The sequence below is a fragment of the Dendrobates tinctorius genome, unplaced genomic scaffold, assembly GCF_039654945.1.
Source record: "Dendrobates tinctorius isolate UK_male_01 unplaced genomic scaffold, ASM3965494v1 ptg000030l, whole genome shotgun sequence".
NCBI classification, from domain to species: Eukaryota; Metazoa; Chordata; class Amphibia; order Anura; family Dendrobatidae; genus Dendrobates; species Dendrobates tinctorius.
Window position 1 is genome coordinate 36,456,835 of NW_027361698.1, and position 144,179 is coordinate 36,601,013.

Sequence of the window (144,179 nt, forward strand, 5' to 3'; positions counted from 1 at the left end):
TACATGGAGGGGGCGGTTACCTGGTATATTGATGCACAATAAACTTGTATGCGGCGCTGTTCACACCATGGCCCGCACAGCATCCAGGCCAGCCTAGTAGTGACACCCTTCCATTAGCTCAGGCGGGCTGGCCCAGTACTATCAAAATGCATGCCATGGGGACAGACACCGCAGTTTACAAGACCAAATGGGCCCAACTGCACCCTGAATAAAAAGTGCAAAAAACACATTTACAAAAAATGTGGAGTATTAGCTGATATTTTGGCCAAAATACGTGAGCCAGTAACCTGCGTCAAAGATCTCCACGTTTACGGGTACCTAACACTAAATACTAACACATGGTTAGTACCTAAGCACCCCCTTTTGAAAGTATCACAGCTTGTAAACTTGTAGCCAGCCAGGAGTCTTTCAATTCTTGTTTGAGATGAATGAATGGGTTAACGTGGATATAATCTGCACTGCTGAATAATTGTAGGTCAAGATGTATATCACATAAGAATGGTGGTTTATTCAACACGTTTTAAAGTCATTCCTTGGGTCAAGCCACTCATGACCAATAGACAGAAGCGTCTTACCTGGGCCAAGGAGAAAAAGAACTGGACTGTTGCTCAGTGGTCCAAGGTGTTCATATTTTAGGTTTTTGCTAATATTATTATTGTTACACCTACTACATATTGGGATAGAATCTTGGAGATGGGAATACACCTTTAACCCCTTAATGAACGCTGATACGCCTTTTAACGGCGACATTTACTTGTTCCTCACTGCCGCTTTTTAACGGTGCTGAGAAATAAGGTTTTAGCCCTCCCAGAGTCGGAAATTCTCCTGGGTCTCCGCAACCGGGGGTAGCAGAGACCTCGGAGAACACGATTCGGGTTGGTTTTTACCGACTCCAGTGTTGCGATCACCATTATTCACAGAATAACAGCGACCACAAAAAAAAGTGCGATTTCTCATTTTATTTCTCTCTCCTTTGGGGATTCCACTGTTTAGGTACATCAGGGGGTATCCAAACGTGACATTGTGCCCACCATTGATTCCAGCCAATTTTGCCTTCAAAAAGTCAAACGGCGCTCCCTCCCTTCTGTGCCTTGCCATGCACCCAAACAGTGGCTTTCCCCCACATAAGGTGTATCAGCATACTCAGGAGAAATTGCACAATAAATTTTGTGGTCCATTTTCTCCTGATACCGTTGTGAAAATAAAAAAATTTGGTTCCAAAGTAAATGTTTTGTGAAAAAAGTAAAATGTTCATTTTTTTCCTTCCACATTGCTTTAGTTCTCGTGAAGCAGCTGAAAGGTTAATAAACTTCTTGAATGTGGTTTTGCGCGCCTTGAGGGGTGCAGTTTTTAGAATGGTTTCACTTTTGGGTATTTTGTTATACTGACTCCCCAAACTCACTTGAAATGTGAGGTGGTCCCTAAAAAAATGGTTTTGTAAATTTTGTTGGAAAAATGAGGGATCGCTGGTCAACTTTTAACCCTTATAACGTCATAACTAAAATTATGTTTCCAAAATTGTGCTGATGTAAAGTTGACATGTGGGAAATGTTATTTATTAACTATTTTGTGTGATACGACTCTCTGATTTAACCCCTTTCCTACCAAGGGTGGTTTGCACGTTACCTCCCAGGCCAATTTTTACAATTCTGACCACTGTCCCTTTATGAGGTAATAACTCAGGAATGCTTCAACGGATCTAGGCAATTCTGACAATGTTTTCTCGTGACATATTGTACTTCATGTTAGTGGTAAAATTTTATTCATATAACTTGCGTTTTTTTTTTGAATAAACAAATATTTGGCGAAAATTTTGAAAATTTCGCAATTTTCCCAATTTTAATTTTTATGCACTTAAATTACAGAGATATGGCACACAAAAAACTTAATAAGTAACATTTCCCACATGTTTACTTTACATCAGCACAATTTGGGAACCAAAATTTTTTTTGTTAAGAAGTTATAAGGGTTAAAAGTTGACCAGCGATTTCTCATTTTTACAACACCATTTTAGTTTTACGGACCACATCACATTTGAAGTCACTTTGAGGGGTCTATATGATAGAAAATACCCAAAAGTGACACCATTCTAAAAACTGCACCCCTCAAGGTGCTCAAAACCAGATTCAAGCAGCTTATTAACCCTTCAGGTGCTTCACAGGAATTTTTTGAACATTTAACTTTTTTTCACAAAAAAATTACTTCAGGTTTTATTTTTTTTATTTTACCAAGGGTAACAGGAGAAATTGGACTGGAAAAGTTATTGTGCAATTTGTCCTGAGTACACCAATACCTGATATGTGGGGGGGAACCACTGTTTGGGCGTATGGAAGAGCTCGGAAGGGAAGGAGCGCCGTTTGACTTTTTCACTGCAAAATTGGCTGGAATTCAGATTGGATGCCATGTCAAGTTTGAAGAGCTCCTGATGTGCCTAAACAGAGGAAACCCCCACAAGTGACCCCATTTTGGAAACTAGACCCCCCAAGGAACTTAACTAGATATGTGGTGAGCACTTTGAACCCCCAAGGGCTTCACAGAAGTTTATAACGTACAGCCGTACAATTAAAAAATCTTATTTTTTCCACAAAAATGATCTTTTCACCCCCAATTGTTATTTTCCCAAGAGTAACAGGACCCTAAAAGTTATTGTGCAATTTGTCCTGAGTACGCTGATACCCCATATGTGGGGGTAAACCACTATTTGGGCGCATGGCAGCGCTCAGAAGGAAAGCAGCACATTTGACTTTTTTGTCTGGAATTGAGATCGGATGCCATGTCGCGTTTGGAAAACCCCTGATGTGCCAAAACAGTGGGAACCCCACAATTCTAACTCCAACCCTAAAGGTACTGTCACACTTAGCGATGTACCAGCGATCCCGACCAGCGATATGACGCGGTCAGGATCGCTGGTACATCGCTAAGTGGTCGCTAGTGAGCTGCCACATAGGCAGATCTCACTAGCGACATCGCTGGGGACGGGGATCGCTACTTACCTGTCACACCAGGCGATCCTGCGTCCTCCCGCCCGGCTCCACGCGTCGCTCGTCCTCACAGCAGGAAGCGCCACAGGAAGCTGACGACGAGAAACAGTCCTGAACGTTCTTGCGCGATCAGCGATAACCAGCGGGGGAGCCGGTCGCTGGTAAGTATCAGACACAGAGATATCGCTAGCAATATCGCTATAACGTCACTAGTTATAGCGATATTGCTAGCGATATCTCTTAGTGTGACATGCCCTTTACCCCAACACACCCCTAACCCTAGCCCTAATGGGAAAATGGAAATAATTTTTTTTTATTTTATTATTTTTCCCTAACTAAGGGGGTGATAATGGGGGGGTTTGATTTACTATTTATGGCGGGTTTTTATTTTTGGCAGCTGTCGCACGCTAAAAGACGCTTTTTATTGTAAAAATATTTTATGCATCACCACATTTTGAGAGCTATAATTTTTCCATATTTTGTCCCACCGAGTCATGTGAGGTCTTATTTTTTGCAGGACGAGTTGATGTTTTTATAGGTACCATTTTCGGGCATGTGACTTTTTTGATCACTTTTATTCCGATTTTTGGACGCAGAATGAACAAATATCAGCGTTTCATGAATTTCTTTTGGGGGGTGCGTTTACACCGTTAAGCGTGCGGTAAAATTGATAAAGCGGTTTTATTCTTCGGGTCAGTACGGTTACAGTGATACCTCATTTATGTCTTTTTTTATGTTTTGGCGCGTTTATGCAATGAAAACAATTTTATATAAAAATAATTATTTTTGCATCGCTTTATTCTGCGAGCTATAATTTTCTATTTTTTCGCTGATGACGCTGTGTGGTGGCTCGGACAAGATGACGTTTTCAGCGGTACCATGGTTATTTATATCCGTCTTTTTGATTGCGCGTTATCGCACTTTTTGTTCGGCGGTATGATGATAAAGCTTTATTTTTTGCTTCGTTTTTTATTTTTATTTTTTAAGGGGTTCAATAAAGGGGTTAACTAGTGAGACAGTTTTATAGGGCGGGTCCTTACGGATGCGGTGATACCAAATATGTGTAATTTTATTGGTTTTTTTATTTTTAAAAAATGAATTTATTAGGGAATATTTTTTTTAATTTATTTAGCGATTTTTTATAAATTATTTTTACACTTTTTTTTTTAACTTTATTACTATGTCCCAGGGGGGACATAACTGTCATGTGACAGATCGCTGATCTATCACATCACAGATCGCTGTGACAGATCAGCGATCTGTCACAGGCAGTGCTGCAGGCTTCCTCATGCCGGCGCTTTGCAGGCATGAGGAAGCCGCCTCCCTGCAGGCCCCCGAAGGTCCCTGCTGCCATTTTGGATTCGGGGACCTGCAGGGAAGTAGACCCCCGCATCAGCGATGCACATCGCGCTGCTGTGGGGGTCTCAGGGAAGCACGGAGGGGGAAGCCCCCTCCCTCCCGATGCTTCCCTAAACCCCCAGTACATTGCGATCGTGTTTGATCGCAGTGTGCTAGGGGTTAACGTGTTGGGGCGGTCCGTGACCACCCCTGACACATAGTGTCGGGTGTCAGCTGTGATAATCAGCTGACACCCGGCCGCGATCAGCTGTGCTCCCCCCCGTGAGCGCAGCTGATCGCGCTAGACGTACTATTCCGTCCTTGGGACTTAGGTCCCAGGTCACATGGATAGAATAGTACGTCTAATGTAGGAAACGGGTTAAGGATACAAAAATTAAAAGTTTGAAAATTGCTACATTTTGAAAATTTTTTGCCAAATTTCCGTTTTTTCATAAATAGACTCAAGTCATGTCGAAGAAATTGTACCACTAACATGAAGTACAATATGTCACAAAAAAACTGTCTCAGTATCAGTGCTATCCACTTAAATGTTCCAGAGCAGGTCAGGAGAGCCGACAGCGAGTGCGAGTTTTACAATGCAATTCTCGCACACGAGAAATACGACAATGTGACACCAGCCTAATAGAAATAAGTCGCCACTTCTGTATTTATCACCCAATCCTGGTTTTGCCTTACAAATACTGAGGTAAAACACTGACCAAATACTGAGCGTGTGAACCCCTCATATTCTGCTTCAGACTAAGAATTGTGATCTTTAGTATTCCACAGGGAATATATAAGGTGGCCAAAGATCGGGGAGCTGACTTTTAACTCTTCACAGTAGAGATTTTTCTGATATTTGACTGCTGTAGTTTTCCTTATGTGAGACAGCCAGGAAGAGGCAATCTGTGGTCTTCCCGTTTTTGTTTCGTCTACAGTTCCCAACCCAATGGGAATTGTGGTTCCTTAACAGCTGTTTAGGTACAGGTTGCCTAAGCCTCATGTACGGAAAGTTAAATTCACAGTGCGGTATTCAGTAAGGCCAGACAGAGGCTGCCTTCTGTTTATGAGCGCACCTCGAGCACTCACTTCCCTTCTACCTGCCTCATTACTTTTTGTGTGTGTACGGAAACTGCAGGTTCACTTCCGTCACTCATTCATTTCAACCTTTCAGTACAAGGCACTGAAAGGAGCCACTATGCCTCTAAAGCGTTATGTGCATGGACTGCTTTCATTGGAAGGTTTAAGGAAAAAACAGCTAATTTTGCTCTTAACTTTTCCCCCCTGTGTTTCATGACTGTAACAGTATAATTCAAGTTTTAACAAAACCGCTCTGTAATAAAGTAGCATTACCGTTGCCGATGTTTTAGCTACACTATTTTCACAATAACCAAACTCCAGGTCTCCCTGACTACATTTGAAAACACATGCAATTGAAACGTCACTGGCGTCGTATGTGACGGATATGTCTATATAGATAGAAAAATACAGCATGCTGTCAGCATTCACAAAAGTGTCCAGATTTATCATTTCAATGAGAACGTTCATGTTGGGATGAAGAAACCATTGTAGAGATGTCTTTTCTATTTTATCATGGTAAGGGAGAAGGAGACATCAAATGCAAAGAAGAGTGCCAATAATGTTCCTAATTGGGATTCCCCATAACACAGCAACAAGACCTGTCACTTCTGGAAAAGGCAATCTGATGATATGCTTATATCCAGGGCATCGCATATTACCTACATGTATGGACTTTCTGTACCTTTTCTCCTGGGATCTCTTGATGAACCCTAACTGCAGGAGAGAATAAATTGAGACCAGATACATCTGGATTCTTCTTAAGAGGTATTCTGTTTAACCATATGATTTTCTGATTATTCTAGTAAGTTAAGTATTGGCACCTTTTTATATGGACACGTGTTTAGTATCATACATCTTCATATGCCTTTTATGGGAGATGCATTTGGGTTTGCAGCATCTATTGTATTGAACGTCACACAGAGTTTCTCAGCTTAGTTTCTAATTGTGGATCTTTTTCCTTTTGAAATAAGGATTTTATTCACTATATCAATTTTAATGGTTATTGAATACACCTTTCCTTAGATCCTGGTCTACTAGGAGATTTATGTATCTTTTTTTCCAGTGTTATATTGCACCTCAGGGTTGTCTAAGGATTTTTTTTAGGGAGAGATGACAAACCTCAGCGGAAAGGCATGGTCACCATACTAGAGATTTCCAGGTTCCTTTCTCTATTTTTCCTGCTGACCCTTTGTCCTCTTTTATTCTAGTCTCTATAGATTAGAGAGTATATCCTGTTTCTTTACACACCTGTTTCACCCTAAGGGCTCATTCAGACGCCTGACTTTTGCGTATGAAGCTATCTATGATCTTCATGGGTAGCACTCGTACCTGTGATAGTCTATGGGGCCATTCACATGTCCGATTTTTTTTCCATGGACAGTCGTGGAGACATGTTCGATTTTGATCGAAGTGTCAGGTCAAAATTGGCAATGCAAGTCAATGAGACATAGCTGTGAGTCAAATGAGCACTGGGCAATCAGCGCTCTCATGTGCATGGCCCACATTTAGTGTTCTCAGTATTATATAAATTACCTGTACCTCAAAATCTTTTCACTGCTTGTAACATAATGTGTGCATACCCTATGCTATAAAACGTCAATTCCCCCGATATATTGAATGAAATATTTCATGAACATCAGAAGTTTAAACATAGCTTTCCAGATGGCACTTACTAATTGAAAGAGTTAATCTGATTTACAACTGGCTTCATGTAGACCCATTTTCTCTCATGTTTGCTTCTCTGAAACCTTAATGACATAGAAATGGGGGGACTAATTAGTGGTTGGTTTTCTTTACTCAAAACTATCTTGAAGGGTAGTTTTTCTTTCCTCCAATAACCATCTGGTCACTACTTAAAAAGCTATTATATCAATGTAAAGGATTAACTTTAAGAAACCCTCTGCTGACAAGACAAGAAAGAAATACATTGGGGCAGTCACCTTGTTAGTATAATGACATCTCCCATCTCAGAAAAGAGATCAGGTCATTGAATGTCTAACGGTGGACAGAGAACTGATGAGCTGCTATGTCTTACTTTAGCTGCCTCATGCCAATTATCATCATCTCACATTATGATACATTGTGTATTTTATGTGTTTCATTTTATTTCACCATACTATGGAAAAAGAATATTAAGTAATATTGTATAGGTCCTTATTTAGCATCAACTCTGTTTCTCAGTGAATGGAGGAAAAAAATACTACACATTCCAGTGACTCACTTGTATATAAAATAAGAGAATCCATTCACGTGTCTGTGACACCATATTGTTCCTCTTTGTGACTGGTTTTGTCTGGAGGCATTTTCACTTTGAGTTCACGATTATGAATCATACGAGTCACCTCCACTGCTGTGTTTGTCGTGCCAGAACTGATAGACCTTGTGATGAGCTGACTTGTTGATTCCAATATTTTGCCTGGACGTCCACCTCTCGGCCTTTGGATGGACTGACTTCATTTTGTATTCTTCCAACTGTCATCATGGCACTCACATGATGCAGTTTGGCAAATTTTGTGGCCGAGAGACCACCATGCATTACTAATCATATGCTAAATAGTTGCAAGTCATATTTATGTATGAGATAGCCAAGATGATTGTCCATAAAATGATGGAAGTCTCAAGATCAAAGCTGTAGTGGATGGTGAGATATGGAGCCTGAAAGTCAAAAGTTCAAAATACTGTTACCATTTTGCTTGTCAGTGTATCTCCAGGTCTGCTACCCAAATACGTAACCTACTTGCATATGGTATTATGCGTCGGATTCCTGCAGCTGCACAGCAGGAATCCAGAGTCATACATCCAGCAGTCTCCCATTCCTTTCCGACCGCTCAGGGACCTGCACAGCAATCTCAGCGATCCAGGCGCCCTGCTCAGACCAGCTCTCTGAGTCTGGATGTTGTTGCCACCTCTGGACCAGCAATGGTAGCGCAACCTGCTTTGCAGGAAACCATTCCAGAGTCTAAGTCCTCTTGCCGCGCTACTGGGCATGCCCACGAGACGATCTCCCAGTGGAGATCGGGGGTCACGTGCTCAGGTCCTTGTCCTGATCTGATTGGCCCATCTCAGAGGTCTGGAAGGTCCTGGAAGCACATGGCTATAAAAGGCCCGCATGGCCGCTCGCCCATGCGCTAGTATAGACTATACTTGCTATCTGTGAATGGTGACGGATGTATGATTCTGGTGACTGACTCATTTGAAACCCCTTCCCTCTGATATTACGCATGTGGATAGGGAACTAGAGAGATAGTCAGCGCCAGTCAGTGTCAAGCTATAGGCCACAGTGCATACCGCACCTCTGCACTAGCGTCCGATGGTGTCAAGCCTCACGGCACTATCGTATAGCGGCAGTAGTTACCGCCGCGCTGCAGTTAGCAGCACTTACTGGTATCCGCGGTAGCGACGCCGCACGCACGGTAGGTTAAGTCGGACACCGACCTCTGTCTTAGGCCGTGTCCTGTGACCATATACCGTGTGTGCACGCCAGCTGAGACCTGTGAAGTTAACAGGCTCGGTGTTTATGCTTTAGGGCCTCTGTGAGTTTAACAGAGTCCGCTCTGCACACCCTGGGTGACGTTTAACCCGAGTGCAGTATACCGCCATATAGTGAGTCCGCCATTACTCATGTTACACCTGCTGCACGGTGGACCCCGGGCGGCGAACGCACTTCCTATTATTTATATTTAGTGCGTTCCGCCGTCCCCAACAATTGGTTCTTATTGCACCTCGCACTCTACATTAGGCTAGTGCTCTTTTATGCTGGATTAACACATACAGTTTTTGTGGCAGCTTGAGTTGCAGTTTTTGATGCTGTTTCTTGAGCCAAACACAAGAGGAGATATAATGGAAAGAAGAATCAGTATTTTCTTTATATTTCCCTTCTTGCTGGAGCCAAAAAACTACATCTCAAACTGCATGTGTGAGCCCAGCTTTACCGGCGTAGGCTACTGCAGGTTTGGCATTGCTGAGAAGAGAGTGGAGAGGGTTTATTTGAAGATAATGTGAAGTTATTAGCTGTAGGCTAGGTGCTTCTCTCCTTGAATTAACGCTCTCTTCCTTTGTAGTCATCTGTGTTTGTTAGAAGTTGGAATTTGATATGCCTGCCTTGTGCAGCCACTTCCTGATCGTCACGCTCCTCTTATTGAATGCTAAGCACCTATTGTTATTAAACAAAGAACACAATTTTAGAATACTTTCAGAGTGCATTCACAGGATATTACTCAAAAGCAGAGTAGACAGTAGAATGTCGGATGGTGGCATATATTCTTCTCATATCTAAATGTCTCAGTACTAAAATAGCACAAAGACAAATAGAGGTAGATGTTAAAATTGGAAGTGTAAAGCATCTCACGCCTCATGTATAGTGTGTTGGTCTAGAGTAGGGCACGCTATTCCTATACTCTGGTTACCACCTTCACTATGCTTCCAGTAGTAATTAGTCCCGGAGGGTGAGCTAATTGTAAGGTGTACCCTCTCCACAAGTTTGTGCCATCTGGAGATGCCAGAGAATTGTGGCAGCTGAGGAGCCCTTACCTTGGGACATTCATGCAGCTCTGGCCTTGGGAACGTGTGACCTGACCCATCCCCTGCTTCTGCTAAAACAGATGTAGCAGAATTAAAGCAGTTTTATTTCTACATGTATGGTACTGTTATTAGATTACTTTATAAATGGAAATGTTATTTTGTCACAGTGGGTTAACATTGTTCCTTGCAGTATATAGTCCCCTCCCCTCTGTACCAGTCTGTCATTGTAAATTTGTTTACTGTTAACGATATCTATAACTTTGTATGTAACACCCCTTCTCATGTACAGCACCATGGAATTAATGGTGCTATATAAATAAATAATAATAATAAATAATAATAGTGCTATGTTTTTAGCTATGGTGCGGCACTGCTTCTGACACATTACCCAGTATATTGTGTATAGACTATACAATATATTACATTATCGGTCCGTTTACACCTACCGATTGGTGGCATTAAGGCTGCTTTTACACTTGCCGTGTTTTTGCAGGTCGTTTTTGCGACCCCAATAGATTTCTATGGGGCAGCAAAAATGGCCAGCAAAAATACATCGGAGCGCCGTGTCCCGTATGACCGTAGATCCGTATACACGGCCATGAAAAAATATCGAGCTTGCTCGATATTTTTCATGGCTCACGGACACGGCCTCCATTTAAATCAATGGTACCACAAAAACAACGGCATCTTTTTTTTTTTTTGCAGTACACGGTATTTGAGGATCGCCGTTTTTTTCTCTGCAATTTGTTACAACAGGGAAAAACGGCAACCCGAGAAGGTTTTTTGCGGCCCGTTTTTGTGTGAGACTGCAAAAATCACGGCAATACGACCTGCAAAAACGGCCCATAAAACAGGCCACAAACACCCGGCATGTGTAAAAGTAGCCAAACGCACATTTTTCTAATTTGGCGAGTAATTGGCAGGCTGTTTAGATCACATGATTATCGTGAAACGTGTGTCCAAAATAGTAGTGAAGTATAAATGGACCTTTAAACCCTTACATGTTTGATGGGTTTCGTTGGCACTGCCTAGGTTTGTTAATTAGGGAACTGTATGAAAATGTTTTTTTGGCCAATGTAAAACACTGCTGTTTGGGCACCATAATGTATGGCACTTCTAATTTAGCACTGACAGGACATGATATAAGGTGTGAGACCCCACTGAGGATCACCCAATGTAAGGTTTGCTCTGTGTGTATGGTAATTACCTGATAACCCACTTTCTCTCATTGTTGGTTCAGCTGCTTGCAGTTTATAGCCATTCTGTTCTTGCGTTAATGATACTCTATGGCGTTCAATTCTACACCACAGTACATGCTTGGACACCATTCTAGGACTTTGCACAGGTTTCATGTTGTATCAAGATCTAATACAGAACCTATAGCCATCTATATGTCTGATTTTACAGAGACAAATGGAGATTTTTTTCGATTGGCTTCATACAATGCCATATGAAGGCACCATAGAGTGACACATGGTGTATTTACCGAACAAACTGAAAATAATCACAATTGTAATTGAAACATTTTTTAGAACATTATATCTTCTTCTCAACGTTCCTGCAATAATCGGTATTTTTCACCATATAGATTGGATTTGTCAAATTATATGGTTCTAATGCTTTATTCACACATCCGTGTTTGTCGTGCATGTACTGAAATTTCTTTCACCAACTCATCATTCTGTGGGTGTTTTTATGTGTCCTTTACTTTTGCTTCTTGATGGTCTGCATATACCAGTTATGTCCATATTGCAAACAGAACTCTCCCAATCAAGTGAATGGGTCAGTGAAAAAATGAACATAACACTTATGAATCCATCTGTTTTAGCTCGCTTGTCATTGGGAAAAACTCCATCAGGTTGTTTTTTTTCAATTTTGTATATGAGAATGGATGACAAATGGATGGTAAAAATGGATGCTCCTACAAAAAACGGATGCAAAGTGCATTCCCTGATAAAATAAAATCACTGAAGTTAGAATTCGGCCTACCATGGCCTGTATTAAATTGTCCCCATAAACATTAGACTATTGATAGATACCACTAAATTAGACAAGATCTCTAAAAAGGAAACCAGTGCTGTGTGATGGACATATCCATACTCACTACGCTATCTATCGGCCATTTAACATGTGCTTGACCTTGACGCTCTTTGCTGTTAGAGTTGTGTATTTATAGTTGTCCCATACAAAAATAAGAAAACAATTGAGATATTATTACGCTTCAAGATACTACAACTAAAAATGAAAAGGGGAAGCAAAAAACTGGCTCTGAAATCAGCCAAACAGGAATTACAAGTAGGCAAACACAAGTCAGGTATTATATTACTGCCAGTTCAGTACCAAGAAAATAGAAGAACTGATTACATAGTAAGAGTGTATGATCAACGGATTACTTCACCGTGTCACATTGGTGGCAGGCAATCTGACCTCACTGCGGGAATATGCCCCCGATAATGCCCTAATGGCAGCAGCCCTGACCTCCAGTCTGTGCTACGTTTCCATATGTGGGGATTGTGGAAATGTACATTGTTATACAATTACTGTGCGTACTATGGCGCTATTGCGCACGATTCTCGCATGTGTCTCTCACATGAAAACCTGGCACTGCCGCCGGCACTGGGACCGGAGCGTGCAGCTACATGTATTTCTATGCAGCCGCATGCTCCGGTCCCAGTGCCGGTGGCATTGCCAGGTTTTCATGTGAGAGACACATGTGAGAATCATGCCAGTCTCTCACAAGTGAGTATGAGCCCTTACTGCAAATGCAGCAGCCCCAGGCCAGAGGAGACCGCAATCTCTGTCCAACCCTATCTCCTACGGTGTGGTTTCATCAGCCGGCATGCCCGCTTCTCGACTAGATCAGCACCATTATATTGTAGCCCAGTGCTCTCTGGCAAGTCTCTCGCAAGTGAGTATGAGCCCTAATTGTCACGCTTTGACGCTCACACACCAGTAAATGAAAAGTTATTTCAAGGATTTTTTTTAACACTATGTAATGTCATATGCTAATAAATAGATTTTTTAACATAAATTCCAAACATTTAAAACAAATTTTAGGACACATTTCCCATCTCATATCTTAAGGCCACACAAAACAATTGGCATGTACTATAAATCAGGATTATTTGACTTCACTTAGCATAGAATCACTATCATTCAATCTGTGCAGTTTGTTAGCGTTGGTTATAGCGTTATTGCCGGAACTCTGCATATTCATCTTCATAAATCTCTCTAAGGGGGTGAGCCATTATTCGGCACGCATTAGTGACCCTAGGTGGTTAATAAATAAATCTATTCTCCCTGCTCCGCCTGGGATAACACCCTGTATCGGAGCCAGTTAATTATAGCAGAGAGTGAGGTGTGTTAGCTTTGGCCCTGTCCTCGCTGTCACTGTGTGCACTGAGGAAACGTATTGTTTACTGGTATTATTTTGGGTGGATTTCCTATTAGTGAGCAGGTGCAACAATTTCATAGTGCATTCAGCAAATAAAATAAGTAAAGCAGCCTCTATTGAATGACACAATGCACCTCCCTATTTACAGATGATTTGCTCTACTTACTGATTTCCTAGTGATTGTCAGTGAGTTTGGTTCCAGAAGATTGTCGGAGGGGGATGGGGTTATTTTTAGAGATTGATCTGATGGTTGACTTTGTAGGAGGAAGTTATACGATTTCTTTCCATCATGACCTGAAGGTTTTATACAACATGATTAGATATGACTCCTAGATTCCACAAAAAATGGTTCTCTCTCTGCTGGTCAAAAAATCTTTGTGTGTGGCCAACTAGAGTCCCAAATTTGCAAAGGGCTGCTAACTACTTGTCACGTTGCATTGTATACTTGGTGCTCTAAATGCAAGACCTGACAATGAAAAGGTACACCACCTAGTGGCCGTGCCTGTACTACTCCTGTCTTACATAATATCCACCTACGCTCTTTATACAGTGGAAGGATTTTAAGAAAATTCTGTATAGTTAATGGCTAACACATTTTCTCAAAGCTGAATTCTTATTGAAGACTCTAGGAAAACCACAAACGTTTGTCATACCGCTCCCCCCTAGACTCCCATCTGTGTATCACTTAGGGCACATTCAACCTTCGGCGATTTGTCTGCTTTGCAAAAAAAAAGCAATTCGATTTTCATCCATGTTTTGGATCCCATTTTCATGTGTTTCTGTTTGTCAGTTTTGACTATCGGTGATTTTCCAATATGAAAACCTATATTAATAAACTGCAAAGCTTCTCCTGTTCATTGCAATGTTATTCATGGGCAGCACACAGAATGACGCCACCCATGTGAGGTCAGTGATTTTTCACAGACCCATTGACTTGTATGGGTAATATTGATCAGTGGCTCAAATCTAAAACAATCATTTCCATGATTTTTTTAAGACATGCGGTGCGCAAAAAAAATGCATGTGAACAGCTTCATAGATTATAATGGGTACATATTTTATGTGTGAAGAACACAGTTACACCAGGTAAGACTGTGCACATGGCCACGTTTTCCAGCTTCGGCAACATACTGGTGGTCGTTTCCCTGAGGCAGCTTTGCCGCCGGCTTTCACTCTATACTGCTACTTGTAGAATGAGCATGTCACTTTTTTTAACCGCTTCAGAGTTTCCGAACCATGACCCATTGAAAAGAAGTGACATAGGATGGAACGAGTGCACAGCAATGTGGTTTTGACATTGCTGTGCATTATGTTCATTTCATGGGGTGCTTTTTTAGGTAGATTCTGGCTTGAAATCCTGAGGAAGAAGATGCCATGTGCAAGCACCATAATTTTGGTGCTAAGGAACCACTGTACTTCCGTGTGCAAAAAAACACCCATGTTACACATGTCTGAAAATGGTCTAACTCCAGAGGTGGAGGATTTTTTCAGCCAGAATGTCAGTCACTGGAGCTGTATGGTGCCATTGCCTCTAGGGGAAAATATCGGAATAGGAATCTAAAAGAAAATATCTCTGCCTTCCCATGATATCTGAGGCATGAAGAGGTACAGGCTGCAAATGTTAACAGATTACATACTATGAGGAAGAAAACCTTTGGAATTTAATATTTTCAATTGCCCGTGATGCAAAGGTACCAGGCTAAAATTTTCTGTGCCATCGTATGAAACATGCTAAGTACCATATTACAGGTTACTACATCTGTACATTGCGGTTTTCTAGACTTTTCTGAGTACTGTTATAAATCCATAGAACATTAACCCCTTTACCCCCAAGGGTGGTTTGCACGTTCATGACCAGGCCAATTTTTACAATTCTGACCACTGTCCCTTTATGAGGTTTTAACTCTGAAACGCTTCCATGGATCCCAGTGATTCTGACACTGTTTTCTTGTGAAATATTGTACTCATGTTAGTGGTAAAATTTAATTCAAATAACTTGCATTTATTTGTGAAAGAAACAGAAATTTGGCAAAAATTTCGCAATATTCCAACTTTGAATTTTTATGCCCTTAAATCACAGAGATATGGCACCCAAAAAACTTAATAAGTAACATTTCACATATGTTTACTTTACATCAGCACGATTTTGGAACCAAAATTTTTTTTTGTTAGGAAGTTATAAGGGTTAAAAGTTGACCAGCGATTTCTCCTTTTTGCAACACCATTTTATTTTTACGGACCACATCACATTTCAAGTTACTTTGAGGGGTCTATATGATAGAAATTTCCCAAAAGTGACACCATTCTAAAAACTGCACCCCTCAAGGTGCTCAAAACCACATTCAAGAAGTTTATTAACCCTTCAGGTGCGTCACAGGAATTTTTTGAATGTTTAAAAAAAATTGAACATTTAGCTTTTTTTCACAAAAAAATTACTTCAGGTCCAATTTTTTTTATTTTACCAAGGGTAACAGGAGAAATTGGACTGCAAAAGCTATTGTGAAATTTCTCCTGAGTACAGTGATACCTGATATGTGGGGGGGGGGACCACTGTTTCGGCGCATGGCAGAGCTCAGAAGGGAAGGAGCGCCGTTTGACTTTTTCAATGCAAAATTGGCTGGAATTCAGATTGGACGCCATGTCACGTTTGGAGAGCCCCTGATATGCCTAACAGTGGATACCCCCCACAAGTGACCCCATTTTGGAAACTAGACCCCCCAAGGAACTTATTTAGATATGTGGTGAGAACTTTGAACCCCCAAGGGCTTCACAGAAGTTTATAACGTACAGCTGTACAATTAAAAAAATCATATTTTTTCCACAAAAATGATCTTTTCACCCCCAATTTTTATTTTTCCAAGGGTAACAGGACCCTAAAAGTTATTGTGCAATTTGTCCTGAGTATGCTGGTACCCCATATGTGGGAGAAAACTACTGTATGGGCACACGTCGGGGCTCGGAAGAGAAGTAGTGACGTTTTGGAATGCAGACTTTGATGGAATGGTCTGCAGGTGTCATGTTGCGTTTGGAGAGCCTCTGATGTGCCTAAACTGTTGAAACTCCCCACAAGTGACCCTATTTTGGAAACTAGACCCCCCACGGAACTTATATAGATATGTGGTGAGCACTTTGAACCCCTAAGTGCTTCACAGAAGTTTATAATGCCCAGGCGTGAAAATAAAAAAAAATCATATTTTTTTCCACAAAAATGATATTTTTGCCCCCAATTTTTTATTTTCCTAAGGGTAACAGGAGAAATTTGACCCCAAAAGTGGTTTTGCAATTTGTCCTGATACCCCATATGTGGGGTTAAAACAAAGTTTGGGCGCATGGCAGAGCTTGGAAGGGAAGGAGCACCGTTTGACTTTTTCAACGCAGAATTGGCTGGAAATGAGATCAGACGCCATGTTGCGTTTGGAGAGCACCTGATGTGCCCAAACAGTGGAGACCCCCCAATTCTAGCTCCAACCCTAACCCCAACACACCCCTAACCCTAATCTCAGCCCTAACCCTAATGGGAAAATGGAAATAAATACTTTTTTTAATTTTATTATTTTTTCCTAACTAAGGAGGTGATAAAGGGGGGGTTGATTTCCTATTTATGGTGGGTTTTTATATTTGGCAGCTGTCACACGCTAAAAGACGCTTTATATTGTGAAAATAGTTTTTGCATCACCACATTTTGAGAGCTATAATTTTTCCATATTTTGACCCACCGAGTCATGTGAAGTCTTATTTTTTGCGGGACGAGTTGACGTTTTTATTGGTACCATTTTTGGGCACGTGACTTTTTTTGATCGCTTTTTATTCCAATTTTTGGGATGCAGAAAGAACAAAAACCAGCATTTCAAGAATTTCTTTTGGGGGGGTGCGTTTACACCGTTCCGCGTGCGGTAAAATTGAGAAGGCGGTTTTATTCTTCGGGTCAGTATGATTACAGCGATACCTCATTTTTGTTGTTTTTTTATGTTTTGGCGCTTTTATGCAATGAAAGCAATTTTATATAAAAAATAATTATTTTTGCATCGCTTTATTCTGCGAGCTATAACTTTTTTATTTTTTTGTGGATGATGCTGTGTGGCATCTCATTTTTTGTGGGACAAGATCACGATTTCAGTGGTACCATGGTTATTTATATCCATCTTATTGATCGCGTGTTATTGCACTTTTTGTTCGGTGGTATGAAAATAAAGCATTATTTTTTGCTTTGTTTTTTATTTTTATTTTTTAAGGGGTTCACTAAAGGGGTTAACTAATAGGACAGTTTTATAGGGCGGGTAATTACGGACGCGGCAATACTAAATATGTGTACTTTTATTGTTTTGTTTTGTTTTATTTCCAAAAAATGTATTTATTAGGGAATATGTTTTTTTTTAATTTACAGTATTTAGCGATTTTTTTATAAATTATTTTTACACTTTTTTTTATTTTTTTAACTTTATTATTCTACCCCAGGGGGGACATCACTGTCATGTGACAGATCGCTGATCTGTCACATCACAGATCGCTGTGACAGATCAGCGATCTGTCACAGGCAGTGCTGAAGGCTTCCTCATGCCGGCGCTTGCAGGAATCCAGTCCGTGACCCTGAGTGTCCATGTAAAATAGGTGGAATAAAGCTGAATAAAGTTTATAGGTAGATAATTTGTGACACCACCTGTGGTACTCAGCAATGAAGGTGTTAAGCCGACGCTGCGGTGCAGAACCTCTAGGACAGATGGTATAAGGCAGCAAAGATGGAATAGGTCTCCACAGGTAGAGCTGTGGTCCCAGGGCAGTAGTAGTAGGTGTTGAGGTAGATGGTGTAGTGTTAGGCACAGAGATGTAGCAGTGCTGAGTAGGTTGGCGCAGGAAGAAGGCATCGACACAGCTGAGTGCAGTTCCAATTCTTTTACTCACGTTTCTATCACAGACAGGTGCCCGCTTCAGTGCCGTTATCTCCAGGTCAGGGACTCAGCCTACTCCCAGGCAGATGGAATTAACCCTTCCAGCACTCCCTCTAGTGTGCCTGTTCTGAATGTCTCCTTTCTAGCGCTAATCTGAAGTACTTGTAGTTCTGAATTACTCTCAAGTTCCTCCTTCTTGATGTTACTTATAACTCCACTCGTATGACGGGCAGCTGTAGCCTGCTTCGGGGACTCCATACAATCATGTCCCGGCTCACACACGTTGCTGCTGTGTCTTCGAGTCTTAGGTGGGAATAAAGTGGTCACAACTACTATTCCTCAGGTTTCTGCTGTAGTATCATTAGTATCACACACAGCCTCGGATACCGGCGCCCGGCCTTGGCGCATTAAACTTAGGAAAGGGCTCTGCACTAGCCCCAATCCCCAGTGCCTCTCCTACTCACGTTACGTTATTATCTATCTTCCTTCTGAACAACAGATCCTTCTTTCTTCCTTTTTCCTTGCTAACAGCTCCAGCTTACAGGAGGCTGCTGCATCTACGTCCTTTCCCTCCTTCCCCCGTAGGGGAGTCTCTTTCTCCCCCTCTATGGGGATTCCGACTGCAGAGAAGTCTTCTCCCTGCTTCCCCCTGTGGGGAACTGACCTAACTTCCTGTCAGCTTTCCCCTCTAGTGTTTCTATGCTCCACCCAGCACCCTTCATGAACAAAAGCAGATGCCATAAAGGGTGCTCTGCTGTTCTAAGGTGTCTGTGCTGGATGTAGGTGCTGGAGTCAGGTCAGGTGTTACCATGGGGAGTGGGATACTACGCCTCAGGAGGAGGTGCAGTACCTCTGTGGTGACTGAACCCTCAGGGGCGCCACATACCCCCCGTTAACCACAGCACGTCCGCGGGCTGTAAACAATGAGAAAACAAGATGTTACTGAAACATACAGAATACTGTTTTTTTTAAATTAACAGTATAGAACAGCTTCTCTTAAGGAGAGGACTATTGCTTGAATGTTGCATAACATTTTGGTAACAATAACCTATGTCCTAATACTATCTTATATTATGTCCTAAGTGCTACCTAATTCTTGACACATTGTAAAGTGCTACTGGGGCAACCACTTTCGCCTATCAGGTTCGCCACCAGGTCTGGACATTCTTAGTCCCTGTAACAATACCCTTCTTTGTTTCTTCCTACAAAAAGGCACTTCAACCATTTTATTCGACACTATAATTCTATCTTATATAATAATACACATATATCAAAACATTCCTATTTTATCTATAAGACATTATCAATAAAGTGCTTTTCTCTAAACTCTTTAGTGACAACCGCCAAACTAAGGTTCGCCACTGCTATAAAACATACTTAATTGCGAATTAACCATTCTTATCTATACATATACATCTATCAAAAAGTGCTTATGTTTCTTTTGTCCTACAGTTAAAGGTATTTGTTATGAAAAAGTTATCAAAACGTTATCAAAATCCTATTCTTATAAAACATTCTATTCTTAGCATATATTACAATTATAATAACACTTTTATTTGTACATATACTGCAATGATCACTGAAAAATGACAGATATTTGTTGTGAATTCTCTTGATCTGACTTCTGAGTTGGAGCTCCCGCTGGTGGTTACTGCGGGTAGTGGAGCTGGCCGGGTTGACAGAAGTCTGCCACCTGACGATGATGGTTGGAAGTCAGGGGTTACTATCTGGGAGGATATAAGTGAGCAGGCTTCCCTCAGATGCTGCTGGTGATTGTTTTTTCCTGTGCATTTTGAGGTCTGCTGTCTCCTGCCTGATCCTGCATTTTTCAGTTAAGTTGTTCATTTGCTAATCCTTTGCATCTGATCTGGCTTTGCCTCTTTCTGCTTTGCTGTGAGGGTTCAGTGTGCTCCCTGCTGGGGCAGTGCTGGACCCCGCTCCATATGTTACAGCTTGTGTCAGTTTGTTCAGTCACCTGTTATATTAGTCTCTTTTGCTTTGCTGCCAGTTCACACCAGAATGCTGATATAGTGGGAGAGAGGTCGTGAGACCTCATTGTTTTTGTACATCAGACGTGTTGGATTTTTTAGGGTTTTTGCGAGATTGGAGACAGTGTCTTTCCTTTCCTATCCTATCTAGACAGTTTAGGCCCCATCATTTACTCAGTCTATTTTCTGCCTGTGGTTGTGCCTCATCTTGTCTCACCGACAATATATATATGGGGGCTATCTATTTCTTTGGGGTTCTACTCCGGGGCCGTTTAGATTTCACCTTTCTTGCTTTAGGATTAATCAGTTCTCCGGCTGTGCCGAGGCGTCTAGGGCATTGTAGGTACGCCCCACGGCTACTGCTAGTTGTGATGTTAGGATTAGGGGTCTGCAATCCGCTAAGTTTCCAACCTTTCTGGTTTCCTGGTGGCCTAGCCTATTCCTGCCATTCTCCTCGGTGATCTATTCATAACAGAATCACCAGCCAAAACTGTAGACTCTAGGGTACTCCAAAGAAGGAAAGAATTGTGAAAAATAAAAGTGTCCGAATTTTTTTATATATTTTTTCCTCTTTTTCTCTGGGGCCGTAGGAGGATTTTTTTCCTTAATGGAGACTAAGCAATTGTCCGATCGTGTTGAGCAGCTCGCTGCTGAAGTGCGGGGAATTTCTGCCTATCTCGCTCAATCATCTGCTGTAGAACCAAAGATCCCTACTCCTGATGTGTTTTCTGGGGATTGGTCTAAATTTTTGAATTTTAAGAATAATTGTAAACTATTTTTCGCTTTGAAACCTAATTCATTGGGGAGCTCGGTGCAGCAGGTTAAAGTTGTCATCTCCCTGCTGCGCGGCGATCCCCAGGACTGGGCTTTTTCTCTGACACCTGGAGATCCTATTCTGGCTAATGTGGATGCGTTTTTTCAAGTTGGGATTGTTGTATGGTGAACCTAATGCTATTGATCAAGCTGAGAAAACCTTATTGGCATTGAACCAAGGTCAGGATTCTGCAGTTATATTGTCAAAAATTCCAAAAGTGGGCGGTCCTTACTAAATGGAATGATGATGCACTAGCAGCTCTCTTTCAGAAAGGTTTTGCAGAAACTGTAAAAGATGTTATGGTGGGATTTCCTGTCCCCTCTTGTCTTAACGATTCTATGTCATTAGCCATTCAAATTGATCGAAGTTTACGTGTACATATAACTACGCGAGAGGCGGTGCTGCCTTTTGAATAAACTTCTGAACCATGCAATGTGATAGGGTTTTGTCTAGGGCGCAACGTCAAGAGTTTAGAAGGCTTAATAAGTTGTGCTTCTTTTGTGGGGACGCATCTCATACCATTTCTGTCTGCCCTAAGCGACAAAAATGTTTTGCTCACTCATTTGCGGTGGGCAGTGTACAGCCTAAGTTCTAAATAAACCCCAGTTTTGGACACAGGTGATAATGCCGGTCTCCCCGGACCACCAAGAGAATTGTAAATTTTTGGTGTCGCACAATTTACATGATATTATTGTACTGGGTTTTCCTTGGTTGCAAACCCATAATCCTGTTTTGGATTGGAAATCTGTGTCTGTGGTGAGTTGGGGTTGTCACGTTGTTCTTAGTGACACTCCTGTTTTCTCCACCTCTTCCCAGTCTCATGATGTTCTTGACTATTTGGCTGATTTTTCAGATTTATTTAGTGAGAGTAAGTCCGCGTCTTTGCCTCCTCATAGTAGTTATGACTGTGCAATTGAGTTAATGCCTTGTTGTAAATTTCCCAAGGGTCGGCTTTTCAACTTATCTGTACCTGAACATGATGCTATGTGATCTTATATCAAGGAGTCATTGGAGAAGGGTCATATCAGACCATCCTCTTCACCTTTAGGTGCTATTTTTTTTTGTTGTTGCCAAAAAAGATGGCTCACTTTTCGGACTATAAGACGCACCGGACCATAAGACGCACCCCAATTTTCAGTAGGAAAATAGGGAAAAAAAAAATAATGTGTCAAATGGGGGTCCGTCTTACAGTCTGAATTCAGCTTACCTGGGAAGGGATCTGGCACAGGTGGAAAAGTAGTCACAAGGGTCATTCAGTGGTCCAGGCTCGTGCGGTGGCGGCTCTGTGCTGGGGCAGGTTGGTTGTGCTGGGGCAGCTGCGCTGGGGTAGGGGCAGCTGCGCTGAGGCAGGGGAAGCTGTGCTGGGGCAGGGGCAGCAGTGCTGGGGCTGGGGCAGCAGTGCTGGGGCAGGGGCAGCTGTGCTGGGGCAGGGGCAGCAGTGCTGGGGCTGGGGCAGCTGTGCTGAGGCAGGGGCAGCTGTGCTGAGGCAGGGGCAGCTGTGCTGGGGCAGCAGTGCTGGGGCTGGGGCAGCAGTGCTGGGGCAGGGGCAGCTGTGCTGGGGGCAGGGGCAGCAGTGCTGGGGCAGGGGCAGCAGTGCTGGGGCAGCTGTGCTGAGGCAGGGGCAGCTGTGCTGGGGCAGGGGTAGCTGTGCTGGGGCAAGGGCAGCTGTGCTGGGGCAGGGGCAGCAGTGCTGGGGCAGGGGCAGGTGGGCTCTGCGGTGCGGTGGTGGCAGCGGGCTGTGCTCCGGTGCAGGGGCGGCGGCTCCGCCAGCATTTCTTCGCAGCCCGGAGGCCCCCGTACTTCCCTTGCTGGCCGCCGCCATGTTGCGGTGGCCTCCGGGAGCATGGACGCCGGAAAGATGGCCGCCGGTCCGGGGACGGCACATGCGCGAGATCAGATCTCGTCCCGAATCTCCGCACCGCAGAGCCCCGCCCGCTGCCACCAGAGACCAGAGTAGTACCGTGTATTGCGACCATAAGACGCACCCCCCCACTTTCCCCCAAAATTTTTGGGGAAAAAAGTGCGTCTTATGGTCGGAAAAATACGGTACTATTGTTCCCTTAACAAAATCACTGTTAAATACCAGTACCCGTTACCCCTGATTTCTGATTTATTTTCCAGAGTTAAAAGTGCTTGTTGATTTACTAAACCTGACCTCAGAAAAATCAGCCAAATAGTCAGGAACGTCTTGAGACTGAGGAGAGGTGGAGAAAACAGGAGTGTCACCAAGAACACATTGACAACCCCAACTCACCAAAGACAGAGTTTTCCAATCTAAAACAGGATTATGGGCTTGCAACCAAGGAAAACTCAGTAAAATAGTATCATGTAAATTGCGCAACACCAAATATTTACAATTCTCTTGATGGTCCGGGGCGACCCACATTAGCATCTGGGTCCAAAACTGGGGTTTATTCTCCGCCAAAGGGATAGCATCAATCCCCCTCAAGGGAATAGGGATTGTCAGGGGTACCATGGGGAAATCGCAATGCTTGGCAAAGTCAAGATCCATCAGATTCAAAGCTGCTCCTGAATCAACAAAGGCCTTAGCAGAAAAAGTAGACAAGGAGCAGAACAAGGTAACTGCCAACAGGAACTTAGGCTGTACACTGTCCACCGCAAATGAGTGAGCAAAACATTTTTCTCGTTTAGGGCAGACAGAAATAACAAGAGAGGTGTCCCCACAATAGAAGCATAACTTATTACGCCTTCTGAACTCTTGACATTGCGTCCTAGACAAAACCCTATCACATTGCATGGGTTCAGAAGTTTGTTCAAAAGGCAACACCGCCTCTCGCGTATTTTTACGTTCACGTAAACGTCGATCAATTTGAATGGCTAATGACATGGAGTCGTTAAGACCAGAAGGGACCGGAAATCCCACCATAACATATTTTACGGTTTCTGCTAGACCTTTCCAAAAGAGAGCTGCTAGGGCATCATCATTCCATTTAGTAAGAACCGCCCACTTTTGGGACTTCTGGCAGTATAACTCCGCAGCATCCTGACCATAGTTCAATGCCAATAAGGTTTTTTCAAAGCTGTTTTCTTAAGCTGCAATCTTATTGTGGATGTAAGGGTACTTCTTTAGATCCAAAGGTGTAAGCTGTCTTAGATAAGGCGAGGTACACACTGGTGTTCACCGTTCTATTTTTATGTTGCATTACAGAAAAAGAAAAAACAACTTCTACAAAAAAGTATCCGTCAAATGATGGATACAAACAGTGCCAGAGAGTTCTGGTTGCTATAACAGGGGCAGCTATTTGGTTTCTGTTCATGAAGTTTTCTTTTTATTGGAAAAAAATACATTCTGTGTTTTTTCTTCCACCAAAAATGCTGGAACTTGTGACGGAGGAGCTAACGCAAGTATGAAACTAGTCTATACAGGTTCCCTGGTTTAACATAAAAATGCTGGATTAGTCCCTTTCTAATGTCTTCTCTGTTCAGTTTCTGTACATACAGTGGGTATGGAAAGAGTTCAGACCCCTTTAAATTTTTCACTCTTTGTTTCATTGCAGCCATTTGGTAAATTCAAAAAAGTTCATTTTTTCTCATTAATGTACACTCTGCGCCCCATCTTGAGTGAAAAAAAAACCCAGAAATGTAAAAATATTTGCAAATTTATTAAAAAAGTAACCACTGAAATATTACATGGTCATAAGTATTCAAACCCCTTGCTCAGACACTCATATTTATGTCACATGCTGTCCATTTCCTTGTGATCCTCCTTGAGATGATTCTACTCCTTCATTGGAGTCCAGCTGTGTTTAATTGAACTGATAGGACTTGATTTGTAAAGGCACACACCTGTCTATATAGCACCTCACAGCTCATAGTGCATGTTAGACCAAATGAGAATCATGAGGTCAAAGGAACTGGCCAAGGAGCTCAGAGACAGAATTGTGGCAAGGCACAGATCTGGCCAAGGTTACAATAGAATTTCTGCAGTACTCAAGGTTCCTAAGAGCACAGTGGACTCCATAATCCTTAAATGGAAGAAGTTTGTGACTACCAGAAGTCTTCCTAGACCTGGCCGTCCAGCCAAACTGAGCAATCGTGGGAGAAGATCCTTGACGAGAGAGGTAAAGAAGAACCCCAAGATCACTGTGGCTGAGCTCCACAGATGCAGTAGGGAGATGAGAGAAAGTTCCACAAAATCAACTATAACTGCAGCCCTCCTCCAGTCGGGCCTTTATGGCAGAGTGGCCTGACGAAAGCCTCAGTGCAAGACATATGAAAGCCCACATAGTTTTTACTGAAAAAAAAAACAAATGATGGACTCCCAGACTATGAGAAATAAGAGTCTCTGGTCTGATGAGACGAAGATAGAACTTTTTGGTGATAATTTTAAGCAGTATATGTGGAGAAAACCAGGCACTGCTCATCATCACCTGTCCAATACAATCCCAACAGTGAAACATGGTGGTGGCAGCATCATGCTATGGGGGTGTTTTTCAGCTGCAGGCACAGGACAACTTGTGGCAATTGAAGGAAACATGAATGTGGCCAAGTACAGAGATATCCTGGATGAAAACCTCTTCCAGAGTGCTCTGGACCTCAGACTTGACCAAAGGTTCACCTTCCAACAAGAAAATGACCCTAAGCACACAACTACAATAACAAAGGAGTGGCTTCAGAGCAACTCTGTGACCATTCTTGACTGGCCCAGCCAGAGCCCTGACCTAAACCCAATTGAGCATCTCTGGAGAGACCTGAAAATGGCTGTCCACCATCGCTCACCATCCAACCTGATGGACTGGAGAGGATCTGCAAGGCAGAATGGCAGAGGATCCCCAAATCCAGGTGTGAAAAGCTTGTTGCTTCATTCCCAAGAAAACTCATGGCTGTACTAGCTCAAAAGGGTGCTTCTACTAAATACTGAGCAAGGTCTGAATACTTTTGACCATGTGATATTTTCTTTTTTAATAAATTTTCAAAAATTTCTACATTTCTGTTTTTTTCAGTCAAGATGGGGTGCAGAGTGTACATTAACCCCTTAACCCCCAAGGGTGGTTTGCACGTTCATGACCGGGCCAATTTTTACAATTCTGACCACTGATCCTTTATGAGGTAATAACTCTGGAACGCTTCCATGGATCCTGGTGATTCTGACATTGTTTTCTCGTGACATATTGTACTTCATGCTAGTGGTAAAATTTCATTCATATAACTTGCGTTTATTTGTGAAAAAAATGGAAATTTGGCGAAAATTTTGAAAATTTTGCAATTTTCCAACTTTGAATTTTTATGCCCTTAAATCACAGAGATACGGCACAAAAAACTTAATAAGTAACATTTTCCACATGTTTACTTTACATCAGCACAATTTTGGAACCCAAATTTTTTTTCTTAGGAAGTTATAAGGGTTAAAAGTTGACCAGCGATTTCTCATTTTTGCAACACCATTTTATTTTTACAAACCACATCACATTTGAAGCCACTTTGAGGGGTCTATGTGATAGAAAATACCCAAAAGTGACACCATTCTAAAAACTGCACCCCTTAAGGTGCTCAAAACCACATTCAAGAAGTTTATTAATCCTTCAGGTGCTTCACAAGAATTTTTTGAATATTTAAAAAAAAAATGAACATTTAACTTTTTTTCACAAAAAAAATTCTTCAGGTTCAATTTGTTTTATTTTACCAAGGGTAACAGGAGAAGTTGGACTGCAAAAGTTATTGTGCAGTTTGTCCTGAGTACGCTGAGACCTGATATGTGGGGGGAACCACTGTTTCGGCGCATGGCAGAGCTCAGAAGGGAAGGAGCGCCATTTGACTTTTTCAATGCAAAATTGGCTGGAATTCAGATCGGACGCCATGTCACGTTTGGAGAGCCCCTGATGTACCTAAACTATTGAAACTCCCCACAAGTGACCCCATTTTGGAAACTAGACACCCCATGGAACTTATTTAGATATGTGGTGAGAACTTTGAACCCCCAAGGGCTTCACAGAAGTTTATAACGTACAGCCGTACAATTAAAAAATCATATTTTTTCCACAAAAATTATCTTTTCACCCTCAATTCTTATTTTTCCAAGGGTAATAGGACCATAAAAGTTATTGTGCAATTTGTCCTGAGTATGCTGATACCCCATATGTGGGTGTAAACGACTATTTGGGCGCATGGCAGAGCTCGGAAGGGAAGCAGCGCCATTTGACGTTTTTGGCTGGAATTGAGATCGGACACCATGTTGCGTTTGGAAAGCCCCTGATGTATCAAAACAGTGAAACCCCCCCACAAATTACACCATTTTGGAAACTAGACCCCCCCAAGGAACTTATCTAGATGTGTGGTGAGCCCCCAGTGCTTCACAGAAGCTTTTAACGCCCGGGCGTGAAAATAAAAAAATCGTATTTTTATTTTTTCCACAAACATGATCTTTTAGTCACCAATTTTTTTATTTTCCCAAGGGTACCAGGAGAAATTGGACCCCAAAAGTTGTTGTCCAATTTGTCCTGAGTACGCTGATACCCCATATGTGGGAGAAAACTACTGTATGGGCACACGTCGGGGATCGGAAGGGAAGTAGTGACGTTTTGGAATGCAGACTTTGATGGAATGGTCTGCGGGTGTCATGTTGCTTTTGGAGAGCCCCTGATGTACCTAAACAGTGGAAACCCCCCACAAGTGGCCCCATTTTGGAAACTAGACCCCCTAAGGAACTTATCTAGATGTGTCATGAGCACTTTGATCCCCCCCAGTGCTTCACAGAAGTTTATAACGACTGGGCGTGAAAATAAAAAAATCGTATTTTTTCAACAAATATGATCTTTTAGTCCCCAATTTTTTTATTTTCCCAAGGGTAACAGGAGAAATCGGACCCCAAACGTCATTGTCCAATTTATCCTGAGTATGCTGATACCTTATATGTGGGAGAAAACTACTGTATGGGCACACGTCGGGGCTCGGAAGGGAAGTAGTGACGTTTTGGAATGCAGACTTTGAGGGAATGTTCTGCAGGTGTCATGTGCGTTTGGAGAGCCTCTGATGTACCTAAACTATTGAAACTCCCCACAAGTGAACACATTTTGGAAACTAGACCCCCCATGGAACTTACCTAGATGTGTGGTGAGCACTTTGAACCCCCAAGTGCTTCACAGAAGTTTATAACGCCCGGGCGTGAAAATAAAAAAATCATTTTTTTCCACAAAAATTATATTTTTGCCCCCAATTTTTTATTTTCCTAAGGGTAACAGGAGAAATTGGACCCCAAAAGTTGTTTTGCAATTTGTCCTGATTACGCTGATACCCTATATGTGGGGGTAAAACTTTGTTTGGGCGCATGGCAGAGCTTGGAAGGGAAGGAGCACCATTTGACTTTTTCAACGCAGAATTGGCTGGAATTGAGATCAGACGCCATGTTGCATTTGGAGAGCACCTGATGTGCCCAAACAGAGGAAACCCCCCAATTCTAACTCCAACCCTAACCTCAACACACCCCTAACCCTAATCTCAGCCCTAACCTTAGCCCTAGCCCTAATGGGAAAATGGAAATAAATACTTTTTTTTATTTTATTATTTTTCCCTAACGAAGGGGGTGATAACGGGGGGTATGATTTACTATTTATGGCGGTTTTTATGTTTGGCAGCTGTCACACGCTAAAAGACGCTTTTTATTGTAAAAATAGTTTTTGCATCACCACATATTGAGAGCTATAATTTTTCCATATTTTGACCCACTGAGTCATGTGAAGTCTTATTTTTTGCGGGACGAGTTGACGCTTTTATTGGTATCATGTTCATGCACGTGACATCTTTTGATCGCTTTTTATTCCGATTTTTGGGACGCAGAATGAACAAAAACCAGCGTTTCATGAATTTCTTTTGGGGGGTGCGTTTACACCGTTCCACGTGCGGTAAAATTGATAAAGCCTTTTTATTCTTCGGGTCAGTATGGTTCCAGCGATACCTCATTTAGGTCTTTTTTTATGTTTTGGCGCTTTTATGCAATGAAAACAATTTTATTTAAAAAATAATTATTTTTGCATCGCTTTATTCTGCGAACTATAACTTTTTTATTTTTTCACTGATGATGCTGTATGGCAGCTCGTTTTTTGCGGGATAAGATGACGTTTTCAGCGGTACCATGCATATTTATATGCGTCTTTTTGTTCGCGCTTTATTGCACTTTTTGTTCGGCGGTATGATAACACAGGTCAACGAAAAAAATTTTTTTTTCTGGTGTCCAAAATATTTTAATGAATTTGGGGTATTTTTGGGGTGCTGATTCTGAATATGTCATCAGTTTTGCCAGATTGGCTCAAGTTTTTGAGATTTTTGGTATCTTATTTATAGCACTTGTTGGTAAATGCGACGCATCATCTCATTAATTTCTTTGGATTAGTACTTGAACTGAGCAGTTCTCAATATAGTTTTGTGTTAATTAGTGTTCTAAAAGTTTGTTCATAGCTTGATTTTTGCACTAACTTTATGTTGTTGTCTGTTTTCCAGTGAAAAGCATGAACTCATCATGAAGAAGTTGTCTTAACGATCCAGACTCATTCTGTTACATTTGTGGTGAATATACACTGCCAAAACATAGAAGAAACATAACAGACTTCGTAAAAAAAGTGTATTTTGCCTATTTTGGGGTTATGCTTGGGGACCAAGACAAGTTTTGGGCACCACACATAGTGTGCAAAGCATGTATCGAATTATTACGAAAATGGAGCAAAGGACAAAGAAAAAGCTTCAAATTTGGTGTTCCAATGGTGTGGAGAGAGCCAAAAAATCATCATGATGACTGTTATTTCTGTGCAGTGCAAGGATTCAATAAGCATAAGAAACGAAAATGGGAGTAACATGGAATCTGCAAGAAGGCCTGTCCCTCATTGTGAAGATGTGCCTGTACCTGTGTTTACCATAAATAACAGTCATCATGATGATTTTTTGGCTCTCTCCACACCATTGGAACACCAAATTTGAAGCTTTTTCTTTGTCCTTTGCTCCATTTTCGTAATAATTCGATACATGCTTTGCACACTATGTGTGGTGCCCAAAACTTGTCTTGGTCCCCAAGCATAACCCCAAAATAGGCAAAATACACTTTTTTTACGAAGTCTGTTATGTTTCTTCTATGTTTTGGCAGTGTGTATTCACCACAAATGTAACAGAATGAGTCTGGATCGTTAAGACAACTTCTTCTTGATGAGTTCATGCTTTTCACTGGAAAACAGACAACAACATAAAGTTAGTGCAAAAATCAAGCTATGAACAAACTTTTAGAACACTAATTAACACAAAACTATATTGAGAACTGCTCAGTTCAAGTACTAATCCAAAGAAATTAATGAGATGATGCGTCGCATTTACCAACAAGTGCTATAAATAAGATACCAAAAATCTCAAAAACTTGAGCCAATCTGGCAAAACTGATGACATATTCAGAATCAGCACCCCAAAAATACCCTAAATTCGATGAAATATCTTTGGCACCAAAAATGCTGTTGACCAGTGTAATAAATCATTATTTTTTGCTTCGTTTTTTATTTTTATTTTTTAAGGGGTTCGCTAAAGGGTTTAACTAATGGGACAGTTTTATAGGGCGGGTCGTTACGGACGCAGCGATGCCAAATATGTGTACTTTTATTGGTTTTTTTTATTTCTTATTAGGGAATTTTTTTTTTTTATTTATTTAGCGATTTTTTTAAAATTATTTTTACACTTTTTTTTTTTTTAACTTTATTACATTGTCCCAGGTGGAACATCACTGTCCTGTGACAGATCGCTGATACTGTGACAGATCAGCGATCTGTCACAGGCACTGCACAAGGCTTCCTCCTTGCCTGCGCTTTGCAGGCTTGAGGAAGCCAGCTCCCTGCAGGCCCCCGTTGCCATCTTGGATTCGGGGACCTGCAGGGATGGAGCCCCCCGCAGCAGCGCTGCACATTGCGCTGCTGTGGGGGGGCTCAGGGAAGCACGGAGGGAGCCCCCTCCCTGCCGATGCTTCCCTTTAACCCCCAGTACACCGCGATCGTGTTTAATCGTGGTGTGCAAGGGGTTAACGTGTCGGGGGCGGTCCGTGACCGCCCCTGACACATTGTGCCGGGTGTCAGCTGTGATAATCAGCTGACACCCGGCCGCATCAGCGGCGCTCACCACGTGGGCGCTGCTGATCACTGTGACGTACTATCCCGTCCCTGGGAATTAAATCCCAGGGCACATGGACGGGATAGTACATCACATGGCAGAAAGGGGGTAATGAGAAAAAATGAACTTTTTTAAATTTACCAAATGGATGCAATGAAGCAAAGAGTGAAAAATTTTAAGGGTGCGTGCACAAAGTGCGGATTGTGCTGCGGATTGACCTGCATTTTACTTGCGGATTTGCCTGTGGTTTTCCCCTGCGTTTGACACCTGTACAATGGAGCAGGTGTCAAACCGCTGCGGAATTCGCATAAAGAATTGACATGCTGCGGATTTAAAACCGCAGGAAATCCTCTTGGAAAAATCCGCAGCATGTGCACTGCGGTTTTTAAATTCCATTCATTAACATTGTACTGTACATTGCTTGCGGATCCACAGCAGAATCCGCACCGTGTGCACATACCCTAAGGGGTCTGAATACTTTTCGTACCCACTGTATCTAGTTCTGCTCTGGGACGAGAAGAGAATACAATTGTATCCAGACCTGGCCATTTTCTGTGAGCTAAATACATCCACAGCATCAGGACACATCTCACAGATTGCTAGTTCACTTTCCTGGGGTCTAGGCAGTTTAGCTTCCAGAGTATTACTTAGGCTATATTCACATGTTGGGTTTTTTCTGCAGTTTTTTTTATCTTGAATCTATTTTATTGAAAGAAGTTGAAAAGATTTTAACATATAACAAACAAGACATAAGGTACAAGATACAGTATTATACACGGTTATACACCAAGCCATACCGGATTCGCCAACATTTTGCCCATAACCTGTGAGGGTGTATTACGAATATCAAAGAGGGAGAGGAATCAGAAAGAAAAGGATAACTCACAGGGAGGGGGGGGGGGGGGGACAGAGGGATGGGTTACTGATCTCCAAGCCGGTCTCTAAGAAACATTTTCAGTTAATCGAAGTAGTCCAGGCGTCTCCTTGAACACGATCCAGGGCTGCCATGTTCGAATCAAACGGGAATTATCTCCCTCCAATTCAGCCATCAACTCCTCCATACGAAAAATGTCTATAAACTCTGATAACCACTCTGCTATAGTTGGCTTTGTCGTTGTACGCCAGTAGCGCGGGATCACCATCCTTGCTGCAGTAATACAAAACCGGAGAAGGCTCTTCTTTTGTGTTGATATGGAACCCGGGAGAATTGATAAAATGGCAATTTGTGGGGAGTGAAGGACACATTTCCCAGAGATCTCCTGATAGGCCCGAAACACCCCCTCCCAAAAGGGTCGTATATCAGGGCATTGCCACCATATGTGGTATAGTGTGCCTCTCTCCATTGCACATCGCCAGCATGTATCATCCAATGTCGGGAAGATGGACTTCAATCTAACGGGGGACAGGTACCACCTAGTCAGTATCTTATAATTTTTCTCTTGAGCGCCCCCGGCCGGAGACATTTTATGTGTATAAAGAAAAGCTTTATCAAGGTCCTCCTTCGAGAACTTGCAACCCATCTCCTCCTCCCATGCGCGGATGTAACTTGGAACCCCTTCCGAAGTTCCTTATATAAAAAGGAAATCAAATGTGAGGGAGGGTCTTGCATTTGTAAGAGAGCTTCCAACCGCGTCATGGGAGGCGCGAGAAGCACGGTCGGCCAAACGTCCCCGTATAAACGATCTCAACTGGTTATACTCCAACCAGGAGAGTGTCCTACTTGGGAACTTTTCCCGTAAGGCATCCCATGTCGGAAAATTTCCGTCTACTAGTATCTGTCCCAATCGTAAGTCAGAACTCCTATGCCAGCCTAAAAATTGGTCTCTGTGACACCCTGGGGGAAAGTCCGGATTACCAAATATCGGTGACAGTGGGTTCAAATTACTGATCAGTTTCTGTTTATGTTTAACACGATTCCAGACCTGTAGAACTTCTCGAGTCAAGAAACCTGTTGGTCCCTTATAGTCATTTGCAACCTGTTCAGTTCGTCTGATCCACGGGAGATGACGCAATGGGACGCCGAAAGATACCTGTTCCAATTGTACCCATTGTTTAGAATGATGACCGAACTGCCAGTCAAACAGACATGCAAGTAGGGAAGCTCTGTGATAGAGTTCCAGGTCAGGGAGGCCCGCTCCACCTCTGGGTTTCGGGGAGGTTAGAATAGAATATTTAAGACGAGGTTTAGATGTCTGCCAGGTAAAGCGGATTAACGCAGATCTAATGGTCTGAAAGAATGTCTTCGGCGGCACTATCGGGACCGCCTGGAATAGATATAAAAACCTTGGAAGAATGTCCATTTTAAATGAATTCATCCTACCAAACCATGAGATGTTCTTCCGTCCGTATTCCCTCAACCGTTTCAGAGTCGACTCCAACAAAGGCACATAATTTAATTTATATAAGTCGGTCTTGTCAGTAGGGATTTGAATGCCTAAATATTGAATGGCCCCAGTCTTCCACCGAAAGGGGAAATTTCCCATAAGTCTTGTAAGTTCAGTCTGTCCTAGGGATATATTTAGGGCTTCAGTTTTCTGAAAGTTAATCTTGAAGTTACTGACCTCTCCGTATTTTTGGAACTCTTCCATCAATGATGGAAGGGTTATGTGTGGCTGGGATATATACACTAAGAGGTCATCCGCATAAAGAGAGACTTTATACTGAATATTGTCCACCCATAGACCGTGTACACTAGGGTTCTTCCTGATCGCCACTGCCAAGTGCTCCATAACTATCGCGTATAGAAGGGGCGACAAAGGGCATCCCTGCCTGGTCCCGTTCCCAATTGTCATAGAGCCCGACATTGCTCCATTTACCTTGACCCTGGCCGACGGGCCAGAGTATAGGGCTGCGACCCTATGCAGAAAACGGTTCCCCAGGCCCAGCTGTCGCAGGGCCGAAAACATGAAGCCCCAGTGCACACGGTCGAAGGCCTTCTCCGCATCCATCGACAGTACAACCAACGGTTTACACTTCGATTTAGCATAGGCAGTCAAGTTGAGGGTCTTACTTATGCCGTCCCTCGCCTCCCTTCCTCGCACAAACCCCACCTGATCTGAATGTATTACTGAGGGCAAGAGAGGAGCCAGACGATTTGCCAGTATTTTGGCGTATAATTTTACATCAACATTGATGAGAGATATTGGGCGGTAATTTGTTACTAATTTAGGGTCCCTGCCCGGCTTTGGTAACACCGTAATAAAAGCCTCTAAAGACTGTGGGGCGAACGGGGACTCAGCTGTGATGGAGTTAAATACCCCCGTCATAATAGGGCTAAGTTGTTCCTGAAACATCTTATAGAAATGAGGGGAAAACCCATCCGGTCCCGGGCTTTTACCAGCCGGAGTGTTTTGGATGACTTCAACAATCTCCTCTGTCGTAAAGTCTGAGTCCAACGGGATGGTTAAATCCGTGGCCAGTGTGGGAAGGGCGGTGTCGTGAATATAAGATTCTATGCATGGTTGATGATCCAAAGGTGACTGAGGGGAACAATCTCCACCAATATTATATAATGTATGATAGTAACGCCTCATTATGTCCAAAATTTCTGTCGGGTTTGACGTCGCTCGACCCCCTTTTTGCTGGAGAGAAGAGATGTATATAGTCTGGTTACGCGGATGTAAGAACCTGGCCAGTAGACGTCCACATTTGTTAACTTGACCGTATAATATACTTTTAAAGCGATTTCTGTGGTGTCGGTATTTCTCACTCAGTAGGGACTTCAGATCGTCTCTGTATTTGATCAAGTCAATCAGCGTTTCCGTGTCCTTGTCCGTTTTATGCTTCGTCTCTAACGTCAATATCTTTTCTGTCAAGTCCGTAATCTCTTTACTTTTTATTCGTTTCAAGCGAGATCCATGCTTAATGAGGACCCCTCTGAGAACACATTTAAGGGCCTCCGATTTAACAGGGATGGCAGTAGTGTCGTGTGCATGGTCTTGTAAGAAGTCCGCTATGGTAGACTTGATGTCGGCCACACAAGTATTATCTTTTAAAAGATTATCGTTCAATCTCCACGTCCACTGCCGCTGCCCCGAGTCAGGAGGGCTAATGTCCAGAAACACTGGAGCATGATCCGACCATAGAAAACTCCCGATAGAAGGTCTCGGGTTCCAGGCCAATGCACAGTGGCTAAGGAGAAAGAAATCAATCCTCCCATAAGAGTTGTGCGGTGTGGAAAAGAACGTATAGTCTCTTTCATTGGGATTACAAAGTCTCCAGACATCAGTGAGTCGCAAATCCTGGAGATCCCTTTTCAGTGAGGATAGCTGGCGATATGAAAGATATGACCTCGCTGCCGTAGAGTCTAGAGTCGGGTTAAGAGTCATGTTAAAGTCACCTCCCAGTATGACCACCCCCTCGGCAAACTCAGCCACGATCTTCAGGAAAGATCTAGCAGCTCGTATTTGGTCCCGGCCGGGAGCGTACCAACCCGCTATAGTATATGTGGTTGAAAAAATTTGAATTTTCAAAAGCACGTATCTGCCCTCCGCATCAACCAATGTGTCCAATATGGTATGCTGGAGGGATTTATGGAGCGCTATAGATACCCCGCGGGAGCGTGAATCCGGTTTAGCACTATGAAACCAGGTCGTGTAATGTCTGTCGTGAATATTAGGGATGTGTCCGACTTTAAAATGTGTCTCTTGTAGGATTACTATATTTACTCTTTTCTTATGCATACCATATAAAATATGTGACTGCTTCTGCGGAGTATTAAAGCCTCTAGTATTCAAAGAGCCCAATGTTATCTTTTGTACAGTGGTCTTACCCGACATTGTATCTGCAGCGTGAGGTCAAGGATGCAGGCTACGGTTAACAAGATGGATCGGCTTCGGAGTCCTCGCCCGTTGTTGATGAGGGAGGGAGAGCTAGTGAAGGGAGTGGGTATTAACAAAGAAAGTAGACGAGAAGTTAGAAAAAGGAAAAAGAGAAAGGAGACAAAGAAATAGGATTTTTAACTATACGAGTGTAAGTAAGCACACTCCAGGAAAACCTGTTGGAGGTAAAATATAACAGCTGCGTGCCTCGATGGCAACCCAGCGCATCCGGGGGTTAAGTGTACAGCAAAAAGAGGAGTTGGAGACACCTACTCCCCCGGTTCCCGACCCTGCAATGATTTAACCATCGTATTCCCTTTATAACGGGAACTGAACAGTTAGAGAATATACGTATAACATCTAATTGTAGGCTAGTGAAACATGCCCCAATTCTTAACTATTTTCGATATCGACAACACTGATAGTATTATAAATACTTCGCTTTTAAACTCAAAACCAGTATAACCTTCTAGACTGTAAGTTAACCCTCAAAACATAACACCGCAGGGCCACCTGCAATTTAGGACAAGGCATACTATCCAGCCTCGTCGTCTACAGGATGCATGTGCCCTGGTCTGTTGGGCCGGCCCCTGCGACGACGTTGCTGCTGAGGGTTCTGGCCTCTTTGGAGACCTTCAAGTCTATAGTATGAAGGCAGGGGTGGCCAGTCAGGTATATCCACCTCCGTTAGATCCAAGGCAGCTGAGAACGCCGGAACTCCGCCAGGATGGCTCAAACAATGCACTCTACCTCCCTTCCGAACCCGAAGACAGAATGGAAATCCCCAAGTATAGGGAAGGCCGCGTCGTTGTAGTTCGTCTAAGAGGGGGCGGAGAGCTCTGCGTCTCTGTAGTGTCCATCTGGACAAGTCTGCGAAGAGCTGTATACGAGATCCCAAGTGGTTTATAATTTTTGCTTTCCTGGCTGCTCCCATGACCGCATCTTTAAGTTGGTACTTGTGAACCCGGCATATCACATCTCTCGGTGGATCTTGCTCGCTGGGACGCGGGCCCAGGGACCTGTGGGCACGATCCAGTTCCAGTGGGGCATCCTGAGGCCTATCTAGTACCGAGTTAAAAATATCTCTCAAAGTGGTGTTCAACTCTTGGGGGGATATAGTCTCAGGCAATCCCCTTACTCTTATATTATTTCTGCGTCCCCTATTCTCAGAATCATCCATCATTTCTGCTAGAGTTTGCAACTGTCTTGCTTGTGCGGCTGTGGCGGTTTCCTGAGCCTCCATTCTTTCGGTTAGGGAGGCTATAAGCTGGTCATGAGATTCCACTTTCTCACCACATTGTTGAATATCATCTCTTAGTACGGAAAGTTCAGCCTTATAGGAGCATTCCAGACTAGCAATGTACTGCTCCATATCCTGCTTCGTCGGGATATCTTTTATCTTATTGTATAATAGGCTGAAATCAGCTCCCATGGGTGTCACGGAGCACCCTGTCGTGGAGGAGAATGATCTCCCGTGTTGCGGTGTCAGGAGTGCGTCTGGTCGGCGGGTTACATTATTTTGTATATCTGATGCTGCGGTGTCCATCATCATAGGGTCTGCTGCTCCCAACGCTGCAGGGACAGCTGTAGTGGCCATGTCGACGTCTGTGGGGACACTGCCGCCTCTCTGTGACACGGGGGGTTCTGCACTCATCTCCCCGGGGTTCTTATCTGATCCGCCGGCCTGTATCTGCGCGGGACCGTCCGCGTGGTGCCCCTGTGATTGACGGATCTCCTGGGCCCCAGAGGATTTATTAGGAGGAGATAGCCTCGCTGCCTGCTGGGCCCCCGTGGATGTGCCCCCTTTCCTCCCAGGGGGTCCCCCTCCGGCTGCCGTCTCACCAGTTCTCTCTCCTCCCGCCTGCACCTTACTTCCTAGTGGCGGCGGGGCCTGCTGCGCTCCGGTCTCCACACCTGTCATGGCGCCCGCGGCCTTCCTTCTTCCCGCTCCTATAAGGTAGCGGGAAATGCCTCTGGGAGTGCTGTCGGGTGCTGAGGGGCCCGCGGACGTATTCCCCCTGGTCCTTCTAGCCGACATCAGAAGGTGGGGTGAGTATTCTGGGCTCTGTTCGGGTCGGTCACCGGTGCTGGAGCGGGAGCTCTCTTACATGCGTCCTCACTCCTCGCTCGCCATGCCACGCCCCTTCTGCAGTTTTTTTAATGTAAATTTTATGTTGCTTTTTACAGTACCAGCAACAGCTATGAGATTTCAGAAATCTCATGCACACACAGTTTTTTTTTCCTTAGTTAATTGGAAAACGGCTGCATTTTTGCAAACTTCTTTAGGTTTTTTCACCCACAGAAAACAAAGAATAAGTGCAAAAATGCAGCAAAACTGCAGGTATCAGGTTTTGGTGCATAAGGCTATGTGCACACGGTGCGGATTCTGCTGCGGATCCGCAGCGTTTCAGGCTATGCGGGTCCGCAGCAGATTTAGGCGCGTTGTACAGTACCATTGTTTTCAATGGTAAAGTGAAAAACGCTGTGCACATGCTGTGGATTTTTCCGTACGGATTTGCTGCGGGTTCAAATCCGCAGCATGTCAATTCTTTGTGCGGATTCTGCTGCGGTTTCACACCTTCTCCATTGTAGAGGTGTGAAACCGCAGGCTAATCCGTGGGTAAACCGCAGGACTTTTGACCTGAGATTTTATCTGCGGATTTTTACAAATCCGCGCGGAAAAATCCGCAGGACCAAAATCTACGTGTGCACATAGCCTAAACCTAAGAAAGTTGCATTGTGTTTTTTTGGGAGGCACTAAACTTTCTCAGCATGCACAAGAGACAATAAAAATGCAGCAAAACCTGCTTTTGTAAGCAACTTCTTTACTGCCAAGAGAGCAGATTTTGGCTGCAGAAAAAAACACAGCAAAAATGCAATGTGTGAACATCGCCTTAGACTGGAGGCAAGTGTATAGACTTCTTAGCTGAGAGCAGGAGTAAATATGTATGCGCTGCATGTAAACAACAGTGTTCTCAGTCACTGACTACAAATGTACTTCCTCTCAGCTATAAAGTGATTATATAAATGTGAAAAAAACCTTTAGGCTGAGTTCACATGTGGCGTTTTTTTCGCGTTTCCGCGGCAGTTTTAACCGCGCGATTTTGCAGCGAAAACGCGAAAAATAAGCATCCCATGCATTCCTATGGGATTCCGCAATGCTGTGCTAATGCTGCGGTTTTTACCGCGGCGGAATCGCTTCGCGGTAAAAACCGCAGCATGCTCATTAATTTTTCAGAATCGCGGCGATCCCGCACCCATAGGAATGCATTGTTCCGCTTACTTCCCGCATGAGGCTGTGCACACCATGCGGAAAGTAAGCAGAACATTTGCGGATGGTACCCACGGTCCGGAGGAGAGGAGACTGTCCTCCGAGCTTTGGGTACCATATCCCTGTAAAAAATAGAATTTAAAATAAAAAATATTGTTATTCTCACCTTCCGGCGTCCCGTGCAGCCTTCCCGCTTCTCTCCACGCTCTCGTTCCCAGTAATCCTTTGCGAAAATGCCCGCGATGGCATCCGTTCTAGCGGGATCGCGAAGTCTCGCGGTCATTCGCGTGACGTCATCGCGAATCACCGCGAGACATCGCGATCCCGCGAGAACTGACATCATCGCGGGCATTTTCGCAAAGGATTACTGGGAACGGCTGCGTGGGACGTCGGAAGGTAAGAATAACACCATTTTTTATTTTTTTTGCATTTTATCTTTTACTACTGATGCCGCATAGGCAGCCTCAGTAGTAAAAAGTTGGTCACACTTGTCAAACACTATGTTTGACAAGTGTGACCAACCTGTCAATCAGTTCTCCAAGCGATGCTACAGATCACTTGGAAAACGCTAGCATTTTGCAAGCTAAATACGCTTGCAAAATGCAAGTTTTTCCGCGGGAAAATCCCAGGAATTTAAAATGCGATTTTCCCGTGGAATGGAATTCCGGAATTCTCGCGGTAATTTCCGCGAGAGTTCCGGTACGTGTGCACTTATCCTTAAAGTTAACCAGGTTTGGCTGATAAGAGTTACGGCCACTGCCTTTCAGTGCTTATCTACATCATTCTATTATGCCGTACATAAGCCCCCGGTCCGACCTGCAACATAAGATAAATAACTTTTTTTATACTCACCTGCAGGGCGGTCCGGTCTGATGGGTGTCGCAGTTCTGGGTCCAGCGCCTCCCATCTTCTTGCGACGCTGTCCTCTTGCTTGCATCGTCACTCCCCGGCATCGCGCTCTTGCGCAGACGTACTTATCTGCCCTGTTGAAGGCAGAGCAAAGTACTGCAGTGCGCAGGGAAAGGTCAGAGAGGCTCAGCGCCTGCGCACTGCAGTACTTTGCTCTGCCCTCGACAGGGCAGATAAGTATATCTGCGCAGGTGCGCGATGCCGGGGAGCGACTATGCAAGCAGGAGGACAGCGTCACCAGAAGATGGGAGGTGCCGGACCCAGACCTGCGACACCCTTTGGACCGGACCGCCCTCCGGGTGAGTATAATAAAACTTATTTTTCTTCTCTTGCAGGTCGAATTGCTGGCTTATAAACGGCGTTATAGAATGTTGTACATAGGAGTTACGGCCAATGCCGTTCAGGGCTTATCGGCCAAACCTGGTGACAGGTTCCCTTTAAGTGAATGGAGATTTTCCAAGAAATGAGCCATGCACTGTCAGCTACCTGGATAAGATCAGGGCAAGTTTTCCAGCAAATTTTCCCATTCATTTACAGCAAGTAGAGATCTTGGAAATAGTGATTGTCTCACAAAGTAAATTAGAAAGTTGAAGATGTTTTCACTGTATAATTGATAGATTTATTTACAAGCAGAACTAGATGTGGTATTCATGAAACAAGAGCAGTAGACAACCAGCAGGGTGACAATGACCTGGGGAAGTAGAGCAGCTTGTATGTTGCCGGGTCTCATATAATAATAGCATTGTGTCGCTATGTGGGGAAGCCTATGGATCATGTAGGAAGCATGCGATCCTGGATGTGTCTGTAGGAAGTGAGGCAGGAACTCTTGTGCAGTGATTAACCCCACTTGTGGTTTCCTCCATTGCCAAGAATAGGATTTCACATAGAAAAGCAGCCGGATGTGCTGCTTCCTCTTTCACAATGAGAGCAGACAGCTGGGTCTGGCTCAGCCATCTGTCCAGCAGTATGTGCTGTGTCCTCCTGGGGTCTCTGATCACACAACCTGTACTTACTGGTCTGTACTGGGGGGGTAGCCTGCACCAGGATCAGAGAACTAGAAGGGGAAATACTAGTGGTAAAGGCCAGTAGTTATCTGGTTGTGATCAGCACTGGAGGATGTGTCATGTGGAAGTGCAGCTCATGTGCAAATATGTCCTGGGTAAACAAGTCACTCACTGTTAACCATATCCCAACCAGTGCTTTGTGTAATCCTGTAAGCATGCAGGTGCCTGGAAGTAGTATATTAGGAGAAGAGAAAGTGTCCAGTGTTGGAATGAGATTAGTGCTTTACTGTTTATAGGGGGCTGCACAGACAAGACCCCCTGTGCTGTCTAGCCCCCAGCAGCTGTCATTTCCTATAGACATGCAGAGCTGCACTCATGTGACCTTCCTGGGATCAGAGGGATATTTATCACTGGGTTCCATTGGAAAGGGCACCTAAAAACACTTGCACCTTTTTTCAGAGCTGCTTGTGATGATTTTCGTATTCAGAGAAGAGGGCGGCTAGTGAGTTCTCACTTTCTGACAAATGCAACGTCTGATAAGGTTTTGTCTCACTAACTCCCCCATTTGCATGATGTGTTTGTCATTGACATGCACTTTCCATGGCTTTGTTCTGTAATAAACAGCCACCATCTAAAAGCCAAAGCCATTAGTGGGTCTGAAGGTTTGGGAGAGGTTGAGATCTTTGCCTTACTTTATCTCTATGCAGGTTTCACTCCTGATTTTGGCTTACAGACACTGATTCTAACATTTTTTGTAAGTGACATAATAATAAATCTTTATATAGCACCAACATATTCTGCAGCGCTTTACAATTCAACAGTTCATACACAAGTCATAAGTAACAGCGCTAAAGATGATGCAATAATTAAAGTGAAGATGATGACGACCCTGCCCGTAAGAGCTTACAATCTACAATGTACAGGGGCTTATTTACAGGGATGGTCCAGCCATCTTGAGGGAATGGGAATGAGTGTCCTTAAGAACACATTCAGATGAGCTTTTACTATGGATATCATCTGGACTACATCCGATGTTTGTGGATACGTTGCCATCATTAACCTGGGAAACTGTAATTCATGTACATGTTAAAATGATACTTAGACGATGTCACACGGACAATAATATGGGTGAAAATCGTCCACATTTTCGTGACGCATGTACGAAAAATCGCCTAAGCCCCATAGGAACGTCTATCCCTGGTTCTCGGCCGTGTAAGCATGCGTCCAAGCACCCGACATGCATCCGTCCGGTCATCAGCTCATTTCTGCTGCCATAGAAATCACGCCGAGAGCAGACGCTCCATACATGGCGCATGTAAGGATCGTTCTTCTCCTCACAGGTTTTGGCATCCCGGGTGAATAGACCAGGAAACACGTTGACCTGTAATATAGACCAAAAACGGGCCGAGTCAATGGGGCAACTCCGAGCGCAGAGATGGAGAGTTTACTGATATTTCTTATATTTTAAGCCGCTTATTTGCAATTTGAGAGAAAATATAGGTGAAACTGAACACAAAAGCATGAAAAAATGAATGTACAGCCATCAATCTGAGCGAGGAAAGAAAGAACTGCAGTCTGGCACCACAGCCATGTACAGGTAAAAATAAAGCAGTTGCACATAGCAACAGACATGATTATAGCCGCCATTTTTCTTAGGTGGGGGTTAGAGCAGGTTCCCCAACTGCAGTCCTGAAGGCCCACCAACAGATCATATTTTCAGGATTTCCTTTGCATTGTACAGGTGATGCAATTATCACCTAAGCAATAGAAAGAAAATCCTGAAATATGATCTGTTGGTGGGCCTTCAGGACTGGAGTGGGGGAACCCTGGGTTAGAGAATAAAGGGACAGACCTAACTGGGTGCTGAGGTAAAAAAATGACCAATCATAGCTCAGCTTTCATTTTGTTTAATGACTGATAACGTGAAAGCTGCTCTGGGATTGGTTGCCAGCTTTCATCTCTTCGGCGCAGTCTGTGCCACAGGCAGACAAGCACTTGAGCTGCTGCTGAGGGGAGCAGCCATGTACAAGCCCGTGCAGGCAGCAGCCGTCCAGCCTCAGCAGGGAGCTCGGGGGTTAATTAGCATGTGGCACTTTGATGGTAGGAAATGAGCAGGGCAGGTGAACGCGGCTCCTTCCGCCCGGGCACTGTGTGCTGAGGAGGAGCAGCGGGGGGCCGCTCATTCACACGGGCTGAGGTGTGCGGCTCATTTCCGTTGTCCTCCACAGGGACACACGCACTTAACCCTGTCACCGCCAGCCCATTCCTCTCTGTGAGAAGCAGCCATGTGCAGGACCCTTCCCCCTCTCCCCGGGGACAGGTCACGGGTCTTCCTCCCCGCGCTGCTGTAACTAGGAGCAGCTGGGACAAGGGCCGGCACATGAGCGGTGCTGCGGCGGGAGAGCGCTGCACCAGCACGGCCGCCGCGCTCTCTCTCCGCATACACCTAGCAGTCTCCCTCCGCTCAGCTCCCGCAAACTTCAGCCCGCGCCACAGCAGCAAGCGCGCCCCCTCCCGACAGCCAATCAGAATCGGCGGGGCTGCTCCATACTCCACAGCCAGCCAATCCGAACCCTCCCCTTGAACAAACCCAGTGTTCCAGGAATCCATTCATTCAGAGGCAGGAGAGCGCCAGGCGTGGAAGGTTGGACCGGGAGCTGTGAGTGATCGCTGCAGGGTGACACCCTCATTCATCGCGCCAGCCTGCACTCCGCTGAGGAGAGGAACTATCGTGTGTTTTACAGATCGCTGGATTTTATTGTGCAGAGAAAGTCGGAGAAGTCTCGCTTGCAGAGTTCTCAGCGCCCCCTCCATGCAGCAACCCGGAGCCCGAGCACCGCTGACAAGCACGTCCTGCAGTGCATGCTGACAGCCATTAATGTGCACACTAGCCGTGGATCTACCCTGCTGTCACCCTCGGATTATTTGGCTTTAGTAGTATGACACGCCTCATGTCCCATGCTTAATCACCACTGCGCCGCCCGGATCCGCTGCAGCGCTGCTTTACATGGGATTGTGCCTGGATCCTGCTCGCAGCTCGGTAAGTTCCCTGGTGTGATGGCCCCGAGCAGGTGCCAGCGTCTGTGCCCGGAGATCAACAGGTGCTCAGGCGTTAATGCTCGCGGGGGGTGTCAGAAAGGCAGCCCACCCTGTGCACGGTGCAGGAGCGGGTCACCCCTGTTCCCCTTCCTCTATGGCAGGCAGAGGATGCACCTTGTGGGGACGATGAGGTGGCAGCACCACCGTGCACATGATGCCAGGGCATTACCCCGGGCTGTGTCCTGACTGATCGCAGGGCATTAGTGCGTGTGGATGAGTGTAAAGTCCGCCCCCCTGCGGTCATGTTCACCTTTCCCTCCTCCTCCTCACAGCCAGGGATTGTTTTCATTCATAACTTTTTCCTTCCTCTGTCTCCCCCATCCTGGGATCTCCCCCCAACCCCCACCTTCCCCAAACGTGGATGACAATCACTACAGGAACAAGGTCCCATCTGTAAACTATTGCGATTCCGCTCTGGATAGAAGGATTTATGCCACATGGAGTATACCGAGGGGTTTTCTGCTTGTTGAAATATGAACTAGTGTATGTGTTTCCCTGTGTATGTATATGTGCTCTAAATACATGGCTAATGTCTGTGCGTTTATCCTCTACATACATGACTTTTGAGTTGCCGTGTATGTGACTTGATGCATGTGTGCGCTTGTATGTAGGTTATGTAGTTTACATAGCTATATTGGGAACTACTGCATGTGTGTGCTTGTCTTTGCATATATACTTATGATCTAGTGCATGTGTTCCTCTAATTCCTTATATATAATTTTGCTCACATGTATGTATCGTATATGTTGTACATATCGCAGAAGAACACTTACTAGTTCAACTATAAGCACACATGTAAATACACACTGAGCGCAGACAGAATTTGTGAGCTAGAGAATGTATGATTTGTGAGCGTGTCCATGTTTGTACTCGTATGTGTACGTGTATATGTACTGACATGACTTGTAAGCTATTAAGTATCTGTATATATACTTGTAAGTTAGTGTCTGTGTGTACATAATATATAATGTCTGTAGTTAAATACATTAAGTTATTCTCTGTTTTATTTGTGCTAGTTTAGTCGTGCACCCTCCTCCCTCTTAACTACATGACTTGTCAGCCAGTATATGTGCCTCTGTTGTGTATGCACTTGTGATCTAGTGTATACATATTTTACATGACTTATAAGGTAGAGATTGAATTAATGTTTGTCACCGTTACATATTAACTGTTTCTTTCCTTTATATCTTGTGGAACTGACCTGTTTAATTTTGCATTTGTCTTTTTTATAGTAGAATAAGCAAATTCTGGGACTAGAGTGAGAGACCTATAGTCGATGTATTTTCTGCTTTCTCTTCCTTAATTGGATTATTTAGCAGCAGTTTATTCCCCAGAGCTGTACCTATAATGTAATTACATCGGTCTCCGGCTGCATAGGGGCTAATCTTACAGCAGACATACTGCTGCGCTATCACATGTTGTCAGAAAGCGTTCATTTCTAAAGTACTAGTTGGCTTTAGATGTCTATTACTGTTTTGCCATTTTATTAAATACAACATTTGGTAACATAATGTTTGTAAACCTGAAGAGAACTCTTCAGATTAGGTCTATTGCTCCCTTAGAGAGTCGGGATCACAGCCTAATAAACAATGTTCTTTGTGCTGCTTTCTCCTCCACCATTTGTATTTATGCATATATCTTCTCTGTTGCAGTTTTTCAGATGCATGCCAAGTTCCCATTGAATGCCAGAAGTAGAGATCACTACAGATGGAGCTACAAAGTCAACATGGCACTAGCGGTTCATTAGTTGTCATCCAGCAGCCTTCTTTAGACAGCAGGCAGCGGTTGGAGTATGAACGGGAGGTTCAACCAGCCACCATCTTGTCTCTGGACCAGATCAAAGCTCTCCGGAGCAGGAACGAGTATACAGAGGGCCCATCCATGGTGCGGAAACATGGGCCCAAAACTGCTCCACGGTACAGTAAGCAGGAGAGGACTCATGAAATCATACCAGTCAATGTGAATAATAACAATGAGCACAGACCCCTTCATTTGCCTCACACGGGACATGTGAACATGGCAAGGGCTCCTGTGCTGAGTAGGTCAACCAGCACAGGAAGTGCAGCAAGTTCTGGGAGCACAAATAGTGCATCTTCTGAACAAGAACTTTTGGGACAATCTCCACCTACCAGACACAGCTCTGGCTACAGGACGGACAGGGTAGTTCGGATGCAACCTAAGACATCTGCATTGGTAGTAGATGACCTAAAGAGCGCTTTAAAAGTGGACTCAACGCAACACAGGTTTATTTGTGAACAGTGTGGAAAGTGCAAATGTGCAGACTGCACAGCTCCAAGGACTCTACCGTCACGCTTGGCTTGCAATGGTCAATGTCTTTGCTCTGCTGAGAGCATGGTGGAATATGGCACTTGTATGTGTCTGGTTAAAGCAACTTTCTACCACTGCTCTAATGACGATGAAGGCGACTCGTATGCGGATAACCCTTGCTCTTGCAACCAATCACACTGCTGCTCTCGATACCTGTGTATGGGACTCATGTCCTTAGTCTTACCATGCTTACTTTGCTACCCTCCTGCCAAGGGATGCCTTAAACTTTGTCGTAGCTGTTATGACAGAGCAAATCGCCCAGGTTGCCGATGTAAGAACTCAAATACTGTATATTGCAAACTGGATGATGTTCCACGAGGTCAGGGCAAGCCCTCCTGACTTTAAGCAGAGGAGTTTTTCTGGACAGCTTATGGATCTATTTGCTGTGTAGGCTCTGCGTATAAACATATGTTTTCATAAGTACAACTATTAATCCTTTAAATGTTCTCCTTTGCCTGGTTTCCACAGTAATTAACTTAGATGAGTTGTTGGCTTAGGCATATGCACATTAACTCCATATTTGTTTTGAGGAACGATGATACCTTCCACATTTATTTTTACTTGTCTATTAGATAGTTTTGCAAATCACAGAAGTGGGGTCTTCATAATATCCTGTTTGACAACGTTCAGACCTTACTCTTTGACTGTGTAAGATAGCAAGTTAGGCATTCTCTGTAAGTTGCCTTTACGTTCCTGTTCATTTTATAGGGTTTAATCAGTATGCAACAAGTGTGGCATTAGATACACCTATCTATGTTAAAGGACATTTAAATCAATCCCATAATTTAATGTCTCTTTATCAGGTTCCTGTTACTAATGTGGTGTTTTCAGGTGGCAAAAAATGCAGTAGCCTTAACAAAACAAGTTCTTTTCCCCAGGGATCCGATATTTTATGTTTCCTGGTGGTGATCTGTTTTCCTCCCACTTCCTTTTTTTTTTTTTTTTTTTTGCCCCCCCCAATATCTTGTTTATAATTGCCTTAGCCACGGCCTGGCATTTTGTATATTTTATGTATAAATCACAAAAAATATTACTTATTTTTTAAGACAAAAGTCTGTTTGAACTTTTTTATTGTAAAGAATATTTATTATGTGAATCTATTTTATGATATTTATTTTCAAAGGACAGAAATTACATTTGAGTATAACTATCAATACTTACAGAAAAAAATAAGGATGACACAAGAATATGTTAACTATAATGCAAAAAATATAATTATTAATGAATATGTGTCTTATTTCTTTATTTTGTCAGAAGTCAATATCCCTCACACCATTATGGTCTGTTCCACTCTGTAGCATATATTTCAGAATTTAATTTTTTTATTTAATTAAAATGTACTTTTAACTTTTAAATGGCTTTTGCATTTGCTTTGATGTTTACACTGTTTATTTGTGTTTTTAGTGTACTTTTTGATTGTGGCTAGGTACTCATTTGAATGGACACCTAAATATTTTGCAAAAAATTTGAAGCTTTTCATCAGCGTCCATTTTCTTTAAAATGCTACTTTTTTTTTTTTTTTTTTTTTTGTTTTTAAATTCATTTTGGTTTATCATTTCTGCATAGTAAAAATCTGGAATCTAATATGCAGAGATGTATGGTTCATTTTAAGTGTCACTGCTAATATTATAATTAAAATATTATAAAAAAAAAATATATATATATATATATTTTAATATTAATATTATAATTTTATTTATTTTTTTGGGGGGGAGGTTTAGTATTACTTTGCTAAAGAGATTTAATTGTATCTCTTACCCTTTCCATTGGCTCAGCTGTGCCCATAGGCTTGGATTTCAAACTTTTTTTTTTCTCCGTAATGTTAAGAATGTGTATTCTTTACACTGAGACGGAAAGAAATGTCATCCTTCATTTTAGAAGTGGGGGCTTGCACTTAAGTAAAGGAGTCTTGTGACCTTTTGGAGTGTTTCAAATGTAATACTGGTATGTCTAAAGTATTCTTTGACCTGGTCCAAATGATTCATATTACTATATATTAGTTTATACTTTGTTACACATTGTGTTATTTGTGTATTATGTTTCATGTAAGCAGCCACTCAAGTTTTTTTCTTTTTTGTATTTTTTAGCCTAGCACTTTCTATATAAAGTTAACGTACACCTTGAATAGTAATCATAGTATTGGGAGGAAGATTAAGTTTTGTTCAATGTGACATTTTTATGATATACTTTTTACGGTTTATTAGGAAAGGGTACTTGCATACCCAGGCCTATTTGCTCTTTTTTTTTTTTTTTTTGTTATATATATATATATATATATATATATATATATATATATAACGTAACTCCTCTGCTGGAGGAGGGGTATATAGGAGGTCAGGGATTTAAAACGCTGTCTGCTGCCAGTAATTGTTCCCAAAGGTTATAATTTCAGTGGTTTTCTTTGCATTGCTATTAAATTTCAAGGAAGAAGCAGCTGCCCTGGTGATTCCACTAGTAGGCATAGCTGTTTTGTAGTGGATTCTTTTTGTTTTGTGGGCTGTATTTCTTTATCTACTCTTGATGGCGTCTATTGATGAAGCAGAGCTGAGTTTGTCATTTACTGCCTTAGCTTATTGTAAACATTAGGCAGAAGATTTCCTTGTGGTCCCACGTGAAACCACAGACTCATTGTGATATTGTGCCAGACTTGGCTGTGTTACGTATGCATGTTCTGGCTGGTTTGATAGTATAAAACACTGACTAATGCACGCTCCATACTTGCAAGGAGTTGAGCAAATGATGGCCTTGTTGTTAATGACTACACACAGGATATGGAAAGTGATCTATGCCTATATTGTCTTTAGCATTCGCTAATCTGTTCTTTCTGCAAAACAATTTCTGGATTTGTTGATTCTGGGAGCTGGGTGGAGCTGCATGTGTCCGATTGCATAGATCAGGTTTCACAAGCTTGTTCTTAGAGGTTTGGAGATGATCAAATCTCTGCACATTTAGTGCTTAGGTTTAGGCACAAGTTATTCTCTATCTAGATGGCTTTATTTAGGCTTTGCTAAATGGCTGCAGATTTCTCAAAGAAGCGCACAAAAGTCCTAGACCTGTGCTTTATGTGCAAATTCCGGCTTCTGGAAGGATTCTGGGAAGATTTATAATCGGACGTAGAGCAGAGGAACCTGTCGGTACTAGAAACAACTTGTACCGGAAAGCTGGATTTGCATGAAGTCGGCATTTCTAAGCCATGTTTGCCTATTTGGAGGCAGAGCATGTCACTGCACAGAACTGTTTATTATACTCTAAAAACAAAACATATGATGCGTTCAGAAGAATATAAGTGTTACTATGTCGTTGCTCTCCGAGTAATGCTAACTTTATTCTACCATCTGCATTCAACTGTTTAAAAATGAGGCAGCAATTTTTCCGAGACCTGAAATGTGGGGATCTGTGTTTTTGTGAAAAGGCCCCTGCCGATGGTTTTATGGTTCATGTTCCCCACTATTTTCATATTTGCTAACTAGATTAGTAAGTTTTTCCTTTTAAATCAGTTCCTGCTAGGTTAAGTCGCCAAAACTTGCAGCGCTGAGATTTATTTTTTTCTTCTTAATCCTGTTCATTATTTTCAATTGGATAATGGTTCTATTTTTACATTTAGGGGAAAAAAAAAAGGTTAATTTATGAGCAAGGTTTTGGATTATAAGATTATTCTTTCCGTATGAAGCAGTGTAGGCTGTTGGTTTATGCGATGTGCGATTTGTAATGTCAGCAGAAATGGATTTCATCAAGGAAAACCTTAGCTTAGATGTGACCATGTACATTATAATGTCTAGTCTAAAGGTGATCAAAATGGAGGATTCTATCCTTCATGTAAAAAAAAAAAAAATCATTCCCTAAAAGATCTTTTACTCTGTTTCATTGAACATGTATATGGGCAACTTGCAGACTGTTACAGTCAATATGGACTAAAATTTGTATGACTGTCCGTGTGATATCCTCTGTGTATGGCCATTTTTAGGGGGTCTCCCATGATGGTGGATTTCATGTTAATCAGTGGAACACATCTGAAACTGATTGCAGTAGGTGACCCTTATGTCCGCTGTCTCACACATGCACCCCATAAACCTCATTCTATGGCAGTCTGTCTACTCTGTACTAAGTGATGCCCTCAATAATTCCTACCACTTTAACCTGGTGGAAGGAACATGACATTAGGGCAAAAAAATAGAAATCATTACTCCTTTTTTTTCATGCCAGTTGAATAAGACTGCGCTTAGTTTTAGCCATTCTCTTTATAATGGAGTGATTTTTACTTCCCTCTGTAATTCTGGGATGTTTTGTGACTTGATAGATTTGTAGTTGCTGTATCCTTGCGGTCATGACATCCTGCGAAGATTCACTACCCCCCCCCCCCCCCAAATATTCTCCCTTATGGAAATAAAGGCTCAATAGGGCCATGTATAAAACTTTTCCACACTTGTATATTTCCAGTACTACATGACATGCTTTTTTTTATTTTTCTGTTGAACTCATCCCTAATGACCTCTTAACCAATGATGATAGCAGTCCTCTAGTTCAAGAGGACAGAGCTGGAGGTTGCCATAAGATTTAATGATGATCTAACTTCATTTCACCTGACTTATGTGGTGGTGGGAGCTTAGGTTGGTTAGGACCCTACAAAGTGGTTGCATTACAGTTGTCATTGTGGCCTAACTCTACAGACTCTGTTTTTCCAGCTAAAAAATTGTAACTGGATTGTAACTGGATTATTAACAATTTTTTTTTATTACATCAAACTATTGAAAACTGATCTCGTTTTTGCCTCCTGAATCCATTTCAAAAGGAAAATTGCTTTACTCGTGTACTTTATTTTCAAAATGGCGGCACAATTATCAGCAAACTTTTTAACCTCTTAAACAGGTACTTTCACTGGAATTTTTAATGTAAACTGAGTACATCCTCCGGTTGCCAATGTTTAACTGATCCTGGAACAGGTTCCCCCCCCCCTTGCCCTCTCAGTTGAAGACATTTGCTACCCCCATCCAGGTACTAAAGATGCAAATTTTTCCTTCAGCCAACTGCAATTGGGCAGAACTTCTGGGGAGGTGACCAAGTGTTGACTGGCCAGAGAAGAAAAGGCAAAAGTTCAGTGGTGCAGTATATGCTGAGTTGCAGGGGAAAATTTACATCTTTATTTTCATGGGATTTAACTTTAAAATATAGTGGCATAGAAAATCTGTTCCAGAATCTGTAGAGCAGCACCAATTGCAGGAGATATTTGGTTTAAATAAAGAAGATCTTTACAGGATTATTTTAAGAACAAAACTGTTATGGGCCTTGAGAGCCTAGTATTTTTACCGTAGTGTTTTGATACTGATTAACATTTTTATTGATAAACCCTTTTGAGAACGTGATTTCTTCTTGTAGGGTAAAACAAAGTTCCGATGACTTTGTTTAATGGTTCATGTATCGACCATAATGCCCAGATTGACTGAGGGTCTAGCAAATTAAACACCAGTCTCCTATCTGTCTTGGAAGATGTAAGTTTGGGTCAGGAGACCCATGGTCAGTGTAGGTCAGAGGTCTCAAACGGCATTCCTCAAGGGCCGCAAACAGGTCATGTTTTCAGGATTTCCTTAGCATTGCACAAGGTGCTGAAATCATTATCTGTGCAGGTGATTAAATTATCACCTGTGCAATACAAGGAAATCCTGAAAACATGACCTGTTTGCAGCCCTTAAGGAATGTAGTTTGAGACCTCTGCTCTAGGTATTTGGTATGTGAAATGCAGCTGTTTTGAACCTAGCTCTAGTGGTATTTTTTTAATACCATCACTTTATTGTATATATAATTTTTTGGAGAGGCTGGGAATAAAAAACTTATTGTTTTTTTGACACCTTTAATTGTGCCCTATGTCTGACATACTGTCCTTTTTCTGTATGTTACTACAACTTCTTTAGTGTATTATCAAACAAAAATATATGTATAATTTATTACTACTGCTCTTTATTAGGCCCTTTATACGCCTTACCAAAAGCAGCGGTCCTTCATCATGCCTCATTCCCTGCTGGCATGGCTACCCATTAACGCTATATAACTGTGTTGTTGGGAAGGAAAGTGATGTGAGTATATACAGTGCTTCTCAATAAATCAGAATATCATCAAAAAGTTATTTCAGTTCTACAATACAAAAAGTGAAACTCGTATAGAGTCATTAGAAACAAAGCGATCTATTTCAAGTGTTTATTTCTGTTAATGTTGACTATGGCTTACAGCCAATGAAAACCCAAAAGTTATTTCAGTAAATTAGAATAATTAACAAAAACACCTGCAAAGGCTACCTAAGCATTAAAAAAGTAACTTAGTCACTTAGTCTGTTTCAGTAGGCTCCACAATCATGGGGAAGACTGCTGACTTGACAAATGTCCAGACGGCAGTCATTGACACACTCTACAAGGAGGATAAGCCCTAAAAAGTCATTGCTAAAGAAGATGGCTGTTCAGAGTGCTGTATCCCAGCATATTAATGGAAAGTTGAATGGAAGGAAAAAGTGTGGTAGAAGAAGGTGCACAAGTAACCGGGATAACCGCAGCCTTGAAAGGATTATTAAGGCCATTCAAAAATTTGAGGAATATTCAAGGAGTGGACTGCTGCTGGAGACCTATTGCTTCAAGAGCCACCACATACAGATGTATCCAGGACATGGGCTACAAGTCTGTCATTCCTTGTGTCAAGCCACTCATGACCAATAGACAATGAAGCATCTTTCCTGGGCCATGGGGGAAAAGAACTGGACTGTTGCTCAGTGGTTCAAGGTGTTGTTTTCAGATGAATGTAAATTTTGCACTTCATTTGGAAATCAAGATCCCAGAGTCTGGAGGAAGAGTGGAGAGGCACACAGTCCAAACTGCTTGAAGTCTAGTGCGAAATTTCCACAGTCGGTGATTGGGGAGCCATGTCATCTGCTGGTGTGGGTCCACTGTGTTTTATGAAGTCCAAAGTCAGCACAGTCATCTACCAGGAAATTTTAGAGCACTTCATGCTTCCCTCTGCTGACAAGCTTTTTGGAGGTGGAAATTTTATTCTCCAGTGGGACTTGACACCTGTCCACACTGCCAAAAGTACCAATACCTGATTTAAAAACAGCAGTATTCATGTGCATGATTGGCCAGCAAACTTGACTGACCTGACCTATTGTCAAGAGGAAGATGAGCGACACCAGACCCAACAATGCAGACGAGTTGAAGGCTGCTATCAAAGCAACCTGGGCTTCCATAACACCTCAGCAGTACCACAGGCTGCCTCTATGCCACACTGCATTAATGCAATAATTGATGCAAAGGAGCCCCAACCAAGTATTCAATGCATTTACGGAACATACATTTCAGTAGGCCAACATTTCGGATTTTAAAATAATTATTCAAGCTGGTGTTATAAAGTATTCTAATTTACTGAGATAATGACTTTTGGGTTTCCATTGGCTGTAAGCCATTATCAACATTAACAGAAAAAAAAAAACACTTGTTAAATACAGAGACGCTGTCGCCATGCAGTTCAAGTATTAATCTACAACCAGTATTAGGAACTTTTAGAGGGTTCTTTTATTTTTTTTCTGGAAATGCATTTTCATTAAATACTATACAAAATCAGTGACATTTAGAAGAAGATAATCTCTGATCCATGACCTGTTTAATCTATGGAATAAAAATGAATGTACATGGTGATCTGGAGTTTCTTGCCTATCCAATGGAGATAATTGTGAAAAGTGTTCTGTGCAAACACGTGTCTTGAAAATCAAAATTATTTTTCATAATTATCCTTGGCAAAATGTTTCTTTACGTTATGCAAATTAGCATGTTGCTCTTATATAATCGTATTTTCATCATTCCGTTGGCTTCTGTGCTGACATCACCAGTTTAAGAGGCGAAGGCTTTGATAGAAGTGAGAGCCTCTGTTTTAGCATACATGCACCTGAAGAACCTGCACCTTCATTTCAAAATACAGCTGGATTTGATGTCTCCAGCAGAAATGTGGAAAAAGTGATATAATTACTGAATTACACAATTTGCCAGTAGCGTGTATTGCTACTCAATGTGAAGCACAGACCTAAAAATAAAATCCAATAAAAGTTTACTAAGTGTTTATAGAATTCACTTCAATTTTTTCCATTTTTCTCTTTTAGGTTTAACAAAAAAAGTGTACATTCTTCATGGTTAATAAATAAAGATAATCTCCATGTTTTTAGCAAACAATTCTGAAGATTTCAAACACATTTTATCTGTATGTGAATAGAAAAAAAACAGTTAGGCCGCATTCACACTTTGCATATTTGGTCAAATTGGGAGCGGAACAATCTGAGGAAAAGTATAATAGAAACACGTCACCACTTCTGTATTTTTCATCCACCCCTGGTTTTGTCTTACAAATACTAAGGTAAATTACTGACCAAATACGCAAAGCGTGAATGTGGCCTAAGGGCTGGTTCCAGGATGTGGCATGTCTTATTTCCATGTGGTGAACAAGCCATTGAAAACTATGCTCTTTCATATTTTGCAGTGCCTTATAAGCAAATCTTTGATGTGCATGCATGTCAGCAAGCACCAAATAAAAGGAGAAACACTATTGGTAGGTACGCCAACTTCATGCTCATGGCAAAATGAGGTGGAGTTGGTATGGCTGCAAACAGAGACCCTATAGGCCTAGACAAGTCAGCCACAGCTGACACAGTTTGGACACACATTTAAAGGGAATCTGTCACCCCATTGTTGGCATATAAGCTGCGGCCACAGCCATCAGGGGCTTCTCTGCAGCATTCTGTAATGCTGTAGATAAGCCCCGATGTATCCTGAAAGAGAAGAAAAACGAGTTAGCGTAAAGTACTGCAGTGTGCAGGCGTCGGGAAAGGTCAAAGAGGTCCGGCGCCTGCGCACTGCAGTATTTTACTCTGCTCTCAACAGGGCAGAGAAAGTACGCCTGCACAGGAGCCGCTGCAGAAGTAAGAAGGGGGACGTCTTCTCTATGATTCTAGAAGATGGGAGGCGCCTGACCGGACCGCGACACCCATCGGACTGGATCCCCGGGTAAGTATAATCTAACTCCTTTGTCTTATCTTTCAGGTTACAATGGTGGCTTATCTACAGCATTACAGAATGCCGTAGATAAGCCCCTGATGGCTGTGGCCACATCTTATAGGCCAAAAATGGGGTGACAGAATTCCCTTAATGCTAACAATTTAGGGTAACAAACATAGAAGCACATGTTGGCGTGTACAACAGGTGGAGGCTTATGCTAAGGAACTGTGACAGCGGATAAACAAATGATAACCGTATTATGCATGGTATTTACTTTAGACTGTAGTCCACCATGTTTATATTGAAGATATTAGTAGCTGTATGTGATGGGCCCCCTGAGGTCCAGTCACCACAGAGGTACTGCACCTCATCCAGAGGTGTGGTATCCCACCCTCAGGTAAGGCGGGGACACCACCCAGGACTCCTAACACACACCAGACTGGCCAGGAAATGGTGTTGGGCAGTTTGTGGGGAAGATAGGTAGAAGGGGAGGAGCTTAGGAAGTGGAGTGATTGAGGACATCCAGTCAGTGACAGTGAGGTGACAGTTAGTGTGAGGTAGAAAGATTGTTCTGGAAAGAGAGTAACATCTAGCAGGAAAGAAGCTCCTAGGAGAAGAGAAGGGGTCCAAGGGGCACGGGTAGTGTATGTCCAGACGAGGAAGGACCAGGCCACAGTGGGGGAGCCAGCCCCTATGCCTAGTGGAGAATGTCAAACAAGGCTCAGCTAGCAAGCCAGAGGCTGAGGTAATTTCAGATGCCGCAGCCACAGGTATTCCCTAAAAAGGCAGCCAAGATAGGAGCAAGGGGACTTTGAGAACATCGCCCGACAGGGTCTGCGGCTGCCGGCTCGGGGACACTGCTTGTGAAGGCGCAGGGCAGGAGGGAAAGGAGAGATTAGCGCAGAGAGGCGGCCTGAAAGGAGAACATAAAGAGGAGTCCTGAAAAGGTGTCACCAATCTACCTGGGAGTTTAATGGACCCCTCCCCCAGAGGACACAGTGCCAAGTGGGCTACTGTACGTAGGAATTGTGAGTAAAAACCCTGAAACTGCACCCAACTGTGTCCTTCGTGTTATTAGCATCTCGCCTGCCATACACCGCACTCACCATCACCGGCTCAACTGTTACCCCCTGAACTGCCCTGGGACACGGCTCTACCTGGGGGGGCGTAACCATCTTTGCTGCCCTAATGCCGTCCCAGAGGCTCTGCATTGCAGCGTCTGCTATTTTTGCCGAGTACCACGGGTGGCGTCACGATTCCCCTTTTCCTACCATTTTCCTATCATCGCCCACCCCCCCCCCCATTGAACATCCATCTTTACTGGATGCCCGGGGCTACCGACCGGATCACTGCCACTGTGACACATCCCCTTTAAAGAACCTGACCAGCCCGGTACCGAGTAACGTAAGGCCCTGTGGGGCACTCCATATGTTGCAGGTAAAGCATTTCATTCTCTCAATAAGTGCTGAGTGATTCTGCTGAAAGCTGAAATCTGCAATCGTGTAGCCTATAGTAAATGTAACATTGCTTGTCCATTTTTCTCTATCGAAACCTCCTAAAGCAGGGTTCCCCAACTCCAGTCCTCAAGGCCCGCCAACAGATCATGTTTTCAGGATTTCCTTAGTATTGCCCAGGTGATAATTGCATCACCTGTATAATATAAGGGAAATCCTGAAAACATGACCTGTTGGTGGGCCTTGAGGACTGGAGTTGGGGAACCCTGCCCTAAAGCATTTTTATTGTGTTATCAATATTGTGTCCACTGAATGTTTTGAGTCAATGCTTCAACTGGTTTCTAAAAACCTGTTAAGCAAGTTGAAGATGAAATTATCGCTAAAAGAGCTAAAGTTAAAGATGACACCTTTCCTTTGTATATTGCATTTTTTACATTTTAAAAATACCTAAATAGAAAATGGTCCGATGCAAAACTTTGAACACCCTTGGAGATTTGTATGCTCAGATCATTTTGACAAAGGTTTCAGACTTTAGCCTTCTTTATGCAAAGAAGCATGCAAAAGAGCTTATAAACAAGCCTGATGCATTTTGGAAACAAGTCCTGTGGGCTGGTAAGGTTAAAATAGAACTCATTGGCCACAATGATCAAAGGTGTGTGTTGAGAAAAAGGGCACAGAATTTTAGGAAAAGAACGTCTTTCCAACCATTAAGGCCTGTTTCACACATCCGTTTGTCAGCATCAGTCAAGATCCCCCGATTTGGTAAAAAAACGGATCCGCCATTTTTCTTGGCGGATCCGTTTTTTCCCCACAGACTTGCATTATCGGCAGATCTTGACAGATGTTCATCCGTTGGATCCGATATTTTGCGGATCCGCCAAAATTTTGGCATCCGCTGACATCACTGGGCGGACAATGCAACGTTTTTTGCAACTTCGGAACTGGGAGATTTAACCCTAAATACCGGCCGCAGGAAAAAAATCTCTCTCTCTCCTCTTTTACCGCGAGATGCCGATCCTCCCCGGATCCCGCGAGATGCCTGCCCGCTCCCGGATTATTATGTTTTTTTTCAGCGCGGTTCCTTTAAATTTCACATATCAGCGGATCCCAGCGCACGAACGGTCTGGTAGCTCACGTTGGTGTATCGTCGCCCGCGAATCCGTTCTCTGCCTTTTTGGTGGATACCAACTGACAAGGAAAACGTAAGTGTGAAACAGGCCTAAGCATGGGGGTGGATCAATCATACTTTTGGGCTGTGTTGCAGCCAATTGCATGGGTAACATTTTGCGGGTAGAGGGAAGAATGGATTCAATGAAATTTCAACAAATTCTTGATGCAAACTTAACACCATCTGCAAAAAGCTGAAGTTGAAAAGAGGATGGCTTCTACAAATGGATAATGATCCTAAACACATCAAAATCCACAATAGACTACCACAAAATGTGCGTGCTGAAGGTTTTACCATGGCCCTTGTGGTAGGGGGCCAGATTGGGGGGTGGTCCACTGCTTACCACGACCGGACGATGCAAGGACGAGACGGAGGCAGAATTCAGTTGTAACAGATCCGAGTTTATTGGCCATCCTCCTGACGACCTTAGCCATGCACCGCAGTTACTTTACAGCTCTCCGTTTCCAGGCCCGGGTATCTTTCACCTTTCCTTTAGTCATGTCGACGTCCCTCGCGGATCTTTCGCTGGGGCTGTCCTAGACCAATCTACCACCAGCGCTTCACCTGCCCGAGGTCGTTGTCCAATCGGTACCCCCGGAGCCTCGTCTGTCCTGCAGTACGTTGTGTCAGGGCCACCCCCCTGACTGTCTTCTCCTGTCAGTCCCCTCGTCGAGCTCTTCACCGTTCTCCGTCTTCTGTCCTGAGTTTTACCATGGCCCTTTCTGTCATTGCTACCATCCGTCTCTAGTGCACAAACCGTCCCTTCTACCTCCAGTCAAGTCTGTCCATCAAGTCACCTTCCGCACACTCTCCGTTCCTTTGTCCATTGTCGTCCCGACAATCGTACTCCCTACCTACGTCATCCTAAAGCTTGTCCACTGTCTGTTGTCGGACCGGTCGTTGGGCCAAACCCGCTGCCCATGGGGGCCAAACCAAACCGGGAGCACCATGCTCCGAGCAGCCTACTGCTACCCGCCGGCGCCCATGCCACGTGACAACTTCTTTCAGATTGGCGAGGTCCACCCGGACTACTCTATGGCGTGAACCTCCCACTACTCTCCCCTTCTACTACCTTCAGCTGTCCGGAACACCATGACTGAGGCCTTTTGCCTACCAGGTCATCATTGGCGCCAGCCCGTCCTTTTGGAGTGTCCGTGGTGTCGGGGACCTGACTGACAGACCACTGTCTGGTTCGATATCTCTCGTCTCTTTGTCCACTTAAAAGAGTCATGGTAGGTGTCTTCGTTACATCTACCTTGTACCCGGGACCTGTTAGACACACATTTTTTTTTTGGTTACACACACTATTCGTTAAATCAACTTTTAACATACCGTATATATAATTACCACTACTTTAATAACAATAGGAGTTACTCAACCGGAGTAACCCCCTTTTTCTTTTTTTTTTGTTTGTTTTTTTCCTTTTTTTTTTTCAACATAACATTTTCTCACAGCATCTTTAAAACAAAATATAACTACTCCCCCTTCCTTTAGCATTAGAACTTCCTCCCCCACATCTTTGCTAAGTCAGGAGAAAAGGTCAAACAATAAAAACATTCTTCTTAACCTGGACGAAAAACTGTCCTCGTAGCCTGCACAACGGTGCAGAGAAATCTCGACAGTCTGAGCCATCTCCTGATAGCCGGTAGCAAGGGGCCCCACAGCCGTGGCGCTCCCGGGATGCAGGGAGTGTCTCTATGGGTCCTTTTTACGGGGTCTCGTGACCTTCGGGTTCAGCGATTACGGCTACCGCGTAGTAGTCGCAGGGACAGTACTCCTTGTAGTACGACACCAAGTTCCCCTCCCGCAAAGCCCGGCCGTGACAGATGGAAGCCACATTGATGTATACCTTCTGGCCGGTTGCGAGGTCCCGAATGAACCCATATCCCTTCTCCAGGTTGGTGTACACGAGCCGCCCCGTGCAATGCAGTGATATTATTTACTTTACCAACTTCTATTTAGGGCTGATGCATCACACACACAAATTGGATGACAAAAATATTTAACCCCTTCCCGATATGCGCTGTACATGTACTGCTCTGCGGGAGATGCGTTCCCGCAAACAGCAGTACATGTACGGTGACACGATCGCGCGGCCTCACGCTGAGCGCCGCGGTGATTGCGTGCGGGTGTCAGCTGTATGTGACAGCTGACACCCCGCAGCAATGCCCACGGTCGGTGCTAGCCCTGAACGCAGGCATTTAATCCCACTGATGCCACTGTCAGTAGTGACAGCAGCATAGAGGAGCATCACGCAGGGAGGGGGATCCCTGTGCGCTTCCATCAGGACAGCGTGATGCGATTGTGTTGTCCTGATGGTCTCCATGGAAACCCCTAGGCACCAAGATGGCCGCAGGGTCCTTCTGAGTCCTGCAGGGAAGGTGACTTGTGCTAACATGCCTCCTTCCCTGCCATTCAGATCCTGATCTGATACTCTGCAGTGCAGTGTCAGATCAGCGATCTAATTTAATATAGTAATGTCCCATATTGGGACAATGTAAAAAAGTAAAAAAAAAAAAATTAAATGTATTTTTTTTAAAAAAATCCCTAAAGAAAAAAAATATTTTACCAATAAATACATTTATGTAAATAAAAAAACAGTAAAAGTACACATATTTGGTATCGCCGCGTCCATAAATATCCGCTTTATTAAATTGTCCCACTAGTTAACCCTTTCAGTGAATAGAGAAAAAAAATAAAATAAAGGATGAGGCAAAAACCAATGTTTTATCTTCATACCATTGAACAAAAAGTGCAATAAAATGCGATAAAAAATAGGGATGTAAATAAAATTGGTACTGCTGAAAACATCATCTTGTCCTGCAAAAAACAAGCCACGATGCAATCCCCTCAGCAGAAAAATAAAAAAATTATAGCTCTCAGAAGAAAAAGATGCAAAAATAATTATTTTTTCTATAAAATAGTTTTTATTGTGTAAAAGCTCCAAAACATAAAAAAATATAAATGAGGTATTGCTGTAATCGTACTAAACCAAAGAATAAAGCGGTCTTACCAATTTTACCATACATGGAATGGTATATAAAAAAAAAATCCCTAAAAGCAATTCCTGAATTGCTGGTTTTCGTTCATTCTGTCTCCCAAAAATCAGAATAGAAAGCGAAAAAAAAGTCATGTGCCTGAAAATGGTACCAATAAAAACGTTAGCTCGTCCCGCAAAAAAACATGCCACCACATGACTCTGTCAGCCAAAATATAAAAATATTATAGCTCTCAAAATAAGGTGATGCAAAAGCGTCTTTTAATGTGTGACAGCAGCCAATCATAAATACCTGATATAAATCTGGTATCGCTGTAATCGCATCAACCCGAAGAATAAAGTCATCTAATCATTTATACTGCACGAGAAACGACGTAAAAAATAAATAAAACCAATTCTTCACATGCTATTGATTTTTTTCATTCTGCCTCCCAAAGATCACAGTAAGGCCAGGATCACACATGCAGGGAATACAGCCGAGTCTCGCATGTTAATACCCGGCACTGCCGCCGACACTCGGGAGCAGAGTGTGCGGCTGCATAGCAATACATGGAGCCGCACGCTCCGCTCCCGAGTGCCGGTGGCAGTGCCAGGTATTAACATGCGAGACTCGCCCATATTCCTCGCATGTGTGATCCCTGCCTTAGGCTCGGCACACATTTATCCTGTGCACTGCACTGAGCGTTTACACCAGGGTTTCTGTGTAAATCTCTGAAATATGTGATTCAGACAGAACCCCCAGTGGAATATTCTCTATAATGAGGCAGATGGAGGCACCGTGGACGCCGTCTGACCTGTGATCCGGCGGTGTGCATCTTTTTAGGATTGCATGCAAGTGCCATCGGCCACAGTTTTGTGCACTTCTGAAAAGGACACCGCTGAACAGAGGCCAGACGAAGTCCAGAGTAAATCTGCTGCCTCATTATAGTGAATGGATCCATTGGGATTTCATCTGTCACGTCCCTCAGAGATTTAGATGGAAACCCCAAAGTAACTGATCAGCGTAGCGTGCCAGATAAATGTGATCACAAACATTTTGTAAAATGTTCCCCAATAAAAGCTTCAACTCAATCTACAAAAAAGCAAGTCCCCATGTGGGGAAGGTGACTTGACGTGATATTGATATGGCACAGAATGCGTGTCGTCATCTCATCTTAATTGTCTGTGGCCGAATTGGATCTCTGGCAGAGATTATATGTGCACGGAGAAAAGAATACACAAGACAAGGTATATCAAGTCAAATGATTCTTCCCTACTTTTAATCAGAGATGTACAGTTTTTATAACAGAAATCGAGCTGTCTCATTGTGTTACATCATGGGTTCTTTTCCAAATTTCTGTTTACTCCAAATAGCAAATTAGTTTTGATCTCATATGATCTCATATGTCCTGTATCCGCTACATAATCATTATGCACATAATTATCGTTTTCTAGCCCGATCCACCCTAGTCCACCCAGTTTCGATGAAGCCTAGGTGGGTTATACAATACAGAAATAAGTCTTAGAAAATCAGAAGTATCTTAAAGCTATATGATTCTAATATTCAGCAAAGCGTCCATATAGTATAATAGTGGTATAATTTTTGATTCTTGTATATATTCATATGCTATATATTCTCCCCTTAACAGTCCCCCCTTGGAGATATGCAAAAATCAAAATCCTAATCTCGTCGAACCTATCAATCTGTCCTCCCGGCCCACCTATCTCAACAATGCTGGAACCTAACTAACTAATCTTCACCGTATATACGAGACGACCCATCTCTAGTAGATGGACCCCCTCCTAACGGACTTTGCACAGGAGGAAGTCAGATCCTGGACTCTCCCTCGTTGGTTTGCTTCAGGCAGGCATATTCTGGAGGTGGTGCTCGCATGGTTTCATAGGGACATCTTTCATACAGGGGATCTTCAAAATTGGCATGCATGGTCATCACTGTGGTTTCCATGGTCATCGTCATCATTTTCTTAAGGCATGGAGCTATGCAGCATAGAATTAAGGAAAATATGATCAAAGGACATAAAATAGCTATTGTAAACTTAATGGGTCAATAATTGCCTTTATGGCATCCCCAGTATATTTTATAAACCGTTGTTGATTATAGTATAGGTAGTTTATCCACTTTGCATTCTTATTTACAGGGATGGTGGGTTTAAACACAATTGCTGTCTTGTTCTCGACTTTGAATTTGTCAGGTGCCCCCTGTGTGCCCCCACTGGTATCTATGCTTCTTAGCAAAAATGTACCTTTTTTTGTCACCATTTTCCCTCCCAAGTTTAGTACTTGAGCCTAGTACATATAACCCTTGCTCATTCTCTGAAGGGTTGTCAATAGTAAGGTACAGAACTATGCATCCCTCCTTGGGGCAGTGGGTGGCAGGGAAGGGTAGGCCTGGAAGGGCTCTCTGGCCTTTAAAAGGGGCTTTGGACAGAGTCATGCAGCTTAATAGGCTTATTCCCCATTTGTCCCTTTGCTGTAGTGCCTGGACTCGTTGATGTCTCCAGTCACTTTCACCAGTGTGCCACCCAACAAGTGACCAGTCCTCACAGTTTGAACCTTCCCCTGTTTCAGCAGTAGTGACACAGATGAATTGTGTACTTAACCAGATGTCAAACTGTACCCTGGGGCTTGGACATTCTTATTGTGAGACAGTAGTCAAATTGATATGTTACTCTTGGGGTGGAGACATTATACCAGAATGTCAGTATACCCTTCTCATGAGTGACCACCCCTTTGTGACTGACTACCCCTTGAGCTAGGAAAAGGATAAGTGCCAGACGGATGAAGAGTGGCAGCCGCCACTGGACTCTGGATCCGGCATCTTCTTGCAGTGGGAAGCGTGGACCCATGGACTGCTGTGATAGTTGACAGGACTTGGAACAGGCTGTCATCTCTAGGTTCAAGGGTACATCTGTTGAACCTCTTGGTGATGAGGACTCAGTCATCGGGCAGGATCTGGTGGGCTCCTAGGTCCTCAGGATCTGGGATGGATAAAAAAAAACTCGAAAATATATTTTAGTCACGTTTTTAAACTTAGTCTGTATATAGACAACTATAGTGAGCAAAGTATAATCCTAAACTGTGAATATTTACAAGCAGAATCTTAGAGGGCTGAGTTTTGTTGGACCTGCTAGTGTGTGTGCATATTTGTGCATGTGTGTGACCCAAGGGAAAGACTAAACTCTTATGCTAAGACTTCCATGTTTCCTGTATAGCATCAAGTATGTAGAGTTTTGTTCGAGGCCTTACATTTTCCTTGTTCATCCTTAGGCGTATTTCATCCTGTGTGACTTCATCTTAGGTCCTTTTCTTCTTTTCTTCCTTGGATACTTGTTTCTGGAGTGTCAGAACATCTTTTTCCAGGGTTATCCCTTTTCCTCTGCTTCTGTGTCAAGCGGTATTACTGCTGCTTCTTTTGCTGTTACTACAGCTAGTCTGTTGCCCACTGCTTCCCTTGAAGTGTCTCCAGTGTGTGTGTGCTTTTACTTTTACCACCGCAACTCTTCCTGGCATCAACAAGGACTCCATTAGTTCTTGTATGGCTTTGTGGTGTCTGACCGGCGTTCCGTTAGCCGTGTTGAAGTCTCTTTCCCTCCACATTGATCTTGATAGCTTCATGTTGAGTGGACCTCTCATATGCTTCTGTCAAGGCCCACAGTCCTGCCTTTGGGTGTAGGCAGTGGTTTTGCTGGCAGCATGTATCTTCTGTAGCTACTGCTATACCAGTGTGCGAACGGCCTTCTTGGTCTGTGCATACCTTGGTCTATCCAGAAAGAGCGTCAGGTCAGGATCTTCCAGGTGTTCTCTTGCCTCATGACAGCGAGACAATGGCGTTCAGCCATTTCAGAGTTGACTACCTCTTCCACTAATGTGTCAGAGATGTGGTTTTCATCCTCCATCTTCCTCCCCCCCCTTTGGCAGAGATCGGAGGGTTTCTTAACATACATTTTCTTTCCTCACTCCACTATGGGTCATATCTGTCTTATAGATATCGACTGACTACTCCCACCCATTCTATCATCTGAATTCTGAATGTGTCTGAGGGACATGTGTGTGCGTCTTGAGACAAATTCTCACGGGATTATAAACAGTTGGATATGAGACTGTATAGGCTGTATGTACTCCTTATGTCCGAGTAAAGGGGTCTTCAGTGAACATAGTGATGTCTAGCTATCTTGAACACAGTAATATAGGGAATTAACCAATAATTAACACCAGAGTATTTCACAAATCTTGTGTATCCAGAAACTGCGCAGTCTTAAAGTACCTGATAAATTGTTAAAATTTCTGTTTCCTCAAAACTTTTGCTCTAAAACATTTCAAAAAACCATCTCACAGAGAAATGTAGTGACATTAATACAACATTAACTAAAAAGTAACAATGGATTTCGAATCTCACACTATCAGAAACATCTGTACAAATCAAAGCAATTACCATTCAAGCAATTCTCTTTCAACCTGAACAAATTTTAACAACTAACTTTATAATTATAGTATGCAGAACAAGACCAGTTTAACCAATATTCTCTAGTTTCACAACATATATATATATATATATACACACACACACAGAGTGCATTCAAAAAATTTTAACCACATGCTAGTACGCCTCCTGCCGGCAAATCATACATAATACAAAAGACAGAATGAATTCAAAACTGGCACTGACATCAAATACTGCGGATCCTTGACACCAAAACACTTCACAATTTACCTATTCATATGTCAGCCTGATTTGTAGAGATGGAAAATCTACACTTGGGCAAACCATACTTTTCAGGGAGAGAGCAATCACTCAGTCACATCAACACGGTAATTGTAATTACCCTTCCACCCGTTTAGAATAAAACCTATAAACCTATGCTGCAGCTAAAACACCATCATCTTAGCCAGATGATGTCCGGTGGGAAACCCGCAAGAAGTCACCAACCACTTAGAGGTTGGAAAATCACTAGTAATCAAGCCCCTACTCCCACTTGCCCACTGGGAGAGACAGTTCAGACTTCTGCGATCATCGGTCAAGCCGAGAGCAGGACCGGAACCAGAGTGACAGTGAATTTGCTCAGTACGTCTCCCTATCTATATTTTTTTCTTTTCAGGCTGGCTGAGGTAACAATCACATATGCAAACAACCAAAACAGCAAAGCAGAGAGGCAAAGCAGATAAGCCAGACAATTAAGGAAATCGTGACCAGGGTGAGTTTTTGGTGCTAGGACATGTCAGCTTGGTCACTATGTCCGAGTCTGACAGCCGACTGACCTTTATCTCAGCACGGAAACACTGGAGGGTTATAGGTAAGATGAATGATTTTCTTACCTAGTAGGAAGTGCACATTTCCACCCTCGAGTGGTCCGGTCCAAGAATAGAGGTCTTCTTTGCGGCTGGTCAGGTTCGAACTTTTGTCCTAGCCCCTTGTTCGGGCGCCAAATGATATTGATATTGATATGGCACACAGAATGCGTGTGTCGTCATCTCATCTTAATTGTCTGTGGCCGAATTGGATCTCTGGCAGAAATTATACGTGCACGGAGAAAAGAACACACAAGACAAGGTATATCATGTCAAATGATTCTTCCCTACTTTTAATCAGAGATGTACAGTTTTTATAACTGAAATCGAGCTGTCTCATTGTGTTACATCATGTGTTCTTTTCCAAATTACTGTTTATCCCAAATAGCAAATTAGTATTGATCTCGTAAGATCTCATATGTCCTATATCCGCTACATAATCATTATACACATAATTATCGTTTTCTAGCCCGGTCCACCCTAGTCCACCCAGTTTCGCTGAAGCCTAGGTGGGTTATACAATACAGAAATAAGTCTTAGAAAATCAGAAGTATCTTAAAACTATATGATTCTAATATTCAGCAAAGTGTCCATATAGTATAATAGTGGTATAATTTTTGATTCTTGTATATATTCATATGCCATATATTCTCCCCTTAACAGACGGACAGACTTGACTGGAAGTAGGAGGGGACGATTTGTGCACTACAGACGGAGGTTGGCAATGACAGAAAGGTAACAGCAGGGAAAGACAGAAAAGGGAGTGCAGTACCGAAATTTGACCACAAGATGGCAGGGGAGAGTGTAGTTCAGGACTTAACATCAGCTTACGGCTATAGAAACTGCTTAGTCATGGGGGTGGGGAGATAGGAACCTAGGAGGGGAATTCCCAGTGAGAGAGGGGATACAGTAAATAGGACTGGTTGGGGTTCCAGAGAGGCTAGTCCGGGGAGGAGCTCAACAGAGGAGGACTCAGGACAGGAGATGGAGAATGGTAAAGAGCTCGACCAGGGGACTAACCAGAGAAGACAGTCGGGGGGGTGGCCCTGACACAACGTACCGCAGGACAGATGAGGCCCCGGGAGTACCGACTGGACGACGACCTCGGGCAGGTGAAGCGCTGGCGGTAGATTGGTCTAGGACAGCCCAGCGAAAGATCCACGAGGGACGTCATCACGACTAAAGGGAAGGTGAAAGGTACCCGGGCCTGGAAACGGAGAGCTGTAAAGGAACTGCGGTGCATGGCTAAGGTCGTCAGGAGGACGGCCAATAAACCTGGATCTGTTACAATTGACTTCTGCCTCCCTCATCTTTGCCGCGTCCGGTCATGGTAAGCAGTGGACCACCCCCCAATCCGGGCCCTTACCACACCCACTCAGATCTGTCATTTGTTAACGGAAATATAGGGGGCTTCCACATTACTGGTAGCACAAAGGCTCTGGAAAAGCTAAATGGCTCCGTGCTCCCTGAAAGAAACTCAGCAAATTCTCCGCTCCCAAATACAAATACCCCCCATCCCTTCTAAGCCCCAGTGTACCTAAACAACATTTAGAGCCCACATGTTTTTTCATTTCTGTAGTGATGAGAGTTTGCCTAATTTACAGGTGCATGTCTCCAGAAGCACGGGCTGGGCATAACGTACTGGTCACTACAGAGTACTGGTCACTACAACAGCAGTTTGCAATTTTCATTCAGCAACATTTACTACTGCTTATTACTGGAAAGCACCCATGGAGTCAAAATCGTCTCTAAATCTGTAGATAACTTCCCAAATGGGAATAATTTCCAAAATGTGGTCACTTGAAGGGGGATTCCGCTTTTCTAGCACTTAGGGGCTCTTTATATGGAATCCGCAAACTAGTCTAGGAAAATCTGCGCTCCAGGAGGCAAATAGTGCTCCGTCTCTCCCGAGTCACTCCATATGGCAAAGTAGTACTGTACAGCCACATATGGAGCATTTCAATATTCAGCAGAAATTGTGGGACAAATTCTGTTGCCATTTTTACCCATTTCCCAGTGTGAAAATGTAAAACTTGGTGCTAACACAGAATCTTGGTGGTAAAAATGTAAATTATTTTTTCTTCACTGCCCAATGGTATAAAAGTTTGTGACACACCTGTGGTGTCAATATAATCACTGCACCCCTAGATAAATTCATTGAGAGGTTTAATTGGTAAAATGGAATCACTTCTGGGGGATTCTGCTGTTCTGGCACCTTAGGGGCTCTGTCAATGTGACATGGCACCCTCAAACAAGTGCAGCAATATCTGCACTGTAATATGGCACTACTTCCCTTCTGAGCTTTGCACTGTGCTTCAAAAGTAGTTTTCGAACACATTTGGGGTACCGGTGAACTCAGGAGAAATTGCACAACAAACTTTGGGGTCCATTTTCTCCTTTTACCCTTGTGAAAATACAGAATTTGTAACTAAAAAGATTTTTGTGGGAAAAATTTGATTTTTTTTTATTTTCACAGCTTAACGTTATAAACTTCTGTGAAGCACCTGGGTGTTCAAGACACATCTAGATAAGGTCCCAAAAGGGTCTAGTTTCCCAAATGGTGTCATTTGTGGGGGGTCCCACTGATTAGGTACATCAGGGACTCTTCAAACGCGACATGGCGTCCGCTAATTATTCCATCACATTTTGCATTCAAGAAGTCAAATGGACCCAAACAGTAGTATTCCTCCATATATGGGGTATCGGAGTACTCAGGAGAAAATGCACAACAAATTGTATGGAGCAATTTCTTCTGTTACCTTTATGAAAATGCAAAATTTGTAGCTAAAATATATTTTTTTGGCAAAAATGTGATTTTTTTTATTTTCAGAGCTTAATGTTATAAACTTCTGTGAAGCACCTGGGTGTTCCAGGTGCTCAATACACATCTAGATAAGTTCCCTAAGGGGTCTAGTTTAGAAAATGGTGTGACTTGTTGGTGGTTTCCACTGTTTAGGCAAATCCAGGGACTCTCCAAAAGCGACATGGCATCCGCTGATTATTCCAGGAAATGTTACATTCAAGTAGTCAAATGGCGCTCCTTCCCTTCCAAGCCCTGCCGTGCACCCAAAACAGTTGTTTTCCTCCACATATTGGATATCTGCGAACTCAGGAGAAATAGCACAATACATTGTATGGATCTATTTCTCTTGTTACCCTTATGAAAATGCAAAATTTGGAGCGAAAAAAAAAGAGGGGTTAAACACAGGTTGTAATGTAAGAAAATAGGTAACAAGCAAGGGGATGGATACTTTTGCAAGCCACTGTAGGTATGGCCAACTCTTACATATACAAAGTACATAGTATATATATGTATATTATGACTATGTGCGGTGCTTCCCCTCTCATGTCATACAAACTTATTGGAAGGTGCGAACAGCTGCATTCAGAGGATTCCTGTTGTTATCAACTGTATAAACAGGCATGAACCTGTTGCCACCATTTGGTCATTTATGTCTTTGGCCACCTAGTGAGGGACAGACTAAATTCCATCCTGATTGTGTGGCAAAATTGACTTCTGTTTGCTAAAAACACTGGATGGAGATCTAGTGAGTATGGGTGAAGGGATGGAGATAGCCAGATACACTTAAATGTCCATCTCCAAGTATTGACAGGTTATCTGTGTTTGATTTGCATGCTGATCCTATTATTTCCCTTTCCTGAGATATTCGGCACCAGAAGTGTCTGTCAATTATTCACTTCCCCTAACTTTATGATACATGTGCATATTTAAGGCTTGAGCTATTAAACAACTTGGGCCACGACAAAGCTTGTGCTACCAAAGATTCCGAAGTGCCATTGCTACATTGTAGCGTAATACAAGTGAAGAAGTCATTCCAAGCTAGAGTTCTTGTACTTGCTGCATTCATAGTACTTTAGGGGTCAAAAAGAAACACCATTCGTTTGTGTTGCGCTGCGATGTGTCAGCATCACATAGCAATCTTTATCAGCTTGACCTATGTTGTGGACAAAATCGACAAGAAAAACCAGTTCAAGGCCATGTTCACACATTCAGTATTTGGTCAGTATTTTACATCTACTCCTTTTCACCCACTCCTGATTTTGGCTTACAAATACTGATGTAAAATACTGACCAAATACTGAATGTGTGAATGTGACCTTATGATGGATTTGGTGTAATAACTGCTGGTCAAAACAATTTAGTCTATGTTGTCTAAAATATATAGCCACAAAAAGGCCAAGTAAGGCTAGTTTCACACTTGCTTTTTTTTGCAGCGCGTTTTTCCCGCAAAAAAACGCATTGAAAAAACGCATACAAAAGCATACAACTACTGCGTTTTTTTCAAGCATTTTCATGAGCATGCATGAAAAAAACGCAGCGTTTTTATGCGTTTGTATGCGTTTTTAGTGCGTTTTTACCGCGTTTGCGTTTTTTTCCAACATTAGGTGGCCCCTCACACTAACCCAAACCATGACTTTACTAACCCTGACCCTAACCCTGACCCTAACCCTGACCCTAACCCTAACCCTAACCCTGACCCTAACCCTTAACCAAACCATACTTAACCCTAACCCAAACCCTAAACCCTAACTAACCCTAACCCTAACCCTAACCCTAACCCTAACCCTGACCCTAACCCTAACCCTAACCCTGACCCTAACCCTTAACCAAACCATACTTAACCCTAACCCAAACCCTAACTAACCCTAACCCTAACCCTAACCCTAACCCTGACCCTAACCCTAACCCTAACCCTAACCCTGACCCTAACCCTTAACCAAACCATACTTAACCCTAACCCTGACCCTAACCCCAACCCTAACCCTGACCCTGACCCTTAACCAAACCATACTTAACCCTAACCCTAACCCTAACCCTGACCCTAACCCTTAACCAAACCATACTTAACCCTAACCCTGACCCTAACCCCAACCCTAACCCTAACCCTAACCCTGACCCTAACCCTAACCCTAACCCTGACCCTAACCCTTAACCAAACCATACTTAACCCTAACCCTGACCCTAACCCCAACCCTAACCCTGACCCTGACCCTTAACCAAACCATACTTAACCCTAACCCTGACCCTAACCCCAACCCTAACCCTGACCCTAACCCTTAACCAAACCATACTTAACCCTAACCCTAACCCTAACCCTGACCCTAACCCTTAACCAAACCATACTTAACCCTAACCCTGACCCTAACCCCAACCCTAACCCTGACCCTGACCCTAACCCTAACCCTAAACCCCCTTAACTAACCCTAACTCTAACCCAAACCCCTAAATTCCATGGTTAACAAAAAAAAACGCATGTGCAAAAAAACGCATACATGAGCATGCCAGTGCGCATGTATGCGCATCCATAGGCTATAATGGCCATTTTTAGCGCAAAACGTGCGCATATGTGCGCATGCGCTTTTTTGCAGGGCCAAAAAATGCAACATGCTGCGTCTGGAAAATACAAACGCACACCCCAAAAAAATGCAGCGCATGAAAATCGCATACATGCGCTTACCAGCGCGCAGGTATGCGCACCCATGTTAAATATAGGGGAAAAAACGCATGCGCACGTATGCGTTTTTTTCCAGCGCAAAAAAACGCAAATGTGAAACTAGCCTAACCTGTTGCTCCATTCTGCATGCATAATCTCTCTTGTCTTATCACCTTTTGTTTATGCATTTTCAGTTCTCATTTCTGTCCTACCGATTTTCTTTCTGCCCTTCTTTTATAAGATGCACAAAGTAATAAAGTGACCTCTGGGAACAATAAAGCAGAAAAATCAGTAAAGCAAAAGGGACAGTTTGTGCCCTTAATTAAAAATAGTTCTAAAAATAATTACAAATAATTGAAACTCCGAAGGTATGTGCACACAGAGGTTTTTTTGCGACTGCAAAAACAACGCGTTTTTGAGGCAGAAACTGCCTCAGGAAACACTCCTTTTCTGTAGTGCTTTCTAGGCATTTTTTTTTTCCTGCAGCAATTTTATTAGCATTTTGGTAGCATTAGGGCCCGTTGTCAGTCAGTGCTGGGACGCAGTTACAGCTGCCGCTCATTATGTACTGAGCGGTGACTGAAGCTGAGCCGGCCACACCCCTTTGTCTTAAAGTCCGAGGCTGCTGGGAGGAATAAAGTTAATTTCTTCCCAGCAGCCAGGCATCTGCACGGCTTCAGAGTGCTATTTACCTGCTGACTACCCCTTATCTGCAGAGTAATAGAGTTTTATTTAAATGACAGGTTCCCTTTAAATCGTCTGTGTGGAATTAACATCCACAGCAAGTTAACTGATATGCTGTGACCTGGAGATACTGTATCGATAACATGTACTGTTCCTCAGAGTGACAAGGTGGACAGTAGTGTGAGAAACCTTTTCCTACATAAGCTTTATTAAGGCTACAAGTGTTGTGAATTCTCTCTCTGGCTTCCCTCTGGTGATTACTGAAGATAGTTGAGCTGGTTAGATTGAGAGTTCTCTTTCTGGGCTCCCTCTGGTGGTTACTGGAGGTAGTGGAGCTGATCTGATTGACAGAGGCTTGCCACCTGATAATGAGGAAGACGATTGGAGATCTGGGGATTCTGATTGGGATTTAAGACAACTGATTAGTGGGGGCGAAGTCATGCGACTTCAGTGTTTTTGTGCATCAGACGTGTTGGACTTTTTTGCAGGGTTTTTTGCGTGATTGCAGACAGTGTCTTTCCTTTCCTGTCCTGTCTAGTCAGTGTTGGCCCCATCGTTTGCTCAGTCTATTTTTCTGCCTGCATTTGTGTTTTCATCTTGTCTCATCGACAATATGTTTGGGGGCTATGTATTCCTTTGGGGTCTGCTCCGGGGCAGTTTAGATTTCCCCTTTCTTGCTATAGGCTTAGTTAGCACTCCGGCTGTGCCGAGGCGTCTAGGATCATCGTAGGTATGCCCCACGGCTACTACTAGTTGTGTGGACAGGATCAGGGGTCTGCATCCGCTTAGTTACCAACCTCTCTGGTTTTCTGTGGCTTAGCCTGGGCCTGCTATCCTCCTGGGTGACCCATTCATAACATACAAGTCTATGTAGACGGGAGGAGGGAGGAGCTAGAGACAGAGCTCATCCCTCCCCCTCCCAACTAGTAGCAGCCGCCACCTCCTATCTCAGTAATGGGACAGTTTGTCCTCACCGAATACAGATTTGACCTCAGAATTGAGAATTTTGATGACTGATCAATTCTAACAGTGAAAGAAGCAGATTTCTCTGATAAGATATATTACAAGCGTTATTATTTTCATTTGTACTATTGATTTATGAAATATAAATTATAATGATGGTTACAAAGAATTTCCTCCAGAGAAGTGAACTAATCATTTGTGTAGAATGATTGCTGCTAAATAACAAAAGATTATTATGACTGCCAGATTTGTCAAAAAACAATTCAAGATTGGGATCGAGTGGATAAATAGAGGTATCAGGAAATTTTAGGGTGTTAGTTGAGCCAGTAAGGGAAAATTGTATCTCAGGCAAGACTTTATTAATAAAATATATGGAAAGTCTAAACATGAACAAAATATAGGAACATTCTAACATGGAAAGCCTAAATGCGGTCCACGGACTAGAAATCGGAAGCTTCCTTGAGGAGGAGGATTGAACACCACATGCATCATCAGCGCATGGTATGTAATACTTACCGATTTTTTCATATACGCCATTATTTAATTTAATTGGTATGCTGTATATATCAATTTATATATACAGGGATAGGCCCCCTAGCATTACCACCACACTTCCTGAGGAATATTGGCGAAACGTACGTTGGGGTGTTTGTTTCATGGGTTAACATGGATAATGGTTTGGTCTTTCAGTTCTGATTATCTAATTTTTGGCATTTACTCGTTTGATTATATATATTTCTATTATTTTGCCATTAGATTACACTGCATTATTCTCCGGCACATATCCTTTATTTCTATACTGGATCAGACTCTTACATTGACATATTGACTGCCATATATAGTACATATTTATGGTAGTTACAATATAGCCTTTTTTCCACTGGGAATTGATTTTCCTGTGATTTAATTATTTATTTATTTGGCTCATGCAAATTTGACAAAATACCTGTCTCATGTCTTTTAGGATTTTCCTTGCTTATAGTGTGTTGTTTGTAGATTCATGTTTTAACATGCTAAATAACATTATATTTTATTATATTTATGGGAAATGTTTCATCACTTCTAAGCCAGTGTTTCTCAACTCCCGTCCTCAGGCCCACAAACAGGTCATGTTTTCAGGATTTCCTTAGTATTGCCCACAGGAGTTAATAAACACTGCTCTAACCGAACTGAGGTGGCTCTTAGTTCTCCTTTCTATTGTCTGAATTAAGTTCAGCATAGAAAATATTCAATTCCCCCCTGGTTCCAGACCATATAAAGAAAATATGTATCTGAACCAGCACCAAACTTATATACAGATTTATCCTTAAAAGTTGTCACAATGGATCCATACACAGAGCAGTGCCACACCTCTGCAGAAAGAAAGCATCCCCAAAAAGGTAATACTGCCTCAAGATAAAGCCCAAGTAAGTGAAGATGAAATCTATCATTCCCACATCGATGCTGGAGTACCAGGATGATATAGCCTCATGTCCGTTATCATGTGATATATAGGTATGTAATGACAACTCATCAAATAATGCCAGCCATGCTCCATCAGGAATCTGAAGAGTTGACATTTTAGTTAGAAAATCACTTGTGCCACGAGCACATGACTTTGCACAAATTGCATATTGCTGCAGTACCTTGTCCAAAAACATGGCAATATTATTGAAGAAAGAACCTTGTTCTGAATCTGTTGGACATCCACTTGAATGAATTACATCTTTAATGAATATTTGGTATCATGTAAATAACTTAACAATTAGATGTGAAATAATCAAAACCCCTGCCAACTTTTTGGCCATGTCACCATTTGTCAATGCAGTGTCAGCAATAATATTGATCTGTTTATTGAATATGCCAGTGGGATCGCCGTCAAGTTTAGTATAAGGCCAGGGTCACACTTGCGAGTGCAATGCGAGAAATTTGTGCGAATCTCTCACCTCAATACCCGGCACTGCCGCCGGCACTCGGGACCGGAATGTGCAGCTGCATGTATTTCTATGCAGCTGAACGCTCCAGTCAGAAACCGCCGGCGGCAGTGCCGGGTATTGACGCAAGAGACTTGCGCGAATTTCTCGCATTGCACTCGCAAATGTGACCCCGGCCTAAATGTCAATATCACAAAGTTGTTGACAGATTTCTGTAATGTAGATGGAGGTGTCCAGCAGCACTACAGCCTTTGTTCCTATATGCTAATGTTGTGATATTATAACTTATTTGACTCTATTTTTCAAATTCTTTAATTTTTGGTCACAACCTTCATATTTCAAAAATGGTAATTACGGCACTCTTGTGGATGGTGCCCAAGTAGGATCCTATCCCATGTAAAGCTTGTAGAAAACTTGGCATTCAGGTAAATGTTTTAAGCAGATAATTTTATTTTGTGCAGGCAATCCAAAAACAAGGAGATGTTTCGGTCCTACAAAGACCTTCACCAGTCAGACAGATTGCAGCGTGCACAGGGTTACAGGAAGAAACGAATGCTCAGGATATGCAGCACATGCCTCCAACATCCATATTTGTCTTGACCGCATGAGCACTCTTATTTAAGAGGCCAAAATCACCTATTGATCGGATGCCTCAAATACATGGAAAAATATTTATCAGAGCTTAATAGCCTAAAAATCCCTATGTAACTCAAGATCTAAATTAAACCAATCAGTTTTCTGAACTAGACAAAAAGATAACCCACATGAAAGTATTTCTTTTTGGAAATCTGTTATTGTAGCAGAAGAAATATTTACCACAAAATCATCAGACAAGGTTTTAGGAACGTTTACTGTGACATTGGTGGTCTCTTCATTGTAAATCTTGTTAATCGCTCTGCTGGTGGAGATCTGGGAAATGCATTTCCTATTTTTCCTTTCACTCCTACTAATTTTCCTTCTGGCTGTCATCTCATGTGGCCTCTGTTTAAAAATGTAACCTGGGTAGAAGAGATTAAAGTGTCATCTGTTGAATCAGTAGCAGTAAACCCCATAGTTAAACAATTTCGGTTTAATCTTTTTCCATACCTCCTGGATGGCTTTTAAATTTATCACCATCCTGTTAATTACCTGAACATTGTACCATTGTTTTAATCTGCTAGATTACTAGACCATTTAGATACGTTACTATGTTAATTCACTGTGTTAACTTTCATCAACTTGGTCAAATTTAATCAATTTTTGCAACTTGTTACAAAAAACAATCAATTGCTGACAAAACGCTGCTGAATCTTTTCTCATCTGTGATGAAAACCTACCAGTTCTGTTGGTGTTGTGGTGGCAAATGCCGCTCAAAATGCAGTGTGTTGACTTGCGAGCAAGAGTCTCACTACAGGACATTGGACCTTTATGCCATCTTCATGAAGTCTGTTTTTGACAGTTTGATTGCAATTATACACACTAGTAGTCTGTGGAAGTCATTTTGAAATGCTGTGTCACTTAAAAGGAACAGATACCAATATCACTTCTAGGTTGATGACCTTTCCGGTTATTCTTTTGCAGTGTCCCATCCAAGTGTTTGCTACATGCTCTTGAGCAAGTCTCACCAAGATCCAACGGGTAATGTTTCTGCTTGTGGAGAGGGGCATACCAAGCCTGGCAAGTCAATGTGAGATTTTTAAAGGGAACCGGTTATGTCATTTCAAGCATCTTAAGTACGTGATTAAATTCAATATTATATATATATATATATATTTATATCTATATAAAAATAAAGATTATTATTATTAATAAAATCGGCGCTGTAATGATGTCCAAAAGGCACTTTTATAGTTATATGGTACCTGCTCGATTAGTTACAGGGGTGTGCGTCATTTACTGTTCAGTTTCGATCGTCAACACCCATTCAATTTGATTGATTTGCCGGCTGGAATCTCACGCTTGCGCATTGCAGCACTTGGAGCTACGCTTATGCAGTGATGAGCGGAAACCACGCTTGCTCACTGTGTAACATGGAGCCGGCTGCGGTTGAACGGTGTCGAGCAGGGAGTCGTGCATCACGGGTGCATGCGCGGATCCCCGTTTGACACTGTGCAAGCACAGCTGTCTCCATGCTACACACTGTGGAACTGTGGCTGCCCGCTTGACACCACGCAAGCGCGGCTCCAAGTGCCACGCTGTGCAAGGACGGAATTCAGGTGGCACAACCAGACAACCAGGGATATCAATTAAATTGAGTGGATGATGATACCCATGACTGAACAGAAAATGAAGCACACCCCACTGACTAAATGAGCAGGTGCCATATAACTATATAAAGTGCTTTTTGGATATCATTACTGTGACATTTTTAATAAAAAACTTGTGCTAGTGATGCACATTGTAGAGGAGCATTGCAAGGCTTAAAACCAGAATTTCAATTTGCAGACACTGTGTTTCTGGGTACTGCCCTTCAGTGAAATGTGTAAGATCTGGTTTGGCTGGGTAAGTGACGTCTGACCGGTATCCAAGGGTTCACGTTTCTCCTTGCGGAGAGTGATATGTCTAGCCTGCATGCCAAGGTGTGGAGACTATTAAGCTGCAATGCTCCTCTGGGAAATATGCAAATTGTCTCTTCAGAGAGGAAGAGGATTAGAACTCTAGTGCCTCCTATAGGAAGTAGCAATCCTAAAAGTCAATATTGACTCTCCAACGAGCCTTGTTATATGACATAGAATAAAAGCCAAAACCAGAATCTCAATTGGCAGACACTATGTTTCGGGGTACTGTGCAAAGTGTGAGATCTGGTTTGGCTGGATGAGAGTCATCTGACCGGGATTCAAGGGGTAACGTTTCTTCTGGGTGAGAGTGACATTTCAAGCCTGATATGCCGAGGTGAGAAGACTTTAAAAGATCCCCTTGTATCTCCACAAGGTGAAACATTACCCCTTTATTCCTGCACATTCAGGGGAATATAGTACAGTGAGCAAGGAGCTCATACTCGGCATGTATCGAAATTGGCAACCACCACATGCTCAGTAGAGCTTGGACTCCCCCAGCCCCTGAAACGGATATCACTGATGACACTTCATTTCAGGGTGGGGAATGCAGCTCCAACAGTGACTGAAGCCCCAGCCCACTGATGATGTCCTGGTTGAGTATCCTAGTATGCAGTGGGGATTCTGAAATGAAATGTCATCAGAATGGAAGTAAAAAAAAAAAGATTAGGAATGATTAGGAAATTTTAACTAAAGTATATTAGAAAAATGATTACGTTATTCCAATAAATAGATAGACATTTAGGATTAAATTCAATGTTGGTTTCGGACCAATCCTTCAAATCTGATAATTACTAAATGTTTTTATTTAATCTAAAATTTTACACCAAGACATGTAGATGATAAGGTAAGATACCTATGGTTGAAGCTGGTGGTTAATATTTATGTATTACTATTTTTCACATCTTCAATCTGTATGATGGATACAGTGATGGTATTCAATATCTAACTCTAGGTCTCTACCTCCACGGTGAATAGCACCTGCAACACAAGGCCTGAAGTATCATCTTGTATTATTTATCCTACTCTACATTTACCACTTCATGACTGGGTGATTTTTCATTTTTGTGCTTTAAGTTTTTTCTTACTTTTTTCCAAAAGCTATAACTTTTTTATTTTTTCATAAACAGCCTTGTATGGCTTTTTTTTGGGACGAGTTGCAGTTTTGAATGACAACATTCACTTTACCATGTAATGTACTGAAAAATGGGAAAAAAAATTCAGTGAAATGGTGAGAAAAACTATTTTGTCACTCGTTTTTGGATTTAATTTTTATGGCTTTCATTATGCTGTAAAAATTACCTGACAACATGATTCTTCAGGTCATTGTGATTACAATGGTAACAAACCTGTATAGTTTTTTTTTTTTTATATTTTAGTGGCTAAAACAAAAATCACAACTTTGTGTTTGTTAAGGGCTGGCGGAACACACCAAATAATAAGATGGTGTTTAGGTGCGTTCGCAGCCCGGGGTCCACCGTGCAGAGGTGTTAACTGCTGCTCGGTAATGGCGGACGCGATATGGCGGTGAAATAACGGCACACACAGGGTTAACCTCACCCAAGGTGTACCGAGGCGAACTCTTATGACTTAGAGCCGCACTACCGCAAATAATAGATGCCGTAGCCTGTTTTCGCTCACAGAGCTCGGCAGAGTAAGTGCTAGCGTAACGTCACAGAACTCAGCCCTTAGACAGCAGGACTGAAGTCCCTCTAGACCGCTAGCGCCCGGCACCGCGACTGCGATACCAACAGGGATCAAATAAATGGCGTGTGCAAGTGTGCAGACGGCCGGTATGCACTGTGGCCAACAGGCTAGCCACTAGCAGGCACTGACTCAGTCTCTAAACCCTAACAACAGACGTATCAAAGGGTAGGGGTTTCATAATGAGTCAGACACCAGATACATGCATCCATCATCATACACACCAAACTATTTGAGTCTATCTTAGCACATGGCCGAGCGGCCATGCGAACCTTTTATAGCCGCAGGCGTCCGTGATCCTCCTTGCTTCTCGGATGGGCCAATCCGAACACGAGCAGGACCTGAGCACATGACCTTTGATCTCCAATGGGAGATCACTCCACAGGCATGCTCAGTGGTCCGACATGAGGACTTAGTCCCTGGAGGATCTTGCTGCTGAGCAGTATGCATTGCCAAAGCTGAACCAGGGGTGGCAGCAGCAAGCAAACCCACGGAGCTGGTCTGGACAGAGTACCGGGACCGACGAGTTTGCTGAGCAAGCTCCTCTGCGGCTGGGAAGGAATGGGAGACCGTCAGAGGCAAGGCTCGGGATTCCCGCTGTGCAGTGCCGGAAATCCGACACCTAACATTACGCCCCCTCCTCTCGCTCTGCTCAAACTCTGCAATGAGAAGAGGAGCGTGGATATTCTCCACCAGGTCCGGGCCTCTGGACCATGACCCTTCCAATCCACCAAGTAAAACTTTTTGCCCCGCATCACCTTGCATCCCACGATGGCATTGACCTCAAACTCGTCAGACGACAGATCTGATGTTCTGGCAGCTGGCTCAGAAAACCGGGACATGTGAACTGGCTTGAGGAGAGACACATGAAACGTGTCCGAGATAGCCAAGTGTGGTGGAAGGGCTAGACGGTAGACCACAGGATTAATCTGCTCGAGGACCTTGAAAGGACCGATGTAGCGTGGTGCGAACTTAGCGGATTCCACCCGCAGCCTGATGTTACTGGCCGAGAGCCACACTAAGTCGCCAGGGGCAAAGGTCAGAGCAGGGCGCCGGCGGGTATCAGCGGAGGACCTCATTCTCTCCTTGGAGACCCGGATAGCATCCTGCGTGCGGTCCCAAATGTCACGTGTTTCCACCGCCCAGTCTGCCACCCTAGAGTCGGTGGATGACACGGGCATGGGCACGGGGACGTGCGGATGCTGACCGTAATTTAAGAGAAATGGGGTCTGACCGGTGGAATCGGCTACCGCGTTGTTCAAGGCGAACTCCACCCACGGCAGTAATGATGCCCAATCATCCTGCCTAGCCGAGACAAAATGTCGCAGATATGTCACCAGGGTCTGGTTGGCTCTCTCCACCAACCCATTCGTCTCGGGATGATAGGCCGAAGAGAGATTTAGCTCAATGCTGAGCAGAGAACAGAGCTCTCTCCAGAACCGAGAAGCAAACTGGGGACCCCGGTCGCTGACAATCTTATCCGGCATGCCGTGTAGGCGGAAAACATGTTTAATGAACAATGCTGCTAGGCCTCGTGCCGACGGTAGCCGAGAGAGTGGTACTAGGTGCACCATCTTGGAGAAATGATCGGTGATCACCCAGATGACGGTGCTGCCACTGGACTTGGGCAGACCCACCACAAAGTCCATACCAACCATCTCCCAGGGCCTGTCCGCAACCGGCAGAGGATAGAGTAACCCAGCGGGCCGCTGCCGAGAGGGCCGATTCTGGGCGCAAGAGACGCACGCCTGAATATAGTCCTTGATGTCACGGGCCATATGCGGCCACCAGTACGTCCTCGCCAGTAGTTCAGTGGTCCGTTTGATCCCGAAATGACCTCCCACTCTGGACGAATGAGCCCACGAGAGGACCTCCGGTCGCAGATGGACAGCGACAAAAGTCTTGCCCGGAGGTACAGACTCAAGAGCAACCGGAGCCACGGTCCTCAGGCTCTCCGATGGGACTATCAGTCGAGGCTCCTCCTCCTCCTCTGATGACACCACAGAGCGAGAAAGAGCATCGGCTCGGACGTTCTTCTCCCCGGAGAGAAAATGTAGTGTGAAATGGAACCAGGAGAAGAACAAGGACCATCTGGCCTGAAGAGAATTCAGCCGCTGAGCCGTCTGCAAATAGACCAAATTTTTGTGATCGGTGAACACCTGGAAAGGATGGCGAGCCCCCTCCAGGAGATGTCTCCATTCTGAGAAGGCCAGCTTCATTGCTAGCAACTCCCTGTCCCCGATGGAATAATTCCTCTCCGCCGGTGTGAAGGTCTTGGAGAAGAAGAAGCATGGGTGCTTCCGACCTTGCGAGTCCTTCTGGAAAAGGACCGCTCCAGCACCGACGGAGGAGGCATCCACTTCTAGAATGAATGGCTTATCTACATCAGGGCGATGTAGAATGGGAGCGCTAGCAAAATGGGACTTAATGGAGGCGAAAGCCTTGGAGACAGTCTCCGACCACAGTTTGGGGTTCGCACCCTTCTTGGTGAGGGCTACCACGGGTGCAACCAAAGTTGAGAAATGGGGAATGAATTGGCGATAGTAATTTATGAACCCCATAAAGCGCTGCACCGCTTTGAGAGAATGGGGTTCCTGCCAATCCATCACCGCCTGTAGCTTGGCAGGATCCATGGCCAAACCCTGGGCTGAGATGATGTAACCCAGGAAAGGCAAGGACTCCTGCTCAAACACACATTTCTCCAATTTGGCATAGAGGGAGTTGGCCCGCAGGAGATCGAAAACTTTGCGAACATCTCTCCGGTGGGAGTCAATATCTGGAGAAAAAATAAGAATATCATCCAGATAGACTACTACCGAGGTGGCAAGCATATCCCGGAAGATATCGTTCACAAAATCTTGGAAGACGGCTGGGGCGTTACATAGCCCGAAGGGCATCACCAGATATTCATAGTGCCCATCTCTGGTGTTAAATGCCGTCTTCCATTCGTCCCCATCACGGATGCGAATCAGGTTATAGGCTCCCCGCAGATCAAGCTTAGTAAACACTCTCGCTCCCCATAGCCTATCAAATAGTTCCGATATCAGGGGCAGAGGATACTTGTTCTTAACGGTTATGGCGTTAAGTCCCCTGTAATCGATGCACGGACGTAACTCCCCATTCTTCTTTTGGACAAAGAAGAATCCCGCTCCCGCCGGGGACACCGACTTCCTAATGAATCCCCTTGCCAGATTCTCCCTGATATACTGCGACATGGCCTCTGTCTCTGGGAGAGATAGGTATACTCGACCACGAGGAGGCTCAGCGCCGGTCAAGAGGTCAATAGGACAGTCGTAAGGGCGGTGCGGCGGAAGGATCTCCGCCGCCTTCTTGGAGAAAACGTCTGCATACTGCCGCTATGGCTTGGGAAGCGAGGAGAGATCTGCAGGAACCTCAGAAGTAGCGACCTGAATGCAGTCCCTCAGACACCTACCCTCGCAGGACTTACTCCAAGCGAGGATTTTCCCCGAGGACCAGTCTATGTGGGGAGAGTGGACCCATAACCAGGGAACCCCTAGGAGGATCTGGTCGATACCTTCTGGCATCACAAGGAGAGACAACATCTCCTGATGAGACGGAGACAGAGAGAGTCTCAGTGGAGCCGTCTGGTGGGTGATTTGGGACGGGAGTGTCGCCCCATTCACCACCCTAATGGTGACTGGCTGAGGTAGCAAGACCAGAGGGACTGCGTGTTGTTGAGCGAAGGCAGATGACATAAAGTTGCCCTCCGCCCCAGAGTCCACGCAAACCTCCACCATCAGAGTGGAAGACTCAAACTCTAACGCCCCTTTAAACAGGAGCTTGGAGGAGAAATTAGCTGTGTCTAGTAGGCCCCCTCCGATAACCACTAGACGGGGGCGTTTCCCGGCCGCTGTGGGCACTGGTTAGCGTGGTGCCCAGTCTGCCGTCAACGGAAGCAGACTGGGGGTACCCGCACGGACCGGGCCCTGGACCCTGTGCGGGACACCTCCATGGCCTCTGGAGGCTCAGGCGGTGGGCCGAGGGGTTCCAGCGGTCTGGCAAAATTTGGAGCCAACTTATAGCGTTGGCGGGACCTGGAGCGCTCCAACCCTCGCTCAGTGAAGCGAACGTCAATCCGGGTGGAGACTGTAATGAGCTCCTCTAGGGTGGTGGGCACCTCCCTGGTGGCCAGGGCGTCCTTGACATGATCAGCCAGGCCTCTCCAGAATATGGGTATGAGCACCTTATCTGGCCACTCCAGCTCAGAGGCCAGAGTTCTGAAGAGGATGGCATACTGGCTGACCAAAGACGAACCCTGGGTTAGCGCCAGCAACTGGAGTGCCGTATCATGTGTGGCCTGAGGTCCCAGGAACACCTGTTTCAGAGCGACCAAGAAGTGTGTGGCACTCTGTACCAGGGGATACCCACGCTCCCACAGTGGAGTGGCCCATTCCAAGGCCCTGCCCGACAGGAGGGAGATGATAAATCCCACCTTGGCCCGCTCAGAGGGAAATCGTGTAGCCAGCAGCTCTAGGTGAATGGAGCACTGACTCACGAAACCCCTACACGAAGCACTATCCCCTGAGAACTTCTCGGGCAGCGGGAGGCGGGACAAGGTCGGGGCAGGACTGGCCGTGGAGACACGAGCGACAGCCTCTGTAGCTGCCTGAACGGCGACCGAGGTAACATCCGCAGCTGAGGTTGAACGCTCTAGCGCTGCCAACCTACCCTCCAGCTGCTGGATGTACCTATGCAGTCGTTGTTCATCCGCCATTATCGGCCAGACCCTGGCGCTAAGATAATGTTAAGGGCTGGCGGAACACACCAAATAATAAGATGGTGTTTAGGTGCGTTCGCAGCCCGGGGTCCACCGTGCAGAGGTGTTAACTGCTGCTTGGTAATGGCGGACGCGATATGGCGGTGAAATAACGGCACACACAGGGTTAACCTCACCCAAGGTGTACCGAGGCGAACTCTTATGACTTAGAGCCGCACTACCGCAAATAGATGCCGTAGCCTGTTTTCGCTCACAGAGCTCGGCAGAGTAAGCGCTAGCGTAACGTCACAGAACTCAGCCCTTAGACAGCAGGACTGAAGTCCCTCTAGACCGCTAGCGCCCGGCACCGCGACTGCGATACCAACAGGGATCAAATAAATGGCGTGTGCAAGTGTGCAGACGGCCAGTATGCACTGTGGTCAACAGGCTAGCCACTAGCAGGCGCTGACTCAGTCTCTAAACCCTAACAACAGACGTATCAAATGGTAGGGGTTTCATAATGAGTCAGACACCAGATACATGCATCCATCATCATACACACCAAACTATTTGAGTCTATCTTAGAGCATGGCCGAGCGGCCATGCAAACCTTTTATAGCCGCAGGCGTCCGTGATCCTCCTTGCTTCTCGGATGGGCCAATCCGAACACGAGCAGGACCTGAGCACATGACCTTTGATCTCCAATGGGAGATCACTCCACAGGCATGCTCAGTGGCCCGACATGAGGACTTAGTCCCTGGAGGATCTTGCTGCTGAGCAGTATGCATTGCCAAAGCTGAACCAGGGGTGGCAGCAGCAAGCAAACCCACAGAGCTGGTCTGGACAGAGCGCTGGGACCGACGAGTTTGCTGAGCAAGCTCCTCTGCGGCTGGGAAGGAATGGGAGACCGTCGGAGGCAAGGCTCGGGATTCCCGCTGTGCAGCGCTGGAAATCTGACGCCTAACAGTGTTACCATTTCTGAAAGCTGCAACTTTTTTATTTTTGTAGCGACGCATCTGTTAGCGGCTTGTTTTGTTGAGTAACAAACCTACATTCTTACTGATACAATTTTAGGTTAATAAAAAAACTTGATCACTGTTACATTTTTTTAGGGGAGTGCCGTAACCTTAAAACAGCAATTCTGACATTATGATTTTTTTTCTCTTTATTGTGTTTATCATACAAGTTAATTAGTTTTATATTTTCGTTGACTGGATTTTTAGGGTGAATGCACACGCTGCGGATTCACCTGTGGATTTTTCAGCGCGGATTTGCAGGTAAAACTGCAGGTAAAGTAACCTGCGGTTTTCCTGCCGATTTACCAGCGGTTTTCCGCTGCGGATTGACACCTGGACAATGGAACAGGTGTCAAACTGTTGCGGAATCCGCAGAAAGAATTGACATGCTGCGGATTTAAAACCGCAGCAAATCCGCGTGGAAAAATCCGCAGCATGTGCACTGCGGATTTGAAATCATATTGGCTAACATTCTACTGTACAAAGTCTGCAGAACCAAATCCGCTGCGGATCCGCAGCAGAATCCGCAGCGTGTGCACATACCCTTATGAGCGTAGCAACGCCAAATATGTTATTTTTTTTTTAATTTCTTTATACTTGTGAATACAAGGGTTATTCAAACTTCCCACTATATAAAATGAAGGTTTGGTTTTCATGGAAGAATCGCCGAACTATTTGAGCAAATTTATATTCATAGATGATCTGCGGTTAGTTCTCCAAGATGTGGAACAACTTCCCTGCTGAGTGCCTTCAAAAACTGTGTTTAAGTGTACCAAGAAGATTTGATGCTGTTTTAAAACTAAAGGGTGGTCAGACCAAATATTGATTTGATTTAGATTTCACTTTTGTATATTTTCCTTGCACTTTGTTAATTGCTAAAAATAAACCATTAACATTTATAAATTTGAAAGCATTCTCCCTTTGAAGTATTTTCCCATACCTGGTGAAAGCCTTTGCACAGTTCTGTATATATACATACAGTATGTATAGAACAAGAGAGAGATATATAGATATATATTGTTTCTTAACCACTAACAATTCTTAAAAATAATGGATCTTTGTGCAGATTTTTTGTGAGAAAACCTTTGTAAGCTACTCAGTGTTTGGGGGTAGGGACGCATCAACATGAACAGCTCAGGTGCAGGGAAAGTGTCTATTTTATGTCAAGGGGCTGCCTTCCTGTCACGGAGTTTATTTGAGGCTTATGTGACACGGAACAGCAGCTGCAAAACAAAATGAATATGAGCCCTAGAACAGTCTTGTTTAGACGTGCAGATAATAGGAATGAAACTGGCACTGCTCAACTAGAGTGCTCTGTGCACAAATTCTACAAGAGAGCACATGTTGTCTGAATTACTGAGCAGTAACCCACTCCCAGGGCTGTGACAAGGTACTTTGGAGCCCTATTCAGATGAAGCTGATGGTGCCCCCCCCCACATGAACCCTCAGCCCCCAAGTACAGGAATGGGTCAGAGTCTAAGATAAAAGGACCATTAATGCACCCCCCTTCCCCTCCAATGGGTCAGGTAACAAGTTCTGATGACCACTTCCACTAGAATTGTTGCATGTTTCACCAAAAATACCAGCAAAAGTAAAAAAAAGTGGTTTACTATAGAGGTGAGGCCCATCGTTAAAAAGGTTGTCCGATCTTAAGCTACAAGTCTAAAATCACTATATGTGAATCCTCACATCATGTGCGCTGTGAGGACTCTCTGGTGCTGGCGGTGGGAGAGGGCAGTTTTGTGATCAAGTATGTGATATGTATATTCCCGGCCACATTACAACTAGACTGTTTCTGGCCTTGCTCAGTACGTTTATTAAGTAAGGCTGAGCAAGGCTAGTTGTCATGTATGCAAATCACATACCTGCAGTCACACGCCTGCCGAATCACCACAGCACTGCGAGCAATGTGAGGATTCACAAGTCTGCAGACATACAGTGACTTGTAACTTAAAACTGGACAACCCCTTTAACATGTTTACCTTTGGCTGCTTCGTAGGCTATATTCCTACTATTGTTTTGCCTGTCTGAGAGCTGCTAAAAGAAAAACCTGACAGTACTCGGATCAGCTCAGATGAGCGATTCTGTTGATCAGACAAATCACATATTTTACTCATGTATTATTTTTAAACTGGATATACATTTTCAGATATGTAGTAAAGCAAAGTATGTTATGCTACTCATCATTACCTATGAATTTTTTTTTTCTTACAATGCTCTATACTGGTCACACCTGGTCCTTCCTACAGAACCTCAGATATCACATATGGAACCATATAATTTTCAGTTTTAACATAGCCATGAAGCACATTATGGTTTTCTACATGTGTACATGATCAGAACCAGTAGCAGAATGAAGTGACAGAACCGTCAGTAGATAAATGCAGCGCCAAAACCACCATCAGTAGATAAATTCAGCGCCAGAACCACCGACAAGTAGATAAATGCAGGGACAGATCCCCCATCAGTAGATGAATGCAGCGTTAGAACCATCATCAGTAGATGACTGCAGGGTCAGAACCACCATCAGTAGATGAATGCAGGGTCAGAACCACCATCAGTAGATGAATGCAGGGTCACAATCACCATCAGTAGATGAACGCAGGGTCAGAACCCCCATCAGGAGATGAATGCAGTGACAGAACCACCATCAGTAGATGAATGCAGCGACAGAACCACCATCAGTAGATGAATGCAGCGACAGAACCACCATCAGTAGATGAATGGAGGGACAGAACCACCATCAGTAGATGAATGCAATGACAGAACCACCATCAGTAGATGAACGGAGGGACAGAACCACCATCAGTAGATGAATGGAGGGACAGAACCACCATCAGTAGATGAATGCAGGGTCAGAACCACAGTCAGTAAATGAATACAACATTAGAACCACAGTCAGTAAATGAATACAACAGTAGAAACACTGTCAGTAAATGTACACAACATTAGAACCACAGTCAGTAAATGAATACAACATTAGAAACACCGTCAGTAAATCAACACAACATTAGATCCACCATCAGTAGATGAATGCAGCATCACGGTTATTACAGTGGTCAATTTCAGTGTTAGATCAGCACCATGATACACTGGTATGACATGAACATATACCTCCCAGTATGTCCTTAACTATGATAAGGAGATACTGGGACTGTGGACCATGCAGGGACCTCACTACTTATGAGATGTAGTCAGTATTACAAACATTTACATCCTGGTACCTTATAGAAGACATCATACCTGATTGGAGTCATTCTGTCCCTTTTTTCTTCATGTAGTACAGGCGCCATAATGAGATTTCATGCCCACAGCTAGAGTCTGCAAACTTCCCTCTTTTCCATCTTCAGCGGCATTTCCTGACACATTGCCCTTTAAAATAAAAAGTATCATTATACTGCCAACAAAATATAAATACTTATGAAAAAACAACCTCGGCACACAAATACCAGAATTCAATAAGTTCATATAGCTGCTTTTATTATTTGTACAGGGACCAAAAAGATGAAGTACAGATAAATAAGCATCAACATTTCGGCTCTCCAGCCTTTATCAAGATATTATAGAGACTCGCATGTCATTACCTGGCACTGCTGCCGGCACTCAGATCGGAGCGTTCAGCTGCATGCAGTGCTGGGTATTGATGTGCGAGAGTCGTCTGAGTTTCTCACATATGAGTATGAGCCCTTACACACTCATGCACACACACATACTCATACACACACAAACACACACACTGACAATACTGTGCGGCTGCCCTCATGTACTACTAACACCATGGCCCATTCCCTATACACAGGAAATGTCAGATCTCTAATCTTCAGCAGCTCAGCTCCTGCTCCTCATCGAAGCACTGCTCACCATTCTTCCCGCTGGCCGCCGCGTCCCCGCCTCTTCTGCTCCGCTCTGCATCGCCAGCAGCGGCAGTGTGACAAGGTCGCAGCATGATGAGCTCATCACTCTGCTGCACGCTAGGCCATGGCACGAGAACAACCGCGATGCTCTGCTTTGTGCTGGATATCATACTGTACATTCAAATGTATTCGCATCTCAAAGAGGCAAATACTGTACATGTGGTTGCATCATGCAAAATCATGAAGGAGTCTGCCAGCCCAGCCGCAAATTAAGTTTTGGCGGCCGCAATCAAAAGTACAGTGCCGGTCCTCCGGCGGCCCTGGGGAAAATACATCTCTGCCACCCGGTCCAGCCTGCCACTGCTTGCAGATACCAGGCAAAAATAGCAATATTCATCCCTGACATGCTATATTTTAAATATCACACCCAAGGACAGTCATGGAAACTAATAGTAATTAGCTATAATGGGGACTGTTTGGTTTTAGTTAAGGTGTGCAGCATTTTGCGGAAACCCCAATGGAAGCTAAACAGACAGAATTATAAAGGGATACATATGATGGTTTTTATATGCGTCATCCAACAAATACAGCTTGCAACAAAACTGATGGTAGTTTTGGTGCCATATTCCTATATGGATAGTGGTTCTGGTGACGTATTCGTGTACTGATGGGGGTATTCGTCTTTCACGCCCCGGCAAGCTACATGAAGATGGAGGTCCTTGCTGGGTGTGTTGACTTTGTGTAACAATTAGGCAACTAGAAGTGGTGAGGCAGAGCACCGAGTAAGCAGCAGGAACTCCAGAGACAATCCAGGAGGAAGCTCAGATGTAAACAGCAACAAAATACTCAGGCAAGGTGGATTTCCCGACCTGTACTTAAATAGCAGGGCAGACAGGAAGTTCCAGGACGGGGCGAAGTACCAGACTCCATCTTGGACAAGGGCAAAACAGGCTCCATGGTACATCTGGAATCCTTACATTACTCCCACCTTGGAAGCAGCCTCAGGAATGATTCAGGACCAGGTTTTCCAGGATATTTCTGATGAAAACAAGGCAATTTTTTGAGGAGCACGGATATTACTCACCGGCTCCAAAGAGTCCTCCTCAGATGAATATCCCTGCCACTTAATGAGATACTGCAGCTGATTCCTGCGGAGCCTGGAGTCCAGAATTTTCTCCAAAACAAATTGTTCTTGTCCATCCACCAACACAGGCTGAGGAGGAGGCGCAAGACAACCCTGAAAAGTATTCGGAGACTCAGGATTTAATAAGGAGACATGGAAAACAAGATGTACCTTCATGGTTCTTGGCAACTTCAGACAGCAGGCAACGGGGCTCACGATCCCAGAGATCTTGAATGGACTGAAGAATTTTTGTCCCAGCGTCTGTGACGGAACATTCAATTTTAAAGTCTCCTACCTTAAACATGGGTGCAGGTCTCTGGAACCTATTGGCAGATTTCTTGTATCTCTCCTGTGTAGTAGATAACGATTCCTTCATAGTTTCCAGATCTCGTCTCATCAGTCCCAACCTCTCATCTACTGCAGGCATCGGAGCATCGATTGGGGATCTGGGAAAATTACTAGGATGATAACCCAGGTTGGCAAAGAAAGGTGTTACCTTAGTAGAAGCATTCTGCGAGTTATTGTAGGAGAACTCTGCTAGAGGAAGCAACTCCAACCAGTCATCCTGTGAGTGGCTGATATAACACCGAAGATACTGCTCCAGAATCTGATTAGTCTGCTCCATCTGCCCATTGGTCTGAGGATGATATGCTGAAGACAGACAGACATTGATACCAAGTGCAGAACAAAATCTTTTCCAGAATTTGGAGGTAAACTGCAGCTTTAGTAAGGCAATCTGCTACTACCAGAATAGAGTTCTTTCCCCCAGAGGTGGGAAATTACACTATAAAGTCCATAGAAATAGACCCCCAAGGGCGAGCAGGAACGGGCAGTGGTTGCAGCAATCCAGTAGGTGATACACGAGGAGTCTTAAAACATGCACATACTTCACAAGAGAGAACGTAGCTCTTAACGTCCCTCAGACAGATAGGCCACCAAAAGAAATGGGTCAGAAACTCCTGTGTCTTCTGTATCCCCTGGTGACCAGCCAACTTGGAGTCATGGACAAACTTGAGGACCTGCAGCCTTATGACCTCCGGAATGTAAAAACTTCAATCCCAGACCCACATACCATTCTTGAGAACCAAGTTCACATCATCAGTCAGGTTAGCGAGAAATGGGTCTGTGTCATAGACCTCCTTAATAGTCTTCCATAAGTCCTTATCCTGGATGACTCCGAAAAAGTTGGCATCTGACAAAATGGTTTTGGACGGGGTCCCAGGTACTGAATCCGTGGCATGGATTCGGGACAAAGCATCCGCTTTCCCATTATGTGAACCTGGGTGGTACGAGATGACAAAATTAAATTGGTTCAAAAACAAACTCTAACGGCCCTGACGTGGAGAAAGGCATCTAGCAGATTTAAGAAATTCCAGATTACGATGATCCGTGAGCACAATAACTTGTGCAACCCCCTGCAGATGGTGCTTCCATTCCTTAAATGCAGCGATAATGGCTAGAAGCTCTTTATCTCCCAGATCATAATTCCTCTCTGCAGCAGAAAGTTTACGAGAGAAAAAAGCACATGGATGTAACAGACCTTTCTCTCCTGTTCTTTGCGAGAGGATGGCCCCCAGAGCACAATCCGAAGCGTCCACTTCCACAATGAAAGGATGTGCTAGGTAAGGATGAATCAACAGAGGTGCAGAAGTAAAATGGGACTTGAGCCTGTGTAGACCATAAGAAAGTATTTTCCTTCTTGGTTAGTTGCATAATAGGTCAAATAATCTCAGAGAAATTACGAATAAACCGTCTATAAAAGTTAGCGAAGCCGATAAAACGTTGTACCTCCTTGACATTTTTAGGTGCGGGCCATTCAAGAATAGCCTGGATCTTACTTGGCTCCATGTTAAGCCCCTATGGCGAGATGACATAACCCAGAAATTGAATCTCTGCGATGGAACTCACATTTCTCAGGTTTGATGTAGAGCCAGGCCCGGATTGGTAATATAACCAACCGGGCATTTTCCCGCTGTCATGTGGGCCGCGGGCGGCAGCGTCTGATCATCTGGCCGCTTGCCAGCTGATGCGGCCACTGGCCTGGCTGTTGCTCCTGCCGCCGGCCCTCTGTGGGCACGGCGGTTATAGTTTCCAACCCTCCCGCACTGCAGGGAGATAAGCCGCCACGCCCCCCCACGCACCCCATCCTCGCCATAGCATGAGACCTCCCCCCCGCAGCCACTCACAGTGTCGCTTGCTTGCTCTCTTCTCTGTTCACAGGACCTGTGATGAGGTCACAGGAGGGGAAGAGTCAGGGTTCACATGAGAAGGAGCCTTTGTCCAGACCCCTGATCATGTGACCCCTGACTCCGACCCTCCTGTGACCTCATCACAGGTCCTTTGCGCTCAGCCTTGCCTCTTGGTGTCTGCAAGACTCTGCTGTGCTGTTGTCATGGTGCTAGATGAGGTAAGTATGTGTGGGGTCAGGAGGGGTTTACAGGGTAGATGTAGCAGAGCTGTATGTGTATGAGGTGTACGGAGTGGAGCCGTGTGTGTACGAGGTGTACGGAGCGGAGCGTGTGTGTACGAGGTGTACGGAGCGGAGCCGTGTGTGTACGAGGTGTACGGAGCGGAGCCGTGTGTGTACGAGGTGTACGGAGCGGAGCCGTGTGTGTACGAAGTGTACGGAGAGGAGCCGTGTGTACGAGGTGTACGGAGCAGAGCCGTGTGTGTATGAGGTGTACGGAGCGGAGCAATGTGTGTACGAGGTGTACGGAGCGGAGCCATGTGTATACGAGGTGCATGGAGAGGAGCCGTGTGTGTATTAGGTGTACGGATATTAGGTGTACGGAGTGGAGCTGTGTGTACGAGGTGTACGGAGCGGAGCCGTGTGTACGAGGTGTACTTGGTGTACGGAGCGGAGCCACATGTGTATGGGGTTTACGGAGCGGAGCCGTGTGTGTACGGAGTGGAGCCATATGTGTACGGGATGTATGCAGTGGAGCCATGTGTGTACGAAGCATACAAAGCGGGCTTTTCCCACGGACACAGGAGTACAGGCGTACATGGCGGAGCCCCGAGGAGCATTTTAAAACACACACATGACGTTCCACCTGAAGTGATGTGCTGGAAGCTGACCGGAAATGAGATAATTTCTTGAGGAGATTGTGACGGAACCAGGAATGCTTCAGATCCATCACCGTGTCCTCCTCCGACAGCGCAGACAGCAGGATGACCTTGGAATCGGGGATGCCGGCCATGTGAGCGGATCATGATATGTCCTGCACCGGGAGGCTCAGGTGGGCACTACAATGGGATCCGGGCTGCTATAGTATCTTTATAAAATCTTTATTTCTTTCTCTTTATTTCTTTCTTTCTCTGTTCTTTCTTTCTCATTCTCTGTTCTGTCTTTCCCTCATTTTCTCTCTCTCTCGCTGTTCTTTCTTTCTCTCTCTAATCTTTCTTTTTTCTTTCTCTCTCTCTGTTCTTTCTTTCCCCTCTTTCTTTCTTTTTCTTTCCTCTCTTTCTTTCTGTTCTTTCTTTTCTTCTTTCTTTCTCTCTCTGTTCTTTCTCTGTCTCTCTCTGTTCTTTCGTTCCCCTCTTTCTTTCTCTCTCTGTTCTTTCGTCTTTCTCTCTCTGTTCTTTCTTTCTCTCTCGCTCTCCTTTCTTTCTCTCTCTTTTTTCTTTTTTCTCTCTCTCTCTCTGTTTTCTCTCTTCCTTAGTGCCAGTCAGTGTGCCCATAATGCCAGCCACTGTACCCTCAGTACCAGTTAGTTTGATCAGCAGTGCTAAATGGGTGTGATTAGGCATGGACATTGGTGTGACTAGTTGCAAAATGGGTGTGGCCGCAGTGCTTGTCCCTCTTTCCCTTCTTCAAAAGTTGGGAGGTATGATAGAGGCAGCTATGACCAGGGGGTCTGGTTGCCCAATGGATAGCAGTTCTGCCAGGAATTCTATCACCATGCGTACAAAAGGGGAAAGAGCTTTGGGAGGAGTACTGTAACTAAAAGCAATAAATAGGACTGAGGTGAAATACTGGGCACAGCTGTGACTACATGTTGTATAGTCGTGTTAATCTCCTCTCACTTCTTGTAACCTACAAGTGTACAAAGATATTATATAATCACCATGTGACTAGTGGGCCTGTGTAACTTCAAATGCCAGGGCTGAATTTTAGTCCCAGTCCGGCCCTGTGTAGAGCTGATTCTCTTTCAGGCGTCTTAATACAGTCTTAACATTTTCGTGATGTTCCTACATTGTCCGGATAGATTACTACAAAATGATCTAGCAGATCTCTAAAAATGTCATTAGCCAAGTGTTGAAAAGTTGCAGGAGCATTGCAGAGATCAAAAGGCATCACAAGGTATTCGAAGTGCCCATAACTATATCTAATTGCTGTCTTCCGTTCATCCCCAGAGCGGATCCAAACAAGGTTATAAGCTCCTCGAAGATTCAACTTAAGAGTTCCATCCTTCTTTTTATAAGAAAAAGATGGGTGCTCCTGCCGGTGATGAGGAGGGGCGGATGAAACTCTTAGCAAGATTCTCGTCAATGCATTCCTTTAAGGCCTGCAGCTGCGGAGCTGCTAGTGGGTAGACATTGTTAAATGGAATAGTCGCCCCCGGAAGCAGTTCAATAGGACAATCATTGGGTCTGTGAGGAGAAAGCTGATCTGCCATTTTCTTATCACAGATATCAGAAAATTCATTATAAATGGATGGTAACATAGATACCTTAGTGGTGCATTCTGTATCCTGATATCTTGCCTGACTTTTACTGGGGTGTTTCTTGGTGGAAAAGTGATCTCCTTGGTCTCCCAGTTGATGATTGGTTCTGTGCCTGCAGCCAGGGAATTCCTAGAATTAAAGGAGAGGTACTGTCTCCTGATCCACTGGTCCTGAAACTAGAGGGGAACCATCCACTGTTTCCATGGTTCCTGGGGTGGCTCTCTGTTGCATATGTATGCCATGTTCCTTGGCAAAGGTGAGGTCTACAAAGTTACCCCCACCCCAGAATCCACCATAGCTGCACATGCACATGAGATCCAATGTCCCGACAACAAGATCTTAATGCGGAGGGAGCAATGTGTATCTCTATCCTTCCGTATCTTAGGAGAGGTAGTCATTGAAAGGGAATGAAAGACAGCATTCACAGAAAAACTGGACCCAGAAACAACAGATTCAGCATCCTGATCTTCATACTTCCCCACAGCAGCTAGTACCTTGCACAGCCACTTAGGACAGTTAATAAGGAAATGATTAGACTGAACGCAGTAAAAACACAAGCTCTCACGGAAACGATGCTCCTTACTCTTATGTTACTCTCACGCCCCTGTAAAGCATCCACTTGCATGGGAACTGGTTAAACTTCCCAAGAGGATCTGCCTGCAGGTTCTTTAGGAGGAAGGGGAGAGTTGTAACACGATTAGAGGCTGCAAATCTCTCCAGTCTATGTTCTGTAATATGGATGTCAATGCCCACGCAATGCTGTATAAACGCCTCTAACTCTTGAGGAGCATCCGCATGGGCGAACTCATCCTTAATCACACTAGAAAGTCCCCTCTTAAAAATGGGTAATTGAGCATAACAGCCCCAAACCGTATCCACCGCCAGCCGTCTAAACTCAGTAACGTATTCAACAACAGAACGCTTACCCTGACGTAATGACAACAATTCAGTCTCAGTTGTAGTGCAACGATTAGGATCTTCAAACATCATAGACATTGCAGCTAAAAAATCGTCCAAGTTATTCAGTCGAGGGTCACAAGTCTCGATTAGCTGATTTGCCCAACCGAGTGCTTGTGAGGTAAGTAACATGATTTTACATAAAAGTTTGGATCGATCTGTATGGAAGTATGATTATCAACCCACGAAATTTGTAGCAGTCTCCATTAAATTTAAACGGCGGTAACTTGGGAGGACTAGCTGGCGGTAACTGCTCCAAAGCGCCTGCCCGAAATGGGCCTCCCAGTTAGCAACCTTGTTTTATAAAGCCTTCACATCCCCTTGTAATGAATTAATCATGAAAAATAACTGATCCAACTTTGCCTCAGCCGTCATTATCCCAGCAGATTCCTTAACCCCTTTCTGCCATATGACGTACTATCCCGTCCATGTGCCCTGGGACTTAATCCCCAGGGACGGGATAGTACGTCATAGCGATCAGTGGCGCTCACGTGGTGAGCGCCGCAAATCGCGGCTGGGTGTCAGCTGATTATCACAGCTGACACCCAGCACTATGTGTCAGGGGCGGTCATGGACCGCCCCCGACACGTTAACCCCTGGTACACTGCGATCAAACCGGATCGCAGTGTACCGGGGGTTTAGGGAAGCATTGGGAGGGGGCTTCCTCCATGCTTCCCTGAGACCCCCGCAGCAGCGCGATGTTCAGCGCTGCCACGGGGGCCTCCTTCCCTGCAGGTCCCCGGATCCAAAATGGCAGCGGGGACCTTCGGGGGCCTGTAGGGAGTAGGCTTCCTCATGCCCGCAAAGTGATCTGTGATGTGACAGATCAGCAATCTGTCACATGACAGTTGTCCCCCCTGGGACATTGTAATAAAGTTAAAAAAAAAGTGTAAAAATAATTTATAAAAAAAAAAAATCGCTAAATAAATTTAAAAAAAAATATTCCCTAATAAATTCATTTTTTGGAAAAAAAACAATAAAAGTACACATATTTGGTATCGCCGCGTCCGATAACCCCCTTAGCGAACCCTTTAAAAATAAAAAAAAAAAACAAAGCAAAAAATAATGCTTTATTATCATACTGCTGTACAAAAAGTGCAATAACACGCGATCAAAAAGACAGATATAAATAACCATGGTACCGCTGAAAACGTCATCTTGCCCCACAAAAAATGCTGCCATACAGCATCATCAGCAAATAAAAAAGTTATAGCTCGCAGACTAAAGCGATGCAAAAATAATTATTTTTTATATAAAATTCTTTTCATTTCATAAAAGTGCCAAAACATAAATAAATTACATAAATGAGGTATCGCTGTAACCGTACTGACCCGAAGTATAAAACCACCTTATCAATTTTACCGCACCCCCCAAAAGAAATTCTTGAAATGCTGGTTTTTGTTCATTCTGCGTCCAAAAAATCAGAATAAAAAGCGATCAAAAAATGTCATATGCCCGAAAATGGTACCAATAAAAACGTCAACTCGTCCCACAAAAAATAAGACCTCACATGACTCGGTGGGTCAAAATACGGAAAAATTATAGCTCTCAAAATGTGGTGATGCAAAAACTATTTTTACAATAAAAAGCGTCTTTTAGCGTATGACAGCTGCCAAAAATAAAAACCCGCCATAAATAGTGAATCAAACCCCCCTTTATCATCCCCTAAGGCTAGTTTCACACTTGCTTTTTTTTGCAGCGAGTTTTTCCCGCAAAAAAACGCATTGAAAAAACGCATACAAAAGCATACAACTGCTGCGTTTTTTTTCAAGCATTTTTATGAGCATGCATGAAAAAAACGCAGTGTTTTTATGCGTTTGTATGCGTTTTTAGTGCGTTTTTACCGCGTTTGCGTTTTTTTCCAACATTAGGTGGCCCCTCACACTAACCCAAACCATGACTTTACTAACCCTAACCCTGACCCTAACCCTAACCCTAACCCTAACCCTGACCCTAACCCTAACCCTAACCCTGACCCTAACCCTTAACCAAACCATACTTAACCCTAACCCAAACCCTAAACCCTAACTAACCCTAACCCTAACCCTAACCCTAACCCTGACCCTAACCCTTAACCAAACCATACTTAACCCTAACCCAAACCCTAAACCCTAACTAACCCTAACCCTAACCCTAACCCTGACCCTAACCCTAACCCTAACCCTAACCCTGACCCTAACCCTTAACCAAACCATACTTAACCCTAACCCAAACCCTAACTAACCCTAACCCTAACCCTAACCCTAACCCTGACCCTGACCCTAACCCTAACCCTAACCCTGACCCTAACCCTTAACCAAACCATACTTAACCCTAACCCTGACCCTAACCCTAACCCTAACCCTGACCCTAACCCTTAACCAAACCATACTTAACCCTAACCCTGACCCTGACCCTTAACCAAACCATACTTAACCCTAACCCTGACCCTAACCCCAACCCTAACCCTGACCCTGACCCTAACCCTAACCCTAAACCCCCTTAACTAACCCTAACTCTAACCCAAACCCCTAAATTCCATGGTTAACAAAAAAAAACGCATGTGCAAAAAAACGCATACATGAGCATGCCAGTGCGCATGTATGCGCATCCATAGGCTATAATGGCCATTTTTAGCGCAAAACGTGCGCATATGTGCGCATGCGCTTTTTTGCAGGGCCAAAAAATGCAACATGCTGCGTCTGGAAAATACAAACGCACACCCCAAAAAAACGCAGCGCATGAAAATCGCATACATGCGCTTACCAGCGCGCAGGTATGCGCACCCATGTTAAATATAGGGGAAAAAATGCATGCGCACGTATGCGTTTTTTTCCAGCGCAAAAAAACGCAAATGTGAAACCAGCCTTAGTTATGGAAAAATAATAAAGTTAAAAAAATGTATTTATTTCCATTTTCCCGCTAGGGTTAAGGCTAGGGTTAGGGGTGTGTTAGGGTTAGGGTTGGAGTTAGAATTGGGGGGTTTCCACTGTTTGGGCACAACAGGTGCTCTCCAAACAGAACATGGCGTCTGATCTCAATTCCAGCCAATTCTGTGTTGAAAAAGTCAAATGGTGCTCCTTCCCTTCCAAACTCTGCCATGTGCCCAAACAGTGTTTTACCCCCACACATGGGGTATCAGCCTACTCAGCACAAATTGCAAAACAACTTTTGGGGTCCAATTTCTCCTGTTACCCTTAGGAAAATAAAAAATTTGGGGCAAAAATGTCATTTTTGTGGAAAAAAAATATGATTTTTTTATTTTCACGCCTGGGTGTTATAAACTTCTGTGAAGCACTTGGGGGTTCAAAGTTCTCACCACACATCTATATAAGTTCTGTGGGGGGTCTACTTTCCAAAATGGGGTCACATGTGGGGAGTTTCAACAGTTTAGGCACATCAGAGGCTCTCCAAACGCGACATGACACCCGCAGACCATTCCATCAATGTCTGCATTCCAAAAAGTCACTACTTCTCTTCCGAGCCCCGACGTGTGCCCATACAGTAGTTATCTCCCACATGTGGGGTATTAGCATACTCAGGACAAATTGGACAACAACTTTTGGGGTCCAATTTCTCCTGTTACCCTTGGGAAAATAAAAAATTGGGGACTAAATGATCATGTTTGTGGAAAAAATATGATTTTTTTTATTTTCACGCCCGGGCGTTATAAACTTCTGTGAAGCACTGGGGGGTTCAAAGTGCTTATTACACATCTAGATAAGTTCCTTTGGGGGTCTAGTTTCCAAAATGGTGTCATTTGTGGGGGGTTTCCACTGTTTAGGCACATCAGGGGCTTTCCAAATGCGGCATGGCGTCCAATCCCAATTCCAGCCAAAAAAGTCAAATGGCGCTGCTTCCCTTCCGAGCTCTGCCATGCGCCCAAATAGTGGTTTACACCCACATATGGGGTATCAGCGTACTCAGGACAAATTGCACAATAACTTTTAGGGTCCTGTTACCCTTGGGAAAGTAAATATTGGGGATGAAAAAAAATTTTTTGTGGAAAAAATATGATTTTTTAATTGTACGGCTGTACGTTATAAACTTCTGTGAAGCCTTTGTGGGTTCAAAGTTCTCACCACATATCTAGATAAGTTCCTTGGAGGGTCTAGCTTCCAAAATGGGGTTACTTGTGGGGGGTTTCCACTGTTTAGGTACATCAGGGGCTCTCCAAATGTGACATGGCATCCGATCTGAATTCCAGCCAATTTTGCATAGAAAAAGTCAAACGGCGCTCCTTCCCTTCTGAGCTCTGCCATGCGCCGAAACAGTGGTTCCCCCCACATATCAGGTATCAGCGTACTCAGGAGAAATTGCACAATAACTTTTGCAGTCCAATTTCTCCTGTTACTCTTGGTAAAATAAAAAAAATTGGACCTGAAGTAATTTTTTTGTGAAAAAAAGTTAAATGTTCATTTTTTTTAAACATTCAAAAAATTCCTGTGAAGCACCTGAAAGGTTAATAAACTTCTTGAATATGGTTTTGAGCACCTTGAGGGGTGCAGTTTTTAGAATGGTGTCACTTTTGGGTATTTTCAGACCCCTCAAAGAGACTTCAAATGTGATGTGGTCCTTAAAAAAAAATGGTTTTGCAAAAATGAGAAATCGCTGGTCAACTTTTAACCCTTATAACTTCCTAACAAAAAAAAAATTTGGTTCCAAAATTGTGCTGATGTAAAGAAAACATATGTGAAATGTTACTTAAGTTTTTTGTGTGCCATATCTCTGTGATTTAGGGGCATAAAAATTCAAAGTTGGAAAATTGTGAAATTTTCAAAATTTTCACCAAATTTCTGTTTTTTTCACAAATAAACGAAAGTTATATGAATGAAATTTTACCACTAACATGCAGTACAATATGTCTTGAGAAAACATTGTCAGAATCACTGGGATCCATGGAAGCTTTTCAGAGTTATTACCTCATAAAGGGACAGTGGTCAGAATTGTAAAAATTGGCCCGGTCATGAACGTGCAAACCACCCTTGGGGGTTAAGGGCCTGAATATCCTGTAACAATTATGTGGGTACTATGGAATCTGATTGCGTGGGATAAAACAAGGCTGAGACAAATAAGTGTATTTCACAAAGCAAGAAGTAGAACATGAACAAGCAGAGACTTTCCTGCAATTGTAACGAAGTGACAGCACCAAAACAGAACTGTTAGCAAACTTAGTAGCAGGGCGTGACCGCTCATACAAACAAGTCCAGCAGTAATAAGCAGCAAGAGTGCAACTGGCACTTATACGTGGAAGTCCAGCAGTAGTATGCAAACAAGAGTGCGACCCGCACTTAAACTTGGAAGTCCAGCAGTAGTATGCAAGCTAAAGTGCGAAGGGCACTTATACGTGGAAGTCCAGAACTATGCAGATAGAGGAGATGACACCTTTCATGGAATTCCAGAAGTACATAACAGGGAGTAGGTCCTTAAATGTACCTTTTGGGCTGAGAAGTCACGCTAAAGTCCCGCAAAGCAGCCCGCAACAGAATACAGTCTCAGAAGTCAGGACAGCAGGCAACCCCAGCCAGGATCCAGAAGAAGCTTAGAAGACTGAAGGCATCTGGAAGTGGTGAGGCAGAGCACCAAGAAATGAGCAGCAGCTGAAACTCCAGATGCAAGCCAGGAGGAAGCTCAGAAGCAAACAGCAACAAAATACTCAGGTAAGGAGGATCTCCCGACCTTGACTTAAATAGCAGTGCAGACAGGAAGTTCCAGGACAGGGTGAAGTACCAGACTCCATCTTGGACAAGGGCAAAACAGGCTCCATGGAAACATCTGGAATCCTTACATTTTGTCTACAGGGGTGCAACACCCTTGCAGGCCCTGTGGTGCTTGTGACTTCAGCTGGCCGGATGTTGAGAGGTTCAATGAGTCAACAGTAAAGTCTTTTTTAATGAACAGTAACTTGGTGGGAATAATGTACAATAGATAGCGGGTGCATATCTTCACAAATGTCTCCTTTACAACATACAGTTGTGGCCAAAAGTATTGACACCCCTGCAACTCTGTCAGCTAATACTCAGTTTCTTCCTGAAAATGATTGCAAACACAAATTCTTTGGCATTATTATCTTCATTTAATTTGTATTAAATGAAAAAACACAAAAAAGAATTGTCCTAAAGCCAAATTGGATATAATTCCACACCAAACATAAAAAAGAGGGTGGACAAAAGTATTGGCACTGTTCGAAAAAACATTTGATGCTTCTCTAATTTGTGTAATTAACAGCACCTGTAACTTACCTGTGGCACCTAACAGGTGTTGGCAATAACTAAATCACACTTGCAGCCGGTTGACATGGATTAAAGTTGACTCAACCTCTGTCCTGTGTCCTTGTGTGTACCACATTGAGCATGGAGAAAAGAAAGAAGACCAAAGAACTGTCTGAGGACTTGAGAAACCAAATTGTGCGGAAGCATGAGCAATCTCAAGGCTACAAGTTCATCTACAAAGACCTGAATGCTCCTATGTCTACCGTGCGCAGTGTCATCAAGAAGTTTAAAGCCCATGGCACTGTGGCTAACCTCCCTAGATATGGACGGAAGAGAAAAATTGACAAGAGATTTCAACGCAAGATTGTGCGGATGTTGGATGAAGAACCTTGACTAACATCCGAACAAGTTCAAGCTGCCCTGCAGTCCGAGGGTACAGCAGTGTCAGCCCGTACTATCCGTCAGCGTCTGAATGAAAAGGGACTGTATGGTAGGAGACCCAGGAAGACCCCACTTCTTACCACGAAACATAAAAAAGCCAGGCTGTAGTTTGCCAAAACTTACCTGAAAAAGCCTAAAACGTTTTGGAAGAATGTTCTCTGGTCAGATGAGACAAAAGTACAGCTTTTTGGGCAAAGGCATCAACATAGAGTTTACAGGAGAAAAAAAGAGGCATTCAAAGACAAGAACACAGTCCCTACAGTCAAACATGGCGGAGGTTCCCTGATGTTTTGGGGTTGCTTTGCTGCCTCTGGCACTGGACTGCTTGACCGTGTGCATGGCATTATGAAGTCTGAAGACTACCAACAAATTTTGCAGCATAATGTAGGGCCCAGTGTGAGAAAGCTGGGTCTCCCTCAGAGGTCATGGGTCTTCCAGCAGGACAATGACCCAAAACACACTTCAAAAAGTACTAGAAAATGGTTTGAGAGAAAGCACTGGAGACTTCTAAGGTGGCCAGCAATGAGTCCAGACCTGAATCCCATAGAACACCTGTGGAGAGATCTAAAAATGGCAGTTTGGAGAAGGCACCCTTCAAATATCAGGGACCTGGAGCAATTTGCCAAAGAAGAATGGTCTAAAATTCCAGCAGAGCATTGTAAGAAACTCATTGATGGTTACCAGAAGCGGTTGGTCGCAGTTATTTTAGCTAAAGGATGTGCAACCAAGTATTAGGCTGAGGGTGCCAATACTTTTGTGTGGCCCATTTTTGGAGTTTTGTGTGAAATGATCAATGTTTTTCTTTTTGCTTCATTCTCTTTTGTGTTTTTTTCATTTAAGACAAATTAAATGAAGATAATAATACCAAAGAATTTGTGATTGCAATCATTTTCAGGAAGAAACTGAGTATTATCTGACAGGATTGCAGGGGTGTCAATACTTTTGGCCACAACTGTAGAGCATCTTCACACATGGTCTCTCTACCTCTTCCAGGCTTACTTGCTTCTGTCCCCAAACTCCTCTGCCTTCACCGCAATCCAGCACAGTACTACAGTGCAGTAAGTCAGAGTCCTGCCCTCAACCTGCAGTTACATATCCTTTTTCACCCTATGGAAGATAATTCACTATTATGGATGTTACTTAGCTTCTCTGCTTGCTGACACATTGGAGCCAGGGCATTCTCTTTGTGTGACATTTCCTTGTCTCATCTTGGCCCATTACCTCTCTGCAGGGCCGCCATCAGGGAAATACTGCCCTTACTGGCATATGGGGCCCAATGAGAAGGTCCCCCTCTGTTCTGCTCATCAGGCCCCAGCAGCAGGATTGTGCCAGTTCAGTAACTGCCCGTGCGTCCTCAGACACACAGGCAGTTGAAATTTGTTGCCATGTTATACACTCCCCATAGCCCCCCCATACAGTATAATACACTTCCTATAGTTCTCCATATAGTATAATACACTCCCAGTAGTCTCCCATATAGTATAATGCACTCCCCATAGTGCTCAATATAGTATAATGCATTCCATAGTCATTCATATTGTATAATGCACCCCCATAGTCCTCCATATAGTACAATGCACTCCTCATAGTATAATGCATCTCATAGTCCTTCATATAGTATAATACATTCCCCATAGTCCTCGATACAGTATTATGCAACCCCCATATAGTATGATGCAGCCCCCATATAGTATTGTTAGGGACGGCGGAACGCACTAAATAATAATAATAAGTGCGTTTGCCGCCTGGGGTCCACCGTGCAGTAGGTGTTACACTGCTGCTAGGTAATGGCAGAAGCTCTATATGGTGGTATAACGCACGTGGTTTGAACGTCACCCGGAGTGCTCTGGGCGATCTCTGTTCCTTCACAGAGACGCCGAAGTGTTAAACACAAAGGCTGAGCCTGTTAACATTACAGGGCTCAGAGGAATGCACGCACGGTATATGGTCACAGGACTTGGCCCAAGAGACAGAGTCCACGTCCGTCTAGACCTACCGTGCGTGCGGCGCCACAACCGCGGACACCAAGAAGAGCTGCTGACTGCAGCGCAGCGACAGACACTGCCGCTATATGACAATGCCCGGTAGCAGGCCCACTGTCGGACGCTAGCACTGTGGAGGATGTGCCCTGTGGCTTGCCACTGACTGGCGCTGACTCTATCACTAGTTCCCTATACACACTTGTAATATCAGAGGGAGGGGAATCTTAATGAGTCATTTGCAAGTCCATACATCCATCATCATTCACACAGTTAGCAACTAGAGTCTATACTAGCGCATGGCAGAGCGGCCATGTGAAAGTTTTATAGCCGGGACCTTCCGGAATCTTCCAGATCCCTGAGATGGACCAATCAGATCTGGAGAAGGACCTGTGCATGTGACTCCCGATCTCAAATGGGAGATCGTCTCGTGAGCATGCTCAGTGGAGCGATGGAAGGACTTAGCCTCTGGAACGACTTGCTGCTGAGCAGCCTGCATTGTTACTGCTGGCCCAGAGGTGGCAGTAGCAACCAAACCCACAGAACTGGTCTGAGCAGAGCATTGGGAACGATGGGGCTGCTGAGCAAGCTCCTCTGCGGTCGATGAAGAATGGGAGACCGCTGAATGTGAGGCTCTGGATCCCTGCTGTGCAGTTGCAGGAACCCGACGCCTAACGTTTCCCCCCCTCCTAGGGCCCCCTCCCCTCTGAACCTCGCTACGCTCAAATGCCGCAATAAGGAGTGGGGTGTGGATGTTCTCTACTGGTTCCCAGGTCCGGGCCTCTGGACCATGACCCTTCCAATCCACCAAATAAATTTTTTTGCCACGCACCATCCTGCGTCCCACAATGGCGTTGACCTCAAACTCGTCCGCAGACAAGTCTGATGTCCCAGCAGATGACTCGGAAAACCGGGACATGTGAACAGATTTGAGAAGGGACACGTGGAAGACGTCAGAGATGGCTAAATGTGGTGGAAGAGCCAGACGGTAGACCACAGAGCTGATCCGCTCGAGGATCTTGAAGGGACCAATGTATCGCGGTGTGAACTTGGTGGATTTGGCCCGCAGCCTGATATTTCGGGCAGAAAGCCACACCAAGTCGCCAGGGGCAAAAGTTGGAGTGGGGCGCCGATGTGTGTCGGCGGACGCCCTCATTCTCTCCTTAGAGGCTCGAATAACATCCTGGGTGTGATCCCAATTGTCGCGGGCCTCCACTGCCCAGTCCGCCACCCTGGAATCAGTGGAAGACACTGGCATCGGGACGGGGACGCGCGGATGCTGGCCGTAATTAAGAAGGAACGGCGTCTGACCAGTGGAATTAGCCACTGCATTATTCAGGGCAAATTCAGCCCACGGTAGTAAGGATGCCCAGTCATCCTGCCTGGCAGAGACAAAATGTCGCAGGTACGTGACCAGAGTTTGGTTGGCTCTCGCAACCAACCTGTTCGTCTCAGGGTGATAGGCGGAGGACAAGTTTAGCTCGATACTGAGTAGATTGCAGAGCTCCCTCCAAAACTGAGATGCAAATTGGGGACCTCGGTCACTGACTATTTTGTCTGGCATACCGTGCAAACGAAATACATGCTTTATGAACAGTGCAGCGAGACCTCGAGCGGAAGGCAGCCGCGTGAGTGGCACCAGATGCACCATTTTAGAAAAATGATCGGTGACCATCCAGATGACCATGCTGCCACCGGACTTGGGCAGGCCAACCACAAAGTCCATACCAACCATCTCCCAGGGTCTGTCTGCCACCGGCAGGGGATACAGTAACCCAGCCGGCCTCTGCCTAGAAGACCTGTTCCGAGCACAAAAGACGCATGCCTGAATGTATTCTTTCGTGTCCCGAGCCATGTGCGGCCACCAATAAGACCTTGCCAGGAGTTCTGTGGTCCGCTTATTACCAAAGTGACCACCTACCCTGGACGCGTGTGCCCATGCGAGAACCTCCGCCCGCAGGTGAGGAGGGACAAAGGTCTTGCCCGGCGGCACTGACTCGAGAGCAACCGGGGCCACGGTCCTTAGACTCTCAGTGGGCACGATTAGCCGAGGCTCAGCCTCCTCCGCCGAGACAACAGAGCGAGAGAGAGCATCAGCACGGAAGTTCTTCTCACTGGACAGATAGTACAAGGTGAAGTGGAAATGGGAGAAGAAAAGCGACCACCCAGCTTGACGAGAGTTCAAGCGCTGAGTCGTTTGTAAATAAACCAAATTTTTATGGTCAGTGTACACCTGAAAGGGGAACCGTGCTCCCTCCAGGAGACGTCTCCACTCGGAAAAGGCCAATTTCATTGCCAGCAACTCCCTGTCCTGTTGTGAGTTCATTTTCCCCTTCGTCACTGAGGTCTGGTGAACTCCCTATTCTGGTAAAGGAAGGTAATGAGCCTGATTATCAGGCACCTGAGACTAATGAGGATGACTGGCTGAGTGGAGTCACGGACTGGATATAAGGCTGCCGACGCCCTTCTGCCCTGCGGGTGATTTCTCTGTGGACTTCTAGGACACCAGTCTGATTCCTGCTTCCCTAAAGCTAAGTTTTCTGCTTTGCCTGTTTGCATTTATGTTTTGTTTTTGTTTTCCTTGCTTTTCTGGATTCTGCCATTCCCTGCTGGGGTGAGCTGAATCTCCTTTTGCCTGTTGCTCTGTCTTCAGAATATTCCTGAGTACTGACATAGCTTTTTTGAAGCCTAGCGTCTTCAGGGCCTTTTTCACTGTCAGTCTGTTGGCTCTAATTTTCATAGGGTTTTTCATGGATTGCAGACAGCAGCCTTCCTGTCCTTTCCTATCTAGGTAGTTTGGGCCCCGTCTTTGCTCAGTCTATCTTTCTGTCTGTGTTAGTGTTTTCATCTTGCTTCACCGTCATTATATGTTGGGGGCTGCCTATTGCTTTGGGGTCTGCTCTGGGGCAGTTTAGATTTCCCCTTTCTTTCTTTAGGCCTATTTAATTCTCCGGCTGTGATCGAGGGGTCTAGGGCATCGTAGGAACCCCCCACGGCTACTGTTAGTTGTTGTGATAGGATCAGGGGTCTGCAATCCGATAGCTGCCAACTGCTCTGGTTTTCTGGACTTAGCTAGCATTTCTGTTTTTGCCTCCTACGGTGACTCAATCATAACACTGTCCCCGATGGAGTAGTTTTTCTCCGCCGGTGAGAAGGTCTTAGGGCCCCGTCACACATAGCGACTCACCAGCGATCCCGACAACGATGATATCAATGTGTTAGGATCACTGGTGAATCGCTACATGATTGCTGTGAGCTGTCACACAGACAGCTTCACCAGCGATCAGCACAGCGACGCCGAGCGCGCGGCGTCGCTGTGTTCGTTAGTTACCAGCGCGCTGATGCAGGGAGCTGGTAACTAACGTACACATCGGGTATCCAAGGGACGTGCATCCCTTAGATACCCGATGTGTACGTTAGTTACCAGCTCCCTGCATCAGCGCGCTGGTAATTAACGTACACATCGGGTATCTAAGGGACGGCTGTCCCTTGGATACCCGATGTGTACATTAGTTACCAGCAGATCGCTGGTCTCTCGCCTGTCACACGCAGCTATGCGTGCTGGCCAGCGGGAGACCAGCGACCAAACAAAAGTCCAGAGGTTTCCCAGAGCGATCAGCGATACCGGCAGGGGGGCCGGTCGCTGATCTCTGTCACACACAGCGATCTCGCTGGTGAGATCGCTGTTGTGTCACAAAACTTGTGACTCAGCAGCGATCTCGCTAGCGAGATCGCTATGTGTGATGGGGCCTTTAGAGAAGAAGCAGGGGTGCTTCCGACCTTGAGCATCCTTCTGGAAAAAGACTGCTCCTGCACCGACGGATGAGGCATCCACCTCTAGGATAAAAGGTTTATCCACATCGGGATGGCATAGGATAGGAGCGCCAGCAAAATGGGTTTTCAGAGACGAGAAGGCCATGGAGACCTGTTCTGACCAAACCTTGGGATTAGCTCCTTTTTTGGTGAGGGCCGCCAAAGGAGCTACCAGTGTGGAGAAGTGGGGAATGAACTGACGGTAGTAATTAGCGAACCCCAAAAAGAGCTAAGAGAATGGGGCTCCTGCCAGTCCATTACTTCGTGCAGCTTGGCAGGATCCATAGCCAACCCCTGGGCCGAGATAATATAGCACAGGAACGGCAAGGATTCCTGCTCAAATTGGCACTTCTCAAACTTGGCAAAGAGAGAATTCGCCCGCAAACGGTCGAAGATCTTGCAAACGTCTCTCAGGAGATGCCCCTCTGCCAGACACACAGCGGGTGAACGATGTAGTGCCGTCATCGCACACTGGCTGTGAGTCAGGAGCAGAGGGGACTGAGGGCAGCGCCGGCCCTGATTTACAGATGCAGAGCGGCTTACTGGGCTGGGGGCGGGGCCTCTGGGGGTGGAGACTGTGAAATGATATTCACTGCTTCGCAGTGAATATTCATTTCTCTTTAGCAGCGGGGACAGGGGCTCCTGCCTCCTGTCACCCGCTGCTGCTCCACTGGCAGGGGCCCCCATAGCAGCTGCATGGTGTGTGACACACCACTGGCTGGGGGCCACTGGAGCAGCGGGGGCCCTAGGCAACTGCTTGCCCTGTATGCCAGTAGGTGCAAGGGCCCACCAGATGCCAGGGCCCACCGGAGAATCCTCCGGTTCTCCGGTGGGCCAGTCCGACGCTGAATGCAGGCCCCCTTATAGAGTATAATGCTGCCCCCTCAGTGTATAATGCAGCCCCCTCATAGAGTATAGTGCAGCCCCTCTCACAGAGTATAATGCAGCTCTCTCACAAAGAGTATAATGCAGCCCCCTTATAGAGTTTAATGCTGCCCCCTCAGTGTATAATGCAGCCCCCTTATAGAGTATAGTGCAGCTACCCCATAGAGAATAATGCAGCCACCCCATATAGAATAATGCAGCCACATCACAGAGTATAATACAACCCTCTCATAGAGTATAATGAAGCCCTCCCATAGAGTATAATACATACCCACAGCCCTGCAGCATTATGGCCACCACGTACTCACATACAATACATACTTCTCCCCATTTCCTCACTGCATTGGTGTCTGCAGTGCGTCTCAGCAGTTACTCTGCCCTGCACAGCATGGCGTGCGATGAAGGGACATCATCGTGCACCCGCTGCCTCAGAGGCAGAGGTGGAATGATGGGAGAGGGAGCATCATCTCATGCTCTCTCCTCCATCACTGCTTTCAACTGTCTCATGCTGATAGAGCTGAATACGGGGCAAGGCGGTGGCGCAATCTCCGGGCCCCTCACTCACAGGCCCCATAGCAGCTGAGTGGTGTGCTGCTATTAGTGGCACACTACTAGCTGGGGCCCCTAAGGGAGCAAGGGCCCTAGGCAAATGCCTAGTGTGCCTGCCCCTAACGACGACCCTGAGTATGTCCATCTCCTTACAGGGATAAAGTCAGCAGTGGGGACCACAAGGATCAGTGTTGGGACCAATTCATTTTAATCTCTCTGTTAATGACCTTGTTGATGGGATTTATAGCAAAGTGTCAGTCATTGCTGATGACTTTGTAGGATAACAGAATCTGAGCTTGACAGTATAATATTACGGAACGATCTAGATAAAATTTCTGCATGGGCAAAAATATGGCAGATGAAGTTTAATGTTGTTAGAGTAATGTGCACAGGATGCAGAAATCATTTTACTGCATATATATTAAATGGATATTCTGGTTTATAAATTGGTGGCATATCCCAAAAATTTACCATTATTTTAAAAGATAGGAATATATCACTTACCGTATATGTCCTTGTCCACTCCCATGTATCAAAATGTGCACTGGCCCTGAACTACAGCTAAAATACAGCCATTTAAAATATCCTTATAGAAAAATATTCCCTTAGGTCAGCGAATAAATTTCATTTTCAAAGTCAAGTTCCTCTACTATTCCCTCATAGTCTTCATTTACAAATGCAGCATTGATTAACGTTAATAATGACTTTTTTTTAAAGGGAATCTGTCACCTATTTTTTCGCATCTGCCGGCACTGCCATCAGGGGCTTATCTACAGCATTCTGTAATGCTGTAGATAAGCCCCCGATGTAACCTGAAAGATAAGAAAAACAAGTTAGATTATACTCACCGGGGGGGGGGGGGTCTGGTGCAGTCTGGATCCTATGGGCGTTACGGTCCAGGTCCGGCGCCTCCTACCTTCTAGCGATGACATCCTCTTCCTTACTTCTGTCGCAGCTCCTGTGCAGGTGTAATTCTCTGCCCTGTTGAGGGCAGAGCAGAGTACTGCAGTGTGCAGGCGCCGGACCCCTCTGACCTTTCACGGGCGCCTCAACAGGGCAGAGAATTATGCCTGCGCAGGAGCCGCGACAGAAGCAAGGAAGAGGATGTCATCTCTAGAAGATAGGAGGCGCGGACCCGGATCGCACCAGACCGCACCCCCGGGTCAGTATAATCTAACTTGTTTTTCTTATCTTTCAGGTTTCATCGGGGGATTATCTACAGCATTACAGAATGCTGTAGATAAGCCCCTGATGGCGGTGCTGGCAGCTTATATGTGAAAAAAAGGTGACAGATTCCCTTTAATACAAACATATAACTGGATAAATTAAATGAGCTGTCTTGCACCACAAGCCCATACACTAGGAGGCGCCTGTCTGTGTCCTGTTCATTTAGACACTGTTCACTTGTTCAGGTTTTAAATACATTAGATAGGGACTGCTTCGTGAAGAGTTACCGTAACGTGGTGAAGCAGCTTGGTATATATTTTTTGCAAAAAACGTATCGACTAAATACCCTGTATTTGTTATACAGCACTTGCTGATTACTGTCATGTTTTTTTACTGCGGAGTATTTTTTGCAAATTTGTCATTTTGTGCTTTCTTGTTGTGTTTCAGCCATTGGGTGAACATTGTCTTACCGACTTGTTCACACTTGTGCATGTCACATATGTTTCTCATCGTCAGCTTCCTGTGGCGCCAACGAGCGACGTGTGGACGCGGACGGGAGGACATCAGGAGCGCCTCGTCTGACAGGTAAGTAGTGACCGCCGACCACTGCTATGTCGCTGGTGAGATCTGCCTGTGTGGCAGCTCACTAGCGACCACTTGGCGATGCATCAGCGATCCTGACCGGGCCATATCGCTGGTCAGGATCGCTGGTGCATCGCTAAGTGTGACAGTACCTTAAGCCTGGCGTAAACTACAGCTACAACATTTTTGGGTTTCTACTCCCCATCCTACATGAATCTACACTCACTGGCCACTTTATTAGGTACACCATGCTAGTAACGGGTTGGACCCCCTTTTGCCTTCAGAACTGCCTCAATTCTTCGTGGCAGAGATTCAACAAGGTGCTGGAAGCATTCCTCAGAGATTTTGGACCATATTGACATGATGGCATCACACAGTTGGCGCAGATTTGTCGGCTGCACATCCCTGATGCGAATCTCCCGTTCCACCACATCCCAAAGATGCTCTATTGGATTGAGATCTGGTGACTGAGGAGGCCATTTGAGTACAGTGAACTCATTGTCATGTTCAAGAAACCAATCTGAGATGATTCGAGCTTTATGACATGGCGCATTATCCTGCTGAAAGTAGCCATCAGATGTTGGGTACATTGTGGTCATAAAGGGATGGACATGGTCAGCAACAATACTCAGGTAGGCTGTGGCGTTGCAACGATGCTCAATTGGTACCAAGGGGCCCAAAGAGTGCCAAGAAAAAATTCCCCACACCATGACACCACCACCACCAGCCTGAACCGTTGATACAAGGCAGGATGGATCCATGCTTTCATGTTGTTTACGCCAAATTCTGACCCTACCATCCGAATGTCGCAGCAGAAATCGAGACTCATCAGACCAGGCAACGTTTTTCCAATCTTCTACTGTCCAATTTCGATGAGCTTGTGCAAATTGTAGCCTCAGTTTCCTGTTCTTAGCTGAGAGGAGTGGTACCCAGTGTGGTCTTCTGCTGCTGTAGCCCATCTGCCTCAAAGTTCGACGCACTGTGCGTTCAGAGATGCTCTTCTGCCTACCTTGGTTGTAACGGGTGGCAATTTGAGTCACTGTTGCCTTTCTATCAGCTCGAACCAGTCTGCCCATTCTCCTCTGACCTCTGGCATCAACAAGGCATTTCCGGCCACAGAACTGCCGCTCACTGGATTTTTTTTCTTTTTCGGACCATTCTCTGTAAACCCTAGAGATGGTTGTGCGTGAAAATCCCAGTAGATCAGCAGTTTCTGAAATACTCAGACCAGCCCTTCTGGCACCAACAATCATGCCACGTTCAAAGGCACTCAAATCACCTTTCTTCCCCATACTGATGCTCGGTTTGAACTGCAGGAGATTGTCTTGACCATGTCTACATGCCTAAATGCACTGAGTTGCCGCCATGTGATTGGCTGATTAGAAATTAAGTCTTAACACACAGTTGGACAGGTGTACCTAATAAAGTGGCCAGTGAGTGTATATTGATATTGTGTATTGTTAAACTCATTGTATGTATACAAGTGTACGTAAGCATAAAAAAAATCTGAACTGTAACACAGAATCAACTCCACGTCCTCCCATCACAATAATAACACCACAGAGTATTTGTAGCTCCTGCAAGTCACATGCCAAGGATTTAAAGAATGATTTCCTGAGACTCTCTAATTAAAGACCTTCTCTTCTTGGGGATTTGTTCTGTCCTACTTGCTAAGACAGATCTGCCCAGGATTTCCAATGGTGAATATTTTAGCAGGAATGTAGCCTTTGTTACTATGAATAGTTCCGTGCAGATTAGCAGTATGCCAATTTCCTGTTGCTTTTCAGAGCTGCTATTTGAGCCCCATTTGCTCCTAGCTCTTGCACAATTGAAAACAATGGCTAACTTCATTCAGGTTTCACTCCAGAGCTCTTTAGAAACAGTGGAAGTGGCTAAAGCCCTACTTTACAGCTAATTAACAATAGATAATGTTTGCACTGCATTTTTTCCAGATCTGATAAAAGGTAGAAGTACATATACTGCTTCTGCTGCAGATACTGTGACTTTATGGATACAATAACTGTATTAGCATTTGCAAGTAGCATTGAATATCTAGGGCTAGTATGTCTGTGATAAATAATCCCACAATGTTACAAATGGTTACTTCACCTTGGAGCCGCCCCCAGGGCTTGCATAGCATTGTTAAACCCAGACATACTTGGAAACACAGATCGCACATTCACAACTGTTTCTTCCACGTTTAGTTTAGGTTTCGTTAAAAGCTTTCCTTTTTTTTCCACTTTGTTTCTTCAGTCATAATGAAATGTATATTTCTGGCTAGACAGAAACAGCTGGACATCGTAAGGTCACTTACTTTAATTGACCCAGCATGATAATTAGGAGTTTATCCCCTTTAAGCAATAAAAATATAAAATCCTACATGCCAGTGTATATTGCAAAGTTTTTATTATTGGGAATAGTCAAATCTTCAGGTTCTAATTCCTATATTCTTGCTTTTGATCTGTTTCGCATTTTTCAATATTTTTCACCTTAATGGGGTCACGCTGTACATGCATTCTAATCTATGGACAGCATAGTATAGAGAAGGAGAAGCTGAGCCGAATGATGATGTCTCAAGTGGGGTACCACAGGGCTCTGTCCTTGGCCCTGTATTGTTCAACATCTTTGTGAATGATTTAGATGAAGGAATTGAGGGTAAATTGATTAAATTTGCTGATAACACAAAGCTAGGAGGGATAGCTAATACTAGAGAAAAGAGCGAGAGAATTCAAAAAGATATACTGTATATAAACTGGAGCAGTGGGCAGCAACTCAAAGAATGGTTTTTAACAGGGAGAAATGCAAAGTACTACATCTGGGCAATAAAAATGAAAAAAGCATATACAGAATGGGAGGAATAGGGCTAAGCAACAGCACATGTGAAAAAGACTTGGGTATATTAATAGATCACAGACTGAACATGACTCAACAGTGTGATGCAGCAGCAAAAAAGACAAATACAATTCTGGGATGTATTAACAGAAGCATACAGTCTAGATCACGTGAAGTCATTATTGCCCTCTACTCCTCTTTGGTCAGACCTCATCTGGAATATTGTGTCCAGTTTTGGGCACCACATTTTAAAAAAGATGTCAACCAACTGGAGCAAGTTCAGAGAAGAGCAACCAGAATGGTGACCGGTCTGCAAACCATGTCCTATGAGGAACGGTTGCAGGATTTGGGAATGTTTAGCTTGCAAAAGAGAATATTGAGAGGAGACTTAATAGCTGTCTACAAATATCTGAAGGGCTGTCACATTCTAGAAGGATCATCTTTATTCTTATTTGCACAAGGAAAGACTAGAAGCAATGGGATGAATCTGAATGGGAGGAGACACAGATTAGCTATCAGAAAAAACATTTTGACAGTTAGGGTGATCAATGAGTGGAACAGGCTGCCACGAGAAGTGGTGAGTTCTCCTTCAATAGAAGTCTTCAAACAGAGGCTGGACAGACATCTGTCTGGGATGATTTAGTGAATCCTGCTTTGAGCAGGGGGTTGGACCAGATGGCCCAGGAGGTCCATTCCAACTCTGCCATTCCATGATTCTATGATATGTAGGTTTGTGGGATGTATTCAGTGTAACTTGTTTTTTATTTTTTTTTTTTAAATCCCTGGTGTTTGTATGTAGTTGGTCCTATTAGAGATTGACAGCTATCTCTGCATGCACAGTCATACAAGGAAGACTGTCAATCACTGGACTCCTATACATATAAACACAGGGGTTTCAATGAATAAAATACTAGTTATACTGAATATTTTCACACAAAAGTGTAAACCATCCTGCCGTAGTTTAGATATAATGGATAACATTTTTTACATTATTTTTAGGAAAAGTTGGGCATCAAACTTTATGACAGCCATTGTAGTTTCCATAGCAAGTGGCATCTATCTATTCCAGACTCCTGAATGCGAAGTCTGCTAAGTTATACAGCCATTCCTCATTGGGAGGTGTCAGATGACCATGTTCACCAAGGTCAATAAGTGATTATTTCCTGTCTGTTGTATTCAGAGACATGCCAATATAAGAATATATTAATAACATTTATATACCATTGTTCTATTCCCTTTTGCCGGTACAAATTGACCTTCTTGAGCTCCCATACACAATAGAGAGCTGTCGGCAGCATAACGGTTTGGACGAATGTTCACGTATCCTAACCTATCCTATCCTGTGTTCTCTATGAGAGAGCTACTGACAGCTTTTCTCAGGTAGAACAAAAGGATTGACAGTCCGAAATTGGACATGCTGGAACCTTATCTCGCTCAACGTCATCTGTCAAGGAAGAGTCACTATGTTCCCATACACATTAGGCTGTTGGACAAGACCGCTGCTGTCACTGGACATGGTTGATGTAAGTCTAATTTGTATGGGTGTAAGGGTGCCTTTAGTATGCACCCTTATGTAGCTCATGGTGTGGTGAAGCAGCAGGACCTGAAAATCACAAGGGATTGTCAACCCTACTTAATTCTCTTACTTGATTTGTATATAATCACATGAACTTTCTGCTCTACACATTTGTAATTTATAAATACCCTCATCTATATTTTTTATGGGACTTCATAGTGTAGAATGGGCAGCTTGTACAATTACAGCCAAATGGATGGGTTATCCTCGCATCTTTTTTTCACTAGCATTAATTAACTAGGATTAATGGGGAATAATGCTCTAATGCATATTCCTTCTAATTATCTGGGAGTGGATGTTGCCATCAGACAATTCACCTTCTTGTTGCCTTTTGGCTATCTCTTCTGAGGGAGCCACCCAGTTCTAGAGGTATCCAGACAAGGAGACTCCATTGCATAATACCTCACTGTGCTTTGGCAAAGAGAAATAATCTTATGAGAACAAAATTGAATGTGTTAAAGTTCAGCTGCCAGTGCTCAATTCATCTGCTATAACACGAAAAGCAGGAGGCCCTCAACCTGTGCTTGCTGGTTGGAGGAATACAAGTGCCAAGACTCTAAGCAAGGTTGCTGAGCTGAGAGAGGGCTACATTTTAAGTGCAGGGCTGCAGATACGTGCATAGTTAAACACAATATCATAGTTTAATACAAGAGCATAGTTTCGTGCTTTCCAATGTTTTTATACTTTTATATCCACTGTTTATCCCTATTTAATATGTGCTCCATGGGCAATGGTATCAGGTGTGCATCTTGTGAGACCATGAATGCTGTGTGTTCGGGTTCGTCATATTGCAGATCGGATAGTCAAATTGCTGTGTGGGGCTGTGGAAAACCCAGCGGTCATGGTACACACAGTACCATTGACAAAGTTAGAGGGAGGTGGAAGGTCCTTAAAAATGATTACAGGGAACTAGAAAAGAAGCTGAAGGCCAGAACTTCATGGTGGTGTTTTCAGAAATACTGACGGTGCCATGAGCATCACTAGAAAGACAGCGGGAGCTGAGGGACATAAAAAAAAGTTGCTTAGAAATTAGTGCATTAAGGATGGGTTTGAATTCATGGAGAGCTGGGTCAACTTCTCTGTCCACTATAGTATGGACTGGCTGCAGTTCAATGTGGAGGATGCAGCTGTGCTTGGTGAAAGAATGTCAGATCGATGGAGAAGCTTTTAAACTAGGATCTGAGGAGAGGGTAGTTGTGCTAAAAAGGGGATAGCGTAGACAGAGTGAGACAGTAGGGGTTAATGAGCATTTAAGGGGGCTGTGATATGCAAGGAAAATAGGGAGGTGAGTAGGAGTAAAAAAAATGTACTATTAGTATTAAATGTCTGCTGCAAATGCAAGAAGTCTTGCAAACAAAATTAATGAATTGGAGACTCTTATGTCGCCCACAAAATATGATGTGGTGGGCATTAAGGAAACCTGGCTTGACGAAAGCCATGACTCCGTGACAAATGTAGAGGATAACACAACATTTAGAAAGGACAGGAAAAACAAAAAAGGTGGAGGGGTGTGATTTTCATTAAATCCAACTTAAGACCTGTGCTCAGTAATGACATTGAGGGAGCTGCTACAATGTACAGTCAATATGGATAAGTGTACATGGGGATGGCAATAATGGAAAGCTGCTAATTGGAGTTTGCTATATGCCTCCTAATATAGCTGAACAGGTAGAGGATGAAATGCTGCAACAAATTAAAAAAGCCAGGAAATTTTAATAGGGTTATTCTTAAGGGGGAATTTTAACTATCAAGGCATTCATTGGGACATAGAATCTTCTGGTTGGGCTAAACGCTTCAAGTTCTTATCCACAATTCAAGACAATTATTTCTCTTAGCTGGTAGATGAATCAACCAGGGGAGATAATCTGCTAGATCTGGTCAAATAAACCAGATACAATGTCAGATCTACAGGTCTGGGAGAATTTGGGATGCAGTGACCAAAATATGGTAAGTTTCAATGCAATTTTTAATCAAACATTCAAAAGGGGAAATGCTAAAACCTGGACCTTTAGGAAAGCTGATATCAACAAATTAAAGGAAGAGTTTAATTGTGTAGACTGGGACCATGTCATGGTAACTGGGGATACCGAATATAAATGGGGCATGTTTAAGGATATACTACTATAATCCTGTAGAAAACTTATATCCTCTGGTAATAAACTGTCAAGGAATAAAAAGAAACCATTATGGATAAATAAGACAGTACAACGTTTAATAAGGTAAAAACAAAGGGCATTCAAAATCTTGGAGGCCGAGAATACTGAAATAGCATTTCAGAAGCCTAATGATCTCAATAAGAAATGTAAAAAAAGAAATCAAGCTCGCAAAGGTATCTACAGAGAGACAAATTGCCAACGACATTGAGATAAATCAGCTAAAGTTTTAAAAATATATGAATGCTAAAAAGAAAAAAATGAATGGTATCAGCCCCTTAAAAAACAATAATAGCAAGATAATTATAGAGGACAAAGAAAAGGCTGAGATATTAAACAGGCACTTTTCATCCGAGTTCACCAATGAACTGACTGTTCCTGGAATCTTTCAAAAAGTCAAAAATCAAAGTTCACCATCTGATATAACTAGTTTAACACAAGAAGAAGTACACCTGCGTCTGCGCAAATTATATATTGACAAATTCCTGGGCCGGATGGCATTCATCCATGTATATTTAGGAAATTGAGCTCAGTAATTGACAGACCAATGTATGCCATATTCTTAGACTCTCTTGTAATTGGGTTAGTGCCACAGGATTGGAGGATGGTTCGTGTGGTACTGATATTTAGGAAAGGGAAGAAGGTAGATCCAGACAACTGCCATCCAAAAGTCTGACATCATTAGTGCGCAGAGTTTTTGAGGGCACTATAAGAGACAACCTGCAGAGATATATTGCATAGAATAATATAATAACATTTAATATAAGTCGTGTCTAAGTAACATGTTGGTTTTCTATAAGGAGGTAATACAAAAAGGGATATTGGTAATGCAGCTGATGTGATTTATCTTGACTTTGCAAAAGCATTTGATACTTTACCACATAACATTTTACCTGCGGATTCAGCAAAATCTGCGCAGAAAAATCCGCAGGAGAATCTGCACCGTGTGCACTCAGCCTAAATGTGAAATGTTGAATCTGGGAAACAAGAGATTGGGATTAATGCAACAAAACTGGAAAGTCAGGTTTTAGGGTTTCATTATATTAGTGCCATATCTAAATAACCTGACTAAAGCAGAGTGGCTTGTTTCCACTCACTAGTGCACATGCCCATTCAGCACATTCAGCTCTTCCCCTATGTGAACAACATTTAAAACATGTATAATAATCATAGATTGTAAGCTTGCGAGCAGGGTCCTCATTCCTCTTGGTATCTGTTTTGATCTATGTGTTTATTGTTATGTTGTAATGTCTATTGTCTGGACAAGTCCCCTCTATAATGTAAAGTGCTGCAGAATATTTATTAAAATTATTAATTATTATTATAATACTAGACAGAGACTGATGAAATCTTCAAATAAAAAGGTACATATGTTGTGCATAATCAAATTATGCCTTCATCATCACAAAAATAGTGGAAGACGAGAACATTAGCCAGAGATCCCCCCGTGTTGTGGTAAATGACTTCATATGTTGATCTTGAGTTATTTTCTCTTCTTGCTGATTTGTGGTGCATGTTCTTGCCCTTAAGGCATCTAAGGCTAACATTAAAAAATTGAAAAAGAACATGATTTACCAATTTACTTGTAGGTTAGATCGCTTGATATAATGTTTAAATGATATCATGGGTTTTGCATGTAGAGGTAAATTCACTTAGTTTAGTATAGCATCTCCATTAAATATACTACGTTTTTCTGACAACAAAACTCATATTTATATTTTGAAAAATTTGTCTTACAATGTTGCTGGACCTTATAATTTCCAACTAAAGTTTATCTTATGTTGCATTCCCGTGCGGTCAGCGGGCGCGTCAAAACAACGCATCCGCATACATCCTCATGTCCTGTGTAACCAATGTTAAAGATAGGTATGCAGGATGCATACAAAAGTAGGTGGACCTAAATGGAATAAGTGCAGAAGTGGGGGAGGAACTTCAGGGAGGAAGTATGCAGCCCTCCGCAGAGCCTCAGTACGCTAATGGGAACCTAGCCTAACAACAGGAACCCAGTAGAAGGATGACATATTTTCATACCATAGTTTTTCTTAAATATGAATTGACCACAACATAGGAATACCAGTGACAAAATGGTCAAATGTTAAGTGATAATGAAAATAACTTGGCACTCAACTTCTAGTATTCATGAGATTGGAGAAGAATTTAATTTAGGCAGTCTGCAAAAAACGTTTCGGCCAACAACCTGGCCTTCGTCAGTCCAACTGCTTAAGATAATTAGGTAAGGCGGTAGTGTAGTAAAAGATGTCAATTCCTTTTGCGAGGACTGTGATGGTGAGGCATCCAGCTCACTATTAAGGTGAGATTCTATGTAATAGTCTTTTGTAAAGAGATATCTTAAGCAGGTGGACTGACGAAGGCCAGGTTGTTGGCCAAAACGTTTTTTGCAGACTGCCTAAATAAAATTCTTCTCCAATCTCATGAATACTAGAAGTTGAGTGCCAAGTTATTTTCATTACTTCTTGGTTTGGGTAACCTACTTGTGCACCCTGCAGCAGTGCCACGCTATACTTCACAAATGTTAAGTGATACAAAATGAGCACAATTTATATCCAATAAAGAGACAGATATTACTATACTTTTTCCTCAAGCTACATACTTCTATATACAGGAAAATGCTTACTTTCTTCAAATATCTACTGCGCACAATTGCTGTATTATTTTCAAACCTCTCACGTCGTGTTCCTACCTTTATAGTTTATTGACATTTATACAACACAGTTTAAATATTTTTCCTAGACTTTGTGTATCAAGCGCCAGAAAACACCTGTTCATTCAGAACTTATCTCAAATGATCACCTTTTCTTCATGTCATAAAATGTTAACCATTAGACATAGTTCTGCACGAACGTTAAGGGCGAGTTGGACGTAGGGAACATGCAAAGAAACAGGTCAGAGTCAGTTTTAGCATTTTGGTAAAGTGAGGGTTAAATGAGTCTGCCGATTGTCCAAATACAAGAAAATATGGATTGATAAGGATGAAAACCCATTCTGCTCCCTGGCTGGCACATTTTCAGTTCTAACAACAGATGTCTGCTACTTAACAACTGATATAAATAGTTTCCAGTGTTGAGTCACAGTGTGGAAATTGTATTTCGTAGGGACATTCTAGCGTTCGGAGACAATTGTGGCCTATTTTCTCAAGAAGTATTCATTTACAGGAGAATCTGACATTGAGCGGAAACAACCCAAGAAGAAAAAGCAGTCAAAAATCCATAAAAACAAAATTTTATTAAATAATGTAAAATATTATATAAGGACATACGGTGTGTGGTAGGGAAAACAGGAATATAGAGCATAATGGTCAACAAAGGAGACCAGCCACACTGCAAGCATCGCACCAGGAATAAGCGTATTAAAGTAAACAGAATAGCAATAGTCAGACAGGGAAAGAATGGCACATATTGTTATGGCAAGGAGTGTATTGAAGCATCACCATATAGCCAAAGGATGGTATCCTATTACATGGCACACTACCCTGCCCGTGAAGAACACATGACATCCATAACTGATGCTATGTAAAGCATCAGGAACAAGAGCAAAAGTAAATATAGTTATACCTGGAAGCAGTGGTGGCAGTGGGGTCGGTCCGGTCCCCGACGCGCGTTTCGGAGCCAAAGGACTCCTTCCTCAGGGAACGCTCCCTGAGGAAGGAGTCCTTTGGCTCCGAAACGCACGTCGGGGACCGGACCGACCCCACTGCCACCACTGCTTCCAGGTATAACTATATTTACTTTTGCTCTTGTTCCTGATGCTTTACATAGCATCAGTTATGGATATCATGTGTTCTTCACGGGCAGGGTAGTGTGCCATGTAATAGGATACCATCCTTTGGCTATATGGTGATGCTTCAATACACTCCTTGCCATAACAATATGTGCCATTCTTTCCCTGTCTGACTATTGCTATTCTGTTTACTTTAATACGCTTATTCCTGGTGCGATGCTTGCAGTGTGGCTGGTCTCCTTTGTTGACCATTATGCTCTATATTCCTGTTTTCCCTACCACACACCGTATGTCCTTATATAATATTTTACATTATTTAATAAAATTTTGTTTTTATGGATTTTTGACTGCTTTTTCTTCTTGGGTAGTTTCTATTGAATGTGCAGTGTCCTTTATATTGGATAGTCCTAATATGTGGATCATGATATACAATATATATTATTGATCACAATTTATGGCCGTTTGGTCATATACTTTCCGGCCTCCACAGTACTATGTCTTCTCCCTACTCATTTTATTGAGCGGAAACAGTAGCTATGAGACTACTATTGTGTTCTGCTACTTTTAATACTAATTGCATAAACAATAAAGAGAATAATTGAGAATGGGAAATTTTGGTACATTTTGTATCTAACAAAAGTAAGGTTTAGTTTCTGGTCATAGGAATAAATCAATAATAAGCATAGATATATCAAGATTAAAATGTAAAGACAATTGTGCTTCATATGTTATATTGTTCTTAATACAATTGATTTATCTGATGCAGCTTTAATCGGTATCATAACCCATTAATTAAGTGTTACGTTTTGGCATGAGTCAATTATATCTTGTTGTAACATGTGGCCTGGTGATCAAAAATCATTCTGGATTTATTACATGCAACAGAATAATTGCTGGTCATACAGTAGTAATAAATAAATAATATGTATGATTATATCATAAGTTTTAGTATCAAGGAAGTCCATCAAGTTCATATGTTATATAAGTTGTTTCAGTTCTTTACCATATTGAAAATGGAGCAAATTTTAAAGGTATGATTACCACACTCTCAAAATATAGCTACTACCCCAATAGGCTGTGTAATGAATTGAGGGATGATTCTTAAAGGGGCTATCCGGTACTTTCATTATCTTTGCACATGGCGCTAAGTAGTAACAGGTAGGTTGTTGCTAACGACCTGCCTATTCTGCCCAACGCTAATCTCTGCTGACTCTGCACTAGTGGATCCCTCCTGCGGCTCCCACTAATGATACGTTGACAGAGTATCACCTTCTCTTCCATTCCGCTCTGTTGACAGAGCATGTCTGCCCATGTCATGCTGACTGACAGCTGTCTCTCCGCTACCTAACTGCAGGAGCTGGTTTTCAATCAGAATTACGTTGCAAGTGACGCCCACTCAACAGTGCAGACCGGAAGAGGAAAAGCTGCTCTTTTTTTACGAGAATATCGGGAATCGCCATCTTAGATTATTCCCATGCAGAGCAGGCAGGTAGTTAGCAACTACCTGCCTGTTTATGCTTAGCCACATACACAAAAATAATAAAACTCCTGGATGACACCTTTAAAAGTGGGTCTGCACTCTGCAACGGCTAATAGAGTTCACAAAAGAGAAGCCCCTTCTGTTAACTCTGATTTCCCTACTTTTATCTAAGCGCATGTGCACACTATGTCTTTTTCAGGTGAAACTGCTGATTTTCTCTAGAGGAACACGCACTAGAAAACACTTTGTTTTTTCTGACTTGTCTTTTTTTAGCATTTGTGGGGGGTTGGGGGTTGTTTCTTGACTGCTTTTTTGAAGTTTCTGACTGCCAGCAGTTTTTATTTAGCATGACAGTTTATGGCCAATTCGCTCAATTAAAAAACTTCCCTCCCTCCATATATTCATTCCCCTGCCCCTGTACCTCTTAAATTATAATAATAACACACAGGAGACCTGCTTTGAATATAATTAGCCAAAGCTGCCATTTATTAGCAAATAATAATAACAATAACCAAATTTAAATTACCAAAATTGGGAGAGGTCCTTGAAGCTACAAGATCTGGCACATTATCCTCACTCCACGACACAGACAGTGCCACTGCTTTCTACAATGCCACTCTTGCATCAGCTATGGATGTGGTTGCCCCTCTCGTTCTTGACAGAGTGCGATGTATCAACAGACAACCCTGGCACAATAGCACCACTAAAAAGATCGGGCAAGTGTCCAGGATTGCAGAGCGGTGTTGAAAGAAAACAAATTTGCGTAATTCGACTTCACTGCATTCAAACAGGCAACACTCGCTTTCAAATCTGCCCTCACCTCTACTAAACAGGCCTACTTCACTACCCTCGTATCGTCCCTATCCTACAATCCAAAACAGTTATTCAAAACTTTAACTCGCTCCTCTGCCCACCACTGCCCCTTCCAACCTCCCTCATCTCTGCTGAGGACTATGCCACACACTTCAAAAATAAGATCGACCAAACAAGGCAAGCTTCATTGTTCAACCACCACAACCCCTTTGTATGCCAGACCAATGCCCAAGCCCAATAACTTCCCTATCTAACATCACTGAAGGGGAGCTTTATTGTCTCCTCTCCAAATCGCACCTCACAACCTGTGCACTTGACCCCATCCCATGCCACCTCCTCCCCAACCTCACCACCACTCTTATTACATCCCTAACCCACCTTTTCAACCTATCACTAACTTCTGGTACCTTCCCTTCTGCTTTCAAACATGCCACAATCACACCTATCCTTAAAAAGACAACCCTCGACCCAACTGCTATGTCCAGCTATCGCCCAATATCGCTGCTCCCATTCGCTTCCAAACTCCTGGAGCAGCACATCCACGCTGAACTTTCCTCCCACGTCTCATCTAACTTGCTCTTTGACAATCTACAATCTGGTTTTAGCCCCCATCACTCCACTGACATAGCCCTGACCAAAATGACTAACAACCTACTTACAGCCAAAGCTAGCGGACAATACTCTATACTCCTCCTTCTAGACCTGTCCTCTGCTTTTGTCACAGTTGACCACTGTCTCCTACTACAGATCCTCTCCTCCTTTGGCATCTAAGACCTCGCCCTATCCTGGATCTCCTCATACCTTTCCATCCGCACATTCAGCGTCTCCCACTCCCACACTACCTCCTCATCCCACCCTCTCTCTGTTGGAGTCCCCCAAGGCTCTGTTCTAGGACCCTTACGCTTCTCAACCTATACACTTGGCCTAGGACAACTCATAAAGTCCAATGGATTCCAGTGCCACCTTTATGCAAATGACACTCAGATCTACCTCTCTGGCCTAGACGTCACCTCTCTGCTGTCCAGAATCCCGGAGTATCTATCAGCCATATCCTCCGTCTTCTCCTCTCGCTTCATCAAACTCAATGAGGGTAAATCTGAACTCATCATCTTTCCCCCATCTCACAGATCTTCCTTACCTGACCTATCTATCACAATTAACGACATCACACTTTCCCCCGTACCGGAAGTCCGCTGCCTTGGAGTAACCCTTGGCTCTGCCCTGTCCTTCAAACCGCACATCCAAGCTCTTTCTACCTCCTGTTGCCTTCAGCTCAAAAATATTTCCAGAATCCATCCTTTCCTCAACCCTCAATATACTAAAATGCTTGTGCATGCCCTCATCATCTACCACCTCGACTACTGCAACATCCTTTTCTGTGGCCTCCCTACTAACCCCCTCGCACCTCTCCAGTCCATCCTTAACTCTGCTGCCCGACTAATTCATCTCTCTCCTCGCTGCTTCTCTGCTTCTCCCCTCTGCAAATCTCTTCACTGGCTCCCATTCCCTCAGCGTATCGAGTTCAAACTACTAATACTGACCTACAAGGCCATCTATAACCTGTCTCCTCCATATGTCTTTGAACTAATCTCCCGATATCTTCCCTCATGTAATCTCTGGTCCTCCCAATACCTTCTTCTCTCCTCCACACTTATTTGCTCCTCACCCAACTGCCTCCAAGATTTCTCCCGAATATCCCCCATCCTCTGGAATTCTTTGCCCCAACACATCCGACTATCAACCACATTCGGATCTTTCAGGCGGAACCTGAAAACCCACCTCTTCAGGAAATGTTAAAGCCTGCAATGACCCCGCTCCCTCCTCACCACTACCGGAGCTACCGCCTCACCAACATCGGAGCTGCTGCAACCCCCCAACCTACTGTCTCCTTCCCCACAATCCTGTAGAATGTAAACCCATAAGGTCAGGGTCCTCTTCCCTCTGTACCAGTCTGTCATTGTTAGTTTGTTTACTGTAAGTGATATCTGTAATTTGTATGCAACCCGTTCTCATGTGCGGCACCATGGAATCAATGGTGCTATATAAATAAATAAATAATAATAATAATAATAATATAAACCAAAGTATTTGCAATTAGGATTATTTTATTCTCTAGCTCAAGGGCACCACACCACCATCAGTGGTAAAAAGAACATCACCACCGGCTCCCGGATACACCCCTGTCCAGAGCCCCACTAATTGCCAGATCAGCTATTCCTAATTCCATCCTGAAGGAAACCATTCATATAAATCTCCCCCCCAAAACAAATTCCAGCAACTCCAACAACCCCCACTCTACCTCTTCGACCACCGCGATCCACAGCAACAAAAATTCTTGAATATTCCCTAAAGGAAAAGATGGATTTTTAAAAAATTACTACCAGAATGCCATGCCAACATGCCAGCAAAAAAGGGTGGGTGGGTGGTACTCTTGAATCTGTGGTCTCCTAAAATGGTTCCTTTCCTGCACTTTTCCTTTATATACTCCCATTTATACTGTCCCCTCCCTCCCTCTATTGGCCTAATCCAATAACCATCAATCAATCAATCTTTTTTTACTCCTGGCCCAATCATTGAGTGGTGCCCCTGAGGGTTCAGTCACCACAGAGGTACTGCGCCTCAGCCATGGGTGTGGTACCCCACTCTCGGGTAAGGAGGGGGCACTACCTGGTACCCACACACTAGCACCCAACACAATACCTCTCTAGGCCAAGGAAGAACTAGGTAGAGGGTGTGGGTGGAGGAAGTGGATAGAGTAGGAGGAGTTAGAGTTAGTGACAGTTGGGAGAGAGAGGACAGTTGGTGGAAGGGACTAAAGGAGTGAGGAGCTCATTCCCAGACTGGAGAGTAGAGTGGAGTGAAGAAGGGGTCCTAGGTGCCAAGCAAGTGAAGAATCCACCCTTGGTGCCTGAATCCATGCTGATCGTAGTCAGGTAGAGGGACCAGTCTGCAGTGGGGGACCAGCACCAGACTAGTGGAGAGACTGTAAGACTCAGCTAGCAAACCGGAGACTGGAGTATATGTATGTGCGACAGCCGAATCCACACACATTCGCTGAAAAGGCAGCCACATAGTGTCAAGGGGACCAGGAGATCGTTGCCTGACAACCTGACAAGATCCGAGGCTGCTGTATTGAGACACTGTGTGTGAGGCGCAGGGCAGGAAAGGCGGGAGCCAGCGCAGTGAGATGACCAGAGAAGGAACATAAGAAAAGGGTTCTGGGAAAGTGTACCCCAAATTACCCGAGAGCTGGCTGGACCACCGACACAAAGAACACAGCACCCCGGCTTGGGAATGTAACTTGAGAGATCGTGAGTAGAAGTATTAAGACTGCATCCCGCTGTGTCCTCAGATTTATTTACTGCATCACCTGCCCTGCACTACAACCATTTCCATCACCTTTAACTCTATGACTGCCCTGGGCCTAGCTCTACCCATGGGGAGCTGAAACATCTCTGCTGCGTCACCAACCGCCACAGTGGATCTGAATCGCAGCGTTGGCCATCTTCATATTGCCAAACACCACAGGTGGCGTCACAAACTTGCCCCTATACCGTTTCCCATCTTTATTTCATTGCACGCCCAGGGCCACGGGCCGGGTCATTGCTGCCGTGACATCCCCTGAAGAACTGACCGGCTCGGTACCCAGTATCCCTGACCCAAACAGGCGCTGTCATTGTCATGGGGCCTATGCTCAACACGTTCAGCTCCAGCCCATTTTTTCTTTCATTGTATTTAGGAGACTTCTTATTGGCATTTTCCAGTTTGTTTGTTTTTTAACTCCATTCAACATTGAAGGAACCACTAACGATTTTATAGCAAAAAACACTGGCAAAGCGCTCATAAAGACACATAAAGGCATTTTCCGGGCAGCTTTCAAATCTTTCTGTTGACTTAGAAAGTAAAGTATAGAGCATTTTTAAAGCGAAAGCCACCTGAAGAATGGTCTGGTCACTTCTTTTAACCATTTGGCTTCTCTGGAAACCTGAAGCTCTTAAAAGATACTCAAAATCTGAACATGTTAATAAAAAATCGTTCATACATAGAAATGCAAATGTTAATTCTTTTGAGTGTTTTCTGGACACTTTTTAAGGAAGATTTTAGAGTGGGCCAGCCTGAAAAAGACATTGTGGGCACATGCCCTAAATGGTTTTTATGAAGATGCCCATACATTGTTAATAGCTATGAGCAATTCTTCTTGATATCTCATATAGAGAGAGAAAAGCAGGCGACTACAAGACATATCAGCAGAGGTTTATTTCTCCCAAGACCAAAAGAATAGGATGTTGAATTCCAACATGCTCAAACTTTCTTTTTCCCAAAATGATCTGTTGTGGAAATGTTGGGATACCCCTATACACCAATGGTAATTTTACAGCTTTGTGGAAATTAGATATTTTTTTCTGATTTTATTCTAACGTGTATGGCCACTGGAAGTCATACAACTATCTCTGTATTTAGTTTAGCAGTATATCTTGTATAAAGTTAAATTGCACCAGACACCTTTTTCCCGGCAGCATGCTGCAACGCATGCTCTCGACAGAGACGTGGATGTTATTTTAGTGTGTTGTAATGTGTGGAACAAATATATTTATATCTTATCCTATCTTGTCATGGAATGTAGCATAAAATCATCCCCCATCTGGGTAACTGCAACATAAAGTTATGACATAGAACAAGAAAAACATATTTCTGAAAGCTTCCATTGCCATAACGGTTCTGCTTACGTCTGTAGCTCCAAAAATAGAGGTGGCAACAGGGGGACGTGAAGGAAGAAAAGAAAAGCGTGAGCAACGTTTAGTCCACATGCTTTCTGAGATGAGGCTTTTGACATCATAGTTTCCTGCTAGGTATTTCTATTTCCCATAGCTCCAGTGAAATCACTTTGAGAGGAAGGCAGATAAAATACCAGCTGAAAACTTGTATCCACTCCAAAATACTACCAAAGGAAACACTGAACAAAGAACATTTGCAGAAAACAGCAGAGATGTGTCATCTTTTGCTTTATATCATATTATCAATGATTTAAGAGGGTTTTCCCCACATCTGGAACAATATTTTCATGTAAGATCTAGAAGACAAATGAAGTATATGTCAACAGGTCTTATGCAGGGCAAATTTTTAATCGATGAGAAGATGACTGAAAATAAGTGAAGATGGTAGGTATTATGGAAGTTCACAACTAAACAATGTTTCTATAAGGTCACGTTCAGTATTTGGTCAGAATTTTACATCAGTATTTATAAGTCAAAATCAGGAGCGGAACAATCAGAGGAAAAGTATAATAGAAGCACGTCACCACTTCTGTATTTATCACCCACTCCTGGTTTTGGCTTACAAATACTGAGGAAAAATAATGACCAAATGCTGAACGTGTGAATGTGGCCTTTATCAGCCCATGGTGCCAAGGTCATGATCATTGGTAGAAAATAATATCAGTGACTCATTTATGGCCTCCTGGTCTGTGGCAAAAGAGAACACACATATTCCAACAAGCACACACATACAGACACGGTTGTGTGAAAAAGGGTTGCCCCCTTCCTGATTTCCATTTCTTTTGCATGTTTCCACACTTAAATGTTTCTGATCAACAAATTTAAATATTAGACAAAGATAACACAAGTAACCACAAAATGCAGTTTTAAAATGAAATTCTTTATTAGTAATTGAAAAAGAAAACCAAACCTTTCGGGCCTTGTGTGAAAAAGTGATTGCCCCCACCCCTTAAAACATAAATTAACTGTGGTTTATCACATTTTTGGGTAGATGAGTTCAAATTCCCTAGCCAAACCCAGGCCTGATTACTTCCACACCTGTTGTCAATCAAGAAATCACTTAAATAGGACCTGCCTGACAAAGTGAAGTAGACAAAAATACTTCAAAATTGAGAAATCATGCCACGATCCAAAGAAATTCTGGAACAAATAAGAAACGAAGTAATAGAGATCTATCAATCTGGAAAATGTTATAAAGCCATTTCTGAAGCTTTGGGACTCCAGCAAATCACAGTGAGGGCCATTATCCACCAATGTAAAAAAAACAAACAGTGATGAGCATTTCCAGGAGTGGACGGACAACCAAAATGACCCCAAGAGTGCAGCGGTGACTCATCCAAGATGTCAAAAAAGACCCCACAACAACATCCAAAGAACTGCAGGCCTTACTTGCCTCAGTTAAGGTCAGCGTTCATGACTTCACCATATGAAAGAGACTGGGGAAAAATGTCCTGCATGACAGAGTTCCAAGATAGAAAAAACACTGCTGAGCAATAAAAACATAAAGGTTTGTCTCAGTTTTGCCAAAAAACATCTTGATGATCCCCCAAACTTTTGGAAAAATACTCTATGGACTGACGAGACAAAAGTTGAAATTTTGGAAGGTGTATGTCCCATTACATCTGGTGTAGAAGTAGCACAGCATTTCAGAAAAGGAACAGCATACCAACAGTAAAATATGGTGGTGGTAGTGTGATGGTCTAGGACTGTTTTTCTGCTTCAGGACCTGGATGACTCGCTGTGGTAAATGGAACCATGAATTATGTTGTCTACCAACATATCCTGAAGGAGAATGTCTGGACATCTGTTCATGACCTCAAACTGAAGCAGCAGGATTATGCAGCAGGACAATGATTCAATGATCCAAAACATACCAACAATTCCCTGTCTAAATGTCTTACGGAAAACAAATTTAAGACTTTGGAGTGGCTTAGTCAAAGTCCTGACCTTAGGCTGGTTTCACACTAGCGTTCGTGGGCGCAGCACAGGGCCGCCGCTAAGCCCCGCCCCCAGCCACGCCCCCTACGGTCAGTTCCTCCTCTGATCGCATGAGGCTGCGTGCGATCAGCGTATCTTATATTTAGCATTGGATACACTGATCGTGCACTGACCGCGCGCTGGTCTGATTTTGCTGGCGCTGCGCCCTTTTGGCACTGCGCCCAGCACACAAAAACACACTGTGTTGCATTTTTGTGCTCTGGGCGCAGCACCAGCAAAATCAGACCAGCACACGGTCAGCGCACGATCAGCGTATCCAACGCTAAATATAGGATATGCTGATCGCATGCAGCCTCATGCGATCAAAGTAGGAACTGACCGGAGGGGGCGCAGCCGGGGCCGGTGCTTAGTGGCGGCCCTGCGCTGCGCCCACGAATGCTAGTGTGAAACTAGCCTTAATCTCATTAAGATGCTATGGCATGACCTTTAAAAAGGCGGTTCATGGTCGGAATGTGGCCGAATTACAACAATTCTGCAAAGATGAATGGGCCAAAATTCCTTCAGAATGTTGCAGTTGTTGCTGCTAAGGATGGCAGTTATTAGGTTTAGGGGGCAGTCACTTTTTCAAACTGGGCTCTATATGTTTGGATTTCTTTTTTCCTTAATACTAAAGACTTTCATTTGAAAACTGCATTTTGTGGCTACTTGTGTTATCTTTGTCTAACATTTAAATTTGTTTGGTGATCTGAAACATTTAAGTGTGACAAACATATAAAAGAAGAAGAAATCAGGAAGGGGGCAAACACTTTTTCACACAACTGTAAATACACACACAAACACATACATGTGATGAATGATCTATAAGGTACAGGTATATCTAATTGCTGGATCTAATTAGTACAGATATATCTAGTTGCTGGATATTCTATTGGACCCCAAAGGCCTATGCTTATGGCAAAGGTGAGTGAAAGATTATATTGTTAATGCCTGGGAGTTCTGTAGCTTTCACTCTGTGTTTATGTATTGTAATGTAGTCTATGCTGTAATCACACAGGAATATATAACTAACGGTGCTGACATCAGTGTTCATCCTCGTGACATATTTGAACTTTGACACGCCATGTGCCTTGTTTGGCGTTTTTTTCAAGAAGCACAGTATAAAAGAGAGCTATACCTTACAATGTCACTAGGTTTGTCCTGATGAAGGGGCCCTGTGTGACCCCGAAACGCGCCGACTGTAACCTGTTCCAATAAATGATTTGATTTTAAGAAGTCTTCATTTCAACAGCACATAAGTGATATCTCCCTTTGTTTTCTGTAATTACACAGAGAAACATACATAAATGGATTGGCCTCTCCAGATTTAAAAAACATGGCGAGAATGCCATGAAAAAAGTTACAGGAAAGATGTATATCTTTGTACCCTGTTATCCAGTAGATAGAAAAATATTAAGATTTGACAGTCCTCAGTAGTTGATACCTTTTAATGGCTAACTAAAAAGATGGTAACAAACTGCAAGCTTTCCAGACTACTCAGGTCTTTTCATAAGGCATAGAGTAACACAAAATCTGAAAAGTCACATATTTGAAAAAAGTTGAATAATACTCAATTGTCATTCCAATGCTTCCCAGGTTCCCTGTTGTACTCTAATTTTTTGATCTTTCCTGACATACGCTGCAGTGATGGCCATCTCATCCAGATATCTTGACGGGATGTCAATGCTGCAGCAGGAAGCAATGTATATGCCTGGGGAGCACTGGGCATATCCCATATTTTTTTGACCATTTTAACCATTTAAAAAAAATAATATTTGGAAATGGTAACACTGTCAACTTCTTCACACCATCGTCAATTTCTGTTTTGTACATGATATCTTGGGAAGTGGTTAAGGCACCTATTCATTTAAGATGATTTTGTGTCCAGGGCTCTTTTAGCTGATAACTACAATTGCAAACAAATTTATTCAACCAATCATGCTAAATTAGGTTTATTAATAAATTTACAAACTTTCTGATATTTTCAATAAACCAACCAAACAAAAAGAACTTGGTAAGCTCAAAACAACTATTATGGTAAGTGTTCTCTCCAAATTCAACACAAAATCCCACTTTTACTGACTGCCGGAGTCTCAGAATTATTCAACCCCTTAATGACAAGCATCTTTAGTACTGAGTAGAGCATGTTTGGCTGTTATGACCAGTTGCAAACATAATGCATAGCCAGTAGTGATGAGCGAGTATGCTACGTTTGTTAGAAAATCCCCAACCGCAAATTATGCAGCTGCGGCGACAAAAAATAAATCTCCGAGCACGCCCCAAATACTCGGAGACCACTCGAGCATGCTCAGAAATCTTGAGTACCGAGCATATTCGCTCATCACTAGAGTTGAGCGACTTTTGGTTTTTTAGGGTCGCGTTTCGTTTCGTGAAACCCGACTTTTCCAAAAGTCGGGTCGAGCAAGATCGTCCGATTATAGGGAAAAGTCGGGGTCGTCCCGAAACACGAAACCCAATGTAAGTCAATGGGGAATAAAAGTCGGCAGTGAGAGGAGGACAGGAAACACACCTACAGTGCCCATTTGAATGCCAAAAGCATCAATTCTTCTTACTTAAGCTTGTCAACCTTAATTAACTTCATAATACAAGTTACGCACTGAAAAATGGGGGTTATTTGGCTAAAGTTGTGGGGGGGAGGGCTGGCTGCAGGTTTTCATGTGCCCTGGGCGAAAGAGCGCCCCTTTAACACATGCCACAACTCATCATGCTCCGATACGGCAGAGAAATAGCGGTATAGTACAATGAAAAATACCTCACTTTTTACATCTCATGACGAGGCCCATCTATTTCTCCATACAGAATCATTGGTCCCATATAATGTTTGAAACAGTATATGATGAGCTCCACATAATGCTACAGTATATGTTGGTCCCCATGGATGAAGCTCCACTGTCTTATGGGCCCAAATAATGCTCCAAACATAATGGGCCCCATTTCTAATGCTCTAGTGTATAATGGGCCCTGTAAATGCTGCTCCAGTGTCTGATGTCCACCTTTGGAATGTTCCAGTGTATGGTGGGCCCCATCTATCATTCTCCAGAGTATAGTGCTCCCCAAAAATTGCTGTCCCAACATTGAAAACAATCAAATAAGTCTCCTCGCTAGGGAATCCCTGTACTTGTCTGGATTCCTCGTCGTCCCCATCTTCCATCTCACTGCACAGTATTTCAACTTTGCAAGTGCTGTGATCCCGAGCAAGCAGGGGGGCCCACTCGTTGGCGACGGCACTGGCACAGGGCCCCTGATAGTACGGTAGTGTGTCTGATGGCAGGTGGGCTGAACCTGCACTTTCATCTGCAGCTTCCTCTTTGTCACCGTGTAAGATGGAACTGTATATGGGAAGGGTAACCTGAGTTTCATCAGGGTCAGATTCAGGTCGTGTAGCGTGCGAGGGGAATGTAGTGGTCTGGGTCAATGTACCAGCAGATTCATCGAGCAGTGGCTGGGCATCAGTGCACTTGTGTCGCCCCCAGGAGTACGGTCGCCACAGTGGCATTACCTTCTTCCTAGGGAGTGTGATGTCATGCTTGGGAGCAACGAACGATCTCTCTAGCAGGTTAACTGATTGGGCGGCGTTATTCCCACGAGTCATGACCCTCCAAACAGCGTTCATGAAGGCAAAGTGTTTGTTTTACGTGGGCAGTATGGTTGCAAAGCTGAACCTTAAAGGAATGTCCAGAAGGGCACCACCAGGAGTGGAGCCTACGGTTAAATTCGACTCCACCTGGGAAACCTCAACCATGCCAGCTACAGAACAGATGCACACATTGCAAGCTTAATTCCGATAACGAACGAGACTCCGTCATGCCCCGCGGTCCGAGTCCGGCTTACTAGAGGGACACGTGAGGCTCTGGCACATGAGATTGGCCAATAACTGGTGTGTCATGCCCTTACATGTCCGTGGCTGCATGTGCGCTACACTGAAAAGGCCAGCGTTTGTCGCTTACAGGTGCAGATAACCCGCTGAACAACGTTAGTGATGGGGATCACTGATTACAATTATTACCCGCGAACAATGATTTCCCAGTAAGTGCAGGTCAACCGCAGTTCCGGAATTAGGCCTAACCGTCATTCCTGAAAAAATGAAAAACTTACGTGTGCAAACCACAGGTGCTGTAGCTTGCTTAACAGCTCGCCAGCCGTTCTCACGCACCAGTATGGATTACACGTGATTGCACAAAGGTGAGAAAGGGTACCGTATCCCCAGATAACATGTATGGATAGCGTACACATTCAAAATATATGTCTATACATCAGGAGGCAGGCTCAGACGGTGTTAGGCCCAGTATGGATTGCACGTGATTGCACAAAGGTTAGAAAGGGTACCGTATCCCCAGATAACATGTATGGATAGCGTACACATTCAAAATATATGTCTATACATCAGGAGGCAGGCTCAGACGGTGTTAGGCCCAGTATGGATTGCACGTGATTGCACAAAGGTTAGAAAGGGTACCGTTTCCCCGGATAACATGTATGGATAGCGTACACATTCAAAATATATGTCTATACATCAGGAGGCAGGCTCAGACGGTGTTAGGCCCAGTATGGATTGCACGTGATTGCACAAAGGTTAGAAAGGGTACCGTATCCCCAGATAACATGTATGGATAGCGTACACATTCAAAATATATGTCTATACATCAGGAGGCAGGCTCAGACGGTGTCAGGCACAGTATGGATTTGACGGCCCAGACTACACAGCGGAGGAGCAGGGAGAGGTAAAGATTGCAAATGCTGGGGCCTTGCCCAAGCAAGGGGGGCCCACTCGTGGGCGTTGGTACTGGCACTGGGCCCCTCATAGTACGGCGGTGTGTCTGACGGCGGGTGTGCACCACCACCGTCAGAGACACTTGATTGCACTATGAAGGACCCTGTACCAGTGCCCGCGCCCAAGAGTCGGCCTACCCACCTGTCCAGGGCAACGGCACTCGCACGGTGTCGTGCGCTAGGTGGTGACCCCGGCCATGGGGGGGGAGGCAGCACAGTTAGGGAGTTTTAGAAAGTGGCATATGTTGATGTTGGACATTCAGCTGATGCAAAAGGTGAAATAGGTCAAGTCCCAGGAAGAGGTGGACCAAAGCAAGCCATTTTTCTGTCACCCTATGTGTCATCAAGGGAAGGTGGGACAAAATCCTTGGAAACCCATGCGTGGTTCATTTTAATGAAGGTTAGATCATTCACATTTTGGGTTGACAGACGGGTCCTTTTTTCTGTCAGGATTGATCCAGCTGCACTGAAGACTCTTTCCGATAGCACACTTGCAGCTGGGCAAGCGAGCTCCTGTAAGGCATATTGTGCCAATTCAGGCCAGGTGTCCAGTTTAGCGACCCAATAGTCAAAGGGGAATGACCTGTGTGGGAGAACATCGATATGGGAGGAAAAGTAGTTTGTAACCATAGTTGACAACTGCTGTCTCCTGTCACTTTCCATCGATGCAGTATTACCAGTTGTGTGAGCGGTACTTGAAAAATCAGTCCACAACATTGTCATGAAACCCCTGTCTCCAACGCCACTTCTGCTGTGTGCACCATGAACACCTCTGCCAAGCTGCCCCCGGCCCGTACTGCTCGTGTGAGAACCATCACCGCTGCTGTGTGCTGGGAATGCCTCAAGCAACCGATTTACCAGAGTTGCTTGTTTATTAGCCAATATTAGGTCAAGGTTCTCCTGTGGCATGATGTTTTGTAATTTGCCTTTATAGCGTGGATCCAGGATGCTGGCCAACCAGTAGTCATCATCGTTCATCATTTTGGCAATGCGTGGGTCCCTTTTTAGGATCTGCAAGGCATAATCTGACATGTGGGCCAATGTTCCCGGAGTCAATGATGCACTGCGAGTGCTGGTTGGAGGAGCACTTTCTGGCAAATCCACATCCCTCCAGTCATGCACAAACCCTGTACCAGACCTTGCCACGCCAACATTTTCACTTGCCCCACGAGATGCATCCTCCTCCCCTAAGTAATCATCCCCATCATCCTCCTCCTCCTCCTCTTCTTCCTCCACCTTGTCCAGGAGAGGTCCCTGAGCAGACAATGGCTGAATGTCATCAAGGATTCCCTCCTCCTCTTCCTCCTCATCAACATTGGCTGCAGACGCCTGCTCCTTAAGGTGCATCAAAGTTTGCATGAGCAGACGCATAAGTGAGATGCTCATGCTTAGGATGGCGTCGTCTGCGCTTACCAGCCGTGTGCATTCCTCAAAACACTGAAGGACTTTACAGAGGTCTTTCAGCTTCGACCACTGCACACCTGTCAACTCCATGTCTGCTCTCAAAGTGCCTGGCCGTGTATCCTCCCACAAATGCATTATGGCCTGCCTCTGCTCGCACAGCCGCTCCACCATGTGCAGGGTGGAGTTCCACCTTGTTGCAATGTCGATAATGAGGCGGTGGTTGGGAAGGTGGAGCAATCGCTGCAGCTTCTGCATACGAACGGAGTGTACAGGCGACCGGCGGATGTGCGCGCACAGTCTTCGCACCTTCTGGAGCAGAGCTGTTAACTCCGGATAATTTTTGAGGAAGCACTGCACCACCAGGTTCAAGGTGTGAGCCAAGCAAGGTATATGGCTGAGTTTTGAAAGGGCTATGGCTGCCACAAAATTACGGCCGTTATCACTAACTACCTTGCCTGCCTCAAGATGTACACTGCCCAGCCAAGACTCAGTTTGTCGCTTCAAGTACTCGGCCAGCACCTCGGCGGTGTGTCTGTTGCCCAAACACATCATCTGCAACACAGCCTGCTGACGCTTTCCACTAGCTGCTCGATAGGGGGACACATCGTGTGCAACAGTGGCAGCTGCAGATGGAGTGCTCGTACGACTGCGCTCTGTGGACGAGCTTTCGCTTCTGGAGGAGGAGGAGGGTCGAACGCCTACAGCCAACTGTTTCCTATACCGTGGGCTAGGCAGCACTGTCCCACCACCGCTGTCCCCTGTGGACCCTGCATCCACCACATTAACCCAGTGCACAGTGATGGACACGCAACGGCCCTGGCCATGCCGACTGGACCATGCATCAGTTGTGAGGTGCACCTTTCCGCTCACTGACTGCTTGAGTGCATGGACAATGCGGTCTTTCACATGATGGTGGAGGGCTGGGATGGCTTTGCGAGAGAAGAAGTGGCGACTGGGTAGGTCATAGCGTGGTACTGCATAGGCCATGAGTTCGCGGAAAGCTGTGCTTTCCACCAACCGAAAGGGCATCATCTCAAACGAGATTAGTTTGGCAATGTGGGCGTTCAAACCCAGTGTACGCGGATGAGAGACTGAGTACTTTCTTGACCTACTCATAGTGTCTGGGAGGGTGAGCTGGACTTGAGAGCTGCATATGGTGGAAGTAGCGGTGGACAGGGCGGACTGAGAGAGGGTTGATGATGGTGATGGAGTTGGTGTTCTTTCTGATGGCCTAGAATCAGTCTTTCATTGATATAACAGTGGGATTCCCTGACTGCTGTGTCCTTGCAACGACACCTCAACATTTGCTGCTGTGCTAACCGGTGGGCTTACAGTGGGGGAAACAATGTAGCGTTGCTGACTACCTTCGTTGTGATCAGTTGCACATGTGGCACTTGAGGTTTGGTGTTGTGTCCACGCTTGCAAGTGCATGCTGGTTAAATGTCTAAGCATGCAACTGGTATTCAAATTTTTCAGATTTTTCCCTCGGCTAAAGGTCTTTGCGCACTCCTTACAGATAACCTTGGCCTGATCATGAGGATTTTGTTCAAAAAAGTGCCACACTGCACTCTTCCTACTTTGGCAGACATTTTGCGGCCTAGCACGCTGTAATCTTTTGACCCTCTGGACAAGCTGTCCAGCAACTCTTTTGATGTTTGGAACTTGTCTTTGGAGTGCTACGGGCCTGCCAGATAACAGCTGTTGCGATGTCGATGTCTGCTGTGGATGCTCCTCATCTGAGCTATTGGAAGCAGCACCCTCTTCCCCCAATGGATGCCAATCTGGGTCAACAACTGGGTCATCCATCACCTCCTCTTCTATGTCATGTGCACCTTCCTCTGTGTCACCGTGTATGGTGGTATAGTGTGCGGGAAGGGGCACCTGAGTCTCATCAGGGTCAGAATCTGTCTCTGTACACTGCGAGGACAATGTAGTGCTCTGAGTGAATGTACCAGCAGAATCATCCATCAGCGGCTGTGCATCAGTGCACTCCATGTCAGATTCATCTTGGCCTGGGTAATTCACCATTTGACTTGATAATCCAGGCATGGTATGTGAAAACAGCTCCATGGAGTAATCAGTAGTATGGCCTGCGTCATCCTTCAATCTTGGTTGGGGTGAAGGACACAAGGAAAGGTGTGGTTCATGAACATGAGCCTCCAATGACGACTCAGTGCTTTTACTTTTTACAACTGAAGAAGAGGAGGCGATAGAGCTGGAGGCTGAGTCAGCAATGTAAGACAAAACTTTTTCCTGATGCTCTGGCTTTAAAAGCGGTTTGCCAACTCCTAGAAAACTAAGCGTTCGAGGCCTTATGTAGCCAGACGATGACGCAGGCTCAACACCTCCTGCATTCGGTCCTATTTTGCTCTTGCCACTACCATCAGATCCACCACCAACACCATCATTACCAGCTGCCAACCCCCGCCCAATTCCACGGCCTCTTCCACCAGCCTTCCTCATTTTTGGTAGAAATGTAGACAAAATCCAACAAACTATATAGTAATGTAAAACAAGGTACAAGGTGTCTATAGGACAGGGGAGATTTTGAATTTCTGCAGACACTTGTGGACACTGGACACTTTTGGATTGTGTGAGGCCCACTGATATCTGAGCGCTATGTGACAGGCTCGATGGCACAGCTGTGACCAAAGTGACTAGAGGATAAGGGAGATTTTGAATTTCTGCACACACTTGTGGACACTGGACACTTTTGGATTGTGTGAGGCCCAATGAATATCTGAGCGCTATGTGACAGGCTCGATGGCACAGCTGTGACCAAAGTGACTAGAGGATAAGGGAGATTTTGAATTTCTGCACACACTTGTGGACACTGGACACTTTTGGATTGTGTGAGGCCCAATGAATATCTGAGCGCTATGTGACAGGCTCGATGGCACAGCTGTGACCAAAGTGACTAGAGGATAAGGGAGATTTTGAATTTCTGCACACACTTGTGGACACTGGACACTTTTGGATTGTGTGAGACCCAATGTTAATCTGAGCGCTATGTGACAGGCTCGATGGCACAGCTGTGACCAAAGTGACTAGAGGATAAGGGAGATTTTGAATTTCTGCACACACTTGTGGACACTGGACACTTTTGGATTGTGTGAGGCCCAATGAATATCTGAGCGCTATGTGACAGGCTCGATGGCACAGCTGTGACCAAAGTGACTAGAGGATAAGGGAGATTTTGAATTTCTGCAGACACTTGTGGACACTGGACACTTTTGGATTGTGTGAGGCCCACTGATATCTGAGCGCTATGTCACAGGCTCGATGGCACAGCTGTGACAAAAGTGACGAGAGGATAAGGGAGATTTTGAATTTCTGCACACACTTGTGGACACTGGACACTGTTGGATTGTGTGAGACCCAATGAATATCTGAGCGCTATGTGACAGGCTCGATGGCACAGCTGTGACCAAAGTGACTAGAGGATAAGGGAGATTTTGAATTTCTGCACACACTTGTGGACACTGGACACTTTTGGATTGTGTGAGGCCCAATGAATATCTGAGCGCTATGTGACAGGCTCGATGGCACAGCTGTGACCAAAGTGACTAGAGGATAAGGGAGATTTTGAATTTCTGCACACACTTGTGGACACTGGACACTTTTGGATTGTGTGAGGCCCAATGAATATCTGAGCACTATGTGACAGGCTCGATGGCACAGCTGTGACCAAAGTGACTAGAGGATAAGGGAGATTTTGAATTTCTGCAGACTCTTGTGGACACTGGACACTTTTGGATTGTGTGAGGGCCACTGATATCTGAGCGCTATGTCACAGGCTCGATGGCACAGCTGTGACAAAAGTGACGAGAGGATAAGGGAGATTTTGAATTTCTGCAGACACTTGTGGACACTGGACACTTTTGGATTGTGTGAGGCCCACTGATATCTGAGCGCTATGTCACAGGCTCGATGGCACAGCTGTGACAAAAGTGACTAGAGGATAAGGGAGATTGTATTGCTTTTAAAAAAGCAGTTTGCAGAGCAGTGGGTAAACAGCAATGCCAGCCTGTCAGGAAGCCTTAAAAGGCAGCTCAACAACCAACACCACTGATACACCACAATATAGCCTCCCCTTGCACTGCACACACAGTGACTGGTGTGTTGTGCAGGCCAAATCGCTAGCAGCAGAAGCAGTTTTTTTTTTCTTCTCAGCAGGACAAAAAAAAAAAATTGGGATTGCTTTTAAAAAAGCAGTTTGTGGAGCAGTGGGTAAACAGCAATGCAGGAATGTCAGGAAGCCTTAGAAGGCAGCCCAACAACCAACACCACTGATACACCACTATATAGCCTCCCCTTGCACTGCACACACAATGACTGGTGTGTTGTACAGGCCAAATCGCTAGCAGCAGAAGCAGTTTTTTTTTCTTCTCAGCAGGACAAAAAAAAAAATTGGGATTGCTTTTAAAAAAGCAGTTTGCGGAGCAGTGGGTAAACAGCAATGCAGGAATGTCAGGAAGCCTTAGAAGGCAGCCCAACAACCAACACCACTGATACACCACTATATAGCCTCCCCTTGCACTGCACACACAGTGACTGGTGTGTTGTGCAGGCCAAATCACTAGCAGCAGAAGCAGTTTTTTTGTCTTCTTCCCTGCCTAACGCTCTCCCGACAGAATCAGCAGCAACCTCTCCCTATACTGAGATCGGCAGAAGTAAGATGGCGGTCGGCGTGCACGCCCTTTTATACCCCCTGTGACGCCCACCAAAGCAAGCCAATCACTTGCATGCCCTTCTGAAAGATGGTGGTGACCCCTGCCTATGTCATCACGTTGCCCACAGTGTCCGTGGATCCTGATTGGCTGAAAAAGAGCGCAAAACAAACTTTTGAAACGCGACTTTGGCGCGTAAGTCGCCGACCTCGTGGCCGACCTCATCCTAGGGTCGGGTTTCGTTTCATGAAACCCGACTTTGCCAAAAGTCGGCGACTTTTGAAATTTTTCGACCCGTTTCGCTCAACTCTACTCATCACTAATAGCCAGACACGAATTCTGGCAGTGTTCCTGAGGAATCTTAGCCTAATCCTCATGGGCAATGGTCTCCAGATTACCAATATTCTCAGGCTGTTAGAGAGTGGTCCAAAAAAATAACAGTAGAGACCATTGCCTTGAACAAATAAGGAAAAGGACAGAGAATATATTGAATGTTTCTAAAGCTGCTTAGGATTGGAAGCATAATTCACAAGCTCAAAGTTGAAGCAACACTGTCTACACTACCTGGATGTTGCAGAAAGAGGAAGCCATCACTAGAATTCTAAAGAGCCAGGTGGTCAAAAATCCTCCAGCAGCTGTAAGCCACCAACAGCAAGATTTGGTGGCAGTGAGCACTGTAGTTTCAATTTGCACATTAAGCGCTTGCTCACCCTAACGTATAAATTGGAAAAGTGCAATGCAAGAAAAAATTGGATTGCGCTCAGACCAATGTTATTCAGTGAGGCAGTGCAGGGCAGATCTGTGTATTTTTTCTCGGCTGTATTCGGCATGAGAAAAAAAATCGCAGCATGTTGCAATTTCACTCGGAAATCTGATGGATGTGAGAACAAAATTGGATGCCATACGGACCATCAGTATGGCATAAGATTTTTACAGATACATTATAATTCTGTAGCATAGGAAACTGTAAATGGTCCTGTAAGTAGTTAATAGCTGCTGGGTAAAAAAAACGGATTGCGCATGGATGACAAGTGAGAAAAAAAATCGTCCCACTTTTCAGGATAAGAATGGGACCGATTTTTTTTTTGTTCATTAGTGTTAGCGAACTCTAAGGTGAATACTAACTGCTGAAGGTTTCTATACCCAAACTTATGAAATATATTCTAAAATATGATCAAAATCACATGAAATATATTCTCAAATATGATCAAAATCTTTAAGTAAGCTGCAGTTTTACAATTTTTATCTAAGAAGCGTTAAAATAAAAATGGATCTTTTTGCGCTTATGGATCAGCTATATTTTTTGAGGAAGAAGGATAAAGCAAACACTGAAAAGAACACCCTGCCGACGGTAAATCATCATGGTGCCTCTGTAATGCTCTGTGGACGCTCTTCAGCTGAGCTCACATATATGTGATTATGTCAGGGGTAAGCAGATGGAATGTCAACGGTTGATCCTTTTGTTCAGTGCTGCTAGAGGAGTATGACACTGGGCCTTTTATATTGCCCATTCTGCACAAACAACTACAGACCAGTCTCCAATCTCCCCTTCATCTCTAAACTCTTGTAGCGCCTAGTCTACTGCCGCCTTACCCATTACTTCTCCACTCACTCCCTCCTAGACCCTTCACAGTCTGGCTTCCGACCCCTACATTCGACTGAAACTGCACTCATCAAAGTTACCAATGACCTTCTGACAGCAAAATGTAACGGTGAACACTCTCTGCTCATTCTTCTCTACCTTTCTGCAGCTTTCGACACTGTTGACCACCGTCTCCTACTCCATAGGCTCCAGTCACTAGGCATTAAGGACATCGCTCTCTCCTGGTTCTCTTCCTATCTCTCTGACCGCTCCTTCAGTGTTTTGTTCGCTGGCTTCACATCATCTCCTCTTCCTCTCGCTGTCGGGGTACCTCAGGGCTCAGTCCTTGGCCCCCTCCTCTTCTCTCTCTACACAGCCCCAATTGGACAGACCATCAGCAGATTTGGCTTTCAGTACCATCTTTATGCTGATGACACACAACTATACATGTCATCCCCCAACCTTACCCCTGCTATACTACAGAATGCCAGTGACTGTCTGTCAGCAGTCTCCAACATCATGTCCGCTCTCTAGCTGATAATTAACCTCTAAAAAACTGAACTTCTTCTGCTCCCGCCGTCTACTAACCTCCCTAAATCTGACATTTCCCACTCTGTGGGTGGCACCATAATAACACCCCGGCAGCAGGCGCACTGTCTGGGTGTTATGTTTGACACCAACCTCTCCTTCACATCCCATATACAATGTCTTGTCCGTTCTTGCCGCCTACACCTAAAGAACATCTCCA

At 44.1% G+C, this 144,179-nt stretch overlaps 1 protein-coding gene and 2 long non-coding RNA genes across 4 annotated transcripts; 1 reads left to right on the forward strand and 2 right to left on the reverse strand.

The window, feature by feature from the left end:
* Positions 1–41,387: 41,387 nt before the first annotated feature.
* On the reverse strand, positions 41,388–43,066 carry LOC141086207 (uncharacterized). The gene is made up of 2 exons (XR_012231539.1): positions 42,951–43,066; positions 41,388–42,479 (listed from the first exon to the last, which is right to left on the reverse strand). It is a non-coding gene; the product is annotated as an uncharacterized lncRNA (long non-coding RNA).
* Positions 43,067–43,311: 245 nt separating this feature from the next.
* SPRY1 (sprouty RTK signaling antagonist 1) lies at positions 43,312–47,880 on the forward strand. The gene is made up of 2 exons (XM_073572038.1): positions 43,312–44,138; positions 45,850–47,880. Exon 2 carries the CDS (start codon positions 45,905–45,907, stop codon positions 46,862–46,864), a length of 960 nt encoding a protein of 319 aa, XP_073428139.1. The 5' UTR covers positions 43,312–44,138; positions 45,850–45,904; the 3' UTR covers positions 46,865–47,880.
* Positions 47,881–62,403: 14,523 nt separating this feature from the next.
* On the reverse strand, positions 62,404–119,184 carry LOC141086208 (uncharacterized). Of its 2 annotated transcripts, none has more exons than XR_012231540.1 (4): positions 119,098–119,184; positions 88,679–88,807; positions 76,281–76,462; positions 62,404–64,140 (listed from the first exon to the last, which is right to left on the reverse strand). It is a non-coding gene; the product is annotated as an uncharacterized lncRNA (long non-coding RNA). The 2 variants fall into 2 exon arrangements; XR_012231541.1 differs by lacking the exon at positions 119,098–119,184 and adding an exon at positions 92,599–92,650.
* Between the last annotated feature and the right edge of the window lie 24,995 nt (positions 119,185–144,179).

What these genes read in the sequence shown, in the direction of transcription:
- SPRY1 (XM_073572038.1), top strand. Translation starts at nt 45,905, where the DNA reads ATGGAGCTACAAAGTCAACATGGCACTAGCGGTTCATTAGTTGTCATC.